At 45.5% G+C, this 142,807-nt stretch overlaps 4 protein-coding genes and 1 long non-coding RNA gene across 9 annotated transcripts; 3 read left to right on the top strand and 2 right to left on the bottom strand.

Moving 5' to 3' along the window:
• Positions 1–13,810: 13,810 nt before the first annotated feature.
• On the top strand, positions 13,811–60,387 carry PSMF1 (proteasome inhibitor subunit 1). Of its 2 annotated transcripts, none has more exons than XM_060614290.3 (8): positions 13,811–13,958; positions 18,105–18,248; positions 24,579–24,731; positions 26,134–26,216; positions 37,430–37,615; positions 58,075–58,128; positions 59,271–59,429; positions 59,960–60,387. In XM_060614290.3, exons 1-8 carry the CDS (start codon positions 13,953–13,955, stop codon positions 60,009–60,011), a joined length of 837 nt encoding a protein of 278 aa, XP_060470273.1. In that variant the 5' UTR covers positions 13,811–13,952; the 3' UTR covers positions 60,012–60,387. The 2 variants fall into 2 exon arrangements, with proteins under 2 accessions (XP_060470273.1, XP_060470282.1); XM_060614299.3 differs by lacking the exon at positions 13,811–13,958 and adding an exon at positions 17,907–17,997.
• Positions 60,388–73,514: 13,127 nt separating this feature from the next.
• Positions 73,515–79,310, bottom strand: TMEM74B (transmembrane protein 74B). Of its 4 annotated transcripts, none has more exons than XM_060614219.3 (2): positions 79,217–79,310; positions 73,515–74,991 (listed from the first exon to the last, which is right to left on the bottom strand). In XM_060614219.3, exon 2 carries the CDS (start codon positions 74,948–74,950, stop codon positions 74,252–74,254), a length of 699 nt encoding a protein of 232 aa, XP_060470202.1. In that variant the 5' UTR covers positions 74,951–74,991; positions 79,217–79,310; the 3' UTR covers positions 73,515–74,251. The 4 variants fall into 4 exon arrangements, with proteins under 4 accessions (XP_060470202.1, XP_060470212.1, XP_060470218.1 ...); XM_060614229.3 differs by lacking the exon at positions 79,217–79,310 and adding an exon at positions 78,515–78,622; XM_060614235.3 differs by lacking the exon at positions 79,217–79,310 and adding an exon at positions 78,267–78,466.
• A 2,124-nt stretch (positions 79,311–81,434) lies between these two features.
• CA3H20orf202 (chromosome A3 C20orf202 homolog) lies at positions 81,435–97,983 on the top strand. The gene is made up of 4 exons (XM_060614249.2): positions 81,435–82,142; positions 91,569–91,809; positions 92,292–92,373; positions 96,010–97,983. Exons 2-4 carry the CDS (start codon positions 91,742–91,744, stop codon positions 96,241–96,243), a joined length of 384 nt encoding a protein of 127 aa, XP_060470232.2. The 5' UTR covers positions 81,435–82,142; positions 91,569–91,741; the 3' UTR covers positions 96,244–97,983.
• Positions 97,984–108,021: 10,038 nt separating this feature from the next.
• RAD21L1 (RAD21 cohesin complex component like 1) lies at positions 108,022–136,705 on the top strand. Its single transcript, XM_060614156.3, has 14 exons — positions 108,022–108,128; positions 110,282–110,456; positions 112,064–112,193; positions 113,899–113,992; positions 116,260–116,366; positions 120,060–120,230; positions 121,662–121,757; positions 122,951–123,061; positions 124,622–124,848; positions 125,090–125,189; positions 126,037–126,161; positions 128,553–128,648; positions 130,953–131,030; positions 134,796–136,705. Exons 2-14 carry the CDS (start codon positions 110,313–110,315, stop codon positions 134,982–134,984), a joined length of 1,668 nt encoding a protein of 555 aa, XP_060470139.1. The 5' UTR covers positions 108,022–108,128; positions 110,282–110,312; the 3' UTR covers positions 134,985–136,705.
• LOC132666284 (uncharacterized) lies at positions 127,688–129,474 on the bottom strand. The gene is made up of 5 exons (XR_014137369.1): positions 129,417–129,474; positions 129,173–129,254; positions 128,529–128,611; positions 128,166–128,396; positions 127,688–127,727 (listed from the first exon to the last, which is right to left on the bottom strand). It is a non-coding gene; the product is annotated as an uncharacterized LOC132666284 (long non-coding RNA).
• Positions 136,706–142,807: the final 6,102 nt, after the last annotated feature.

Here is a 142,807-nt window from a genome sequence, read left to right as displayed (position 1 = left end):
TGGTTTGCCTCCCTCCCTCTCTGTAACTTTTTTTTTCCCCTTCCCCTCCCCCATGGTCTTCTATTAAGTTTCTCAGGATCCACATATGAGCAATAGCCCTGCTAGGAATTTACCCAAGGGATACAGGAGTGCTGATGCATAGGGGCACTTGTACCCCAATGTTTATAGCAGCACTTTCAACAATAGCCAAGTTATGGAAAGAGCCTAAATGTCCATCAACTGACGAATGGATAAAGAAGATGTGGTTTATATATATAATGGAATACTACTTGGCAATGAGAAAGAATGAAATCCGGCCATTTGCAGCAACGTGGATGGAACTGGAGGGCATTATGCTAAGTGAAGTTAGTCAGACAGAGAAAGAGAGACATTCCTAATCTTAATAAGGTCCAAGTTATCACTATTTTTCTTTATGGTCAGCATTTTTCTGAAGTGTTTGAGGAAACTTAGCCTAACTCAAGGTTATGAGGATATTCACCTATTGTTTTACTCATCCTTTTAATTTTCTCCTTTAATTTCACAAACCACTTGGAATTCTTTTTTGTATGGTGTGAAGGAAAGAATCAAGATTTCATTTTTGCCCCAGCTCGATATTCAGTTGACATACCAACATTTATTGAAAAGTTTATCCTTTCCTCGCTGAATTACCCTGTCAATTTTGTCCCAAATCAGTGCCACATACATGTGGATCTATTTCTAGCCTCTCCTCTCATTCTATTTGTCTCTTTCTACCAAGACGACATTGTTTTAATTACTGGTTTCATAATACATTTACATGTAATACATCCTAATTCTTGCTAGAGGTAATTTTCCTAACTTTCTTCTTCAAGACTTTCTTGGGTACTCTTGGCTGTTTGGATTTTCATGTAAATTTTAGTATCAGCTGGACATTCCTTTCTCCCCTCCAAAAAACAAAAAAAAGAGAGAAAAGAAAGATGTCTTGGAATTTTGATTGAGATTGCATTGAATTTGTAGATCAGGTCATGGAGAAATGACATCATTGCAATACTGAACACACATGAACATGGATTGTACCCATTTTAGGGATGAGAAAATTGAATTTCAGTAATGGCCCCAGGCATTTCTGAAACAAAGATGGTCACAAGCATCTGAGGGGACACACCATCAGGAATAACACTTCGGGGGTCGCTCGAGGGCTGAAAACGTGGCAAGAGTAATCCTTGCACTCAGTCTGGGAAGAGAAACAGTGTTGGCCAGAAAAAGGAACACTGAGGAGAGAAGGAGATGTACTTACCAGATCCCTGTCCCCCCACAGAGCAGGAGGGCCTTCGGCTCATCACCTGCCCTCCTTGAGCCTCAGTCTCCTAACTTTGTGGAGCTAATGAACCTAGTCTAACCTTACAGTGTCGGCTTGCAGTTCAAGCGAGATCATGGGGGTGTTCATTCATTCATCCATTCATGCAACAAGTGGGTGTACTGGATTCCAACTGTATGCTAGGAAGTGCCAGGTGAATTAGACAAAGCATCTGCTCCCCTAGAGAGGGAAGAGACGGGATAATGAGGTGATGAAAACATAATCACAGTGATAATCGAGGAGTATAATTGCCTTGTGACGGGTGGGGTAGCTTCTTTAGAAAAAGATTTGAGAATGCTTTGTAAAATAAAAGGGCTGCACACCCTTGAGAATCATTCTTACTCTACTTTTCTCCCTGTTTTTTTTCTTTTCTAATAAGAAGATGTCAATATAAGACAAACTATAGTTAATTTGTAGACCCAACCCACCAAGCTTAGTAAAAAAAAAAAAAATTAAAATAGTAACAGTTAACGTTTAATGAGCTTACCCTGTGTCTGGCACTGTTCTAAAATTTAAAAAAAAATTTTTTTTTAAGTTTATTTATTTACTTTGAGAGAGACAGAGACAACACGGGCAGGGGAGAGGCAGAGAGAGAGGGAGAGAGAATCCCAAGCAGGCTCTGTATTGCCAGCCCAGAGCCAGACACGGGGCTCGAACTCACGATACAGTGAGATCATGACCTGAGCCGAAACCACGAGTTGGACACTCAACCGACTAAGCCACCCAAGTGCCCCTAGAATTTTTTTTATTAAAAGATCATTCACATTAGAAGATATTCACATAATTCACGTAAAATTCACCCTTTTTAATGTACAGTTCAGGAGTTTGGGCAACTACTGAGAGATCACCGAATCTGGAACATCTTTATCACCCTAAGGAAAACCCCTCACCAAGAGTGAACCTTCGTGTAAGCTATGGCCTTCAGGTGATATTGTTGTGTCGTGTAAGCATACATCCCACCCTGGTGTGGGGTACGATAGTGGAGCAGGCTGTGTTTATATGGGGGCCTGGGGTATAGGGGAATGGGAAATCTCTGTAACCTTCTGCTTTGAACCTAAAAATGCTCTAAAAAATAAAGTCTATTTTATTACCATACCCATTAGCAGTCACGACGTATTGCCCCTCTTCCCAGCCTCTGGAAACCACTGACCTACTTTCTGTTTCTAAGGAGTTGACTACTCTGTACATTTCATATAAATAGAATACAAATATATGACCTTTTCACTCTGGCTGTTTCAAGCAACATAATATTTTCAAGGTTCCTCCGTGTGATCTAACACATTAGGACTTCATTCTTTTTTTTTTTTAACTTTTCAACATTTTTATTCATATTTGAGAGACAGAGCAAAAGCAGAGGAAGGGCAGAGAGAGAGAGGGAGACCCAGAATCGGAAGCAGGCTCCAGGCGCTGAGCTGTCAGCACAGAGCCCGACGTGGGGCTCGAACCCACAAACCGTGAGATCATGACCTGAGCCGAAGTCGGATGCTTAACTGACAGAGCCACCCAGGCAACCCTACAGTTCATTCATTTTTGGTGGCTGAATAACATTCTCTCGTATGGGTATAACACATTTTGTTTATCCATTTATCGGTAGATATTTGGGTTGTTTCCACTTCGGGGTTGTTATGAATAATACCGTTATGAATAATACTGTATATTCATATGCAAGTTGTAGTGTGAATATGTCTTCAGTTCCTTTGAGTAAATACCTAGGATTGAAATTCATGGATTATATGGTATCTCTACATTTAACTTTCTGGAGAATTGCCAAATCATTCTTTAGAGGGGCGACATCCTTTTACATTTCTACCAGCACTGTATGAGAGTTTCAATTTCTCCACATTCTTGCCAACAATTGTTATTGTCTGCTTTTTTGTTTGACCCATCCTAGTGGGTGTGAAGTGCTCTCTCATTACGGTTTTGATTTGCACTGCCCTAATGACTAATGGATGTTGAGCATCTTTTCATGTGCTTATTGGCCATTTGTATATGTTCTGTGGAAAAATGTCTATGCCAAGTCTTTTGCCCATTTTTTTAAAGTTTATTTATTTATTTTGAGAGAGAGAGACAGAGAGAGAGAGAGAGAGAGAGAGAGAGAGAGAGAGAATGAGCAGGGGAGGGGCAGAGAGGTGGGGGGGTGGGACGGAGGATCCAAAGCAGGCTCTATACTGACAGTGGAGAGCCCAATGTGGGGCTCAAACTCATGAACTGTGAGATCATGACCTGAGTCAAAGTTGGATGCTTAACTGGCTGAGCCATCCAGGCACCCAGTCCTTTGCCCATTTTTATTTTATTTTATTTTATTTTATTTTATTTTATTTATTTATTTATTTTTTTAACGTTTATTTATTTTTGAGATAGAGAGAGAGACAGAGCATGAATGGGGGAGGAGCAGAGAGAGAGGGAGACACAGAATCGGAAGCAGGCTCCAGGCTCCGAGCCATCAGCCCAGAGCCCGACGCGGGGCTCGAACTCACGGACCGCGAGATTGCGAGATCGTGATCTGAGCTGAAGTCGGACGCTCAACCGACTGAGCCACCCAGGCGCCCCTTTGCCCATTTTTAAATGGAGATGTTTGAGTTTGTTTGTTTGTTTGTTTGTTGGGTTGTAAAACTCCAGTATAGGTTCTGGATACTATAACCATATCAGATAAATGGTTTGTGAATATTGCCTCCCATTTTTGTGAGTGGTCTTTTCACTTTCTTGGTAGTGTTCTTTGAATTACAGAATTTTTTTGGTTTGGCTGCTTGTGCTTTTGGTGTCACATCTAAGAAATCAACTTACTCCTAAATATTTTTCTAAGACCTTTATAAGTGCTGGCTCTTAGAGTTAAGCCTTTGATTGGTTTTTAGTTAATTTCTGTATATGGATCAAGATAGTGACCCATCTCGGTTCTACGTGGATGCTCCCTTCCACGTGGATATCCTCTTGTCTGGGTACCATTCGTTGAAAAAAACTATTTTTTCCCCTGTTGAGTTATCTTGGCATCTTTGTCAAAAATCAATTGCCCATAAATATATGAATTTATTTCTGGACTCTCAATTCTCCTGCAGTGATCTATGTGCCTATCTTCATACCAGTACCACACAGATTTTATTGCTGTAGCATTGTAATACATTTTGAAACAGGGAAGCGTGGATCCTCCAATATTGTCCTTTTCAAGATTATTTCCACTATTCTGGGTCCCTTGCATTTCCATATCATTTCAGGATCATCTTATCAATATCTTCAAAATCAACAGTTAAGGGGCGCCTGGGTGGCTCAGTTGGTTAAGCCTCTGACTTCAGCTCAGGTCATGATCTCGTGGTTTATGGGTTTATGGGTTCGAGCCCCATGTCGGGCTCTGTGCTGATAGCTCAGAGCCTGGAGCCTGCTTTGGATTCTGTGTCTCCCTCTCTTTCTTCCCCTCCCCCCTCACGCTCTGTCTCTCCTTCAAAAATAAATAAACATCAAAAAAAATCAACAGCTAAGATTTTGATAAGGATTGCAATCAATCTGTAGATCAATTGGGGGAGTAGTGACAATATTATATTTTCTAATATATGAACATAGGATGTCTTTCCATTTATTTCAATCTTTAATTTCTTTCAGTGATGTCTTTCATCTTCAGCATGCAAGTATTTCTTTTTTAAAAAAATTTTTTAACATTTACTTATTTTTTAGAGATAGAGCATGAGCAGGGGAGGGGCAAAGAGAGAGGGAGACACAGAATCCGAAGCAGGATCCAGGCTCCAAGGCATCAGCACAGAGCCTGATGCGGGGCTCAAACTCACGAACCACAAGAGCATGACCTGAGCTGAAGTCAGACACTTAACCGACTGAGCCACCCAGGTGCCCCTAAACGTGCAAGTATTTCTTAAAGCACAGTTTTGCTAGCAACAAAATACCTCAAGTTTTGTTTATCTTCTCTTTCAATTTTTTTAAATGGATTTCTTTCTGAATAAGGATATATGATTTAAAAAAATGTTTTTAATGTTTATTTATTTTTGAGAGAGAGAGAGCTCGTGCACTTGAGCACACATGCGGGGGAGGGGCAGAGAGAGAGGGAGACACAGAATCCAAAATGGCTCCAGGCTCTGAGCTGTCAGCACAGAGCCCGGTGGGGGGTGGGGGGGGACTTGAACTCACTAGTTATGAGATCAAGATCTGAGCTGAAGCCATACGCTTAACGGACTGAGCCACCCAGGCGCCCCTCTTCTCTTTCAATTTTTAAGGATAGTTTTGCTGGATGTCGAATGCTTGATTGACACTCTTTTTCTTTTAGTGTTTTCAATATCTTGTCTTGAAAGGAACAGCTTTGAATCCAAGTGACAGCCCTGCCTTAGTTTAAAGCTAGGTTCTATTTTCTGCTTATTATGGATCTTTGATAAAAAATACAATTGCTGAGAAGTTTGTTTTGCTTGCTGTTTGCTATGAGCATTGTGAGACCTTTCCTGATTGTAACCCGCTGTGTAGTAGAATGGGCTGTAAAACTTCCTAAATGTAGTCTGATATGTAATGGAATAAGTAATTGTATACAAACTAACCGGCATTTCTCGCTTCTGTAAACCTGCTTGCTTAGCACATTCCTCACCTACCCCCTTCCCCCTTTCTTCCTCCCGCCACAAGTAAAAACCTCCCCTGTGCTATTTGTCTCTGTCTATAAAAACGCTATACCAACCCTGATCGTGGCCTCTTGCGTCACCGGCGACGAGGGCGCAGAGAACCAGGTTCGAACCTGCAATAAACGACCCTTGCCGCTTGGCTTTGACTTACGACTCTGGTGGTCTTTTGTGGGAGGTTTTAGAACTTCAGGCATTACAGTCTCACTGCCTTCTGACTTCAGTGGTTCCTAAGGAGAAATCAGCTGTGAGCTTGTTGAGTATCCCTTGTACCTGAAGAGTACACTGAAGAGAATCACTTCTCTCTAGCTGTTTTCAAGATTCTTGCTTTGTCTTTGACATTCAGCAGTCTGATGATGATGTGTCTAGGTGTGGATCTCTGAGTTGATCCTACTCAGACAGTTCCCACTGATTGTTTTTCTCCTGTGTAGGGACCATGGTTCCTTATTTTGTTATGCCCAGAATTCGTGATCCCCAAAGACCACCAGGGAGCCGAGTCCGATGCAAAAGCAAAGAGCCTTTATTCGAGCTAGCTCGAGCTCAATCCCCTACCTGCACCGACGCAGCGGTGAGATAGGGGAGAGAGAGAGCGGGGAGAGAGAGAGCGAGTTTCAAAAGCACAAAGGTTTTATAGGGGTCTAGGGGCAGTTGGTGAGGTAATGGCTGTGGCCTCAGCCGATTGGCTGGGGAAGGGTCGGAGTCCTGTTATGCAGGCAGGTCGCCAGGCGTGTTTTGATCGGGAAGTTTGAATGGGTGAGCGGGAGGTTACTCAAGGGGTGGAGGCGTGGTTTGAGGTTTCTGCGATTTTTCCGGAAAGGGGCATGTCGGGGACATAGTCACTCAAGGTGGAGGACACAGAACAAGATGGAGTTGGCCGGCGTAGGTCCGCCCTTTCAATTTCTTTTCACGTCTCATAATTTTTTGGTGAAAAATGGGACACTTTCCGTACTATCACATGGTGACTCTGCAAGTCAGGTTCTCTCTATCCCCACAGTTTGTCGTTGTGACTATTTGTTGCTACTATTTGTTTTAGTGACTTTTCTGAATTAATTCTCTGAAGTCTGTATTCTTTTGCAGGCGGGACGGAAATAAATCTCTGTTCAGTTACCTTAGTGGTCATCAAATGGTTAAGCAGAGATTTCCTTAAGTGCCTGGAATGGGTAAGTCTCCCAGTCTTTGTTAGGGGCAGTCTGTGCTTGTGGGGCATGCTCCTAGCCCTCCGGCCAAGCCCTGAATAACTCTGCCTTGGCCTTCACTTCCTGCTTGTGCAGGGCCTGGAGGGTAGCCAGAGGTGAGAGTTTAGGACCTTCCCAGATATTGCCTATGCATCTGCACAGCCCTGGATGCACGCATCGTACACATACACACGGCCTTCCAGATTCCCAGGAATATGTCAGATTTTCACAGCCCTCTGTGGACAGTCCATTCTCCAGTTTGTCCTTTTGGTTAGCCCACTGAAGCCTATTGTTTTCTGCCAAATGTTATTTACCAATTCAGGCTGCCCCAAAGTTAAACAATTGCCTCTGAATGGTTTTGACAAATGGCCCCAGGGGAAAAACTTTTTGCACTGGGTGAGCTCCTGGTCAGGTCAAATAAAGATAGCCTTGCAAGTGAGGTATTCCAGGGAACCACCCGACAGGCCAAATAATGACAGTTCTCTGGGAATGAGGCTTTGAAGGAGCTACAACCCTATTTGTCACCTCTGGTGGCAAATCCAGGCTGCTGGATTCTAAGTCTGCCATGGAGTTGGTGAGGGGCTGGGGGGTGGGAAGGGGATGACTCAAGTTAAAATGCCACGAAGGTCACTATTCTGAACAAGGTTAAGCCCTGTTCCTTAAATAAATGCTCCCTCGATTGATGCAAGCTTTTGATTAATTCCAAGAATTCTGAAAACATTGATTCTGACCATTTTTGCCCATTTTGTCATTGCTTTTATAGAAGAAAGAATTTTCCGGGGGCCTGAGTGGCTCAGTTGGTGAAGCATCCAACTTCAGCTCGGGTCATGACCTCACGGTTCATGGGTTCGAGCCCCACATTGGGCTTTCTGCTGACAGCTCTGAGCCTGGAACCCGCTTCCGATTCTGGGTCTCCCTCTCTCTCTGCCCCTCCCCAGCTCGCACTCTGTCTCTCTCCGTCCCTTAAAAATAAATAAGCATTAACAAAAAAAAAATTTTTTTTAATTAAAACATTTTTTTCAAAAGAAAAGAATTTTCAGAAGTCTGACACTACCATTTTTACTTTTCTAAACCTTTTGCAGATATCACCTAATATATTTTTGGCCACAACTACAAGGCAGGTATTGTTACTATCATTACTATTATCTTACAGATGAGGAATCTGAGGCACAGAGGGGTGACGTGACTTGCTCAAGGTCACAGAGCCAAAAAACTGGAGAAGCCAGGATTCGTACGTAGAGATGAACTCCAGGGCTGGCATGCCCTCTAGGCTCTTTGGTCTCCCCAGGCTTGAAAAAGGAGCACTGGAACCAGAGAGTCTGAATCCAAGTCCCAGCTTTGCTGTTATCCCATTGTGTGACCCTGGGTGCACCAGTGCCTTGCCCTCTGCCTCAGTTTCCCCATATATAAAATTAAGCAGTTGGCTGTTATCTCCTATTCCTGCTCAAGATTTTGAATTTGTTCAGAACTTGGAGTGCCCCAGACACTCCCCCATGAAGTTATGACCCTTGGATGGGGGCCAGGTCTGGGCACCCCCCCCCCCCCCCCATAGAGACTGTTCCCTGCACCAGAGCTCATCCCTGGTGGGTCAGCTGTCACACACAGCTCTGGCCCAGCCCAGTTGCCCAGAGGCTTTAGGTGACTCCAGAGTAGGCTTTGTCTGCTGGGGCTGTCACTGATGATAGGACCCCTTATCAGCTGTATTGTGGAGCTAGGTCGCTAATTCTCCTTCTGGCTCCTAGGCTGAGCCTCCCAAGGCCAAGGAGGGCCAGGCTTGGAAGGGGTGGCCCTTGCCTCACCCCACTATTCCCCTTCTTCTCCTCCCACCTCAACCACCATCCCCACCAAAGCCTGCAGGAACCACACTCTGAGTTTCAGGCCACAGGATAAAGAGCTTTTTTTAAAAAGATTTTTTTTTTTTTTGTCCAAGTCTTTTCCTAATATTTGGTTTCAGGTGACCCTTCTGACCTCAACTCTCACTTCTCCCTTCCCTTCCAAAGCTCTGGACACACACATGGTAGGCACACCCCTACCTCAGGGCCTTTGCACCCGCTGTTCCACCTGTCTGGGACTTCCACCTGGCTCTCGTCCTCACCTCCTTCAGGTCTTGGCTCAAATGGCCCTTGTCAGTGAGACCTTCCATATCCTCCCTAGGTAAAACATGCCTGCCTCACTCCTACCACCCCTTTCTCCTCCTCATTTCACTTGTTTCCTTAGGACAGACAATTTTGTTATATAAGCCAATAAATTGCTTTCTTTGCCCAAACCGGTTTGAGTTGGGTTTTCCTTCCTTTGCCTACCAAGCATCCTAAGCATTGCATCCCCTCGGGAGACTTAACGGCAAAACCCTCTGAAGCCAGGGGCCCCTCCCTTAGCTGCCCCAAAGGACTTAACACAGAGCTGGGTGCATGGGAGGCCCTGACCCAAAGAAGGACAACCTGCCTTGAACTGCAGTGCCATAGGGATTCTCCAAGATGACGGCTGCGTGTAGGACGACAGCTAGGCCGTGGGCAAAGGGGAAATACTGATTCAGATGAGCTGGCCTGGGCCTCATCCTTCCCATTCTCGCCAACCTGGGTTTGACCCAGCAATTGGGAAACATCTTTTTTCCTTTTCTTTTTTTTTTTCCCTTTGTTCAAGTCCGGCCAGGGCCGGCCCTTTCTACCAGGCTTGGGAGCAAGGTTGAAACTATGGTGGTTCTGGACAGGCTGAGGTTTGCGTGCTGGAGGCTGGCCTTCAGCCCTGCCGCGTCCCTGGCAGTCAGTCTCCCCGACTGCCATACCCGCGACACCTGCTCACCAGGCCACTGACCACAGTTGTTCTGGCCTGGCCGGCTGGGCAGCCACGGAGCGCCCCACAGAGCAGAGGGACCAGGAGACGGCATTCAGAAGTCGGCTGACCCAACCCACCTGGGGAGATGGGCTGATGAGGCCAGAGAGGGGAGGAGACCTGCCTAAGGTCACACAGGCATTCGACAGAATCACTGGGCTTGTGAGACCAGACCGACCTGGGTCTTAACCCAGTTTAGGCTCCCTGGGCAAGCGCCACCACCTTTGTGAGCCTTGGTCTCTCATCGGAGGTTATAACGGTCTCTCCCTCTCCTGTATCGAGTTGTGGGGCGGATGACAGGAAGAGACACACAACATGGGGCCTGGTCCACACCGGGTGGGGGGCCCTCATCTACACACTTGACTCCACCAGCTTGTGTCGTCTTCGCAACAACCCTGGGAGGCCAGACAGTTAGTGACCCCATTTTGCAGATGAGGACACTGATCCCAGGAGAGCTGAGAAGCCCTGGACTTGCCAGGATGAGAATCTGGGCCTGGAATCTCTGGGCCAACATGGGCCGTAGAGAAAAGAACACCCTTCCGCTGTCTGATTCTGGCCCTGTTCGTTGTCTTTGAGCTATTCTGTACCTCTTTGGTAAGTAACTGATAGGTGTGCAAACTCCATCTTTTACAATCCCCCCACCCCCACCCCACCACCCCCGCTTTTGTGGAGAAACTAGCTTTGTCTCCGTTTTTTCCAGGTGAATTTGTGCCTTTTTCTCTTTCTCTTCGAACCGGTCATAACATCTGTCAGATTCCCCCATTTAACAAGGCAAATAGAATCTTTAACACGTATTCGCGTCTAGCTTTGTAAGAGAATCATGATTTAACCTTTTTGTATGAGAATCATGATTTTGCCGTGCTCTGAAAAATGACCCCTTAACAGGGTCGTAGAAATCGATGCCAGATCCTTCTGGCAGCGGTCCTGTAACTCAGCCTCCCCATCGCCCCTTGCTTACCTCCAGTGCTCAGGACTCAGCAATTCTATGTGTATTTTCTAGATGATCTTCATACGGGATGCCACGTATCACCGTTCAGTTTACACACGAGGAAACGAGGGTTTAGAGGCCGAGCAACTTAGCCCAGGTGACACAGCTAAAGCCAGCACTCTCTTCCTCTGAAGCTGTGCGTGGATGTGTGTGTCCTGCCTCCTTGACTACGTTGTGAATCCGGCTACAAGTGGAGTCCAAAGAATGCATTTGGAAATGGCTTAGTGGGGGAAGGGGGCTCCAGGTGGTGCTGTGGTTAACGAGCAGGTTCCAGAGGCCCCGGTAGGTTGCTCAACCTCAACGGAGTGAAGCTACATTGTTAACAGTTGGTGGTGTCTTTGACCCCTCCAAATCCTGAAGAATGATCCAGGCCTATGGAGTGGCCCGCCCATTTCCACCCCTTCTCATATCTCCCCGCCGAGAAACGTGCCCAAAGTCAAACCACTTGTAAGTGATAGAAAGGCCTTGAACTTCAGAAGGCTCACGTTGCAACGCTGCAGTCTTCAACACCTGGACATAAACCCAAGTTTGTGCTTCTCAGCCGTGTGACCCTGGGCCAGTTATTTAACCCCTGTGAGCTCCTCAACCTCTCACGAAGTCGTTCAGAAAATGGAACCCGGAGAACGTAAGCCCAGTGCCAGACACATGGTAAATCCTCCGTAAATAGCAGCTGCTTTCCAAGGCCCCATTAGCTCGAATAAGGAGCCACTGCTTGGGAGCCCCTGCCATGTGCCAGGCGCCGTGGGAGGCACTTGAGCGACATCATCTCCAGGAATCTTCTTGACAACCCTGCCGGACACACCATTATAATCCTTATTTAACAATTTGATAAGTCACCTGCCCCAAGTTGCACAGACACTAAGCGCTGGACGGAGACGTAAACCCAGGTTGCCTGCCTCCAAGCCCTAGACGCTTTTCCACTCTAAGCATGTGTTCATTTTTGAAATGTTTATTCGTTTTTGAGAGAGAGCGCGACGTGCGACTGAGTCCAAGCATGGGAGAGGCAGGGAGAGAGAGAGGGAGACCCCGAATCCAAAGCAGGCTCCAGGCTCTGAGCTGTCAGTATGGGGCCTGACGCGGGGCTCGAACTCACGGACCATGTGATCATGACCTGAGCTGAAGTCAGATGCTTAACTGACTGAGCCACCCAGGTGCCCCTTGTTCATTCATTCAATAATTCAACAAGTATTTATCGGGAACCTACAATATATACCAGGCACTGTTGTAGTAGCTAGAGGGGCAGCAATGAACCGAACAGACACAATCCCAGTGCTCACGAAGCTGATGTCCTAGTTAAGGGAGCAATGGGCAAAACTCCTGGCTTTTCAAGGTGAGGCTGGTCACCCATGCCACCTGCCAGGCCAGGTGGGGCAAGTGTCTGATGCAATTTTGGGGCCAGGGCTAGACTTGGCTGAGGTGGGGGGCAGGGGAAAGGATCAGGACTAAGTCATTGAAAAGATGGGTATACGAAGATGTCTGCTGAGGGAAGCGGAGGATTCTGGAAGGAGAATGGTCTCAGAAGGGGCAGAGCAGACCCTCTGGGACCACTGGGACTGGAGTTTCCTGAGGACTGTCTCCCCTTGGGGTCAACAACACACAGAGTTACAAGCAGGTATTTCCATGAGTGATGATTCTGACTGCACTGAGGACACAGCCTGCTGTGGGGTCCCCAGTCTAGGGCTCCCCTGAACCTTCCAGTACAGGACAAGGGAGATATGCACCTCACCCTGCACGGCTGCCCTGGGTGGGCACTTGGGTGGGCCCGGGCGCCCTCTTGTGGCATCTCTTGTCTCTGCAGGGACCCCTTGCGTCCCTGCGTTTGGAGGGGCTTCCCATGCTTAGACCATTTCTCTGTCCCCAGCCTATACCTTTTTCCCTATTCCCAGCCTTACCAGCCTCCAGCCAAAGTCTGAAAAACTCAGTCATGGCTCTCTCACCTTTTCCTGCTTAGATATCAGAACCCAGAACTTGGGTGCCTGCAAGCCCCTTCGATCCTATCCTGGGACACAGCCACGTGGTGATGTATAGACATACCATCTGGTTCAAATCCTGACTGCATCACTTGGAAGCAGTTGTACAACCAGTGTGTGCCATAGCTTTCTCACTTTAAAAATGAGATTAATGGGGCGCCTGGGTGGCTCAGTCGGTTGGGCGTCCGACTTTGGCTCAGGGCATGATCTCGCGGTTCGTGAGTTCGAGCCCCGCATCGAGTTCTGCGCTGACAGCTTGGAGCCTGGAACCTGCTTCGGATTCTGTGTCTCCCTCTCCCTCTGCCCCTTCCCCGCTCATGCTCTGTCTCTCAAAAATGAATAAACGTTAAAAATTTTTTTAAAATGAGATTAAATAAGACAATACTGGACAATTTGTCTGTTAAAGCCTCACTCCTATCCCCATCCTGCCTGCCATTTTTCAGAATGACTTGCCAGCAGGATTCTGGGTTAGATTCAGCCAATGGGAGGCAGCAGAAGCACCTTATTGCTTCTCCAGTAGCAGCGGATTCAGTTTCAATTCAGTTTTGCAGCCACCTTTGCAGATTTTTCTCTGAATACTGCCTCAGGACAAGAGGCAGCGGTGCTCTCCTGCACTTCCTGCAACTTCCAGACTCTCTGAAAGCTGGAGGCAACTTTCCCTAATCTTTACATTCCAACCCATCCAGCGGGTTCCAATACTGAATATTATTAATCTGGGAGGGCTTCTTGGAGGAGGTGAGGGTGTTGGAATGATGCTAGGCCACAAAAGCAGGCTTCCAGTGTTGAATAATTCCACCTCAGTGCCCATTTGGGCCCTGCCCTTCAGCTCACCTCTTCACAGTTTCCAGGGAGACAGTTTCCAGGGAGCTTGGAATCCTCATATTGATGTCACTTGGTAACCAGGAGCTGGTGGCTGCAGCCATCTCTCAAGTTCTTTCCATCATCCTGGGCCCTCATCTCTGGCATGGGCTCTGCACGGCCCAGGTAGCGGGGGCCCAGCTGGGGAAGCACCTTCTCCCTGCTTCCCTTCTCAGCCAATCACAGGCCTCACAGGGACCACTGAGACTCTTGTTGATGGCGGTAAGTCCACAGAAAGTGCCAGATGGACCAGGGGCGGGGCACCCTCAACCTCCAGACCCAGAGGATCCTCCCGTTTGTTCTCATCCACGGAGTACCCTGGGGTTCAGCGTGGATGGAACATAGTCCTGGCCCGAAGGGCTCCCAGCCTAGTGCAAGAGACAGAGCGTACCTCATTGTTGAAACACGCAGATGTTAGCATCTGTTACATGCTGCCGGCTGGGCCGCAGACTAGCAAAGTCATGGCTCATCCTTGCGTGGGGAGGATAGCAGATGCCGTGGTATCCAACTCACTCCTTAGCAGTCACCTCTAAGCACCAAAGGCTACTTCCTCTAAACTCTGCAGTTCTCTACCTGAAGGCTTTTCATGCCCCCAGAAGCAGCCCTCAACCGCAGGGAGTGAGTGAAAAAAAATCAACTTAATTCTCTCACCCTCCATTGGGACAAGTCTAGGATGTGTGTCTCCCAGAGTGGCTGGACGGGACGGAGCTCAGGTGCCCAGAGGTAAAGGGCTCCAACACCTAACACCTCCTGGCCACTTCCCAGTCTCTTGTCCCCACCCTTTTGCTGCTATTTCCTGGAAGCAGCTCCCAAATAAGCCATTCAAATCCCTGTCTCAGGTTGGCTTCTGAGGGAACCCAGACTGGCACAGGGAGGATGATTTATTACAGGGAAACAAAGTTCTGCAAAACTCGCGTTATACCTAATTGTATGCAAAGCAGTGGCCGACCCAAGGGATGGGTAGGGGAGCTGTCTGCCCGGGTACAAGCAATGAGGGGGGCTGTTGTCTGTAAAAAAGTTAAAAGCAGTAATTTAGCTGACCAAACGCCCGTCTGCTTTTTATTATCACTATAAACCGGCCATTATAATAAGCTTCAATGATAAAATTCTCCTGCCCCGTGAGACTGATGGCTCTTGCTGTCCCATGTCCCCTCCTTGGCACCCCACTGATGCCAACTGCACTGAGGACAGAGAAATTGATTGTGGGCAGAGGAGATGGGGGAAGGCCTCATGCAGGAGGCAGCATCGATGCCCTAAACACACAGCACTACCTGCATTTCACACCTCCACGCTTTGCATATGCTATTCCCTTTTACTGGGACGCCTTTTGTGCCTCAGTTCTCTCCCAATCGTCCATTATGATGCAGTGCAGTTGGGTATCTCCTCCTCCAAGAAGCCCTCCCTGACCCCCAGCCTGAATTAGATTGCCTCCTCTGGACTTGCACAGACCTCCAAGTGCCCCTATGTCATGGCAGTCTTCACACTGGGTTACCTTTGTGAGTTTCTTGTTTTTTTTTTTTTTTTAATCACCAGACCGTGGGCTCCAAAGTGTCAGGAACTACAGCCTGTTCATCTGGGGCCTGGCTCACAGTTGACACTTAGGAATGGGTCTGCCCCTGGGGCACCTCTGTGCAGTCCGCGGTCTGCACCCCCATCCATGGCAACACAGCCTATGGAGGTTTAGTGAACGAATGAATGGGTGCATGGGTGGAATTTTCAATAACCGGGGAAGACATTTTTTTTTATTTTTTTTTATTTAAAAAAAATTTTGTTAACGTTTATTTATTTTTGAGACAGAGAGAGACACAGCATGAACGGGGGAGGGGCAGAGAGAGAGGGAGACACAGAATCGGAAGCAGGCTCCAGGCTCTGAGCCATCAGCCCAGAGCCCGACGCGGGGCTCGAAATCGCGGACCGCGAGATCGTGACCTGAGCTGAAGTCGGACGCTTAACCGACTGAGCCACCCAGGCGCCCCCCGGGGAAGACATTTAAAGCAGAAGAGACAGAGCAAGTAAAAGCAGGGAGGCTTGAAAAGTGCAGAGCTTCTCAGTGGAAGGGGTAAACGGTTTTAGGCCGCAGGCAGCATAGCTCAGGAGTCCATCAGCTTTAGCACCACCCACGGTGCGGTCAACATACCTGCAATCTACCTCAGACACTTAGCTGGAATCTCTGACGATGGGGTTCGAGAATCTGGGTGTCCCTGAGAAATCCTGGGAACAAAAACATGTGGAGTGGCATGGGGCCAGCTAACAAAGTGAGGGGTGAACTGCAAAAAGGTGAGACCGGCCCGATTAAGTTGAGCCCACACCAGTAATTCATTCACGTAGCATTCATTCATGCATTCATTCATTCAATTCGTGTGTATTGAGCCAGGAAGGCACTCAGATATACCTGTGCACAAGACAGATATGATCTCTGCTCCCTTTTCACGGTCTAGTGGGAGCAGAGTCATGAAATTAACAAGCAAGCAAATAAATACCTGATATAAGGTCAGGTTATGATTAACGCTTTGCAGGAAAGAAAGCAGGGTAAGGAAGGGATTAAAGAACAGAAGACATGGGGTGCCTGGGTGGTTCAGTCTGTGAAGTGTCTGACTCTAGATTTTGGCTCAGGTCATGATCTCATGGTTCGTGGGATTGAGCCCTGCATGGGGCCCGGCACGGACAATGCGCAGCCTGCTTGGGGTTCTCTGTCTCCCTCTCTCTCTGCCCCTCCCTCACTCGCACGCACACGTGCACCCTCCTGCTGTCTCTCTCAAAATAAATAAACAAACGTAAAAAAAAAAAAAATAGAAGAGGTTATCTTGGATGTAGCGTCAGGGAAGCCAGGGAAGTGAGAGAAAGAGTCACTTAAAATGAAGGAGCAAACCACGCAGATGTTTGAGGAAAGAACATTCCGGGCAGAGAGAGCAGCACATGCAAAGACCTGGAGAACAGAACGTGTGGGAGAGGAAACCTTGGTTAGGTAGCTACTGCAGTAGTCCAAGTATGGGATGCTAGATGATCAGATCGGGGTGGAGACCGTGGAGGCGGTAGGAAGTGGTCAGATTCAGAATACATTTTGAGGGTAAAGTTGACTAGCTTTGCATTTGAATCAGATGTGGGTGTGAGAGGATGGAAGTCAACGTTATTGCAGCCAAGAGTGCAGGGGATGAGAAGAGAGTTGGAGGGGATGATGTCAGAGAGAGGTAAGGGGTGTGGGGGGCGGGGCGCAGACCATATGCAGGTTTCCAGAGACCATAAGGAGGACATGACTCTCCCTGAGTGTGTTAGGAGCCCTGGGAGAGTTTTAAGCAGAGGAGGAATGTGACTTGGCGTGTGTCCTAACAGAATCTCCAGCTGCAGAGTGTAGAACAGACTTTGGGAGACAAGAGATGAACTCGGGCAGTTCAGAGGTTGGTGCAGACATCCAAGTCAGAGGTGATGGTGGCTTGCTATAGGGTGCTGACTGGAATGGGAAAACTGAATTTACTTGAGCAAAAACAGTAAGCGGATTTCGAGAATCTTGTTGAAGAAATAGCAGGTGGCAAAAATCATAGAGGCGCAACTGCATCTTCTTGGAGGAAGTGGCTTCAATTCTCTGGGCTGGTTTTGTCATCTGCAAAACGGGGACGATAATGGAACACACCTCGCAGAGTTGTCGATAGGGTGATGTAGAGGTTTGGGCACAGGATCCAGCACACAATAAACATTTAATAAACTTTATCCTGGGAGCCAGACTGCTGGGTTCCGGTACCATCTCTGCCCCCCGTTGTCTGGCTGAGTCATCTCGGGTCAAAATCACCCCTCTGTAAAACGGGGCTACCGTTAACGCTAACTGTATAGGGTTGGGTCGTGACGCTTAAATTAATGAATACACGTAAGGCATTTAGAATAATGGGGCACGGAGCAAGCATTGCATAAGTGCCAACTATTATTATTAATATATTTTAGTCATATTTCATAAACGCTTCCTCCACCAGCATATGCCCACCCTATTCTGAGGATGGGAAGTCTGTGGCTCAGAGCAAGGTAGCCTCTCCTCGAGGACCTAACCTAGGATCCCGCGTGTGTGGCGATCTCTCCAACTCCCTGGAAAAAGGAGATTCCTGTTTTAAAGGAACCCGCCCCGCCCCGCCCCGCCCCGCCTGCGAGCTGCGTGGCGGAACGTTTAAGCGCTGCGCTCGGATTTCCAGTCGGCGCGCTGGCGCAACGGGTCAGGCGCTTGGAGCTACTTCCGGCGGCCGTGTTCGGCCCTCGGGCGTCTCCATTTTGGCCGCAGGTGGGGCTAGGCCTGGGCGGGCGGAGCAGCGGAGCGGAGCCCTCCGCGCTCTCAGGGCCGAGTCGGTTCACGGCACTCCCTCCCTTCCTTCCTCCCTCCGCCTGCAGAAACCGGGGGAGCGCATGGCGGGCTTGGAGGTACTGTTCGCGTCGGCGGCGCCGGCCATCACTTGCGCGCAGGACGCTCTCGTCTGTTTCCTGCACTGGGAGGTGGTGACGCACGGCTACTACGGCTTGGGAGTCGGCGACCAGGTACTCCAGAGAGGCAGCCTGGGGTCAGGGTGGTGGTGGTATGGTGGTGGATCCAAGGTCCGGAGTACTGGTCCAGAGCGCCTGGCCCTCCCCCCGCCGGAGTCCGGGCCTTGGGGCTCCTGGAACCTTCGGTATAGACAGCGGGTCGAGGAGGTCCTCTGCTATCCCACCCCAGCGCCCCTCAACACAGCTGGGACAACATGATTTTGGAACCCAAGGACCAGAAGCTCGCTTCAGCATAGCCTGGCAGTCTCCCAGGCCAGGATCGTGTGGACCTGACGCCGAGACAGGGGCGTAGCTCCCCTGAGCACTCCTCACCTGCCTGAACTCCGCCAAGCTCCTTCCCGCATAGCGGCGGGGTTGGGGGGGGGGGGGTGCTGTTCCCAATATTGCACTCGAACCTCCACCAGATATCTGAGTCCGAGCACGTTTATGGGGGCCCAGAGAACATACACACCCTTATCGTTTTACTGAAGGGTCCCGTGCAGTCTGCTCACCGCTGTCATCCCCAGCTCAGGTTCTGGGAAACAGCCCCCCCACACAAGTACACACCTGCACCCTGCATGTGAGGGCCAGGTAAGGTTACCTCCTCAACAGCTGCCCTACAGGGTCAGCCCCTCCTGCTCGCAGGTCCTCTGACTGCCTCTCTGAGCTGGGGGCCTTGCCCTCACACCCAAAGAGCCCCGGGATTGCTGGGCCCAAGCTCCTGCATAATTCTTTGCTGGAGCCTTTGTTCATCTTCTCTGCCCCTGCTTTGTGGCTTTCACCCTCCACATCAGCTTCCTGGTGAGAACTGGGCTTGGCCCCCTTCCTGCCCCTTCAGTTCTCTTCTACTTCGGCAGAGAAAATATCCTCCCAGCCTCACTCCCCACATACACGTAGGATTCCAAGCCTGCCCCTTCCTGTCACCATTCTTCTCACCCTCGGAACCTGCATCAGCTCTGGGGAGCGGGGCACCTCACCCTTTGCATCTCTTAGGGTGAGATTTTTAACCTTCTTCTCATTTTTCACTGCTTCATTTCTCAAACTCCTTAATCCTGAGTGTCTCAGGTATACACTTAGCATCTCGGGTTTTCCTGTCCTGACACAGAGCTTCAGGGATCCCTCCTTAAATGCAGTTTGCACATCCTGAGCACCGAGAGGCAGGCACTCCCTTCCACTCCCTGCTGCCCCATTCCACCGTCCTGAGCAGTGAGCCAGACCGCTGCCCCATCTCACACTTCACCGGGAGTCAGATTAGAAGTACAAGAACTGTCATGGATGTCTGGCTTTTCTTATCCTCCTAGACTTCAAGTATCCCACGGGGACCCCAGATACACACTTAGCAGCTCCATCCCTGCCCCCTTCCAGGCTCACACATACTTCGTCCCTCATGTGGCATCTAGGACTGGAGATACGGCTGGAAAAGAAGGGGCAGCCTCACACACACACACACACACACACACGGAAGCAGAAACCATGTTTTCCTCCCAGATAGTTCAGTTTTGGGCTTTTCGGTCCATCTTGCACTTCACTTCCCTTGCCTTTCAGCATTCAGGTCTTGGGACCGGGTAGAGATGGCGCCCCGAAGTGTCAGTCTCCCCCCTTCTGGTGCATAGCGGCCCCAAGAGAAGCTGTTGCCTCACTTGCCTCACGTCACCTTTCTGATCTTGAATGGCTCTTCCACTTGCCCAGTCATGTCACCTCAGCGTGGCCTGGGAAGTCCAGGCAGCTGCTGTACAGGACGGTGCCGAATGCAGTGGGATTGGAGGGAGAGCAGAGGGGGAGGAACACTTACTTGGTCTGGTCCTGTCCTTGGGGCTCCTCTGTGGGCTTTCTGTTTCCCTGACCCCTTGCCCTGTCCTTCAGCTCTAACACTTCTGCCCTACTCTCTGCCCCTCCTCATGGACCTCACCTGGTTTACCTCCCAGCTAGCTATTTCTGGGCTGACAGTCAGAATCTGTCCCCCCAGAACAGGAACTTGTTACAGAGAGCCTGAAATGGCCCTTCTCCCCATTTCACAGGGACGTATCAACACAGCAGATCTGCTCCCAGCATCGTCCCTTCACACACCCGTCCACAGCTCTGAGTTGCTTTGACAGCTTAGGGACACCAGTTCCTATAGGTCATTGCCTCCTTCAGCATCATCCCCTTGCCGAATTTTCAGGTGAACTGTGCAGAAAGAATGCGATCTCATTCTAATACTGGTTTAAAGAACAGAAAAGGTCCTTCACTGATTCCTAAAGGTCCATCTAATTCCACTGTGTTCATGGTGCCACGTGTTGAGTTCATACAGGCCAGAAAAAGCTGCCAGCCCCAGATGTCTTACAGGAGGCCAGGGAGGGTGGGGATGAAGGTTGTGAGAGGCACTGCCCACTGTCCATGTGTCCCCCTCCCCAGTGCTAAGTCGTGCGTGCCCTCTGGGGATGGGTGTTTGTATTGCACACTGGTGTGTCTGCTTCTGTGCCCTTTCTCACAAGTAATGCTAAAGCTCACATTGCACTTCCCCTTCTCTAACCGCTGCTGAGTCAGCGTCCCCTGGAGCAGAAGGCCTGTAGAGAGGCATCTTTCCTATCAGTTTATTTAAAAGAGGGTTTAATTGTCAGCCTTGAAACCAGCAGACTCAGCTGAGACCAACAGTGTTTGCCATGCCTGGAGGATGTTCATGTTGCCTCTCCAGCCACCTCCTGCTCCCCACCCTTCTAAGGGTGATAAGAGAGAGGAAGGTCCCAAAAGTATGTGCCTGATCATATAGCATATTGACAGTTAAATACAAAGTTGTTGCTTTTCTCTTTGGTTTTATCTCCTCTTGTTCAGGGAAATTGCATATGTAAAACTTGGTTAGAGGAGCAGTGAGGCCATTGGCTTCAGTAAAAATTGACTGTTTGAATTTGGAGCACTTCCTCGAAGTGAGTGCCGCTCCTCCTAAGAGCTTTACAGAGGTGTCAGGTGGGTCAGGTAGCAAGGGGTTAGAGATGGCCATAGGTAGAAGTCAGAGAATCTTGTTTCCTGTTGGAGGAATCTAAAGATTTTGACAAAAGAGAGAAAATGCCCAAGATGATGTTTGGGTTTCTTTGGGTGGATTTTAGTCCAGAGACCCTGGGATGAACTCATGGTCACTGAAGAATGCTTAGGATTTTGCCTAAGTGGACAACTATCTTTACTTTTTAGGGGCCAGTGTGGTGGACCTGGCTGGGAAAAATCTCCAGCCATAGACCAAGCAACCAGGAGCACTGAAGCCCAAACCCAGCTGTGCACCTGACTTACCGTGACCTTGGGCCCTTCCCAGCCCCTCTCAGCCCTTGAATTTTTCACCTGAGGGTGTTAAACTGTATAACCATATACTTTGGCTACTTTCCAGCTGCAGCTTTCTGGGGGGCCCGATACTGATGTCAGTGCCTAGAAGACAGTTGAATGCCGTGTTTGGCCTGATTATCACCAGGGCCAGTCCCTCTTGGTCCCACCTGTTTTTCCCATTATCAGGGCAGCCCTTGGGCTGGTACCATCAGTTACCCGGCAGTGAGAGACATAGGAGAGTGAGCCTCATGAATTATCTATACTCCGAGGAAGAATTCTGATGTGTTAAACGCTGTATGTGGTGGATATAAACATAAATTCAGAGGCCTCTGACAGAACAAAAACGAGGCATGTTGTCAAATTCTTGGCTTCCAAAGTAAACCTTAAATCCACGGCACTAGACCTATTAACAGGAAATCTACCCGGTTGGATGTGGGGGATTGTTTCTCTTCATCACTTAGTGGACTGTTTTGATTGGTTTCACTTGCGGTTTTTGTCACTCTCGTTTCTTTGCTTCAGGCCTGTGAGTTTCCTTGTCATCCAGCCAGCTTTTAAACCATGCCAGTTGCAACATCTTAAATTGTATTGGGGACCACTTCCCCCTTTGGATTCCTGAGCACTAAGGGTGACCAAAGAGGAGAGGCCCACAATTCTCTGCCTTTGACCTCCCATCGTCCTTGGTGTGTGTAAGGGCTGCGGTGCCCATTTTTGTGTTTTGCTGTTGTTTTTCATCTTTGGTCCAGCTTCTCCCAACATACTCTCCTGAGTACAGAGCTTCCCAGTCAGTCCACTTGCTTGTGTTTAGCCACATAAGTAGGTATCCGTGAAAAAAGTATATAGAGTGTTTTTGTGTGTTTTAAAAATTTTTTACATGAGTGATACCTAGCTATAAATCACATTTTTTCTTAATTTTAAGAAAAGTTTAAGTTGTATTTTTGATCAATATCTGTATGATGCTACAATTTGATCTAGTCTGTTTCTTATAACTCCTATATAGTATTCCACTGTGAGCATATCTTTTCATTTCACCTCCACTTTGGTGCTCATGACAAGGTTGTGACGAAGATCCCTTGTCATGACCCCTGTGCTTTTGTGCACAGGGTTTCTTCCAGGAAGAGAGGTTTGGGGTCATAGGGTGTCAGCTTACCTAATCGCACCAAATACTGCCAGATTGCTTTCCAGAGGGGTTGTAGGAATGTAAAGGGCCACCAGTGGTGTCTGAAGGTTCACATTCTCCCCACACCCACATGAACACCTGGCAAAAAAAAAAAAAAAAAGAAAAATGGATAATACCCGTCTGATGGTTGTAACCTGGAATCTCATTATTTCCACCTGTCCTTCTCTGGATGCTAGTCAAGTTTTTAACAGCCCTTTATGTACTGTTATCTGCCGTTATCTTTTGCTTGTTCATATCTTTTGTCAAGTTTTCAAGTGGGTTCCTAATTTTTATTGTTCATTTTCCAGGCATTCTCTTAACGTGCTAGTTACTAATCCTTTTTCATTTGTAGCCATGGCAGAGTGGCTGCCTGTTAGTGTTGCAGTGTCTGTTGTTGAGCAGAAGCTTTAAATTTGGAACAGTCTCAAAGACAGTACTTTTTCTCATTTATGGATCTCAAGAAATCTTTCCCCACCTGTAAATCACTCTATTACTGTAGAAATAGTTTAGGGGTGCCTGAGTGGCTCAGTTTGGTTAAGTGTCTGGCTTTTGATTTTGGCTCAGGTCCTGATTTCACAGTTTCTGAGATTGAGCCCCGGGTCAGGCTCTGCACTGGCGGTATGGAGCCTGCTTGGGATTCTCTGTCTCTCAGCCCCTTCCCACTGCTCACCATGTGCATATGAGTGAGCACTCTCTTTCTCTCGAAATAAACTTAAGAAAAAAGAAAGCTTGGGGACACCTGGGTGGTTCAGTAGGTTAGGCATCCAACTCATGATTTCAGCTCAGGTCAAGATCTCACAACTCATAAGCTCGAGCCCCATGTTGGGCTCTGTGCTGACAGCGCAGGGCCTACTGGGGGTTCTCTGTCTCCCTCTCTCTGTCTGCCCCTCCCCTGCTTGTGCTGTCTTTGTCTCAAAAATAAACTTGAAAAAAAAGAAAAACTTGATCTTTAAAAAAATAGTGTAGAAACTGCTTCTCAAACTTTAATGTGTAAAAGGAAAGTCCTAGAGTTATTTAAATAGAAAAAGAAGACATCATAACTCACAGTGATGCATTTTTACACACACCAGCTTGGCAAAAATTTTTAAATTGGACAGTGACGGGGTTGCTGACCATGTGGAATACAAGAACTCCTATGTTGTTGGTGGAAGTGTAAATCAGTACCTCTTTGGAAAACAGTTTGACTTTATGTCATGAATTAAAAGTTCTTTCCTCGTACGCACTCTATGGAAGTTCACTACGTGCGTGCCAGGACGTGTGTACACAGATGTTCATAGCAGCCTCATTTATAACAGCCAACCTGTACACAGTCCAAATATGCATCCCCACCGAATGCGTACCTTGCGGCGTGTTCATGCAGCACCACACTGTATGTAGCTGTGAACTTCACGGCAGCGGGGTGCTGTATAATGGATCGTATGTGGTTAAACACTCTGACACAGATGAATCTCAACAGTATCAAACGACCACCACAGTAGCCTGGACGAGAGTGCACTAGAATCTTTATTTTTAGGTAACGTTTTGGTGCTCCTGTTACAGATGGTCCAGGTTCTGAGCTTTGAAAACTGCTGCCTTAGAATTTCGTAGTATCCCTTCAGGAGATTGGCCTGATTCTTGGGGAGGGAGGTGGAGAGGACATTATTAGTAAACCCGAGGCTACGGATTCTGGACAGGTTCCAGTACTGTGTCACAAAGGCAGGCAGCTACAAGGCAGAAAGCTCTAGAGCAGGAGTCCAGAGATAGATCCCAGACCTCTGACTTGGGCCTTTTGTTTCTGTTGACCTCCATGTCCTTAATCTGTGAAATGAGGGAGTGGGATTAGATTATCTGTGAAGTCCTTCCTCGCTCTGTGCTCTGAGGTCGTCATCTTCCTCCTCTCAACCCTGGTGTCTTCTCAGCCGGGTCCCAATGATAAGAAATCAGAACTGCTCCCAGCCGAATGGAACAGCAATAAAGACCTGTATGTCCTCCGGTATGAGTCTAAGGATGGGTCCAGAAAGCTCCTTGTGAAGGCTGTCACCGTGGAGAACAGCGTGATCATCAATGTGCTGGTGAGTCTCGGGGACATGTTGGTATCTGCTGGTGGGAGCACACGTTGTGATCACCTTTGTGTAGCTCATTTAGCAGTACAGATCAAAGGCCTTAAATGTTTGTGAGGCCTTTATCCAAGGGATCCTACTTTTGGAACTGAGGCGAGGCAAGAATCCTCAATATAAAAAAGCTTTCTGTTCAAAGATATTCACCTTCCGGTTTTATCAAGGGAGGGACTTTTCCATCACTGGGGAATGATTATGTAAATTAAGATAAATCCTTTCACTGACAACAGAGGAGGAAAAATGCTTATTGTAGGCCCAGAGGACTACTTTTCTTTGGATAAGCCTAGCTCTCTGCTATCCTGGAGCCCTTACGTTTCTTATTTCCAGGGATGGAAAAAACTTCCCCTCCACTGTGGGCCACCTCACCCGCACCCTCCTCTCTGCCTTTAGCCCCTGCTAACTCCCTCCCGTTTTTCACTTCCTCAAAAAGTGCAGTCCTGACTACCTACTCTCACCTGCCAGAAAAATCTAAATTATGCCTCTCTACTTCATCATTTTATTTCCTTGCCTGGTACCTACCACAGTTTGTAATTAGGTATTTAGTGTTTGAATTCTGCCACTGGACTGTGCACCACAGGGGCAGCGAACTCTTGTTAAGTATGTCCTGGTTGTCTCTGCGTGCTCATAGAAAAGTACCATGCAGTCTACATACGTTCCCATGTAAAGATATACTTTATTTGTTTTAACTACGAGGTAGTGTCTAATAACCATAACGTATTTATCCCTTTCTGTTTTGATGAACATTTAGATCTTGTATCAGACAGAGTTCTTAGTAAAAAATAACAAAATTGCCTTAGGTTAGTTTAAACAGATTGGGTTTATTACAAGAGGTGAAATAGCTCACTGAATTATTGGAAAGGCTAGAGAAACAGGTTCAAGGCTGGGCTTTCAAGACAGTCCCTCAAAACCAGGCCGTAGAAACCACTGCTGCTGCTGCCGCCCCAGGCATTAGGTGCCGGCTGATGCTACAGGCCCTCGGCACCTTCTCGTGAGCCACTGGTGTCTCTGTGCCTCCCCTCTTTAGCAAGATGTCTGCCCCTGGCTTTTCCACGTTGCTGCCTCCAAGTCAGAGACGTGCATCCATTTGGTACCTCAATTACATGCCTGTGCCCAAGCTACAAAAGAGCCTGGGAAGTAGGTTTATTGGGCTCTGCCTAGAAAGGCAATATTCCTAAATCAGAGAAGCCCCCTCTGCATTGGAGGTATTTCGCGTATTACAGACATTCCTGGTATGTTTCTTTGCTCATGTATATTTCCTTAAACTGAGTATTTAATTGTTGTTCTCCACCCACCCACCCACCCACCCATTAGCCCAGAAATCTTCCCAATCTTTCGTTTTCTGTTTTCATTTTTCTAGGAATGTGGCTCACAGCAGGTATCAGATTTGACACTGAACTTGGATGATTATGTCGATTCAGAACACCTGGGTGACTTCCACAGGTACTTCTAAGTGATGGCTTTTCCCTGGGAAAAAGAGGAGAGAAACAATGTAATAGGGCAGAGAAGTCGAGAGAGTCAAGAAAGGTTAATAGAATGGTCTTTGTCTCCTGGGCACAGTCACTTCTCAGTTCTCTTTTCTGTTTTTAATTTATTTTAAGAGAAGATTCACATGGGAAGTGCCACGTGAAGTAAAGTGATGTAATCAAGCGTCCACAAGTGCTACAGTGGCCTTAGGGGAGTGGGTCAGTCAGAAGAGGCTCCTGGAGAAAAGGTGTACCTGATTGGATCTCCACTTCCAACTTTGTTTTCTTTTGAATGGACTTTATTTTTTAGCGCAGTTTTAGGCTCACAGTGAACGAGCGCAAAGAGTTGCCATGAACACCTCCCCCTCCAACCACCCCCACACGGCCTCCTTCACCGTCAGCGTCCTGCACCAAAGTGCTCCATTTGTTATAGTGGAAGAACCTCCATCAATACACATCCTCACCCGGACTCCATAGTTGACCTGCAGGTTCACTACGGGGAATGTTGGAGTATGTTTGCTTCTCTAAGAAACTGCCGTGCTGTCTTCCATGGTGGCAGTACCATTTCGCATTCCCACCAGCAACGTATGAGAATCCCTGTTGCTCCACAGCCTTGTAAGCGTTTGGTGGTGTCGGTTTTGCAGATTTGGCCATTCTGATAAGTGTATGGTGGTACCTTCTTGTAATTTACAGTTCCCAAGTGACACATGATGCCGAGCATCTTTCCATATGCTTTCTTGCCATCTGCACATCTTCTTTGGTGAGGTGTTCATTTGGGTCTTTGGCCCATTTTTTCATTGGTCTGTTCTCTTACTGTTGAGTTGTAGGAGTGCTTTGTATATTTGGGGTACAGTCTTTTATCATATGTGAGTTTTGCAAATATCTTCTCCCGGTCTGGCTTATTTTCTCATTCTCCTAACGTTTTATTTTGAAATTTGCTACCCCACAGAAAGGATGGTTTGTAAAAATATTACAGTGAACGCTCGCATACCTGTCATCTCTGTTGACCAGTTTTTAACGTGTTGCCACATTTGCTTAGTTTTGCTGTGTGCTGTTCTGTCCTTGAACCACCTGAGAATTATTTCCACACTTTGTGAACCTTCACCCCTAAGCTCAAGCAGTATCTCCGTATTCATCAAGGGCACCTCCTATATAACCTTAACATAGTTATCACGCTCAGGAAATGAAACGTAGATAGTCCTTTAATACACAGTCTGTTGATATTTCTGCGGTCATCCTGGCGGTATCCTTTTTAACTAGTCTTTTGGCTCTTTGGGGTTTTTTCTTACCCAACCAAACATCACATATTGCATTTATTTTCCTGGCTCTTTAATTACTTTTAATCCAGAACAGTTTCCTAGATGTTTATTTTCCATGGTTTTCGTATTTTTGAAAAAGACTTGAGGTCAGTTGTTGTGTAGGAGGTTCAGATTGTTTCCTCGTGATCAGGTTTATTAGGTTATTTCCTCCTCATTTGATTCCAGTTGAACATTTTTGCCAAGAGCACCACATAGGTGAGGCTGTGCTCTCAGGGTGTTTGCATCAGGCATAGACATCTGTCTTGTTGACTTGGTTCATTTTGATGACTTGGTTAGGACAGTGTCTGCCAGCTCTTTCTATAGTGAAGGCATCTGTTTTCCTTTGTGTTTCATAAGCGATCTGCGGGATTATGCTAGCAGACCATACTGTTCTGCCTCCTAACGGTCTTTTACCCGGTAGTTTTGGCATCTGTGGATGATTCTCGCCTGAGTCAGTTACTACAGATGTTTGTAAGGCAGTAATTTTCTACTCTAATCATTCTAACTACATTTATCAGCATTTTTTATAAAAAAGAGTTTTCTATTCTCCCTGTCCCCTTTATTTTTATTTCTTTTAAATACCAGTGTAGACAATGGATTCTTTTTTATTCTAAGTTATGGTCCATTTCTTTTTTTTTTTTTTTTTTTTTTTTTTTCAACGTTTTTTATTTATTTTTGGGACAGAGAGAGACAGAGCATGAACGGGGGAGGGGCAGAGAGAGAGAGGGAGACACAGAATCGGAAACAGGCTCCAGGCTCCGAGCCATCAGCCCAGAGCCTGACGCGGGGCTCGAACTCACGGACCGCGAGATCGTGACCTGGCTGAAGTCGGACGCTTAACCGACTGCGCCACCCAGGCGCCCCAGTTATGGTCCATTTCTATCATGCTTTGGATGCTTCAGTTCCAGAGTTGGCCAGTGGGAACCCTTTCAAGCTGCCTCTTTGTCCTTTTGACATGTCCCCATCATTCTTAGAGTGTTTCACACTTTCTGGCACAATAAAATATTCCTGCCTTCCCTTGTAATTTCCTTGCCCCTGCCTTGTAATCAGCCGGTTTTCTAGGGAGCCATGATGTCTGTTAGTGGGGAATCATATTTAACAACCAAAATCTGGGCCCTGAATGTGCTCATTAATACAAGGATACTATTGCTTCCATGCCCTGTAGATGAATAGAGCTTGAAAGCTTTTTCCTTAAAGTCTTTTCTTAAATTTTAAACTGATGCTTTCATTTTTAATCTAACACCAAGGGATTCTTAACTCTCTTATTCCGTATTTGTATCCTTCTGTGGCGTGGACCCTGATTTCCAACAGCATCAGCATATTTACTCATTTGTTTGATCCTGAAGTACACACAGTTTCTGAACTGCGACGTCAGTGCCAACGAAGAACAAATCAACCCAGTAAAGTTCCAAGTATAATTTCTTTCCAATTCTTTTTTCCTTCAACTGTGTCCCACTGAGGATGTTATAGTCAGAGTATTGTGTTCAAAATGTACTTAGATTAATGCTGCTTTCTCCATAGGTGTAATGACATTGTCTGTTACATAGTCAGGCCCAATTATTTCCACTTTATTCCATTTTAGGGACTTTGTTGCCATCCTCATCAGCCTCCTTGATTAGAGGAAGCCCGGCATCACCGTAAATTCAGTCACAAGAACTGCCTAGAAACCCTGTTGTGGGGTTTTTTTAGGGTTTGTTTATTTTTGAGACACACACACACACACACACACACACACACACACACACACATTGACCGGGGGAGGGGCAGAGAGACAGAGGGAGACACAGAATCAGAAGCAGGGCTCCAGGCCCTGAGCTGTCAGCATAGAGCCCGACACGAGCTGTCACGAACTGTGAGGTCATGACCTGAGCCGAAGTCGGACGCTTAACCAAGCCACCCAGGCATTCCTGTGTTGTATTTTATTATATCTAACCCCCTCCACTCCTCTCAGACTTGCAAATCACCTGCCTCCCTCATTGTCTCTGCCCCCTTCCATGTGGCCTTTACGTGAGGAGATGCCTACTTCTGTTCCTGCTTACCACCTTTCAGTCGATTTCCCACCCAGTAGTCGGACCAGCCTTTTAAAACAGATAATAAGATTGTGGCTAAAACGCTTGCTTGAAATCCTTCAGTGGTACCATTTCACTCATGTTAGGATGGCTACTGTCAAAAAAAAAAAAAAAAAAAAAAAACACAAGTGTTGGCCAGGATGTGGAGCAGTTGGAATGCTTGTGCACCATTGGTGGAAACATAAAATGGTGCAGCCACTATGGAAAACAGTGTTGTGGTTCCTCACAAAATTAAGTTACCATGGGGTCCAGCAATTCAACTTCTGGGTATAACCAGTAACATTGAAAGCAGGGTCCAGAATAGATATTTGCACACACATGTTCATAGAAGCATTTATTGGAAGCCATGTAGGTATCCGTGAATACCTAGAACAGATGCGGGGGTAAACAAAATGTAGTGTATACATACAATGTGGTCGGTGACTACATTTGTTCAGCTTTAAGAAGGAAGGAGAAGCTGACACATGCTGCAACGTGGAATAACCTCGAGGGCCTTACGCGGAGCAAAATAAGCCACCCACAAGCAGACAGACACTTAGTATGATTCCGCTTAGATGAGGTGCCTATAGTAGTCAAATTCATAGAGACAGAAAGTCAAATCGTGGCTGCCAGGGGCTAGGAACGTGGAGAATGGGGAGTTACTGTTTAATGGGGACAGAGTTTCAGTTTTGCAAGATTCCTGAAGACGGACAGTGGAGGCGATGGCACAGTAACGTGAATACATCACTGAACTGTATGCTTAAAGATGGTTACGAGGGTAAATTTTGTATGTATTTTCTCGCAGTTAAAAATTCTTGTTAATCTGAAAGATACCTGAAACCCTTCAGCGAATGTCGGTTGCTCTTAGAATAAAGAACAAACGCCTTGAGGAGGCCTAAAGCGTAACCCCGTCCTGGACCACTTCGCCCCTAGTTCCTGTGTCTCGGCCTCCGTGCCCTGCTTCCTCTCCCTTCTGCAGAGCTCTTCCCTGTGCCTAGAATACTCTCCCCAGCTCCCCATGCAGCCAACTCCTGTTCTCCCTTCAGTTCCCATTGAAGAGTTCTTCAGAGAAACCTCTCCTGCTCCCCACCACGTTTGAGCTTTCGAAACACCCTTTTCAGCATTTACTAAGTGGGTGTTCTATGATCAGGGTCGGTCGCTCTCCCCCACCGGCTGTGATCCCCTTGAGGGCAGGGCCCGGGTCTGTTTCGCGTATAGTGGACTGTGGCATGGAAGAGAGAGGCGAGGCCAGCCCAGAGCTGCTGTTGTGGGCGCTGCCCGCTCCGTGACTCCCACGCTCCTAAAGTGGGTAAGGGAAGGACTGGGAGTCTTTCTCTTGATTCTTCGTTCTGGAATTCTATTGTGGGAGAAGGTGGAAGAACCCAGGTACCGTACGAGGCTGCTCATGCTCATTGCAGCTTTTAGCCCTGAGCGGTGCTGAGAGAAAAAGTGACCGTGTCTCCATTTCTTTTTTGTGAATACATTTTTGTTGTTGGGGCTTTGTGTTGGGGGAGTATTTTGGTTTTTGTTTACTGTGAAATGAGGGACCAACAGTACTACCTCGTGGCATTATGAGAACAAAACAAGATGTCGGCACAGAGTGTTCGGTGCTGGGTGCAGCAGCTCTTAGACATGCAAAGGGGAAAAATCTGATCACCGGGAATCATCTCCATGGAAACTGAGGCTCTGTGAGCTGGCGTGTGGATCTGCCTCTTAATCATAAGGCTCTCTCCCTCTCTGCTCTGTCTTATTGCTGGCGACACTGAAGTGCCTGCTTCTAGTCACCTTCCCCCACCGGGCCCTCCTCTTTCGGTCTTCATGGCATGTCTTGTCCACTCTGGGTGGGGACTTGTGCCCCCTGGTGAGCAATCTCGGATTTGCTAAGGGGTCTGATCCTGTTCCTTACTGCCAAGCCTCTTCTCTTTCCAGTCCTTCAGGATGACAGGCCACAGGCTGTCTTTTGCTGCTACCAAAATGGCAGTGCTACTGAGGCTTAGAAATTGTGCAGAACTTCTTCAGTACTTGGCAGTTTTTAAATCAGACCTGCCTGAGCTCTACAGGTAAACACACACCCTCCAGAGGGAGATCGTAGGCCTTCCGGCCGGCTGTATCACACACAACCTCATCTGATTGAAAGGAAAGGGGACTTAGATTTATCCCTTCCACCCAGCTTGCTCAGGGAAGCAGCAAGGTCCCCATAATTCTAGGTTCTGAGCAAAACCCTGATCTTTATAGGGATGTAGAGACCACAGGCCCATAGATCTCCCAAGGCCTTGTAGGTGTTAGACTTTTGAACCACGGAACTCTTTTTCAAGCACAGCGTTCTTTAGGATTGACATATTAAACTAGTTAAAGTAAAATTGCTCCGATGGAAAGGGTAGGGGCAGGAAATGAAGATCCCTGGGTCCCATCCACTTGGCTTTCTCTCTTGTTCTCCTTGGGCCCCCTTCTGTGCAAGAGAAAACTCGAAATTGCTGGTCTAGTTTAATATTCTCTGTTCTTCTTATGGTTATAAATATTAAACCTTTTATTTTGAGATAATTATAGTCTTCTTGTAAGAAATAATACAGACATTTTTTCATATCCTATTTATACGTTTTACCTCAGTGATAACATTGTACAAAACCTTACTGGATACTACAGCCAGGATGTTGACATTGATATAATGATACAAAGCCTTTCTATCACCGTAATGATCCCTTTTGATGCCCTTATGTGGCCACCCCACTCCCTCCCCATCCCTAACTCCCTGGCAACCGCCATTTATTCTCCGTTTCTAAAATTTTCTCATTTTCAAAAATGTCCTATACATGGAATCATACAGTATGCAAGCTTATGGGATTGGCTGTTCTCAGCGTAGTGCTCTTGTCATCCCTCTGAGTTGTTGCATGCATTGATAGTGTGTTCCTGTGTAAAGCTGAGTGGCACTTCGCCGCATGGGCGTGCAACAGTTTGTGTAACTATTCACTCCTTGAAGGATATCTCATTGTTTCCATTGTTGCACCGTTACAAATGAAGGTACTCAGGATGTTCCCGTGCAGGCTTCTGTGTGGACGTGATTCTCCCTTCTCTGTGATAAATGCTCAAGAGCACGATAGTAGTTGCATGTTTAGTTTTTTAAGAAACTGCCAAATGATTTTCTACGGTGTCTGTCCCATTTTATGTGTCCACTGCCGGTGTGTGAGTAACATGGTTTCCCCGCACCTTCACCAGCATCTGGTGTGGTCACTCTTTCATTTTAGTTATTCTGACACGTAGTGATATCTCATCATGGTTTTACTTTATATTAACCTAATGGTTAACAATGAGCGTCTTTCCGTGTGTATCTGCCGTCCGTGTGTCTTCTTTGGCAAAATGTCTGTTCGTGTCTTTTGCCCATTTTGTTTGGATTGGTTGGGTGGGTTTTTTTGTTTTGATTTTTTTTTAACTGTTGCTCATTTGAGAGTTTTTATATTTTTTAGATGCAAGTCCTTTCTGAGATGGTAGCTTATAAATGTTTTCTACCAGCCTGTAGTTTGTTTCTTCATTCTCTTAATAGGGCCTTTCACAAAGCGGACCTTTTTAATTTTGCTAATATTTATTTTATCAATTTTATGGGTTATGCTTTTGGTGTCAAGAACACTTTGCAAACTACCTCTAGCTCCCCAAGATTTTCTATGGTTTTTTTTTTTTAATGATTTTATAACTAGCAACATCTTTTATTTGTTTTTTAATTTTTTTTTTCATGTTTTATTTATTTATTTATTTTTTGAGAGACAGAGGGAGGCAGATCGTGAGTCAGGGAGAAGCAGAGAGAGAGAGGGAGACACAGAATCCGAAGCAGGCTCCAGGCTCTGAGCTGTCAGCACAGAGCCCGACGCGGGCCTCGAACTCACGAACCATGAGATCATGACCTGAGCTGAAGTCGGACGCTCAACCGACTGAGCCACCCAGGCATCCCTCCTATGTTTTTTTCTAAACATTTTATAGTTTCATGTTTTAGAATTAAGTCTGCGGTCGGTTTTAAGTTAATTTCTGTATCAGGTATGAAGTTCAGACAGGGGCTCATTGTCTTGCCTGTGGGTGTCCAGTTACTCCAGCACCATTTGTTCTTCCTTCACTGGATTTGCTTTTACAGCTTTTTCGAGAAGCGATCGTCTCTGTTTATGTGGGTCTATTTGGGGGTTTTCTATTTTTTCCCATTGATCTTTGTGTGTGTCCCTCTGCCGGTATCAAACAGTTTGGATTAATGTAGCTACATAGTAGACCTTAACATTGAGTAGAAATGATTTCTGTCACCGACTTTTTCTTGTCAAGATAGTCTTAGCTATTCTGGGGTCTGCGCCTTTCTGTACAGACTTTAGAATAAGCTTGTTTATGCCTATAGAAACCTTGCTGGGATTTTGATAGGGGTGGCATTAAACCTATAATGAGGAAAATCGACATTTTTACCATGAACATGGTGTATCTCCATTTATTAGGTCCTACTTGATTTCTTTCATCATCATTTTGTAATTTTCAGCAGATCTTATTAAACATGCTTTTACTATTTCTTCTCTGCAGGAGAGGAGTGATTGTAAATGGCGTTCTGCTCTTAGTTTGATTTTCAAATATTTAATATTTATTATTGGTGTATAGAAATGCAGTTTATTTTTGTAGATCATTTATATGCAGTCACCTTGGTGAACTCAGTGTTCTTGGAGTTTTTTTGAGGATTTCTTGGTAACGTCAAGATAGACTATCATGTGATGTGCAAATAGGGGCAGTTTTATTCTTTGCTTTATTCTGTGCTTTTTCTTTCCTTTTTCTTATTTATTTATTGCCTTATTGCAATATGTTATTTAAGAGTGGTGAGAGAGAACATCCTTGCCATATTCCCAGTCTCGGAGGCAAAGTGTTCAGTCTTTCATTATTATTATTATTATTATTTTTAATTCTACCTTTATTTACTAGATCTGTAATAAATACTTCTGAAAACTCATGTAGTTAATGTATATAAAGGACTTAGAACAGTACCTGCCACATAGTAAATGATCGGTAAATATTAGTTGTTACGTCATTATTACTCCACTCATATGACCAGCCTTCTTCCAAAACTCAGTATTTAAGGTCCAGAGAACATACTGCCTAGGGATATATACCTATAGGTGTATATCCATATAGGAATGGAATCCATATCTGCCTATTCAGTGGCTTCCCAGTAAAAGACAAACTTAATTTGTAAGACTTTTTTTTTTTTTTTTTACCTCTATTCCCATTCCAGTAAGCCAAAAGGGGATAGAAAGCCATAGTGTAGCTTTTCTTCCCTCCTTCCCTAAGTCTCTCCCTCCCACTTAGCTTCAGAAATACCCTCCAGTCAACTCAAGTCTAGTATGTTGTTAACTGTAGGTTTTCGTAGGTATTTAAAAAAATTTTTTTTAATGTTTATTTATTTTTGAGAGAGAGAGCGTGAGCAGGGAAGATGCAGAGAGAGAGACAAAATGTGAGGGTGGGGGGGGCAGAGAGAGAGAGGGAGACACAGAAACCAATGCAGGCTCCCGGCTCGGAGCTGTCAGCACAGTGCCCAGCGTGGGGCTTAAACTCACGAACCATGACATGAAGACCTGAGCCAAAGTCGGATGTTTAACCGACTGAGCCACCCAGGCGCCCCGTAGGTATTTTTTATGAAGCTCAAGAAGTTCCTCTCTTTTCCTAGTTTGTTGAAAGTTTTTATCATGAGTGGATTTACATGTTGGATTTTGTCCGATGCATTTTCTGCTTCAATTGATAGGATCGTGCGATTTGTCTTAGCTTACTGATATGGTAGGGATTCGTGAATACTGAACCATCCTTGCATACCAACAGTAAATCCTTGGCATATGATTCTTTTTATATATTTGTAATTCAACTTGTTAGTGTTTTCTTGAGCATTTGTGCATCCCAGTTCATGGGAAACACAGGTCTGTAGTTTTTGTTTTTTGTACTGTCTTTGGTTTTGACATGAGGCAACACTGGCCTCATAAAATGAGTTGGGAAATATTTCTTCATCTTATGTTTTCTGGAAATAACTGTAAATTGGTGTTAATTCTTCTTTAAACGTTTGGTGGCGTTCTCTACTGAAATCATCTGGGTCTGGAGATTTGTTTTGGGTGCTTAAGTATGAATTTTGTTACTAGAATAGAACTATTTAGATTATCTATTTTATTTTGGTGGAGTGGTTGGGTTGTGGTTTTTGAAGACTTGGTCTGCTCTGAGTTGTCGAAGTAAGTTGTTTTTAGTTCTCTTATGACCCTTTCAGTGGCAACAGATGTGTTTTAATAGCCCATGTCGCTCTCGATATTGGTGATTTGTGTCTTCTTTCTTTTTGTGTTTGCCAATTTTGCTAGAAGTTTGTCAATTTTATTCATTCTTTGGATGAACTAGTTTTTTTATTGATTTTTCTCTATCATTTTCCTGTTTTCTCTTTCATTGATTTTTATTCTTTATTACTTCCTTACTTTGGCTTGCTTCAGGCTTAATTTGCCCTTTTTCTGTGTTCTTGAGGTCAGAATTCTGATTATCGATTTCTTTCCTCTTTTCCAGTGTTAAGTTTTTAGTGCTAAGAAGTTTTTTTTTTTAATTTTTTGTTAATGTTTATTTACTTTTTGAGAGAGACACACACACACACACACACACACACACATACAGATCGTGAGCAGGGGAGGGGCAGAGAGAGAGGGAGACACAGAATCTGAAGCAGGCTCCAGGCTCCAAGCTGGGGCTCAAATTCACAAACCGCGAGCTCGTGACCTGAGCCGAAGTTGGATGCTTAACCGACTGAGCCACCCAGGCGCCCCCCTTTTTTTTTTTTAAGTTTATTTTTTTATTTTGAGAGAGAGCAAGAACACACGTGAGCAGAAGAGGGTCAGAGAGAGAGGGGAAGAGAGAAAATCCCTAGCAGCCTCTATGCTGTCAGTGTGGAGCCCAACATGAGGGGCTCGATCTCACGAACCCTGAGTTCATGACCAGAGCAAAATCAAGAGTAGGACACTTAACCAATTGAGCCACCCAACTGCCCCTAATAGGTTGTATTTTTATTTTTATTAAGTGCTTTATAGCTTTTTTTTCATGTCTTCCTCTTTGATCTGTGGATTATCTAGAATCATATTGCTTAATTTCCATGTATTACAGGTTTCTTTGCGTTTTGATGTTTAGTGTGAATCTGTATGGTCAAAGAACATACTCTTTATGACTTTAGTTTTTTAAAGTTTGTAAGATTTGTTTTTTGATCCAGGATATGGCTCATTTTAAAACATCGAATTTTTAGAAACTCTGGAGCACTGCCCACTTGTCACTACCTCTGTCTGCCTCAGCACCTCAGCTACAACTTACAATTCTTGTCTATCACAGGCAGAGAAAAGAGACCCAGAGCAGTCTTCCAAGAACCCCTGAGTTAATGACAGGACTGGACCTTGAGCCCTCAGAGCCCTCCCTACCTGGACCAGGAGCCTGGTTCATACTCCCCGAGGAGGCTTGGTCGTCCGTGACCCTTCCCATGACACATGATGAACACACAATGAGGCTGAGGGTGGGGTTGGGCAGGTAAAGAGGAGTAGCCAGTCCAGGCCCTGCGCCCTTACACCCTCACCTTTCTAATGGGGTGGTAAACGAGGAGGGGCAACTCAGATGCCTGAGAAGCTTAGGCCCAAACCTCGGAAACAACACCGGGCTGTTGCCCCCCTCACACAGGTCCGCCGGGCGGCCCGTTCCCCCCCTTATAAACAGTCCAAGCGCAAAGCTAAGAGCCGTCGGGGCCGCCATTGCCGCCGACGTCGCTGCTGCCAGAATAGTGTGTGTGGGGTTGCCGGCCAGGTGCAAGCAGCTGATAGCTCGTCTCCTTCCTGCAGGACCTACAAGAACAGCGAGGAACTTCGGTCTCGCATCGTGTCTGGGATCATCACACCTATCCATGAGCACTGGGACAAGGCTAGTGTGAGCAGTCCCCACCGGGAGTTTCCCCCTGCCACTGCCAGAGAGGTGGACCCCCTTCGGATTCAGCCACAGCACCCACACACGAGCCGGCAGCCTCCCTGGTAAGTACAGAGCCCCCATCGGGCAGCGCGTGCTTCTGCAGGGCTCTGGCCATTAACCCTCCTGCCACCTGACTCCCTCTCTGACCTCCATGCATCTTCAACAAATTGTGAGAGTCTTGGTGGATGGAGAAAGAAAGTGGAGACGTCAATGGAGCGGTGACTTCTTGTACTGCTCCTAGTCACCCTAACTCCTCAGGTTCTCCAGGCTGCAGTGACCTGGGCCAGGCGTTTCAGGGAATGTAGGGATGCAGAAGTACTTGCCCAGAGGGGATGTAAGCCCAGTGTCTTGCTTGTTTCATTTCATCCATTGTAGTTGCCTAAACCTCTTTGACAACTTCAGAAGTTTTCCAAAATGGCATGGGGTATGAGCATGTCACATCCAAGATCTCAGCAGGTTAGGGTGGCAGCATTTAGGACAGACTTGTTGGGCACCTGGGTGACTCGGTTAAGTGTCCAACTTCAGCTCAGGTCATGATCTCACGGTTCATGGGTTTGGGCCCCTTGTCAGACTCTGTGCTGACAGCTCGAAGCCTGGAGCCTGCTTTGGATTCTGTGTCTCCCTCTCTCTCTGCCCCTCCCCTGCTCACAGTCTGCCTCAAGATACCTCTCTCTCTCTCTCTCTCAAAAATAAATAAACTTAAAAAAAAAAAAAAAGGAGACTTGTGCTCTGAGGAAGGAGACAGGAACCAGGGGAGACCTTAGTCTCTTGGCTGAGACAGCACTTGCCAATTTAGAGTCTACAGTGTAGTAGTAATGGGGGGTTGGGGAGTTCACTGTGGAGCCCATAGTAAGCACTCAGTAAGTGTTAACTGCCATTGATATTTTATCCTATTTTGCAGTTCTATGTCTTTCATTAATTAAAAACTGGGAAAGTGAATCGTTAGGGTAAGTAACAATTGGCACATCCCTTAGGCACTCTTCGGAAATCCTGGGGAAGGGTGAATAATAAAAAGTAGTTGAAGGGTTTGGCAGCTTGTCTGATCTAACCTCCTTATTTTATAGATAGGAACAGAGATAAGATGGCCTGCCTAAGGTCACCAGCCACTAATAAAGAGGCAGGGCCAGGGCTACAGCTCAGATATCATCCCAGTGCAGTGCTCTGTCTGTGATGCTCCCAGAAAACAGTGACAAGATTTCAGAACAAGCCCTGGACAACAATCAAGGGCAGAGAGAGCAGGAATTTTTACAACTTAAGTAGGTAGTAATTCTCAGCTCTCTCAGACTCACTGCCCATTTCAAACAAATATTCTGTGAAATCTCCTTTACTTCTCTTGAACTGAAATTCATAGGTAAAAATGGCACCTGGGCAGCTCAGTTGGTTAAGCATCTGACTCTTACTCTCGGCTCAGGTCATGATCTCACGGTTTATGGGTTTGAGCTCCATGTTGAGCTCTGCCCTGACATCGTGGAGCCTGCTTGGGATTCTGTTTCTCCTCTCTGCCACTCCCCTGCTCGCTCTCTCTCTCTCTCTCTCTCTCTCCCCCTCTCTCTCCAAATAAATTAAAAAAAAAAAAAAGAAAAGATTCTCGGGGCATGTGGTTAAGCATCCGACTCTTGCTTTCAGTTCAGGTCATGATCTCTTAGTTCGTGAGTTCAAGCCCTGCATCGGGCTCTGTGCTGACAGTGCAGAGCCTACTTGGGGTTCTCTCTCCCTCTCTCTCTGCCCCTTCCCTGCTCATGAGTGCTCGCTCTCTCTCTCTCTCTCTCTTTCAAAAATAAATAAACTTAAAAAAAAGATTCTAAAATAAAAAAATTCATAGCTAATCTAACTGAATGCATACTTCAAAAGGAATCAGTATAAAGTTCTAACTGTAATATAAATGAGAAGCAAAAAGAAAGTAATTAATAATAAGGTAATGTATATTTGATCATGTAGATGCCTGAACACCATTACAGTGGAAAATGTAGTCAGACATTTGCACTTGTGTGTAGAGTTATCTTGAATTTGACAGTAACAGAAGCTGACATATACAGATGCGTTGTAGCAAAACTCAGACTGTATTGCTGTATTGCTATTACAAACTATTGCTGCTACATGATTTTTCTGAAATGCTGCACAGCTCTTAGGAGAATGGCAAACAGAATAGTAGATGGACAGTGTCTCCTATATAAAATGGTCTCAGACTCCGGTGATTTGTAACAAGACTTTCAAAAGTTGTGTGGGATGCAGGTGATTCTTACAATGTAGAATTCGTTATGTAGAATGCGCAGTCTGCCTTAAGTACCATGAGGCCCCTCCAACCACTACGGCAAACAGAAATTCTCCCAAGGCTTCCGCAGCAGCACCTGGAGGCTCCCCCACCCTAACTGGGAGTCAGACCTCGAATTTACAATTGTGAAGATAAAATTTCCTAGCCTTGGAAGAACTGAAGGAATCCAAAATCACCATGTTGCAACTTCTCCTGAAATAATGTACGTAGGCACAAATGGTCAGTGTTTGCTAAAACCCTCAGTAAAAGGTTGATGGGGAACTTTACAATGAATAGATCAGGCTGGGGGCACCTGAGCCCGTAGATGAGTCTTAACACTAAAAGTGGGATAGCCAGACATGAAGTGTCTTCTAATGGGATGCGGTAGTAAGTGCATCGCAGCCTGTACCCGGATCCAACTCCCAGTTTAATTGAAGCATGATGGATAGAAGAACAAGTTAAACAGGCCAGACACATGAGGATACGTGTGTTGCAGCCCAAACTGGAACATGAAAATTTTTTACAAGATAAAAAATTGTCAAATAAATGAATAGCATGGAAAAGGGAGAGTGAGGCTGTTACTAAAAGAGTTATATTAACTAAATACAGTGTTGGACCTTGTTTGGATCTTGATTCAGACAAACTAATTCTGTGAGGCCCTGATACCAAAACCAAAGACCACAAGAAAACTACAAACCAGTATCCCTTTTGAATATAGATTTTAAAATCCACCACAAAATACTAGCAAAACAAATCTAGCAACATAAAAGGAGGATTATATACCGTGACCAAATGAAATTTATCCCAGAAATGGTTGGTTTAACATATGAAAATAAGTTCGTGTAATATACCATATTAATAGAACAAAGGCTAAAAACCACATGTTCATCTCAATAGACAGAAAAAAGCATTTGACAAAATCCAACAGCCTTTCATGATAAAAGCATTGAGCAATTGAAGGAGTTTCTTAACTCAATAAATGGCATCTGCAAAAAGCCCACGGCTAACATATTACTTAATGGAGAAAGATTGCATGCTTTTCCCCTAAGATTAGGAACAAGACAAGAATGTCTACTCTTGTTACTTTTATACCCTTGTTACTTTTATATAACATCATATTTGAGATTCTAGCCAGGACAGTCACTCGATAAAAAGAAAAAGTATCTAGATTAAAAAGGAAGAGGTGAAGCAAACTTTGTTTGCCAATGACATGAGATCTCATATATAGAAAATTCTAAGGAATTGTCTAAAAAACTTTTTTTTGAGAGAAAGTGTACAAGCGAGTGGGGGAGGGGCAGAGGGAGAGAGAGAATCCTAAGCAGTTTCCATGCCTAGCACAGAGCTCGCTCTCAGGACTGTGAGATCATGACCTGAGCTGAAATCAAGAGTTGGATGCTTAACCGTCTGAGCCACCCAGGCACCCCTAAAAACACTTTTAAAATAAGCAAGTTCAGCAGTGTGACAGGATACACAGTCAAAAAACAAAATCAGTTGTATTTCTGTATATTAGCAATGAAAAATCTGAAAATTAAGGAAATCCCATTTATAATAGCCCCCCAAAGAAAAAATACTTAATAAATTTAACGGGGGTGCTTGGGTGGCTCCGTCATTTAAGCGTCCAACTTTGGCTCAGGTCATGATCTCATGGTCTGTGGGTTGGAGTCCCGCGTTGGGCTCTGTGCTGACAGCTCAGAACCTGGAGCCTGCTTTGGATTCTGTGTCTCCCTCTCTCTCTGCTCCTCCCCTGCTTGTGCTCTCTCTCTGTCTCAAAAACAAATGAATGAATGAATGAATAAATAAATAAAATAAGATAAAATATAAAATAAAAAATAAAATTAGCTGCCAAGTGCTTTCCCCCTTAGAAACAAGGCAAAGAGACCCTGTCTCACCACTCTTACTCAGCATAGTACTGAAAGTTTTGCCACCACATTAAGAATTAAAAGGGATGCAGATAAGACAGGAAGAAATAAAACAGTTTATATTTGCAGATGACATAATAGTCTACATGGAAAAATCCTACAGAATCTACCTAATCATAATCATAATAATAGTGTTCAGCAACGATACCAGCTCAGGGCTCAGAATGAATGTGAGCTGGTAATTCCAATTGGATCACAGATTTAAATGTGAAGCTTAATACTACAACACTTTTAGAAGAACGCACAGGAGAAAATCTTTAGGATCTGGGGCTTGTTGAAGAGTTCTTAGGGCACTAAAAGCATAGTCTGTAACAGAAAGAAATCGACAAATTGGACTTCATCAACATTAAAAACTTTTGCTCTGGGAAAGACCCTGTTAAGAGAATGAGAACGTAAACTACAGGCTGGGGGAAAATGTTTGCAAACCACACATGTGACAGAGCAGTCCTATCTCTAAGGATCCAGAACACTCAAGACTCGACAGGTTAAAAAACCGTCCAATTAGAAAATGGGACGAGGATATGAAAACATACCACACTGAGAAGGATAAACAGATAGATGGCAGATAGCACATGAAAAGGTGTTCGCCATCATTAGCCACTAGGGAAATGCAAATTAAACAACATGATCCTTCACACCTAGAATAGCTAAAATTAGAAATAGCAGTGATACCAAATGCTGGAGAGGGTGCAGAGAAACTGAATCTCTTCTGCATTGCTGGTGGGAATGTAAAATGGTACGGCCACTCGAGAACATTGTTTGGCAGTTTCTTTAAGAACTAAAACACTAGTAAGATCTAGGAATCGCATTCCTGGGTGTTTATCTTAGAGGACCGAAAATTATGCCCACACAAAAGCCTGTACGCAGATGTTCATAGCAGCTTTGTTTGTAATAGCCAAAAACAGAAACAGCCCAAATGTCCCTCCGTTGGTGAGTGGTTAAGCACCCTGTGGCACTGCTCGTGGAATACTATCTGCAGTATAAAGGAGTGGACTGTTGATGCACAAAATATTTAGGATGGAGCTCAGGGTCATTGTGCTGGGTGAAAAAAAAAATTCCAAAAGGTCACACACTGTATGATTCCATTTATAGAACATTTTCGAAATGATAGTATTCTAGACATTCTAAACAGATTAGTGGTTGCCAGAGATTAGGAATGGGGGCTGAGGCAGACTGTTGGGTATGATTAGAAAGGCAGGGGAGGTAGCATGAGGGAGCTTTGTGGTGGTATAACTTGGAGAAAACCGGGTGAAGGTACCCAGGATTCCTCCGCACTATTTTTCCAACTTCCTGTGACTCTTTAATTATTTAAAGATAAAAGGTATTTAAAAATTTACAGCGTGCCTAGGTGGCTCCGTCAGTTAAGCATCTGACTTTGGCTCAGGTCATGATCTTGCAGCTCGCGTGTTCGAGCCCTGCGTTGGGCTCTGTGCTGACAGCTCAGAGCCTGGAGCTGGCTTCGGATTCTCCATCTCTCTGCCCCTCCCCTGCTTACGTTCTGTCTGTCTTTCTGTCTCTTTCAAAAACTAAACATTTAAAAGAAATTTGTAAAATTTTTACCTTTAGGGGTGCCTGGGTGGCTCAGTCAGTTAAGCATCTGATTTTGGCTCAGGTCATGATTTCATGGTTCGTGGGTTCGAGCCCTGCGTCGGACTCTGTGCTGACAGCTCAGAGCCTAGAGCTTGCTCCAGATTCTGTGTCTCCCTCTCTCTGCCCCTCCCCTGCTCATGCTCTGTCTCAAATAAGTAAATGTTTTAAAAAATGTTTTTAATTAAGAAGTATTTAAAACTTTAGATGCTGAGGGGCCACTTAGGTTCTTCAATTCCGGTATTTCTTGAGCTCACTAGGTGGGAAGCTCTAGATCTAGCCCCAGGTGCTTCACGAAGACCAGTGATGCCATCTGCGCCTGCTGTCATCACAGGGAGGGACAGGGTGCTAGGGAGCACATAGGTAGAGGAGCCGGAACCACTCTTGGTGTTCAGGGAAGGCTTCCCCTAAGGCAGGTTCCTAAAGAATGAGGAGGGTAGGAAGGTGTTCCAGCATGAAGGCTTGTCCTGTGCAGAGCCCTGGAAGGTTCAGAAGTGATTAGAGTCAGGTGCGATGGGGGTGGAGGTGACAGGGCAGAAGGCTGACCCTCATTGTTCCTGCATACCACTCTTAGCGCCTGCCACTTTTTCCACCCCCCCACCCACCCCCCATGTCAAGGAGAGAGTATTAAATGGCAGGCAGGAGCAGAGGCCTTGGAGGTGGGTCTAACTCTGCTTCTGCTTTCCCCACTACACCCTTCGGTTTCAGTGCACGTAATCAGTTTGTACAAATTCAGTGTAGTCAGCGCACACTGAGTATGGAGGAAAACCCATCGCCTTGCCCTCCCTCCATTAGGTCTTTCTCAAGCAAACCTGTCTCCCAGGACTAGCACACTGAACTGGGTGAGATGGTTGGAGAGGAGGTGGAGTGTTTAGGGAGGCTTTTTGCCGGCCACGCACCCCCCTCTGCCTCCGCTCCTCACCAGCCCCCTTCCTCTATCAGCACAGATGTCTGTAATGACACCGATTCCTTCGTTGAGCCCCCGTCGACTCCAGGTTGCCGGGCAACCAGCACTCACACTTTCACCTTTTTGTTTTTCCCTCAGATGCTGGATTTGGGGGTGGGGCCTTAGGGCAGGAAGGCCTGAAAGAGCCCCGGAGCCTCCCATCTGGCTGCTGCGGGGTGTTAATTAGCCCATCAGTGAACAGCGCAGCTCCTGCTCCGAGCAGGAAATGGCAGCCTCTGCCCCCTTCCCACAGGACACAGTCCTGTGTCTCACTGCTTGCCTTCCACACCCCCATCTAAGTCTGTCCCATCCCTGGAAACTTCTAAACCAAACCAAAATAGGGTGTCTGTCCTAGCGTGGAAGGAGATTTGAGTGTGTGGGGACGTGTAGCTAGCGCTTGTCAAAGGATGCTGAGTCTGCCAGTTTGGTGCTGGCTGCTTCTAGGCCAGGGATGTACGTGGCGAGGACATTCCCTTGTGATGGAGACTCAATAGGAGAAAGTAGGTCTGTCCTACTCCTGACATCTCTAGGGAAGAGTTGCTGAAAACAGCCCATCTGTAAGGGAAGGGTTGTGTGTGTGTGTGTGTGCGTGTGTGTGTGTATCTAAGCCTAACTTTTGTTGTTGTTGTCTTACAATTCTAACCCATTTCCCTTTGCCCCATCTGTCCTCAGTCAGACCGTATGCCCCAGATCCTACTCGCTGTTTTGAAAAACCAGTTTTTCCTATGCTTATCTGGCTTCACTAAAAATAAATCCTCAGATCTAAAGCTCTTGTCTTTCAAAATTCATTTTCAGTCCCAGTCTGTGTCTTTGCATATTTTTAATGTTTCTGATATTTTGTGTCGTGCATTTCCTTTTTAAAGTTTCATAATCTGTTTACTAAAGTGCCAAACATCTCTTTTTTAGTATCTGATATTTTATTTTGCTGATATGCTGTAGTCTTGCCTAACCTCCATGGAGTATTTTAAGCATGTTCAGTTTTTCATCTTAAATAGTAAAGTTCTGTGCATCTGCATAGAGTTTTTTCCTTTTACTTCATTGAGTTACATTTTCAATGCTGGCAGAGCTCAACATTTTTTAGTCTCAGAAACCCTCTTGAACTCTGAATTATTGAGAAAGAATTATTAAATTCTGAATTATTAAAGAGTTCTTATTTATCAATCAATATTTACCATATTAGAAATTACAACTGAAATTTTACAAATACATATTTATTCATTCACTTAAAAAATAACAATGGACGCCTAGGTGGCTCAGTCAGTTGAGCATCCAACTTCGGCTTGGGTCATGATCTCATGGGTTCGAGCCCCACGTCGGGCTCTGTGCTGACTGACATCTCAGAGCCTGGAGCCTGCTTTGGATTCTGTGTCACTATCTCTCTCTCTCTCTTAAATATAAAAAATTAAAAAGTTTTTAAAAAACAATAATAAACCCATTGTATATTAACACAAATAACACATTTTTACAAAAATACTATTTTCCCCCAAACACAGAAATTGCACGAGAAGAATGATTTGTTTCACTTTGCTGCAGACCTGTTTATCATTAGGTATGGAAGATAACTAGGTTCTCACTTCTGCTTCTGCATTTAGTCTGCAGGCGGTAATGTTTTTGTTGAGCCTTACCCTAATAGTTATAAGAAAAGAGAAGACTGGCTTAATAATGTTTTCAAATAATTGTGGATATTCTTATTTGCATTACACCAAAACTGGACAAGTGATAGTTTCTTGAAGGGTTAATTGTAGTGTGGAATCTGAATACCTAACAGTGAAGGTACATTCTTGTACATTATTACGTAAAAATCCACTGGTCTGTCATGTCCTTTGGGTGGATCTTTTACCCATGTATGATATTGGAAGATCATGTATCGATCATTTGGAAAATATTGGTTCACTGAGTTAATGCAGATCCGCTAAATGCTGACTCATTATCCAGTAGCAAAAAAGTCCCATTCATCAATATTACTATTCTCATCACCATCAGGACTGGGAAGCCGTCAAGCTACTGATGAATACAAATTTTCAAATCGTTAATTTTCACCCAAAAGCTTCAGTTTTATCATTGGCAACAGTGTCAGTTGTTTGTCTTGTAGTAACAGGCCCGCATTGTTTTGAGAAAATGTCTACTATGTAGCCCAAGTCTGAATAATCATGGTTTGTCTGTCAGTCATTCTTTCAAGTTAAAATGGTTTTCCATGAAAAAATGGCTAGTTGAGCTAGCAACTTAACTGTGAAAGTATTGGTAAGTGCCATTGTACTTCTTTATGCAGAAGTGCTCTATGCCTGTTTCCCATTTCGTCACAAAGAATACCAAGAAGAGGTGTATTCAAAGATGGGAATTTTAGAACACTGGGTAATTTTTTACTGCTTCATCAAGGACATTCTAAAGTGACACGAGAGTTATGCGGCAAGTGACTGGTGAGGGAGGGTACACCCGACTGCTAGTTTAGTGTCCCTGCTTTGATTCATGCTAAGGAATCAGTGATTTCTCTCACCGCTGCTTTTGTACCATCAGTGCAAATGTCAACACGGTGAAGAAAGCAAATAGCTTCTAAGATGAAATAGCTTTGATCTCATGGACCCCCTGAAATGAAAGAGTTTCAGGGACCCCTAGAGTTCTGTGGAGAACATTTTGAATCCTTTCTTTTTCTTTTTTTAAAATGTTTACAAGCCCTTTTAGATACTCCCTTTTGTTGAAGAGTCTTTCAGATCTCTTACCCATTTTTATATTCGGTTGTCTTATCTTTTTATGATTTGTAGGCATTGTTTGTATATTCTGGATTTAAGTCCTTGGTCAGATACATGTATTGCAAATATTTTCCCTCTGTGGTTTGCCTTTGCACTCTATCAGCGGTGTTTTTTAAATTAAAATATTCTTAATTTTTATGTAATCTAGCTTATCAGTGCTTTCCCTTTATGTTTGGTGTTCTTTTTGATGTTTGAGAAATCTTTGCCCTACCCCACAGTCATGGAAGATTTCTCAGATATTTTTTCTAGGAGCTCTGTTTTACCTTTTATATTTAGATCTATAACCCATTTGAAATTAATTTTATGTGTGGTACAAGATAGATTGATGTCTTACTATATTGAATCCAGTTGGTACAGCACCATATTCCAAAACGATTTATCCTCTACCTATGTCACAGTAATAATTAAATTTTCAATTTCTACTCGTCATGAAACTATTTCCTTTTTTTTTTTTTTTTTTTTTTTTAGTGTACATATTTAGTTTGAGAGAGAGAGAGCACAAGCAGGAGAGGGGCAGAGAAAGAGGGAGAGAGAATCCCAATGCAGGGCTCAAACTCACCCACTATGAGATGATGACCTGAGCTGAAATCAAGAGTCAGGTGCTTAATCGACTGAGCCACCCAGGCGGCGCCCCTGTTATTCCGTATTCTTAAAATTTGCCCTCATTGTCTTTCCTCTTGGAGGCAAATAATCTTGATCTCTTTGGTCTTTCTCATGTATGGCAAAGCTAGTTCAATAATAATTATTCAGTCACTGCTTGTTGAGTGCCAATTATCGTAAGCCACAAGCTAGGCGTTTCATCCATATGCGCGTATTTTATTCTCTCAACCCCATGAGATGGGCAAGGGCTCTCCTCATTTTACAAGTAAGGAAACTGAGGTTCGTGTATAAGTAATTTGATCATAACCAGTAAAAAGCAGTTGTGATATAATAATAGAATATTGGATACCACCTCTTGAACTTTTTATTATGTACCAGGTGTTACACTCTTGTAAACATCCTCGTGTGATACCTACAACAACCTCGAGAAATACTGTTGTCGTACTTTACAGGAGAGAAAGCTAAGGTGTGGGGATTTCACGACCTACCCCAAGTCACACAGCCATTAGATGGTGAAGCCAGAATTTGAACGTGGGTCTAACTCTAAAGCCTTTGCTTTTGCCTTCTTACGATTTCTCATTCCCAAGTAAGTCGTTTAAGTGTTGCTTATGTGTCAGGCACTGTACTGGACACTGGGAATACATGATGAGGTGTGGACCCAGCCTTGAAGGAGTTCACAGTTGATCCCCCACTGATTGCCCTGTTCAGTCCAGATCATAAGTCCTTTAAAAACAATGACAAGTATTTTCTGAGGTCTGCTAAAGCACAGAGAAGGGTGATTATTCTGAATAATATTCTGAAGGATTGAGTGGTACAAGATAGAAGGAAAGGCTTCACAGAGATAATGCCTGATGAGCTAAATTCTATAGGACTAATAAAAATTCTGTGATATTGAAAGTAATTGGCATGTATGGCTGAGGGGACAGTGGGTTTAAATGAGGCTCTGAAATCATCTCATGCGTGTGTATGTTGGGGCAAGGGAGGGAGTGAGGGCATTATATTTGTACTGGCATGTGAAAGGAGAGTAGGTGAATGTGAGGACCACATCACAAGGGGCCCCATGTGCTAAGGAGCTAGATTTGATCCTGGGTAATGGGAACCATCAAAACATTTGGGACAGAAAGCAGTCTGGTTGGGACCCCATGAACCACTGACTTTTTTCTGTGGAGGAATCCCGGTTAGGTTCTGACAACTAACGTGGTTAATATTTAGCAAGTCTTTACTGTGTGCCAAGTAGTTGCATTAAGTGTAAAATATAATCTCTTAATCCTCCTAATGAGAATGAGATAGATGCTTCTATTCCCATTTTATAGAAAAGAAAACTGAGGCACAGAGAGGTTAATTAACTTAGCCAAACCAACATAGCTCATAAACATTGGAGCAAGATTCAGCCTTTAGTATTTCCTCTTTTTTTTTTTTTAATTTTTTTTAATGTTTATTCATTATTGAGAGAGAGAGACTGAGCATGAGCAGGGGAGCGGCAGAGAGAGGGGGAAACACAGAATCCGAAGCAGGCCGAGCCGTCAGCACAGAGCCCGACGCAGGGCTCGAACTCACAGACCGTGAGATCATGACCCGAGCCGAAGTTGGATGCCCGACTGACTGAGCCACCCAGGCGCCCCTAGTATTTCCTCCTTGTAACACATGTATCAGCAATCATTTCAAAAGAAATGATCGTTTTGGATTGTTCCGAGAATAAAGAGAAAGTGGTGTGGTTGGAACTCAGTAAACTTGGGGGTGGAGAATAGAGAGATCGGTGATGACACTGTGGGGGTGAGCAAAGGCCAGGGCATGCGGAGTCTTGGGGGCAAGATCAAAAGCAGTAGGGATCCCTGGGAGGGACTTCATACTGTTTATGTTTTATTTTTGAATCACTCTGGCTCCTTTGTGGAGAATGGAGTATGAAGGTCCAAGAGCAGAAACAGGAAGATGGCGCCAGGAGCTGACATGGGCACCCAGGGAACAAACAACGGCGGTGGGGGGGTGAATGGTGGCAGAGACGAGGCAGATGATCTGGGGTATGTTTGGAAGTATACCTGATAGGACTTGCTGATGGGTTGGTTTAATGAAGGAGAGACAGATCCAGGATGATGCAAGGCTTTTGTGTTTCTTAGCCTAAGTCATCCCTAACTTGGGGCTACCATAGCTAACACCTCAGTGAACATACTTTGAAACTTAGAGCACATCTCTGAATGTTTCCTTAGCATCTGTCGCTGGAAGTAGAACCAAACAATTGTATTCGTTGGCATTCCCACGGTATTTTGATGCTGTGTCCCTATCCTTGCCATGTTGCTGGAGTTGGTCTCCTTTTTCTTTTAAATTGTTTAGAAAAGCATCACCCCCGTAACATTTGTGAGCTAACTGAACCCAAATTTAGTTCCTTGTTTTTGTAGGACTTGAGTTCCCCATTCCTCATTGGCTGTGGGCTGAGGGCCTCTCAGCCCCTTAAGATTCCCTACGTCTCTTCTCACACGGCCCCCTCCGTCTTCAAAGCCAGCGATAGTATGTCAAGTCCTTCTCATGTTTTGACTCTCCCCTTCCACCTTCTCTTCTGCTGCCAGCTAGAGAAAGTTTTCTGCTTTTTAGGGCCCATGTAAGTAGATTAGCCCATTCATATAATCTCCCCTTTTTGAAGTCAACTGTGCAGTATTACCTAAAACAATCGCAGGAGTGATTTGTCATCATATCACAGGTTCTGGGGATTAGACAGTGTGGAATATTGAGAGGGGGCTATTTCTAGAAATGTTACCTACCATAGCCTACCGTCTGGCTTCCCAAATGCAAAATATATTTCCCCTCCCCTCCCCATCACCTTCGGGGTAACGTGTACCCATGACTACATCAGCTGAGTGTAAAATCTTACCTGAATTTCATCAGCTTGCAGAACTCCAATCTCACCTTCTGAATCCTCCAAGTCAGGTGCAGTTGAGGCTTCTGAGCACAACTCCTGTCTGTTGATCAGAGAAGCAGGTTGTCCCCATCATACAGTGGTAGGACAGGCAGAGTGTAACATTTACCGATTTCTTTCTTTTTTTTTAAGTTTATTATTTTTTGAGAGCGCGCATGCAGGAGTGGGGGAGGGGCAGAGAGAGAGGGAAAGAGAGAATCCCAAGCAGGCTCCGCGCTGTTAGTGAACCGTGAGCTCACGACCTGAACGGAAATCAAGAGTAGAATGCTTAACCAAGTGAGCCCCCGGGCGCCCCCCCAGTTAACTGATTTCTGACAGAAAAAAAACATGTGCACAAAAGTCACCAATTACATCATCATTTATAGTTACACCTACCAGAAGCAATACCAATACATACAGTAGAAGGTCAAGTAAATGTTAAAAATTTGCTTCACTTGAGTGATTATTACTTGGTCATTAAAAATGTCAATAGCAAAGACAGACAACTTGGGAAATACAGGACATAAGTGGAGGAAAACATTGGGATCTAAAATGATAGCATTATAATTTTATAAAAGCATGCTTATGAAAATAGACTAGAAAAGACTAGCAAAAAGAATCATGTTAGATTATGGTGACATCTTTCTTACAATTTTTAAATTTATGCATATCTGTTTCTTTTTTTCTTCTAAAAATATTTGTCTTCCTAGCCCAAATGCGATACTTCCCACCCATCCTCCATTCCCAGTTCACCTTTGAACTCACAGGATATCCTCAGCAGGGGGAAAAGAGAAGGTTTAGTGCTCTGCTTGCTCAGAGCACTGTAACTGCTGCCATACGTGTATATGCACGCACACTCTTGTCTACTGTCCTCAGCATCTCCATGTCCCCAGTCCTAAATTTCTACGCTTAGCAGAACAGAGTAAATAATCCTAGGCTACCAGAATTTTCCAGCTGAACTTGTACCCTGGCAGTCTTAGTCATTGGTGTTCCCCAGACTAGCAAAGTCCAGTCACGTTTCACTCAGCTTGTGAAACATACAGAATCTCAAGTCCCACTCGTGATCTTCTGGATTAAAACCTGCCCTTTTCTTGCACTGCTGGTGGGAATGCAAGCTGGTGCAGCCACTCCAGAAAACAACGTGGAGGTTCCTCAAAAAATTAAAAATAGAACTGCTCTACGACCCAGTAATAGCACTACTAGGAATTCATCCAAAAGGTACAGGAGTGCTGATTCATAGGGGCACATGTACCCCAGTGTTTATAGCAGCACTTTCAACAATAGCCAAATTATGGAAAGAGCCTAAATGCCCACCCACTGATGAATGATAAAGATGTGTTTATATATACAATGGAATACTACTTGACAATGAGAAAGAATGAAATCTTGCCATTTGCAACAACGTGGATGGAACTGGAGAGTATTATGCTGAGTGAAAGAAGTCAGTCAGAGAAAGACAGATATCATATGTTTTCACTCATATGTGGAATTTGAGAAACTTAACAGAAGACCATGGGGGAAGGGAAGGGAAAAGAATAGTTTCAAACAGAGAGGGAGGCAAACCATAAGACGCTCTTAAATACAGAGAACAAACTGAGGGTTGATGGGGGAGCACGAGAGAGGGGAAAATGGGTGATGGGCATTGAGGAGGGCACTTGCTGGGATGAACATTGGGTGTTGTATGTCAGTGATGAATCACGGGAATCTACTCCCGAAACCAAGAGTACACTGTATATGCTGTATGTTAGCTAACTTGACAATAAAGTATATTTAAAAAAAAAAAAAAGAAAAGAAAACTGCCCTTAGCCAGATCCCCCACTGATGCATCTGCACATTACAGTTTGAGTAGAACTGGGTGGTCCAAACAATGCTTGGCAGCACATACGTGGTACAGCACTGGACAGCACTGCAAAGGCTTTGAAAACAACTGCCATTGAAACCAGAACTTGGATCCTGAAGCCAGCTATGTTGATTGCCTGCTAAAACAGAAATATCAGGACTCTTCAGAGCCTCCAGGATACAATTCTAAATTACTGGGCATACAAAGAACCAAGAAAACTTCAACTCACACAACTCACAAAAAGGTAACAGGTGCCAGCACCGAGGTGACACAGATGTTGGGATTATCTGACAAAGACAGAAAGCAGCTATTATAAAAATACTGCAAGAAGTGAGGGCAGACTGTCCTGAACTGAATAGAGCAGCAGGTCTCAGCAAAGAAATAGCAGGTATGAAGAAGAACCAAATGGAAATTTTAGAATTGAAAAGTAAAATAATCAAAATAAGCTCACTGGATGAAGGCATATCAGAATGGAAATAACAGAAGAAAGAATAAACTTGAAGACCGAGCAGTAGAAATTATCTTGTCTGAACACAGATTGAAAAATAAAGCTTCAGGGATTTGTGGGACAGTTATAAAAGGTCTAACATAGGGGCAATCAGAGTCTTAAAAGAGGAGAAAGAGGACAGTACAGAAAAATTATCCGAAGAAAATAAGGGCTGAAAACTCCCCAGATTTGGCAAAAGACATTTTGGGCAAAAAACCCACAAATTGAAAAAGCTCAGCAAACCCTAAATGGATAAACCCAAGAAAGTCCATGTGCAGACATATAATCAAGCTGCCAAGAACTAAAAATGAAGAAAAAAAAAATCATGAAAGCAGCTAGGGAAAAACAGTGACTGGCCTATAGAAGAATAAGAACGTGAACAATTGTGGATTTCTCATTAGAAATCATGGAGACCAGGAAGAGGTAGACAGATGTTCTCAAAGTATGGAGAAAAAAGAATTGTCAACCCAGAATTCTGTATCCAGCAAATATTTCACTTTATTTCTGAAGGATATTAAGAGTTCTTAGTGAAAAGAAACTAAGAATTCATAGTCAACAGCTCTTCTCAAAAGGAATTGCTAAAGGAAGTTCTTCAGACAGAAGGGAAATGAGACCAGATGGAAACTTGGAACGTCAGGAATGCAGGAAGAGCAATAGAAATGGTAAATGTCTAGGTAAATAGAACTGTTCTCTTGAATTCTCTAAAATGTGTTTTACAGTTGAAAGCAAAAATTACACATTTCACTTTATGTCAGTATAATAGGGAGCAACTGTAACATAGAGGAGAATGAATGGACCTGTATATGCCTTCTACGGTCTCTGCCTCCTACTTGAAATGGTAAAATACTGTTTCAAAGTAGACTGAAGAGGTTCAGTCTGTATATTTGATCCCTCAAGCAACCACTTGGAAAAAACTCTGAGATCGAGTAAAAAACACTAAAATTGAATAAAAAGAAAGAGGAAACAGAGGAATGAAAAACAGAGGGAACATTTGGAAAACGAATAATAAATGGTAGTAGCTATAAATCTAAACCTATCACATAAAATCACACTAAATGTAAATGGTCTCAACACATCAGTTTGAGCATGGATGGGTTTTGATGTTGGGCAGACCCAGGATGAATACTGTATTGGCCACTTACTACCTATGTGGCTTTGTTTAAGAAACCTTGCTTCTGAGCCTGTTTCCTCATCTGTAAAATAAGAATAAAAATCATACGTACTCAGAGGGCTGCTGCAAAGGTGAAATATGATAATGTATATAAGGCGCTCAGTGCATCCAGCTGTTAAAAAAGGAGAGATACATATTTGCTCTCTATGCATAGTATTTTTGGAAGGACATACAAGAAGCTGGTATCTTAGTTGTCTGTAGGAAGACCTGGTAGGCTGGGGAACAAGGGTGAAAGGGAGAATTTTTGCTTTTGTGGGCCCACAATCTTTTATGTACAATTCTGATATCAAAGGAGCTCTGAGGGGCACCTGGGTGGCTCAGTCCGTTGAACGTCCAGCTCTTGATTTCGGCTCAGATCATGATCCCAGGGATCGAGTGGGATTGAGTCCCATGTTGGACTCTGCGCTGAGCATGGACCTTGAGATATATTCTCTCTCCCTCTCCCTCTCCCTCTCCCTCTCCCTCTCCCTCTCCCTCTCCCTCTCCCTCTCCCTCTCCCTCTCCCTCTCTTTCCCCTCTCTCTCCGTCCTTCCCTCCCTCCCTTCCCCTCCCTCCCTCCCTCTCCCTTCCTTTCCCCCTTTCTCTCCCCCTTCCTCTCCCCCCCCTCCCCCTTCCTCTCCCATAAGATTGGTGCCAAACCCTGTCCTGAAGTGGCATGAAGCTCCTCATACATTCATTTATCCCACTTACATATGAATAGGCATTCGTTTTGCAGAAACATTAGGGTATTTGTTACAGCCCGGGTGCTGCTTGGGAGTGTTACACAATGTAAGTTAGGTACACCCATCTGACCTTTCTAAACCTGAAGAATTCTGAATTCCAGAACACATCTAGCCTAAGATTATGGACCTGTGGGTCTTTTATCAGTCTTGAATTTTGAAACGGGTAGATGCATTACCTGTTGAGAAGATTACATTTTCAAAATTAGTTTTTTTAAAACTAAATTAGTACAGGGCAGGCTCTTGGTAAATAGCAGCGGTGGCTGTTACCCACTTCTTCCAGGCCTTGCCTGGCAGCATGTCTGTCTGAGCCTGCTGCGGCTGTGTCATTGTCAACAGCAGGCCCTGTGAGTGTTACTTCTTAGACTTCAGTCTTCTAAATTTCTTTTTTTTTTTTTTAATTTTTTTTTTTTTTTACGTTTATTTATTTTTGAGACAGAGAGAGACAGAGCATGAACGGGGGAGGGGCAAAGAGAGAGGGAGACACAGAATCGGAAGCAGGCTCCAGAGCCCGACGCAGGGCTCGAACTCACGGACCGCGAGATCGTGACCTGAGCCGAAGTCGGACGCTCAACCGACTGAGCCACCCAGGCGCCCCTAGACTTCAGTCTTCTTAAAAGACTCAGGTGCAGAGGTTTGTGACAGACCCCTGCCAACCACCTAGATCATCCTCCACCCAGAGCACAGGGCCCGTCTTCTGACCTCCAGTCCCGAGGCCTTTCCACATCACCAGACTGTGTAGCTGTTAGAGTGGTGTCAGCGGGAGTGGGTGTCGTTTTTATCTAAGAGGAGAGGGGAGCACAGAAGGAGGAAATCGTGTGTGTTTGGGATCACCTTCAAATCCCTTAGGGGGGCCCCCGTTGGAGCCAGGATCATATGGTCATGTGGAGCTGATTACCAGTTGAAGGAGGGGCTTGATTTCAGAGACCTTATACAAAAGTCAGCTTTATTTTAATCCCTGTAGCCTCATTCAACATATTGTGGACTGAGACTTTTTTTTTTTTTTTTTTTTTTTTTTTTTTTGAGGCATTCCCCTCAAAAGAACGGTCAAGAAGAAATTATAGCCAGGGGGACTTGCTGGACTGAGACTAATTTTTTTTTTTTTTTTTTTTTTTTTTAATGTTTAAGAGAGAGAAAGAGTGCAAGCAGAGGACGGGCAGAGAGAGGGGGAGAGAACATCTTAAGCAGGCTCCACGCCTAGCATGGAGCCCAACATATGGCTCAATCCCACAACCCTGGGATCATGACCTCAGCTGAAATCAAGAGTCAGTCACTTAACCAACTGAGCCACCCAGGGGACCCAGGACTGAGACTATTTTAAAATGGGTTCTGAGCATGTGCATAATAAATTCACAGAAGTGTGCGTGCATGTGTTGCGGCGAGATTGTGGTAAGTGTTTAGTCAAGAGATAGGCTGTGACAATTTCAAGTACACAAATGGTTGCCACGGGCCTGGCAGCTGCCTTTTCCAGTTTCTCTTCTCTGTTCCTTCTCCCTGCCCCGTCCCGTGCTCTGTGGCCCAGGAGAGAAAAGGAGAAAAGGCTATGTGTTTCAGGAGCTATAAGGTGCTGTTCTCCTAGGCATTTTTATGGCCATTAGAAGCCCCTTCTGTTTGCTGACCTGTAGTGGACCATTTCATGGAGATACACTCGGTGCTCTCCAGCACTCCTGTCCATCCACAGTGTGGCATGATGTTAACAGAAGCCACCAGCAAATTTGAACTAGGACTTGGGAACAGTCATCTACATCAGGAAAAATTCCTTCCCTTGGAAACCTAGCCACATCCACCTAAATCACAGTATCCTTTCCAGCATAATAGGTAGAACTGACTGAAGAAGCATCTCCTTTTGGATTTTTTCCCAGTTCTTTAATTAATGGCTTCTTACCTGTAAGTGTATATTAGCTGCTATTTACAAGGCTCTCCTGAGGTCTGGCAGGAACGCCCACCCCCTCCAGAACTGCAAGGTTTGTATTGCTTGCTAGGTCTCCAAGCAGGTTCCAAAGCACACTTTTGCAAATTTTAAGTATTTTTGTTTTATAGGAAGAAACCAGAAAAGCATAAAGAAAATCATCCCAGGAGTAACTGTCACTCTGTGCTCCTTTCAATTTTTATTTAGACATACACGCCCCCGCACACATTTTTCACAGTTGATTCCCTGGGCTATTCCTAGGCTATCTCTTTTTCCCCCCCACAGTTAGCACTAGAGCATAAGCATTTTTTCACATCATTTTATTTTATTTTATTTTATTTTATTTTATTTTATTTTATTTATTTTATTGTAAACGTTTTATTTTAAACGTTTGTTTATTTTTGAGGGAGAGAGAGCAGAGAGAGAGGGGGACAGAGGATCCAAAGTGGGCTCTGCGCTGACAGCTGCAAGCCTGATGAGGGGCTCAAACCCATAAACCGTGAGATATGACCTGAGCTGAAGTCAGACACTTAACCGACTGAGCCACCCAAGGCTCCCCTTTTCATATCATTTTGAAACCTCTGAGAACATTGTCTCCACAACTGCATTTAGGGATCCACCATAAAGTGCCTAACTGGTCCCTACTTAAGCCAATTCCAATTCCCTTGATTAAAGTCTTTATGGTGATATTTTAATTTGAATTATGTATTGTTTAAGATAAATGCCTAGATAAAGAACTGTTGGATCAAAGAGTATAAAGATACGTTAAGACTTGTGAAAGACACAGGTGTTTTGTATATATTAGACAGTACAGAATTGCTTTCCAGAAAGGATGCTCTCATTTATGCTCCTAGGTCATGCATTCCCAGTGAGAACAAAAGTGGGTTCTTGGTGTAGAGGTGAAAAAAATCTTAGAGGTTACAGTGGTTTGTGGCCCTCCAGTGGGCAGCGCATGAACAGATACACTGTGTCTGTGGGATCGAAATGTCGTGGAGAGGCCATACTGTTCTGGCTGAGTGTGGACACCCATCTTATTTCATCCCTGGAAGCTTTTAAGTCTTAGTCTTGGAGTTTGGGTTTTGTTTTTACAATATTTTCTAATCTGAAAGTTCTTGGTTCGTGATACAAAGTTTAGAAACTTGAGAAAAGTGTAAATAAAATAAAATTTATCTTGAGGTTACTAACCACTGTCAGTACGTCTATTTTCTACAGTATCGAGGTCTCCTTGTTTTTAGCTTTGTGTTCAACTCTTTTCAATATTGCCCTTGTAATATATTAGTCTGTGCCAAAGACCACTTTGAAATATCCCTCGTGTTATGGTCTCGTGCGGGGATTTCCCCTGTCCTCCATACCTGGGAGTGTGCATTTGTGCCCCCACGGGCATTGGGTTCAAGCCCCCGGGAGCCCAGGCGCCCGGCTGCTATGGGACTTGTGGTAATTGTCCCTTGTTTGTTTCAGGTGTGATCCCCTGGACCCGTTTGCTGTCGGGGGAGAGGATCTGGACCCCTTTGGGTGAGTCCTGCCAGGGAGGGGGCAGCAACACAACTTACTCTTGTGACTTTTCAGGCTCAGCTCACCTTCTAATCTTAGAGCTTTTCGTCAGCCTTGCTTTGGGGTGAAGGAGGCTGCTGGGGCTGAGCGGCTGAGAAGTCACCGCCGCTGTTCCGCTCTGCCGTGCCTGCAGCAGTGAGGGAGAGCTCTGCTGGCGGGGTGGGGGAGGCGCCGAGCAAGCCAGCAGACAACTCCCCTGTCATTAGCTGACCCCGCTGGCCCTGGCGGAGGACAGCAGCCTCCCTTGGATGGAAGGGTTTCTCAGGTGCAGGCTGAAGAGCACATGGTGGGCGACAGACTGAAGGGCAGTTCAGGGCTCCTCAGCAGTCACCTCACTTGCTCAGGGGAGTCTCTGATCCCCAGTAGACTGTGTGTGTGGTTTCTGTCGTGCACCCAACAAAGTCACTACAGCCTAGCCAGGCCCTGTCTTCTCTGAATGCTTCCGGGTAGATTTCAACCTGTGCTGCAAAGCGACCCCAACTTGAGCACCTCATTTTTAGACAGTGGGAAATCGCATGAGCCTGAAGTTAAGCTTGAACAGTGGCCGCAAAGTTTGGGGAACATCAGCTCACACATCCTGCTTTGAGCACAGGAGGTCAGGTGCGTGGAACTCCTTGAGGGACAGATGCTATCAGGAGCCAGATTTGGGCAGTCCACGTGCAGTCCTAGATCACCCTGAGGCGCTCTCAGGAAACTGCAAGAAAGCCATCATCCGGAATTGTCCCAATGCCATTACTAGTCCTTAGACCTAAAATAGTGCCCTACAGAACCTTATGATGGTTCTCCGTTGACCTTGGCAAGTTCTGGCACCTGTTCTTGATCAAGTTGTCCCCCTTGGATGTAGAACATGGCAGGGATCTCAGTTTTGTGGGGTTGGGCAGCCTGGAAAGCTGAAAGGGCAGGCCGTACATGCCGGGAAAGGTGTGCTCTTGGTGTTCCTATTCTTGCCCACTTCCTGCTGACTCCCGGGCAACCGTCCATCAGTGTCTGCTTGAGCTCTCCAGAGTACGTATCCCAGGCATTTTTAGTCCACTCACCTCCTTCGCCTCTTCTCCAGCAGCTCCTCGCCCCACCTGCTTACCCACCTTTTCTTCTTGCCTCAGGTGTCGGAGAGGTGGCATGATCGTGGATCCCCTGAGATCTGGCTTCCCGAGAGCACTCATTGACCCATCCTCGGGCCTCCCAAACCGTCTTCCTCCAGGCGCTGTGCCCCCAGGAGCACGCTTTGACCCCTTTGGACCCATTGGGACCAGCCCGTCTGGGTAGGTACTCACTCAGGCCCGCTGAGAAATAGGGCCTGATGGCAGCTCAGCTCAGCTCAGCGTTGCAGGAGCAAGCAGTCTGACTCTAGGTGCGGAGTCACCACTGGCTCCGTCATCCCCCACTGCCAAGGGAGTGGAGCCTCCTCCGGGCCCCATGCTTGAGGCCTCCCCAGAGCTCCCCAGCCCTCGGTGCTTCCCTTCCTCCAGCCCCCTCAGGGAGCACTCAGAGGAGGAGCTGCTCATACTCACTGAAGTTTAAGTCCGTGTCAGGACTCTGGATTCTAATAGCAACACTTAGGGGTACATATTACTGTGCATATTGCATAGATGCAGAAGTCAAGACCCTGGAAGATGAATTAACTTACCCAGGGTGGGAGAGTCAGGATCATGGCTGTAGAGCATGTGCATTTCAACCCCACAGAGCACCACGTTGTTCTGGAGGGCAGGCTCCCTCTGCTCAGGCCCCGTCTGCCTGTGCGCCCCTGACCCCGCCATCACTCCCAACTCACCAGCCCCTCTTTCCATTCCAGACCTAACCCAGACCATCTCCCCCCACCGGGCTACGATGATATGTACCTGTGAAGGCCTCAAGAATGTAACATCCCAGCCTTCCCTCCACTCTCCTGGAGCTGCCGCCGCTGGCCCCATCAGCAGCCGTGTTCTTGCGGTCTGGGGGCGAGGGACTCTGCCCATGTGTTTGCAGGCTGGCTGGGATTGCCTCCCCACCCCCTGTCAGAGCCAAGACACCTGCTGCAGCTCTCCACCCGGCTGCATATAGGTCCCAAAGAGCAGTCTGTGTGTCTCTCTCACCACCAGCTCCCGCACACTTCTCAAGGGACACTTCGGCAACATATACCCTCGGCCCGATGCAGTCGCAGCTGCAGCACTATAAGAACAGAACGCATTTTGGATGTTATTATAAGAACCAAATGTCAATACAAAAATCATGTTGCCAGGCTCCCACTCTTCTTTTCTGCGCAGCTCCTTCCATTTCTGAGACTTTAGAGTTGAAATCTTTCTGGGGCCAAATGACTCTTTTCCTACCCAGGGCCTGTTCTTGCTTCTCAGGCACCTTCCCTTCATAAATTGCTTTTGCAGTGTGGCTACACAGACGAAAATGAGAGACTAGAAAGCCCCATAGGCCGCATAGGCCACAAGGAAGACTTTCACAGGGGCAGGCACATTGCAGAGGGACTGCGTCATGCGGAGAAGGGCAGAATCCTCCAGTTCTGCTTGCCCGCACAGACCTGAAGGCTGATCTCATTTTTGCCACTAACTTACCGAGTTGACCCTAAGCAGGGCTCTCCCTTCCCAGGGCTTTCCTGCTGCCCTGGGAGGTGCCCTTCCTACTCTACAACATTCTGATGCCTGCCTCTGTGTGTGGCCACCTCTTGGAACTGGGCAAAGGAAAAGAATGAATTTTTGATGCTTTGTGTGGTGCTTACCTACAGGGTAACTCCGTGCCCCTTGGGGCCCACGCAAGAAAAGCACAGGAGCATGGGCTCCATCTGAGTGTGGTATTGAACCCCCGTGGGAGCAGGGAGCCCAGCCTCTGGAAGCCAGTGGCAGGGGTGGATGGAGGAGCCAGTGAAGCAGGAAACAACCCAGGAGGGCCTTTCACCCCCAGGGAGCCCCAGCCTCCAGAAGCCTGTGTCTTCTGTCCAGGCCCACCTGACCTCTGGTGTTCTCCGGATTCTTTTCAGCCCGAGGCCTGACAGACACGGTCAGTGATGAGCCCCCCTGTGCTGGAGTGGAGAGAGCACCATAGAGCACCAGGCCCAGAGGCAAGAGATCAAGGCACTAGGCACTTTCCCTCCACAGCTAGCATTGCATCCATGGATGGGCCTTTCTGCTTCTCAGATCCTTGGGTTCTTTCTCCTAAATGAGGACACATTATTTATCTGTGGGCACAGGGTAGGCTACCAGAGCCTTCCTGAGGTGTCTGCTAATATGCTGTAGCCTGGAACTGCCTGAGAGGGGGTTAAGGGTACCCTCAACTGGGGCTTGGGTGGGGAGGCCAGCATGAGCAGGTGCCCTGGCCATATCTGGGAGACCCCATCTCAGGCACTGATTTAGTGAAGACCACCTTGAAGCCTTTAGCCTTCTTCCTTAAGGGCCTACAAATGGGTGGAGTGTTTTTGTTTTAGAATTGGGTCATGCTGGCTACGGGAAGGACTTGGGGCAGTTCGGTCACATAAGCATCCTTCATTATAAAAGGAAGCATTAAAGGAACATCACGCTAGAAACCATCAGACGAGCAGGGAAGCAGATCACTTTTAGATCTGTGATTTAAGGAAAAGAGGATTCAGACAATAAATTTGGCACTTGGTTTTTCTAGTAGCAAAGGTTGAAAGGATAGTCCTATACATAATTGTTTTCTGAAAACAGAAACTTCAGTGATTCTCATCTGCAGAATCAGCCATTTTTTGCGTGGGTCTCCTTGTATCAAGGACACTGAGGAACATCGTGTCTTAGTTCTGTGGGGGGAAGTGAATGGGGCCTTCAGGAACTTCCACGTCACGCTGTCAGTGTTTGTTGTAGTCTAGGCCACTTCCTCCTTCCAGCCAGGAGTAATCACCAGGCCGAGCGGGAACGGTGCCAGGGTATGCCTTGTGGAAAGGTGGGATCCTTAACAATAAATATCAGCACTTAATAACCTGTTCCTTTTTTTTAAATTAAAAAAAAAAAACAGCTTTATTGAGATATACCCACATGTACCCATGAAGTTTACCTTTTTCTTTTTTTTAATCTTTATTTTTGAGAGAGAGAGAGACAGAGCATGAGCAGGGGAGGGGCAGGGAGTGAGGGAGACACAGAATCCGAAGCAGGCTCCAGGCTCTGAGCTGTCAGCACAGAAACGTGGGGCTCGAACCCGCGAACCGTGAGATCGTGACCTGAGCCGAAGTCAGCTGCTTAACCGACGGAGCCACCCGGGCGCCCCACAGTTTACCTTTTATAAGTGTGCAATTCAGCGGTTTTTACTATATTCACAGTGTTGTGCATCCATCACCACATCTAACTCCTGAACATTTTCACCACCTCAAAAAAAAAAAAAAAAAGGAACCCTGTACCTATTAACAGTCCCTCCCATTGCCCCGCTCCTGGCCTCAGGCAACCACTAGTCTGTTTTCTCTCTAAAGATTTGCCTGTTCTGGACACTTCTCACAGGGACAGTCACACGGCACGTGGCCTTTTGTGTCTGCCTTCTTTTCACTGACCTCTTCAAGGTTCCTCCATGTTGTAGCGTGTGTCACTGCTGCATTCCTTTTTCTGGCTGAAGAATGCCGCTGTGTGGACAGAAACCCCCATTCTCTTTTTTTCTTTCTTTTTTTTTTTTAAGTATAGTTTATTGTCAAGTTCACGCACATACAGTGCGTGAAGTGTGCTCTGGTTTGGGGGGTAGATTCCCGTGGTTCGTCGCTCCCATACAACACCCAGCGCGTATCCCAACAAGTGCCCTCCTCACTGCCCATCACCCATTTTCCCCCCTCCCCCCATCAACCCTCAGTTTGTGCTCTATTGAAGAGTCTCTTATGTATATCCCTCTTTCCGTATCCACTTCTCAGTTACCGGACAGCTGTTGGGTTGTTGCCACTTTTTGTGCTGCCGTGGACGTTTGTGTACAGGTCTTTGCGTAGACCTAGGGTTTCATTCCTCCTGGGTATATGCTGGATCGCATCATAATCGTGTAACTTTTTGAAGGACTGCTAGACTTTTCCAAACTGGCCACACCACTTTACGTTCCCACCAGCAGGGTGCGAAGCTTCTCGTTTTTCCACATCCTCGCCAGTGCCTGTCAGTCTTCCTGCATGTGGCCATCCTAGTAGGTGTGAGGTGTTTTTGGCTTATCTTTAAGAAAAAGAACTTGACCTGGGCTGAGCGAGAGAGACCAGAACCAGTCACCTCAGGGGAGCAGACGACGGCTTTGGTCATCGCCACCTTGGGGTGACCATGGCTGGTGAGCCACAAAGGGATTGGGTTTGAGTTGGGAAGCTCTGGTCAGGATGCGGTACAGGATGGGTCCGGCCTATAGGGGAGTTTCCAAGTCTGGTGCAGTTCATGGCACCACTCTTGCTTGGTTTGAAATTTCTGTGTTTGCCCGATGGCTTACAAGGAGAATAAAAGCTGGATTCCAAATCCTCATCTTCTGGTGGCAGGCCATAGACCACTTGTACTGTCTTTTGCAACCCCCACAGCCCCATCTTCTCTCCCTTGCCTTGTTTCCTTCCCAGTTCCTGGAGCTGGCTGTGATTCCCTTTGCTTCTGTCTACTCCGTGTCCTGTGTCTGCGTTGTTGGCCAGGGTACAGAGGAGTACCACAGCCACCCTTCCCCAGCTTGCTCGAGCCTCATGGTCTCCTGAGGCTCAAAGTACCTCCTTGCTCAAAGTACACAGTATGTCCTGGCCCCAACCCACACCTTTATCCAGATCTCCAGGGTCGGGCTTTTAAATCTGTTGGTCATGGGTTCCTCAGATTCATATGATCACGTAAGTTTGAGAACTCTCCAGGAGGGAAGACTAGATCCTTGCTATTCAAACCAGCTGCACCAGCAGCATCACGTGGGAACTTGCGAGAAATGCAGAGTCCCGGGCCCTACCCCAGACTTGGTAAATGAGGATCTGCATTTTAGCAAATTCACCGGGTGATTCACGTGCACATTAAACGTTTGAGACGCTCTTTGTACGCTCTTTGTGTCTTTTCCTTTTACCTGGCCGTCAGGTGCAAAGAATTCAGCCAGTCTTCTTGGTTCGTGACACACTATGACTAAGGCACGCAAGAATTCCCTCGTTTTGTTTGTCAGGTTTTACCCCCAATACCCACTCCGTTCCCTTGCTCCTATGGGTCACTCACATGTGTTTCACGTATGTTTCTAAAACTGCATGTACCCTTGTAAAATGGCATATATCTTCAAGTCATAATAACCACAATAAGGTAGTATCCTCATTCTCTAGGCCAGAAAAAGAGGGTTTGGAAAGGTCCAGTAAGCTTGGCTTCCTCAAAGCCAAGCAGGAGTCTAAGAATCAGGCTGGCATGGATGTGAGTCACAGACTTCCTCTGCCGGTGCGTGGCTTTATCTGCAAAATGCACATTACCTGCACCTCCAGGACTGTTACAAGGTCCAACCAAATAGTGTGTCTTAACACACAGTTGGAGCTCAGGAGGCCATATGGATAGATAAGGCCTCATGAGGGCTCAAGGATGAGGCTGTCCTCCAGTGCACGCAACAAGCACTTATCTGGTGCCCATGGCGTGCTTGGCTTTTCCTAGCCACCACTCTAGCCACCCCCAAGGTAAACACTGTTAGCACTGGTTGAGGTGCTAGGCTTGCCCCTCTAGGGATGGCAGAACCATGATGGGAACCTGGGTCGGCCTGGTTCTAAAGCCAGTGCTCTTCTCGTAGAACTGCCTTCCCCAGATCCCCATGCCCTCTCCAGGGAAAGAGCATGGGTCTCTGTGCAAAACCCATTCCTGAAGCTGGAAAATCAAGTCAGGACTTGTATGAGAAAGGAACAATGCAGCACAATCCCGGGGATGTTCTAAGACTCCCAAGTCTGCGATGTGTATCTCGTGTTCCTGAGCACGTCCACCTACAGGCCACAGGGCCCAGAGCGCCCAGGTTAAGAGCGTCAGAAGTTACCCAACCCGACCCCCATTTCAGAGGAAGAAACAAGCCTGTGAAGCCCCTCTGTGAGCATGAGCTCCTAAGAGGCCTCACCAGGCCCCAGAGATGGGCTTGGAGTCTACACAGGGCTGTCACCTGGCCCCAAGTGATGCTCACCTCTACCTTCCAAGTTGAGTAGGATAGAAGCTACTCTCCTCATTAAGCAGTTGAAAAAGCAGGTCTGGAGCAGTTGAGTGACTTTCCCAAGGCCTCACAGACCACAGAAATCGTAGCGCCACTAAAAACTGCCCCAAACAGTCATGTTGGTCCCCGAGACAAAAGATGAATCTCCTTCCCTTTCACCCTCTCCCCTCAGCTGGTCTGAGCGATGGAGGGAGGTACGGTCCAGGTTCAGCACCCTGGTCAGCACCAACCTTCTCTGCCGCTGCCTTTGGGCCAGGGTAGCCCGCATCGTGTCTGCCACTCTCCAATCCAGGATGGCCCACTCTTGGGGCAGGCAGGCAGGCATCCCTAAGAGAAAAGGACCTGGACTTGGGTGTCCTGCCTCCAAGACACAGCCCCGCCCTGCCCCTCTTCTTCAGTTAGAATCACAGGACCGCAGTTTCATCCTGTAGGCTGCTTGGTTCCCAGGACATAAATTCAAGTGAGAAGCCTATGCCTATGAAGAAGAGAAAGACAAGCAGGGGCCCTGAGCCATGATGATCCTGGGCAAGTCCTACCCCCCTATGGGTTTCCCCACCTGTAAAATGGGGCTGAAGGTGGAGCTGTCTCCAAGATCTTGTCCAGCTGTGAGATTACATGATTCTAAGTGGGCCATGGGCCTGGCCGAGTTCAGTACTCCCCCATCTGCCCTCTGCCTCCTCCCCACAGAGCTCCCCAACACATTTAAACCACAGGCCTTGAAGTGGCAGCCCACGGCCCAGATCTGCCTCCACACAAGCTCTGGCCTGCATGTTATTAAACTTAATACGAGGCATGATGGCATACTACTAAATCTGAGTCTTGACTCTGCTGTGTACCAGCCTGTGTGACAGCGGACAAGTCACTTAACCTCAGCTTCCCCATCTGTAAAACGGAAGTAATGATAGCACCTACTCTGCAAGGTGTCGTGAGGTTTAAATGAGCTACTAGTTGTAAATGCTTAGAAGAGCACCTGGCAGAGAGACCATCATGAGATGTCACAAACGGAATGACCCGTGTGTGTAATGCGTAACTGGTTCATTGACATGTACAGACAGAGTTTTCTCTCATTCAGCGGACCTCTGTCAGTGCCCCCTTTCTCATCTGTGCGTCATGGCCCAAGCAAGAACTCATCCCTTTGATTCTCCAGCTTGGTCCAGTCCCAGCTAGAACTTTCCAACTCACATCCAGTTCCAGGAGGTCTCTGCTGACCTCTTTTGGACCTTTTCCTGCTCCTCTGTGGCAGGGCAAAGGAGAAGGAAAACAGCAAAGTATCTCTTCGCTGGCAGTGATGGGGATGGGGATGGGGTGGGGGGAGGTACTCTTGCTCTGATCCACACTGGCTGGCTTGGGCGGGCTTTTTGATGCCGGGGTCCCCAGTAGACAGCAGGTGTAATTTTGTGGGGTGCCAGGAGCTTTGTCCTGGACCCTCAGAGAGAGTGGGGGCTTATCTAGTCCACCAGAGGCTCACAGCCCAGTTGCTTCTTGAGTTACCGTTCGGGCCGCACAGCCACCTGTGCCCCAGCAGCTCCAGCCTCCTCTCACTTCCGTGCACCAACACTTGGGGCCCCTCGAGCCACGGGGTCCTCCATGTGCCTAGAGTTTCAGGGCCTCAGAACACCAGGAGGGAAGGCAGCACTGCCCTTCATCCTCCCTGATCCCCAGCACCACTGTCCCTTCAAGCCAGCACAGGCCACGTCTGTGGCCTCCCACATCAGAAATTCTCCAGTCAGAAACAGACCTCATCCCCTTGTTCACAAATAGCCCAGAGTTCCAGGGGACGCATTTCGAGCCCTCTGAAGAGTACTCTCCTTAGGTTTTTCATCTATTCGGTGCAGTATCTCCAAACCCTAGCAGAGAATTGGGGCGCAAATCTGTTGAAAGACTGAACGAAGGATCCTCGGATGGCCAGCACTCAGGTGGTCTGCAGGCCTTGCCCTTCAAACCTCCAGCCAAGAGGCAGAGGTCTGTCCACTTTTGGAGGACGCAGCCATCTGAGTGACTGGGCAGGGGCAAGGGGCGGATATCTGGGCCCCGCAGTCGGCATCTTACCAGACACTTTCGTGGCCTCAGTTTTGGCCTGTGACAGAAATGTGACATTTCCCAGGCCGTGGGATAATCCCCATCGGCATCCTTTTACCCACAATGTCCAGATGTCCAGCTGCTCGTGGAAAATCAGAAGCTCTGGCGAGCGTGAGCCCCTCCACCACAGGGCACTGGGCAGCCAGAGCTGAAGCAAGAACCCCTTTAATCCTGCCCTGGCTGTCCACAGCCACCTGCTTCCCTCGTGAACGTGACCGGCTGAACTCTGCAGGCATGTGCACCGGGCCCTGCGTTCATGTTTGATGGGAGAGGGTGGGGACTCTCAGGAGGAAGATCAGATGGCTAACAGGTGAGTTTGGAATTGTGACAACTCGCCTGTGGGCCCCTAACCCCCAGGAGTGGCTTCACTGAAAGGAGGTGTGGACACAGAGAAAGGAGTCAAAGAGGAGAACAGGGAGGTTGGAGGAAGAGAAGAGCTGGGAGTGGGAAGGACATGGCCCTTTCTGAATGCCCTTGACACTGAGTCAGTATTGGCCTCCAGGGAAGAGGTTGGCATGGCAGCCCCTCCTTCCCCTACCCTCCCTGCTCCCCCCGGGGCCGGCTTTCCTGCCAGAAGATCCTTCTACTCCTGAACCTCCCCTTAGGCCCAGGAGAGCAGCAGCCTCCACCTCGAGGTCATGTCCTCTGGCCACAGCCGGAGACCACAGTCCCACGGACTGGCCTCCCCAGTGCCAGTGTCGTCCCTATAATACATCTGCCATCAGAAGAGTCTTCCTGCCACACACATCTGACGGTTGGCAGTGAGCTCTCACCATGTCCCAGACCCCGTGCTATGCCCTATACCAGTGTGAACCCAGAGTCCTCTTAACGACCTTGTGAGTGGAGGACTGCGGTCATCCCCACGAAGACACACATGCCTGCCAGCGTGCCTCGTCTCAACACCCCAGCGTAGACCCTACAGACCCTCCCCCCACACCCCCCTCCCCGCTAAACCCTGGGCTTTCTATGCCACTGAGCCTCTGATCATGCTGTTCCCCTGCCCAGTATACCTTTCCTGCTCCCCGCATCAGATAGCTGTCCTCATTGTCAGACGCTGCCTCACTGTTTACGATTCCTACTAGTCATCCTCAAAAGGCTTCCAGGAAGGCCTTTCCTGACCCCCAACTCGGTCAGATACTTTCTCTGCACACTCACACGCATAGCCTGATGGGCACTGTCCTGTTGCCCCAGGCATTCTGTGACTAACTTAGGGGCAGGGGCTGTGTGTTCCTGCAGTGCCTTGCCCAGGGAAGAGTGCTGATTAGATGTGAGTGAATGAATGAATGAATGAATGGGTATAGCTAATAGTATTGAGTAATTATGGAGTGCCAGGCACCGGGCTAAGTGCTTTACAGGTATCTCATTCACTGCTGACCATGCCTTCCCGGGGAAGGTGCTGTTATTAGCATCCCTGGTCTACAGAGGAAGAAACAGAGGCTCAGGGACATTAGGCATCTACCAGGCATCCAGGCAGTCAGACTCCAAAGCCAGTTCCCATTTGCTCTTACCTGATGGACCATCCTCAGTCTGCCCCCTCCAAGAGGGGCCCCCCTCTCAGACCTCTGAAATTTGAGTAGGGACAAAGCTCAGAAGTGCTTGGCCTCCTGGGAGAAGGAGGGCAGTAATCCTGCCACCTGGGGCACCATTCAGATATCCTGGGGTTTTCTCATTTGCTCGTGGATGACCTGACCCAGGAAGAGGAATGACCTGGGGAAGAGGATATTTGGGCCAAAGACCAGAAGATACAGAGGGCCAGGCTCTGGGGATTGGGACATTGGCTCTCCTTAAAGAATGGGGGTTGGAAGCTGGGGGAGTCTCTTGATTCAATCTTACCCAACTCTACTATGCTCCATCCCTAACGATACCCAACAACCTGACCAGTAACCTAACATACCTCCCCTAACAAGGAGCTCCCTACCACTCCAACTGGGACAAGGTCTCAGCAAGCGTCTCCTTCCCTCAGGTGAAACTTAACCTCCTTGGGGACATCAAGGGGAGTCTACTCTCTCCCAGAGAAACCAACAGGTCCCGATGGAAGGCATCTCGGCTTTACCAGTGCCGCCAACACCCTACTTTTCTCCCAGACAGAACGCCAGCTCCTGGGGCTTCTTCATAATGCCTCCCTTCTTCCTCCCTCCTCCTGCCCCTCCAAAGCTCTCCGGACATAGGGTAACATGCTCTTAACTTTAGAATGCCCTCCGCTCGTGTTTCCTGATCTCCCGAGTCACCAGACAAGGCAGAGTGGAAAGGTTTCCAGTTTCATTCTGGAGGACCAGAGGGGTGGAGCGATTTGCCCATGGCCCATAGGGAAGGGGTGACTTCAGGACCTTGGCTCACCTGGTTCCCAGCCAGGACCACACAGTCCCCTCCCAAAATGCCAGGTGGAAACACCGTGTGGACATCTCTCCTCCTCCACCCAAGCAGGAGAGGGAGCAGGAAGGATAGAGATACCAGCATAACCTGGAGCGGGGGAACCTGACTGTGGCTATGAGGTTAGCTTCCTGGGAACGGCAAGGCCTGTGTGGCTTCTGGAGAAAGAGAAAACATTATCAATAATCCAGTGGTTGCTTTGGCTTGGAGCTGCTTCAAAAGAGTAGGTGTCCTTGGCTTCTGAGCGAGGTCAGACAAGAGAAAGGGGTGTGTGTGTGTGTGTGTGTGTGTGTGTGAGATGTCCCTGCCTAGGTATGTGCCCCTGTACGTGTGCATGTGTATGTGTGGGTGTGCACATGTAACGAGGAGGGCATTTTTAAACAGAATCCCAGAGAAGGTGATGCTTATTCTCAAGGAAGAGAGGTGGATAATGGTGGAACCTCCCAGCAGCAAGCACTTTCAGCCTGGGGTATCCCAGGGGTCAGTGAACAGTTGTGATGATAGACACGGGGGCTTCAGAGGTCCAGGCCCGGCCACTCAAGGTTCTTGAGTAAGAGAGAATCAGGCTGGTGTATCACAGGCTCCTAAATACCCAGCAAATGCCCACCCCCCCCAAGACTAGCTGGAACCTGTCTCCAACAAGGCTGGGGGGAAGAAGGGTCTTCCTCCATCAGAGAATCCCTCCCCCTCCCCCACATAAAGCAGTAAGTACCAAGGCCCTGAGAGCAGAAGGCAAACAGATTCCCAAGCTCCAACGTCAGGTCCCAGAGACAAAATACACTCCATACTTCCAGCCCTGGGATCTTCTGCATGACTGTCGCCCACCCCTAGAGGGGGGCTCCGGGAGGTGAGGCAGGGGCTAGGGGTCTCCAGGACCCTGCACTGTTCCTCCAACAGTGAACACCTACTATGTGTCACGCACAGTTCTAGCCCAGGGCCTACAAAATGCCAGCCCTCGTGTTGCTTGCAAGGGGGGAAGAGAGATGGTAAGTAAGTGTAAAACATGGCCTGCTGAGTGGTGATTAGCTCTGGAGAAAAAGCAGGAAAGGAAGAAAGAGAATGAGGTTGAGGTGGGGGAAGGGTGCAATTAAAAATTTTTTTTAATGTTTTTATTTATTTTTGAGACAGAGAGAGACAGAGCATGAGCAGGGGAGGGGCAGAGAGAGAGGGAGACACAGAATCCGAAGCAGGCTCCAGGCTCTGAGCTGTCAGCACAGAGCCTGGCGCGGGTACGAACTCAGACTGTGAGATCATGACCAGAGCTGAAGTCGGACACTTAACCGACTGAGCCACCCAGGCATCCCTGAAAGGGTACAATTTTAAATCAGCATCAGCAAAGGACTCGCTGACAAAGGGGTATTTGAATAAAGCCCCTAAGGAGGCGAGCAAGTGGGCCTTGCATGTATTAAGGTGAAATGCCTTCCTGGTAGAAGGAGCAGCAAGTGCAAAGGCCCTGAGGTGGGAGTGTGCCTTTCAGGCTTGAGGAACAGCACAAGGAGGCGAGTGTGGCTGGAGTGAGCAAAGAGGCAAGGTGTGAGAAATAAGGCCAGAGAGGCACAGGGGCCAGACTGCGATAGGATTTCATGGGCCACTGTGGGGAAGGGACACACATCTGGGGAGACCTGAATCTATGCAATTTCAGGGGCCATCCTTTAAAAAAAAAAATTACATATAAAACGTTGACTCTGGGCCTCGGAAGGTGCCTGGGGCAAGTGAGGGGCCTGGACAGTACACCTGACCAGAGGGAGACTTTTGGCTTTTGCCCAGAATGAGAGGGAAGCATAGGAGAGTTCTGAGCCGACGAATGACCTGACCCAATTAAATCTGTCTGGCCACAGTGTGGAAGATGAACTGGGGGCAGAGGGCAGACAGGAGAGAAATCAGGATACCGATGAGCAATGTGGACCAGGTAATTGCGGCCAAGGGGCGGGCACGGGCAGATTCCAAACATAGAACCAACCAGATGTGCTCATGGGTAGGATGAGAGGTGTGAGAGGCGGTGGGCAGAAGGGCAGCCCCAAGGTCTTAGGCCTAATCTACTTACCCCCAAGTGAGGTGGGGAAGGAGTGATCTTAGTGACTGGACCTTCTACCTCTCCCACTTCACAGGTAACACAATACTCAGAGACGTGGAGTGGCTGGCCCAAGGTCACACAGCCAGTGAATGGCAGAGCCTGGATTCAGACCCAGGTCTTCCCAACTCCAAAGTGGATAACCAACACACTAGGGAAGCAAGGTTTGGGGACCCTGGTAGCATGTCAGGTGGGAAAGGCAGTTCCTAGAAGTGAGGCACATCCCAGGGACCACGGGGTTCCCTGGGACCGCTTCACAGCTACCCCCCAACAAAGCCTGCAGAGAAGGTTCTCGGCACCCTGTGCCACGTGTCTCCCCGATTCCTTCCTAAACCTGTTTCTGACCCACCAGCTGGCAGATCTGAGCCGCACTCTTGGGGAAATGTTTTTGGCTCTCCGGTTTTCTTAATTCACTGACAAGGTAATGACGGCCTCGATCCATTTATACACATTTTCTAAAGGAGTTTCTGCATTAGGATGCAAAGCAGGCTTCTCTGGCTTGGAGAAAACCTGAGATTCCCAGGATATGATCTGCCAACAGATTTCGCCCCTAAATCAATTCACTGCATTTACACTGATAGGAACTGAGGGTCCCAGATGCATCCACTCAACAGGTGAGACTCAAATGAGCCCCCCACTGCCCCAGTAATCTATACGGCTTGGACCAGTATTTTTATTATTCTCACTATGGATTTGAAAGGCCTTAACCCATCCTTTGGGATGTCCAACTTGACTGTAGTTTACATAGAGCATTCACTTCTTCCTTGGAAGGAGGCAGGGCGGCAGGGGGGGGATGGGGGGGGAGTGGAAATTGACACATCAGGGAAGCCCTGACTTGTGAATCTTTCACCAGCTAGAGGCTTTGTTCTTTTCAAACCACACCCCTTTGACACCAGGAACAGAGCCCAGCGGGCCAAGCTGAACAGCCCTTGTCCCCTCCAGTCCTCCCCCAGCCCTCTGCTCCTGGCAAAACCTGCCAGCAGGAGCAGATATTTGATCTGTCGTAGAAGCTGTGCTGTTACATTTCCCAGATGTTCAGCTCCCGGGACTGAAGGCTCAGGTTACGGCTAATCAGGGCTGCTCTAGCCTACAGACCCCATTCCCACCACACCCTCCCACCCCCAAGAGACAGTTGGGATCCAGGGCCCACGTGGCCAACTGAGATGGAGTGGGTAGGACCTGCCTGGGGTCAGGGGGCTCATGGAAATGACCCCTTTAGAGTCTTCACGTCAATGACCTAGAAGGCGTGTCCTCTCAAAGCCCTCTAGGACCGGTCACACTGGGTGATGCCTCCCCCACCCCTGGGCCTCAAGCACCTGTATCTCCCCGCCCCCTAGAGCTCACTTCCTTTCCTCGTCAGTAGTTTAGAGTCTGGAGGGACTCTGCAAACACCCCACGAGAAAAACGGAACAAACAGTGGTCACTGCAGCTAGAGCGAGGCCACCAGAACATGCCTGATTTCTCCCCCAATACATTGGGGCTCACTTTACCGCTAAGGGGAAGAAGGGAGGTTACAAATTCAGCACTAAAAAAAATTTTTTTTTTCTGCTCCCAGGATAAGGTCCGGGACCAGAGACGTAACATTGAGAAGTGGGAGGTGACAGAAGCCCACATCCTGTCCACAGAAATACAACAAAGGCCTCTCACCCTTTTTTGTATGAAAGACCGCTCTTGTCCAGGGGTGCACTGGACTTTGTAAAATGTGTGCGACGATCTGGTCGCTGCAGGTAATTCGATCCCAAGACCAAAATCGGGCTGTAGCAAACTTTGGACTTCAACCCAGCCTAACCAGGGGATTCGGGACCACGCGAGCGGCTAGATGTCGGACAGCGGTGGCCACCCAAGCCGGGCCAGAAAATGGCGGAGATTGGCGAGCAGCAGCCCCACACCCTCCTTTCCTGTATCTACTGGGCTCCCATTCCGAGGGCAGAACTGGAGGGGCCCCAGGGATCATGCAGCCCAACCCTCTCAATTCACAGTCAGGGGGACTGAGGCCTGGAGAGGGGATGGTCGCCTCGGTGTTGATTTCTCCTTTCCTCGGGAAGCCAGCTCCCAACAGATGGTCAGGGCTGAAAGGGGGGGGGGGTCCCTCCAAGGTCGCCCAGCACCTGCACTTGGCTGATGAGGACAGCAGAGCTCCAGGAATTCCCCAAGGCATGAGAAACAGTATGGACAGCCTTTCAAAGGGCTCTCGATCCTTGGAAATGCCAAGAAACCTCATCCTCCCAGGGCAGCGGTTTCCAAACTTTTGTATTTTTAGCAGCAGAAGCCATCCTCCAAACAAACCTTATGCAAAACCTCAAGCTGCAAACACATCGGGGCGGGGGGGGGGGGGGGGCTGCTCTCACATGTGCAGCCTGGGCCCGGCCCCGGACTCCCCCCACAGCACCCAAGACTGCTTCCGCAGGACCCTCCGTGGAGCTCAGTCTGCAACCCCAGGCTCTCGGGGGCCTTGTAGCCCTGAAGCTGAAGCAGCCAGACAGGGTGAGCTCTTACTTAAGACCCCTGGAGGGTGTGGCTGGTCTCTGAGACCTGGACGACTTCGTTCTCCACCAGAGCCTGGCCCCCGTCCCCATTGAGCTGTCTCATGCGCAGGTTAATGGAGCCATAGGTCTTCCTGGAGCCCCTGCCAGGGACGAAGGTGGGCCGGCGGTACAGCTCGCCCTTGCACAGGGAGACCATCAGCAGCACTGACAAGAGGATGCCACCCACTGTGAGCAGCCCCAGGCCCGCGATGATGCACTTGTCCAGGTGGGAGCCCAGGCGGGCATAGTACATCTCGAGTCGTTCCATCTCCCGCGCTGTCACCGTGTCAGGGTTGACGCGGGCCTCACGGGGGATGGCGTATGCAGTCACCACCAGGAGGATCCCACTCACCAGAAAAACCAGAGCAGAAACAAAGCCATAATCCACCGGGCGGCTCACGGGCTCCAGGCCTGGCCCCTCTTCTGAATGCAGGGATAGATCGTCCCGCTGGGACCGGGGTCGTGAGGGGATGCCCCCAGGGGGGCTGGGGGAGCTGCCCAGTCTGGTGTCCCCAGGGTTCTGGAAATGGGTCTCACGCTCCTCTGAGGAAAAGCAGGCATTCTCCACACCCTCCCTGGGTGGGCCCACCGGGCCCAGAGGGGCTGGTCTCCTTGGGATCTGGGGGCCATTGTGCAGTGTCTTCAGTTCCAGGCTGGGGGGAGATGCCATTGGGAAGGAGGGCCCCCGCTCATCCCTTGGCCCCTTGGCAGCTGGAAGAGAAAAGAAAAAGTCAGTTGAATTTAGCAGACCTCGACCAAGAGTCTGCTGGCACCACGAGCAATGTGAGGGCGGTCCAGGCACAGTCCCTGGGGGAACCTGCCAGACAGATGGGGGTGGGGTCTTAGACAGTGACCGAGTGGTGCCATCCAATCCAGCCTGGGACCTTGTCCCCCACTGGCTGGCAGGTGGCTTTGGGCAATTTACTTACCCTCTCTGGGCCTCAGTTTCCCTAGTAAGTGATAACATACCACTACTCCCTACTCAATGGGACAGAGTAGGGCTTGAGATAATCCCTGTAAACTTCTCAAAACAGTAAGTATGAGCAGCAAGCTATCACTATCATTCAGATGGTGGCGATCAGGCTCAAATCCCAGCTTCGCCCCTTGAACTCGGGCAAGCGATGTGACCTCTTCAGACTCAATGTTCTCATCTGTTAAATGGGAATAAGCAAAACGCCTCCCTCTGAGGTCGACGTGAGGATTTCGCAAAATAATGCAAGGCCCCAGCCAGTTCAACTAAGGGACACAGTTGTCATGAAATGAGAATGGCCGGGGGCAGGGGGGAGGGGTGGAGAGGAGGAAGATGACGTACAGACAAAGAGGAGAAAGTCAGAGAAGCTTCTAAGGCTTGGTGGCATTTGAGCCAGACCTCAGAGGGTGAGTGGGAAATCCCCCGGCAGTGAGAGGGGATGAGGGCATTCTAGAGAGGGTGCCTCAGAGGCCAGCTGGGACCAGCTCTCAGACCATTTTTGGCTCATAGAGGTTTTGCTTTTTTCTTGTTTCTGGTCTGTTCATTTGTTTTTGAAGTAGTTGCCGGTATAGAAAAAGCAAAAGAGTTTACATTTTAAACTTTGGGTTCCTGGCTTCTCTTGCAATAATGGAAGAATCTGCCCCCCCACCCCAGGCCCTCGTTCCCCGACAGCCACACTCAGCCGGAGTGGATGATGCATCATCTCGGGCAGGTCCAGAGCCTGTCCCCCTCCAGGTCCTACCTCAGCCCCCTTCCCCATGCAGCAGACAGAACTCCTGATCCCACAGTGGAACTACTCTGTTCCCTGTACACACGGACACCCAGGGCCCCAGGCACACAGACCCGGGTCTCCACACTGTATGGAGACCCCTCGGTATAGGGTGGCTCACACACCCTGGTGCATCTACACACACGTATACACATGATTCTAGATGTTTCTCTGCATTCCCATGCCTGAGTTTATTCTCCAGTGCTCTGTGGTTCTGTGTGTGTGTGTGTGTGTGTGTGTGTGTGTGTATGTGTGTGTGTGAGAGAGAGAGAGAGAGAGAGAGAGAGAGAATATGAGCAAATGAAGTGAACAGAGTGAATGAATGAATGAAAAAGAGCCTCAGTGCAGGAAGGCACGTTTTTCGATCTTTCTGATCTTCCTTCCATTGTGGACTTTGCAGTAGATCCCTCCTCTTGGCACACACAGGGCCTTTCATCTGAGTACAAAGCCAGTTTCTGCTTACAACCCATTCCTACCACCACGTCCCTCTCTCCTGAGTTCCAATTTAATAAACCTTTACTGAGCACCTACACGCCCCAAAGCAGGCACTTCACTCAGGAGTGTCTCCTGCAACCTTCACCAGCCCCGTGAGCAGAAATTACTGTCTCCGTTTTGCAAACCACAGCCACGATCCCCTGGCAGGCATGTGGGGGCCAGAGGTTGAACATGGCTTCCCTAAGAATTATGATCACCCACAAACCTGGGAACCCCAACTCTCCTGTCCCAGTGGCACCATTCCGCCCTGCATCCCTGGCTTTTCCAGCCCCCACTCGTAGACTCTACTCTGCCCCAGTGTTTAAGGCCACAGTGAGCAGCTTGAGGGCAGGGATGTGTCTGAATCCCACCTGGGTCCCGCCCAGCTCCCTGGCTTGGAACACAGCCAGCCCTTGAGAATGGCGCGGCAACTTGCCCAGGCAGACAATCCCTCCCCCAACCCCAACCCGGGGTAGCAGGGTACCTACTCAGAGCCAGGCTCTGCCCAGACTGCTCCCACTTTCCAGTAAACGGACAGAAGAGGTGTGGCGTGCTAGCTGGCTTTTTTACTCTTGGTACCAAAACCATTTTCCTGACTGCCACCGAGAACAGGGACTGGCGGTGACCCCTCCTGCCCAGTGGGTGTCCAGATGTGTCCCTTCCCCGCCCCAACCCCCTCCCCCCCCAGCACACACCCAGATCTTTAACATCTTACACAGAACTCAGCTCCTGGAGTGGCCCAAGAACTCCCCTCCCAGACCAGCATGCCGATGCTTCCATAGCCCAAGGAAACTCAGGGCACCCAAATTCTGGGAGCAGGGCTTTCTTTTCACCCAGCAGGAACCCAGAACTTTTTCTTAGAGGACACCAGCGTCAGGACAAGGGCAGAGGAAAAGGAGGCGTCCTGTCACCCAGGTTTGTGACGTCTCCCACACACGGATTCAGAGATACCCACCAGTTATACAGGGGCACGCCCAGTCACCCCAAACACAAGCAGAAACAAACTGGCAAAGATGCGGGGGCCCAGTGTTCACGGCTCCCCCAACGGTACCAGTTTACCCTCCAATTTTCTCTGCAGTCCAACAGGATCTGCAAGACGCACCCCGGCGCCACATCCACAACCCCAGGGACCTTTTCCACGGGCAGCACCCACAGACGTGGGAAGCCACGCAGGGTGACCCACAGATCCCGCAGACCACACTGGTACTCACACCCCAGGAAGGGGTAGAGCTGGTTACGCACACACAGTTAAGTACCCCCAGGACGGCTTCCCCCAAGACCCGCCCGGGGGCCGGCACCCCACCCACCCGCGCGCACCAACGCTCGGGGAGACAGACGCACAGCGGCCGTGGGTAAAGCTTCACAAAACCCAATCGATACACACACGCACGAGTTGTACACAAAGCCTCGGGACGCGCACATACGCACACGCAGGTCCACGCCGTTATACCCAAAGTTCCACGCAGAAAGCCCCAGCACCCCGGCTGCCCGCCGCACCGCGCGCCCGCCTGCCCGAAGCTCACACCCCCTGCTCCTGCCCTTGACCACAAACGCGGCCGGGCCGGGCCAGGCCGGACCGGGCCGGGCGGCGCCGGTAGCAGGGCGGCCCGGCGGCCCGGGGAGGCCGGGCTCCGCGCCGACCGGCATGAGCCCGGGTCCCCCTCGCCGCGTGTCCTTCGGCCGGGCCGCGAGGTCAGGCTAGCTCTCCCTGGCCGGCCCTCCGCGCCCGGGGCCCTCGGCCTCCCCCGCGCCGTCCCCGGGCCGCGTGCGTACCTGCGCCGGGGCCTCCCTCCCCGGCTCCGCACGCGGGAGGCGCGGGCACCGGCGGCCGGCGGGCCAGGGCAGGGGCGCGTCCTCCCCGCGCGGCCGCCCGCCTCCCCGCCCCGGCGCCCGCCCGCCGGTGTCTCCGCTGCGGCGCAGCCCAGGCGGGCGCGGGCCCGGTTGCCACCGCCTCGCCCTCCCCGGCTCCCGCCCCCTCCCCGGCCCGGCCCGGCCCGGAGCCGCTGCCGAGGCGCACGTACCTGCTCGCGCCGCGCGGGGCTCTACGGCGGCGGCCGCTGGAGGCTCCGGGGAGGGAGGGGCAGGGGCGGGGGCCGGGGAGCTCGGAGAGCCGCCGATCCAGCTCCGCCCGCGGCCGGCGCGGGCGCCCGGAGAGTTAGCGCGGGGAGGGACCGGGAGGCGGGTAGCAGGCTGGGTGTCGGGCCGACGGGGGATCAGGCTCCAGCCCCCCCTCCCCGTCCCCGGAGGGCTTATCTGTTCCGCCGGCGCCCGGGCTCGGGGAATCGAAGCTTGGAGCCCGCGGGGACGGGTGCAGGGGCGGGGCGCGGGGGTGGGTGCTGGGGGAGACCCCTCCCCCGCCGCCTGCCTCTTCCCCCCGCCCCCGCCCACGCCGGGGAGCCCCTACCGCGCGGAGCCCCTTCGCTCCCTCCGTCCCCACCCCCCTCCCACACGCACAGCCCCCAGGTGGGACCCGGGTCCTCTCCTGGGTCCTCAGGTCGGGACAGTCTTCCCAGGCGCGTGCGGCTCCGTGGCTCAAGGGCGCCACCTGAAGGCTGAAAGGAAGCTTCCGACGAACCTCCCCCCTCCCCTTTCCCTGTTCTTTCTCTGTGGGACAGCGGGGTGCACAGTCCAAGGTAGGTGTTCTCTTGGGGAATTACCAAGGGCCACACACACCGTCACCCTCCAAGGCCCAGCTGTAGTGCCTCCTCCCCTGGGAGGCCTACCTCGGGACCCTCCAGCTGGACTGGCGCTTTGCCTGATCTCTGAGGAGTTATTCCCTTCTGGATGGCTCAGTCGGTTAAGCGTCCGACTTCGGCTCAGGTCATGATCTCGCGGTTTGTCAGTTCGAGCCCCGCGTCGGGCTCTGTGCTGACAGCTCCGAGCCTGGAGGCTGCTTCGGATTCTGTGTCTCCCTCTCTCTCTGCCTTTCCCCCACTTGTGCTCTGTCTCTCTCAAAAATAATATTAAAAAAAAAAAAAAAAGAGTTATTTCCTCTCCGTGCCAGCCTCCCTCATCAGACTGGCCGCTCCTGGAGGTCGGGGCCCCTGTCTGATTCCCCGATTCCCCCGGAGCCCAGCACAGTGTGCGTGGATGAAACACGGGTGAGGCTCTCAGTGTTTCTTTCCTTTACAGGGCCCAGATTAAAGGAATCGGGTTCAAGTGGGATCGAGTGAGGTGCCCAGAGCACAAAAGTGAAAGTGACACTCTCGGTTCCTGGAGGTTGGGGACAAGACCCGAGTTCCGTCTGAAGATCATGGGTCCCCAGGAAGACTGAGGCCAGCTCACTTGCTTGTCCTCAGCTAGGACCTCTCACCTCTGTGAGCCTCAGTGTTTACCTGGGGGTGGGATCCTAAAAATGCAGGATAAAAATGCAGGCTGTAGGAGCTTCCAGAAGATCAGCTGGGGGCCGCCACCTAGAAGGACCGGCAGATAGGTTACCCTGTCCTGGCGCCACGGCCACCTCGTGGGAGAGCCTGACCTGTCCTGCTCCAAAGGCCTGTGCGGTCCATAGTCAGCCAGGACTGCAGAGGCGGCCCTGGAAGCTGGGTGCCTGGGCCTTTGAGGCTGGTGTGGTGGAGACCTGGGTGGGACCTCAGGAATGAAGAGGGTTCAGTGTCTCCCTGACCTCACAGGCCTGGCCTCTCATTCGGGACTTTGAGGGGAAGCCAGCTGTGGTGTCAGACCTCCCCATAAAGACCTCCCTATAAAGCACCCGTGGTCCCCTCCCGCGGTCATGCACAGTCCTGCCTCAGAGCCTTTGCCTTTACCATTCCTTCTTCCCCAGGACACTGTGCTGCCTGACATCCCCAGAGCTCACTCCCCCACGTCTTTCAAGTCTTTGGTCAGATGTCACCTTCTCAGAGACACCTGCCCAGACCATCCTTTTAAAACTAGCAGTGCCGGGGAGCCTGGGTGGCTCAGTCGGTTGAGCGTCCGACTCTTGATTTCAGCTTAGGTCACGATCCCAGGGTCTGGGTCGTGGGATCGAGTCCCGCATTGGGCTCCATGCTGAGTGTGGAGGCTGCTTGGGATTCCCCCTCCCACCCCACCTCCCCCCCTCTCCCCACTCTCTCTAAAAGAAATAAATAGGGGCGCCTGGGTGGCTCAGTCGGTTAAGCATCCGACTTCGGCTCAGGTCATGATCTCACTGACTGTGAGTTCAAGCCCCGCGTCGGGCTCTGTGTTGAAGGCTCGGAGCCCGGAGCCTGCTTCGGATTCTGTGTCTCCCTCCCTCTCTGCCCCTCCCCTGTTCATGCTCTGTCTCTCTCTGTCTCAAAAATAAATAAACATTAAAAAATTTTTTTTAAATAAAAATAAAATAAATAAATAAATAAACATTTAAAAAACTAGCAGTGCCCCAGCTCCCTTTACTCCTTAACTCTGAATTTTTCTCCATAGCATTTATCTACTCCGGACCGTCGGCAAGCCAGGTCACTGCAGCGCCCGCTCGCTCGCTCGCTCACTCGCGGGCCAAAGCTTGTTCTCACCCTCCAAGCAGTGAGAACCACTGATCCGTGTGAGTAAAGGGTTAACAAAACCTTTTCCTCTTTTGCAGGAGAATTTGACCTTTGGTTAACTATCTAGCTCTGTTTCCTTGGAAACAGATAAACATATGTCCACTATGTTACTAGGCAACATTGCTATGATAAAAATGACCCCTGAGGAAGAGGCTGGAACGAGCCATATGGTAATTGATTAGAATTGGAGCTATCAGTAGGAACTCCTGTTTAGCTTAACTTAGATGCAGAAGATTACATGTAGAAATGCTTATAAATATGTGTATGCACCCAGGTAGGTAAACAGGTGCCTGGACAGTGATAGCGCACAGCAGTGAGCACATGTGGTCCCCAGATTTGGTCTCCAATACCGTTCACCAACATAAGGAATCAGGGAGAGACAGCTGATTCTGGGACTGGAACAGGACATACACAAGATGAGCATGGGGTGCGTTAGAATGCCGGGAAGTAAGGAAGTCCTTCAATACAAAAAACACGCAATACATAAACACACACACACACATTGATGGGGTGTGCCAAAGGATATAGGGGGCAGCTGAAAGAGCTTTCAAAAGCTGGACAATTTTGAACAAATAAAATAAGGCAGTACTGGATCATAAACCTGAAGTATGACCAACGAAAACAAAAAGGGGGAGGGGAGAAGAGATCAATCTCCCACACAGAATTCCAAATGTATAGATAACTTCATCCCCAAGGAGGGGGAACATAACTCCCCAGTGAAGTGTAAGCTGAGCATAGTGACTTTTCAGGGAGTACGGTGGGAAGAGGGAAGAGGGGGTAAGTTTACAGGGGAGAAGCATGACCAACTGACTACCTCAGCCGCATGATCAAGGTCAACATCAGCCAGTTGTGTTGCTAGCATGTACCCTTGATACGATGTCATGGGAATGGCACTTTACCTCAGTGTTCCTCCTCCCCAAACCCACAACCCCAGTCTACTTATGAGATAAACATCAGACAAATCCCAGTTGAGTCACATTCTGCAGAATGCCTGACCACTTCTCAGGACTGTCGAGGTCATCCAAAACAAGGAAAGCCTGAGGAACTGTCACAGCCAAGAGGAGCCTAAAGAGGCATGTTGTGTGGTATCCTGGGCAGAAAAAGGACACTGGTGAACACTAAGGAACTCTGAGTAAGTATGGACATTAGCTACTAATAACGTATTGGTTCATTCATTGTAACCAGCGTCCTGTACTAACGTGAGACGTTAATAATAAGGAAACTGGGCGCCAGATATATGGGAACTCTCTATACTACCTTCCCAGTTTTTCTATAAATCTAAAATTGTTCTAAAAAAATAATTTAAGGGGTTCCTGGGTGGCTCAGTCGGTCGAGCGTCTGACTTCGGCTCACCCTCTGTGAGTTCGAGCCCCGCGTCGGGCTGTGTGCTGACAGCTCGGAGCCTGGAGCCTGCTTCCGATTCTGTGTCTCCCTCTCTCTCTGCCCCTCCCCCGCTCATGCTCTGTCTCTCTCTGTCTGAAAAATAAACTAAACATCAAAAAAATTGTTTAAATAATAATTTAAATAAAAACAGGAAGAGAGATTGGTAAACTACATCTGGACTGAAAGGAATGATAACTACTTGGTGGCAAATCGTACTTTGGGCTTCCTGAGGATGGTGACTCGTATCACCCGGCAGGTGCAAAGGTATTGGCTCCCATGAGGCCCCCACTGACAGAAGTGCCTGGTGCTAGCATTCTTCGAGTGCCTCGCTAGCAAGCTAAGGTTCCTGTCCTGCATCCTTCAGAGTAGGTCAACGTCAAGTGTGGCTCGTGGTCATCTGTGGAATCTGAGTGTGTAGTCACACCTGAGGAGACCCCTTCTGCACACTGCCGTGGTGGTAAGCAGGAGAGTGCTGTGATCAGATCTGCATTTTAAAAACGTTCTCTCTTCAGCTACTCCCAGGTGGGACAAGAGAGAAACAGAGACCCTTTGGGAGATTATTGTGGTCGTGTTGGCATGCCACAATCTTCGATCAGTTTCCTGTTTGTGCATCTATCTGGTGATATCTGAGTCTGAGAGAGAGAGTGTGCGCTCTTCTAGAACATTAGAGCACCACTTAATCCAGCATTTTCCAAAAGAGCAATGATGCATAACGTGATTTTAGGTGTTCTATAGATAAATGTGTTTTAGTTATATATTGCTGCATAACAAACCATCCCAGAACTTAACAGCTTAAAAGAAAACCACCATCTATTTGCTCAGTTTTGGGCTGGGCTCAGCAGGGACAGCTCAATTCTGCTCTACCTGGTGCCAGCTGGAACGGTCCAGACAGCTGGGAGGTGGCCGGAAACACTCAGACATCACCACGTATGTGGGACTTGGTTCTCACTGTCAGGTGTCAGCTGGATTGTTCTGTTCTCTTCCACGTGGTCGCTAGATAATTAGCTTGGGCTTCCTCACACAATGGCGGTCTCAAGGTGGTCAGAGATTTGATAATGGCCCTCGACTCTCCCCCGGGTACGAAAGAAGAAGCTGTTGGAGCTTCTTAAAGCTGAGGGTTGAAACAGGCACACTGTCACTTCTGCTGTATTCTGTTGCTTTAGTGCAGGTGACAGTCTAGTCCAGAGTCTAGGGGAGGGGTCTACATAAGGGTATGAATACCAACAGGCACAGATCACCGGGGATGGTAACAGTCTCGCACCTCTAGAGTGTATCTATATCTATACACAGATATCTGTGTGTGTGTGCGTGTATTTGTGTGTGTGTGTGTGTGTGTGTGTGTGTGTATGGCGAGGTATTTATTTTAATGTGTTTTAGAAAATATATAACTAGTTCATGAAACCAGAGATATTGTGGATAATGTAGCTTAGGGTGAAACAGAAGAAAATATGAGTCTCTATAAAAGTTGGGGCAACATAGTCTGCTGGTTTCCTCTAATATTTACTCTCCCTTTCTCCCACTGGGAAAGGGCACCTGGCACAGTGCCCTTTGAATAAGGATTCCATTTCCCAGCCTCCCTTGCAGTTAGATGTGACCAAATGGACACTAAGCCATTAGACTATCAGAGGAGGTAGTGTGTGGGCAAAATGTATTGTGGGGGGTGGGCAGGGGTTGAGAGAGAGAGAGCGCGCACATGTGCGAGTGGGGGAGGGGCCGAGGGGGAGAGGCAGAGAGAGGGAGGGAGAGAGAGAGAGAGAGACAAAGGGAGAGAATCTTAAGCAGGCTCCACACCCAGAGCAGAGCCTGATGCCAGCCTTGATCTCACAAGCTGAGCCAAAATCAAGAGTCAGACCCTTAACTGACTGAGCGACACAGGCACTCCATGTATTGAGTGTTCTCAAAGGAAGTGGATATGCCCTCCTTCTCTTCTTTTGTTGTTCCTGCTGCCGGGATACAGACCTGATAGCTGGAGCTTGTGCAGCCAGTTTGCACCATGAGGTGGAAGCACATTAGGATGGAGAAGCAACAAAATTGAAGGAATCTGGATCCCAGATGATCATGGAATAGTTTCCCAAACTTTTATTTGAGAGAGAAATAAACCCCTATCTTATGGAAACACTATTAGTTGGGATTTTCTGTCAGGGGAACCATTCCTCTCTAATATGGTCAGTTTAAAGACATATACAGTATAAGTAAATCAATGTAGAGGTAGTAGGCAAAAATTGAGAAGAAAGTACATGAGTGGGGGCGCCTGGGTGGCTCAGTTGGTTGGGCGTCCGACTTCGGCTCAGGTCATGATCTCGCGGTTCGTGACTTCAAGCCCTGCGTCGGGCTCTGTGCTGACCACTGGGAGCCTGGAGCCTGCTTCGGATTCTGTGTCTCCCTGTATCTCTGCCCCCCTCCCCACGCCACCCCCCCCCCCCACCGCTAACACTCTGTCTCTCAAAAATGAACAAACATTAAAAAAAATTAAAAAAAAAAAAAAAAGAAAGAAAATACATGAGTGGCCAAAGAGAAAAAAGGTTGTCCTATGGCCACACTGAGGATTAGCAGAAGTACAACCAGAACCAAGGGCCTCTGACTTCCAGATTGATTTGGGGACCTCAGATAGACTTCAAGTTCCAGCCACATCCTACTGTGCCCTACCGCACTCACTTTCGTCCGTCTCTGGGCATCTTGCTGAGTTCTGGTGTTTGGGTTGGCTCACTCGTTTTATATTTACCTTCTGGTACCATCCTGGCTCACCTGGTTTTCCTGGAGCTCTGATGCTTTTAGGGAGTGGCTCTGATATCACGGTAATGGGACACAGTTCAGGGACCGGAGGAAATGAGGTGGTGGCCGTGTATGCATCAGGCCCTGGAGAGAGAGAGAGAGAGAGAGCGCGCACACACACACACACACACACACACACACACACACACCTACCTCTTCAGCCACCTCGGCCCTCTTTTCCTTCCTCTCCACCTGGTCAGTCTGAAGCTCCCGGCCTTGGGGAGTGAAAAACCTGGGTGCTGTGATTTCTCCCTGCCCTGGAGAGAAAAAAAGAAGGGGAATGGAGAGTCCTATCCCCAGGCTCTGCAAAAGCGAGCCCCTCCACCTGGCAGCTCCGTGAGGACAGGGACCTCGTCTTCTCTCATCCACGGGTCCTTCTCCCCAGGCCAGCACGGGCTCCGGGCGCTGGAGGCACTGGGTTAGCTGCATTTAAAGCACCCCTCGGGAGAAGGTGGGCCCAGGAAAAAAAGAGGGGGGGCTTTGATGGAGCACCTCCTGCGTGCCACCAGTCCCCGTGCTGGGTCATCTTCCCTGGTCCCAGGACAGCTTAGAGCTGGAGCTTATTCACCAGGAGAGGGAACCGGGGCTCGGAAGAACCAGGCAACTTGCATCCGAGTCGCCCCCAAGGCCAGCTGGGGTCAAGGGGGCCTTCTTCCCCCTGTCTCATTCTGCTTCACTTGAGTCTCCACCACCTCGTTGGGGGCAGGGGCCACACGCCCCTGACCTAGGAGGTAGGGATGTAGGACTGTGATGCCTGGATATGGGACAGGTGTGTGTAAGGCACACGTATACGGGGCACTTGTGTACCAGGGGCTAGTATACCACGCATAGGACACTCAAGGGCAGCACAGGTGTGCTCAGAAAGAGATGCACGGGACCCATGTGGACAGGGCACCCGAGGATAGGACGTATTGTGGCCTCAGTTCCCTGAGAAGCAGACCTGAGACAAAACTTTGAGGGCAAGGGGCTTATTTGGGAGGTGGTCCCAGGGGGCGCAGCGGATGGAATGGGAAAGTGAGAGAGAAGGGAAGGCTTCTAACACACTGCAGGTGCATCGACGAGCCTGTGATCGCTGTGGGCAGCTGAGGCTCAGTCCAGCTGGATTCCCGAGCGCCGAGGGAAGGGACGTCTCTACCCACTGACCGCGGCTTGTCGTTGCGGAGGGCTGTTCCCGCGCTCCGGTCCGTACAGGTCCTCCGCACAGGTCAAGCACGTTTCCGAAGCAGAGGGTCAGGCGTGCTTTGCGGTAGGAGGCCTGGACACATACGGAGAAGGTGGGTGTTGAGAGGATATGGACACGGCTCGGGGAGCATTTGCTACAGGACGCGGGGTGCCAGGCCCGGGCTCGGGGACCTACGAATGCAGAGATACAGGGCGCAGGCAGCAGACAAGAGATGGATTACCGGTCTTGTTTGTCTGGGCCCAAGTGGGGGCCTGCTGGAAGGGGACACGCAGCCACAGAAGGAGAGGGGGTGTCGGGCCCCCCAAGCCAGCTGTACTCCATTCTTGTGCTCCCTGTGGTTGGCATGTTCGCACGTGCTTGCGAACTTCACAGAGGAGCAGATCAGGTCATGGCCAAGAAAACGTGTGTGAGAAAATAAAACACATAGGTGGGAGGAGATTGCGGAAAGGACGTAACGGAGGGGAAATCAAGGGCCCGGCTTCTGCTGCTGTTTTTATAGGACACTGGCTTAACTCCTGTAATAAAGAGACCCGGAACAATCATGACCTGATTTCTCTCTCATGTTAAAGTGCACTTGGCAGTTAAGGCTGGCTGGTGGCTTCACCGATCACAAGAGACCCAGGTTCCTTCTATCTTGTTGCTCTGCCATCTTCTACCTTGTGGTCCAAGCCTCTGCTCCACCTCCAGCCCTTCCGACCACTCACTACGTCCAATCCGCAGGAGGACAAGGGGAGGGGGCAGGAACCTTCCTCCGCCTTCTTCTTAAGGGCACAGCCCAGAGATTGCACCCACCAGTTCCATTCCTGTCCCATCCTCCAGGATTGAGTCACGTGGCCACATTTACACCTGCAAGGGAGTCTGGGAATGTAGTCTTTTGCCATGTGTGAACGGAAGAAGGGATATTGAGGGACACCCTGCTTTACCATAGTTGCTGACTTGCATGGGCAATTCACATTTCCGGTGGAGCAGTTTCTTCATCTGCAAATTCATTCATTCATTCAATGTCTATTTACATCTATATCATCTATATCTATAACTATATCTATATCTATATCTATCTATGTCTATATCCTCTATATCTATATACCTAATCTATATCTGTATCTATATCTATATCTATATCCTCTATATCTATATACCTAATCTATATCTATATCTATATCTATATCTATATCTATATCTATATCTATATCCTCTATATCTATATACCTAATTTATATCTATATCTATATCTATATCTATATCTATGTCTATGTTTATATCTATATCTATATCTATATCTATATCTATATCTATATCTATGTCTATATCCTCTATATCTATATCCCTAATTTATATCTATATCTATATCTATATCTATATCTATATCTATATCTATGTCTATGTCTATATCCTCTACATCTATATACCTAATTTATATCTATATCTATATCTGTATCTATATCCTCTATATCTATATACCTAATTTATATCTATATCTATATCTATATCTATATCTATATCTATATCTATATATCTATGTCTATATCCTCTATATCCTCTATATCTATATACCTAATTTATATCTATATCTATATCTATATCTATATCTATATCTATATCTATATCCTCTATATCTATATACCTAATTTATATCTATATCTATATCTACATCTATATCTATGCCATTCTTGTAGTATAAAGAACAATTTTCGAACCCTCTGATTGCTAATGGACCTTATAAGCCCCAGAGGTCACGTGCGTGGTCTTTCTTGCTCACCAGTATATACCCACGGCACCCAGTGGAGGGTTTGGCACATGGAAGCCATGTTATTAGCTGCCCATGGATGATGAATGGATGGCCATTCTGGCTTTTTTATTTGGTGAGGACCTCTCCCCCCCCCCCCCTCAGGGATTTAAGCTTCTCCCTTTCCGGGCCTCCCGGCTCCACCAGACTTATCCCTGTGTGCCAAGCCTTGCTGCGTCTGTGAAGTGAAATGTGCTATGAGCCAGCATCTTGAGAGTGGGATTAAAAATCAATGAAAATGCATCAAAACGAGTTAACCACGAGAAATGGCTTTCCAGGGTGATGAGGCATCAGTGCTAAAGGCCAAGGACAGAGCGTCAGATTCTAAGTGCCAAGAGCTCCTATCAACACCACTACTGTGTCGGGCAGAGAAGCCACCGGGCCTGCCCAGGGGGACAGAACATGGCCTGGCTTGAGCCCCTGCACGACCCCCCCCCCCACTACTTTGTAACATCAAGCAAGATCCTCCCATGCAGGCCAGGGAGGACAGGTTCTCGTTCCAGCCCTGTTGTTCACCTGCTTGGTTGATCCTAGAAAAATCCATGCCACTTTGAGCCTCAGTTTCCTCATCGGTAAAAGAGGTTGATAATAGGATCTATCTATGACCAACTATGAAGTGCAGAGAACAATGGTACTGACCTTACAGGCAGAAGTTCACAGCACCCTTAGCATCTCAGTAATTTTTTAAAAAATTTTTAATGTTTGTTTATTCTTGAGAGAGAGAGAGAGAGAGAACGTGAGCAGGGGAGGGGCAGACAGAGGGAGACACAGAATCCGAAGCGGGCTCCAGGCCCCGAGCTGGCGTCCCAGAGCCCGATGCGGGGTTCGAACTCACGAACTGCGAGATCGTGACCAGAGCCGAAGTCAGACGCTTAACCGACTGAGCCACCCAGGCGCCCCAAAGCTCAGTATTTTCTTCACAGTGTGCCAGGCTCAAAGAAACACCTAAGGGCTGTTTGTTAACCCCAAAGCTCAGTATTTTCTTCACAGTGTGCCAGGCTCAAAGAAACACCTAAGGGCTGTTTGTTAAACATCTGGTTCAAACACCTTAATAGCTTGTCCAGTAGCCACTAGAGGTTTTTGTATCTCCCTCAAAATTTAAAAATATTTCGCAGTGCCCCCGTGAGTATTCTGCAGTCCCTTGGGGTGCCTTGGCATATGGTTTGGGAACTGCGGCCATAAGATTTTGAGGATGAAACGGAGTTCTGTATGTCAAGGGCTTAGCGTGATGCCTGGTCTAGAGCAGAAGGTCAATAAATGTTGGTGGTCCTAGATTATCCTTCAACCGTCATTCCGAAACCACCATCTCTCTGGTTCTTTCCGTGCCTCCTGCCACTGCCATGGCAATTCTTTCTGCCTCCAGCTCCTGCCACTTCCTGGTTTCTGCTTGCCGCCTTCCCTCTGGGCCCCCCCCAAGGTCCAGGGCCCCCCTCCTGAACTAACTTCCTTCCTGGTCTAGAATTGGCGCTCCCTCTTCTCCACTCCTCCCTAACTCCACATGCTCGCCAGGATCTCTTTGTAGGTGGAGTGCACATCCCTGCCTCTTAACCTTGAGCTTGGCCAGGTGATTCCCTTTGTCCAGTGGCACGTGGCAAAGAAAACAGTGGCAGTCCCGAGTCTAGGCTTTAAGAGGCTTTGTATGGTTCCACTGGCCCTCTTACCCTTTGCCATTGCCAAGAGGAAAACATGGCCCAGTAACCCAGTGATTCCACAAAGCGGGCTCGGGGCTGCAGGTCCGCAGACCATCCCAGTCGACCCGCAAACTCAAGAGCGAAAATAAATGACTGCTGTTTGAAGGGATGGAGTTTTGGAGAGCTTTGTTACAGAATCCAGTTTTGGATTGTCCATCTTTGCAAATTCACCTTCTCAGAGAGAAGATCTGATTGGGTCATTTGGTCACCACCACGGACTCAGCTCCTTTCACACCGTGACCCACAAACCACCCTGTCCTGTCCCATCTGTAGATGGCTGCCTCCGGCTGGGGGCACTACAGGGTCATGGGACACACAGCCTGGAAGACATTGTTTCTGGCCAACGTGGCAGACGAGAGTTTCTTGGACCCTCTCCGGTTCTAAAGAGTGACCACGGAACCAGGAGAAATTGCACCCAAAATCTGTTCTGCGTGTGGCAGAATGCATCTCAGGCTGTAAACCCCAGGGCACAAGAAATGTGACATTTCTTACAACTCAATTTAGTAACTACTTTGAATCTCATTATACCTAAGATGGAAAGGATGAGGTCCAAGTTCACACACAAAGTTTGGTAGAGCTGGGTTTACAACCCAGGGGTCCTGGCTTCCTGAATGGCCACCCTTTCCTGTCTGGTCCATCTCATGCTTGGAAGGAGCTCCAGGTCCCGCCTCCAAGCCAGTGGAGCTCCTCCCCTTCCCTCAGCATCCAGACTGCCCTGGGCACTCCACTGAATGCCAGCTTGGCAGAATTCTATGCAGAAGTTTCCTCCCACGGAGTCCCAGGCTGCCTCCCTAGGTCCTGTACTCACTACCCTCGCTCTGTCTTCTGGGACTACTCCAAAGGTACACTCTTTTTTTCTTTCATTTATACACGTTTGCCTTCATTTTTGCTTCTATAAATTCTATTTAGTTCTTTTTTGAATCTGCCTTTTAAAAAAATTTTTTTATTTATTTTTCATGTTTATTCATTTGGCTCATGACCTGAGCCAAAATCAAGAGTCGGACACTTAACCAACTGAGCCACCCAGGTGCCCCGAGTCTGCCTTTTTAACGGTGCTTTTTCCTTATCTTTTTATTCTTTCTTGTACGAATTTAATTCTTTGCAAAATACTTTGTGGTTGTCTTCCTTTGAAGTTGCTCGGAAAAGAGGGGCCTAACCCTGCCGTCGATGGCGTCTGCTGACTCTCCCTTATGGTTGATGGTTTCCTTGTGCGTCTCGTAATTCTGAATTCTGAAGTCCTCTGGAGGGAAGCTTTGTGGACAGATTGTGCAGCCTGGCTTGAGGGCAAATCCCCCTGAAATGAGTTTTTCTGGTCCCCTCTGCTCTTTATCTGGGACCGCCATGTTAATTCTTAGTTTGGGGTACCTTGTTCATGTGGACAGAATAAGTTATTTTAAACTCTATGTAGGCATAGATCCTGTGTATTTTCATCATAATATCAATGTGATCACTGTTTTCTCTATCCACTATGATGTCCTCCAGGACATTTGATTCGGGGACATATCCCCAAAGCCGAGAGCAGAACTTGGCATGTAGTAATGTCAATACGTGTTTGTTGAAAGAAACAACTAAAGTATACCCACTTCACAGTATGTTGTGAAGAATAAATGGTGTATCTGTTGGCCTGTGTTTGCCCAATTAAAAAGGAAGTTTTATCGTCTCACATAATAGGCAGATGCTGTTGGTGATTCTGTGGCTCAGTGGTTTCTAATGTCTCCACGATTTTTTTGGTCTCTGTCTTAGGTTGCAAAACGATTCCCGTAGCTCCAGGCATCACATCCACATTCCAGGCTGAAGGAAGGAGAAGACAGTAGGAGTACAAGAGGGAGCTTCATTGACATTTTTCCTTTTATCAGGAAGATAAGTTTTCTTAGAAGTCTAACAGCAGATTTCCGCTTTGATCTCCTTTTCTAGAAATGGGAGCAAGCACACCCCAGGAGCAAGGGGACCTGGAAAGTGAAGATGTCCCTTTATTGAGACTCTGGAGAGGTGAGGACGGAGGGAGGGGATTAGGGACATGACTGCAGTATCTGCCCCAAATGGGATCAGATATATATAAAGCACTCAGAGCAAACCCAGCCTTCAGAAAGAGCCACCTAGTCTCATAATTATTAATTAATCATTAATAATATAGTAATAATTGTCATTATTTAAAGCTTTACAGTCACTATGATCCTCTTGGCGTCAGACCTTGGATTCCGGAACCACTGGGCACTGAGGTGCCCATACCCCAGTGGTCTCCTTCCTTCCCTCCTTCAGAGCACTGAAGCCCTTTAAAAAAAAAAAAAAAAAAAAAAAAAAAAAAAAAAAAAAAACCAGCCACATTTTCCAACGTAAGCCACTTCCTGCTCTCATTAACTCCATCCTCAGTGACTGAGGCAGACCCTGCTCCCTGCTTGAAGCAGGTAGGAGACTGTACAAATCAAAGGCCCCTCGGGCCCATCACCGGGTCAGTATCAAGGTCTCCTCCAAGGACACTGAGATGGAAACAGCAGAAGAGCCAACCCCAAGTCTTGGGCAGACCCTGGAGTGGCTGAGAAAAGAGCTGGTAAGACCTCGCATTTCTTTTTACCTGACAACTCCACCCATATCTTCCTAGGTTCCCTGGGCCCCCCTCCTAGGGCCCCTTGTCGGGGGGCAGAGCCTGGAACCAGGGGATAGGCCCCGCAGGTTCCCCTCTGATACCAGCCATGAAGCACACAATCGCCGTCTCAGGTGCTGGGATAAGTAGGTCGTGGCCTACATAGGAGGAGGCTCTGGGTGCAGTGCTGGCCAGACTGGCCTTAGGATTACACCGAGTCCTGGGATCGCGCCCAGCTCTGCTGCTGTGTGGCCTCCAGCAAGTGACTTGACCCCTGTAAACCTCAATTTCCTTACCATACAAATGGGATGGCAATAGAACCGACATTGCTGGGGTTACTGTCATAGTTTGGTAAGGAGGCAGGTGTAATTCCCTTAGTGTCTTCTTGGCTATCACAAGCCTCGCCCCGGGGGGTGGGGGGTAGGGGGAGGTTGGGCACACCCACTGTCCTAGCCCGGGGCCCTCTAGAGAGAAGAAACCTGCACAAGGATTGGGATACGAACGATACATTTGGAGGCGCAGCCTAGAGAGGTGAGAACGAGGGAAAGAGGGGGTGGTGGCAAAGGGCGATGCCATGTGAGGCGATGCACTGTGTCACCAAGCAGGCCACCACTTCGGAAGGAACCTCAAGAGGCCCAGTGCTCTCTCCGCAGCTGGTTTTCCTGGCCACAATGTTCTCTGCAGGATGCAGGGGTTAAAGGGGAATCTGCACCCTGGGGGAAGGGGACAGAGGAGAAACTGTACTTGCCCAGCTCACTCCTGTCTCCTGTTTCCTGTGGGTAAAGGTCCACCCCCTGGGCATTACCCCTCCTGAATTCATGGATTATGTTACTTGGTTCCTTGCTGGCTGCTCCGGAAGCCAGGCCTTATGCCTCTCTTCGTGCTGTTTTCTCCAAGTCCAAAAACAGAGGGATGCCCCAGAGCTCATGAGGACACCGGCCAAGAGAGAGAAAGAAGTGGTTCAGGGAATCTCAGAAGGCACCCAAGGTTTGGATCCCAATAGCCCAGCTTTTTAGTCAGGGGAGGGACAGGTGGGATTGTCCAAAAATGACCTTCTCGGTTGCCAGGTAACAGGCCAGCTGGGACCCAAACTTGTCCTCACCCCAGTGGGAGGGGCTGACCCAGTAGGGCTTCTTGTGGCGCGGGGGCGGGGGGGGGGGACACTCCATCAGTGGGAGCTGCAGCTTCTCACAGTCCCCAGGGATCCAGAGGCTGGGCAGGGGCCTTCCCTATGCTCCCCTGAACCCTGGGCACCCACGCTGAGTCTGCTTGGTGCCTGAACCCAAAGTCCGATTTCCACCTGCTAAGGTACCTCTCTCTCACCACATAAAGAGGAAAAACAAGGCAGGGCTGGGGGAAGCCTCCCAGGCCCAAGCACCTCACTCCACATGATGCCAAGAGACGGGAGCCTTGAGTCTCCACCTGCCGATCCCGGTCTTGTAAATTGCCCCGTCAAGCCGATTTTGCCTTCTATCACAGGGAGTCGCATAACTCCATAACGACACCCCTGGAGCCCAGCCAAGAGGCTTCACTTGACCAGCAGGGAAGGATCAGCCCTGGACAGTGACTTGGCGTGGCAGAGGGAGCAGAGTGGTAACACTCGCTACCATAGACGAAAAGTCCAGGGCCCTCCCGCCTCCCGTGGCCCTTACGTGATGGGGATCACGGAAGCCCCAAATACCTGGTGGGACCTGAAAGAGGGGAGAGAACTGTGCCAAAGCAAACCAGTCTGATGACTAAGGGCCATTCATTTCAGAGGCAGGAAAGAGCTTTCAGTGCAGAGCTCCAGCCCCCAGGACCCCTCGCCCGGTGAGTGGGACCCCCGCCTCCTGTTGAAGCCGGTTTGCTCAGGGTTTCCGGCCAAGTCCAAAGGCACTGAGTCTCCCACCTCCCCTAACACTGCGGCCACGCCGTGTGCCTGACTGCGTTCTCAGGAGCCCGTGCTTGAAGCTGGTGCCAAAGATTGGATGGCAACGTGTATCAGGAAAACCCTACAATTAAAAAAAACAACAACACAGACTTCAGGTTTTCCCCAACATCAAGGAAGAGGTGGCGCTGGGGAGCCTCCGTGTTCTCAGAAGGTGGTTTTCTCTCTACTCTGTTGGGACCACTGCTGCTCGCCTGTGGTGGCTTTCCATTCACATTGGTGACATAATTTGTCATGACAAGAAAATACTCCCCTAATGGAGAAGTAATGTTAATAATTACCTCTTGGAGGGACAGACAGACGGACAGACAGACAGTAGGGACGCCATTCCCCGGGGTGCCTTTTGGGGGAGCAGACTGAAATGCAGCATGGGGTGGGAGGACGTGGGGGAAACTTTACACCACATGCCCCTTTGTGGCTTTGCAATTTTGTATCGTGTGTAAGAATTACCCAGTCAGAAAAGTGAAGTTTTAACATCTTATCATGTGAGTTACGCTGACCAGTGTTGACAGAATGAGAAGCCCAAACTGAGAAATGCCAAGTGTTTACTTAATGCATCACACACACACACACACACACACACACACACACACACACACGATCGTAGGGGCGCCTGGGTGGATAGGTTGGTTGGGCGACCGACTTCAGCTCAGGTCAGGATCTCAGGGTTCGTGAGTTCGAACCCCCCCCCTCGGGCTCCACGCTGGGAGTGCGGAGCCTGCTTGGGATCCTCTGTCTCTCTGCCTCTCTCCCACTCATGCTCTCTCTCTCTCAAACTAAATAAAACTTAAAAAACCCAAACAATAGTATGCTCATTACAATAGAAATTTGCTGGATTCTCTTACCGCTTATGCATGCCATCAAATGCCATATCATGTGTCATGTACCTTCTGGAAAACTCCACTCTATGTTCATAAGAAGATGAAAGGGAAAGGGCAAATCATGTCTTAGGATTGTAGTGAAAGTAGTTTTGACCTCCCTGAGGGGAGCTTGGGTCCCCAAGCTTGGGGACCCAAGCTTTCCCTGGACCTTATGTTGAGAATCGCTGTTTCAAAGGGCTCCTCCCGCCTGCTTGCAAGGTATACTCTACTTTGTTTTAACACGAAGTCGCTTTCACTTTAATGCCTATAAAGTGCTTTGTTTGTTGCAGTGAGGATTAAGGCATAGAGTGGGGCTGTGAATAAGAATAACATTTGGGGCGCCTGGGTGGCTCAGTCGGTTGAGCATCCGACTTCAGCTCAGGTCATGATCTCACAGCTGGTGAGTTCGAGCCCCGCGTCGGGCTCTGTGCTGACAGCTCAGAGCCTGGAGCCTGCTTCCGATTCTGTGCCTCCCTCTCTGTCTCTCTGCTCCTCCCCCACTCATGCTTTCTCTCTCTCTCTCTCTCTCAAAAATAAATAAACATTAAAAAAAATTTTTTTTTAACCATGACGATGATGAAGGTTCTCACAGAGCTTGGTAGTTGAGCATGTTGTATTTTAGAGCACGGGCAAACGCATTCAGTCCTCCTGAGAGCCTTGAAAGGGAAGCAAGTGCCTTCCACTTTGCAGATGAAGAAACTGAGGCTTTGGTGGACAGGGCTCCTGAGAGGTTGTGGGTTTGTGTCCAGGGAGCCAGCGACAGGAACAGGCTTTCTGGGGACTGCCCAGCCCCCTCACCCTCATTCTCTCTCCTAGGCTGAGATGCAGGTTCAGGACCAGAGACTGCTGCTCACACTGAGGCATCTTCACAGGGTCCTGGAGGAACTGCGTGCTAAGAGTGCTCACTGGGACGATGCCACGTCCAGCAGAGGGACGTCCCCCATCAGAGCTCGAGCAGGCTCTGAAAGCCGGGGCTGCCCCTCCATCTCCTCCAAGGCGTTGGCCCAGCTCCTCCGAGGGGCAGACAGCCGGCGAAGCTCCCTCCCTTGACTGGCCAGGCCCGAGGCCGGGCTTGAACTCTCCCCCTGCTTGTCCAAGCTTTTGACTGTGATGCTGCTGGAAGAGAGCACTGGAATGGGAGTCGGGGAGCCAGGGCTCTGGGTTCCTCTCTGCCCTCATCCGCTATGCGTCCTTGAACCCATCACTCAACTTCTCCGTGGCATTGGTTCCTTTTCAGTGGCTCATCAGGGTTTTTGGTGAGGCACAAATAAGATATTGGGTGTGAACACCAGTGGATTCGTGGCCTCTGGCAAGCAGTAATCCTACCCTTGGGCATTTCTCACAAGGCGATTGTCAAGACAAAGGAAGAGCTCCACGCAGAGGATGTTTGGTGTTGCCCTGGCGAAAATTAGTGCCCCTTCCCCACCCCACAGTGACTCCATAGTTGTTTTCTGTCTTCCCAGAGGGCCTTCACCTTCCTCCCTCTGAAAGCAACAGGCCCAGTCACCACTCCAGCCACAGGGATGGGCCTATGGCCAGGCCTGGCCAATAATGATTCATAACCACCCTAATAACATGATTGGCCTAACGGGAGGGCATGTGACTCAACAGAGCCAATCACAGTCCTTCTCTGGGATCGCTATCTGGATGTTCTTTCCACTGAGGTTGCAAGGCGGGGGAGTGCTGCAAATGGCCATGTGCTCTCCCTACCAGGTGAAGAAAACTTGACCTCAGTAGGGAAAAAAAAAAAGGGGGGGTGTAGAGGAAGGGCCACAGGACAGATGGACAGAGAGGAAGGGCGCTGGCTCTTTTTAGTCCCTGATTGTGCGAGTTACTCCTCCATTCTTTCCAGTGACACAAACCAGGAAATTCTACCACCACATCCTCCACCACGCACACCCGATTTGTTTCTGCTTAAGCTGACTTGACTAGGGCTGCCCTCATGTGCAACTGAAATGATCCTGAAGAATACAACCCAGATGTTCAAAGAAGCAAAGAGAAACACTAAAGAAAAGGGCATTTTGCGCACTCGGCATTGGCAGCAACAGTCCTGTAACCTCAGACAATGAGGTTTGGGCTGTGACAGAACGCTCTGTCGTATGCAGTGCTGGAGTCATAACTTTGACAAGTTCTATCTGCCTATAAGAAAGACTTTAAAAATAAGGCAGGTGAAAATGTGAAAGGCCTTGTGTTACGATGGTCCAATGATTGGTAAGCCTTTTTATTTTTGAGAATCGATTTGCATGTTGTTAGAATATTGTTTTTCTGGCTTTGGAAAAGTAAAGCTGTTGTATACAGAGGCAAAGGGGGGGGATGTGTTGTATGTACAATGCTTACAGTCAGACTAACCTGGGATTTTAATACAATACAGTGTTTGATAATATAAAAAAAAAGACTTCTCTATCCCACAGCTGAGAGGATAAACAAAATGTGGTATGTACTTAAAATGGAATATCCATCAGCCTTGAAAAGGAAAGAGATTCTGGCAGGTGCTACAACATGGGCGAACCTTGAAGACATGATGCTAAGTGAAATGAGCCAGTCACAGAAGGACACTGTACGATCCCATTTGTATGAGGCACCTTGCGTAGTCAATCCATAGAGGCAGGGAGTAGAAGATTGGCTGCCAGGAGCTTAGGGAAGGGACAGTGGGGAGTTATTGTTTAAAGGGTCCACGGTTTCAGTTTTGCAAGATGAGAAAAGTTCTATGGTTGGATGGTGGTGGTGGTGGGGCCATAACACTGTGAATATACTTGATATCACTGAGCCGCATGCTGAAAAATGGTTAAAATGGCAACTTTTATGTTATATTTTACCACAACTGAAAATAAATACTTAAAAAAAATTTTTTTAAGTGTATTTATTTACTTTGAGAGAGATAGAGTGTGAGCGGGGTAGGGGCAGAGAGAGAGGGGGGAGAGAGAGAGAGAATCCCAAGCAGGCTCCATGCTCCATGTGGGGCTCAAACCCACGACCCGTAAGATCATGAGCTGAGCCGAAATCAAGAGTCAGATGCTTAAATCCCCCAGGCGCCCCTAAAAAGAAATACTTTAAAAAAAAAAACCCTGTTCTGTGATGCTGGGGGTGGGGCCCCGAAAACCACATCTCTGCGTTACCAGCCGCTCCGGGTTGGACTTTGTTAGACTTTACCGGCAAGCAGGGTGAGCCTGGAGAGACTTACTTTTTCATCTCTGTTCTCTGTAGCTGCCTGCGGTCCCCAGCTCCAGGGAGCACTACCCAGGCAGAAGTGCTTATTTATCTCACTACACAGATTCCCTTTTCAAGGCTCTAGAGCCCGGCCCTGGGGGGGTGGGGGGGGGGGCCTGTCCCCAGAGCCAGAGACACCAGCTCCGGATGGCCCGGAGCCTCCTTCCCTAAAGCTGAGTTCCTGCCTCATCTGAACCTTCTGTGCCAGACATGAGCCCCAGCTGAGCAGAGCTCCCTTCTCAAATATCTGAAGTTTACTCCCCAGGGCTCCTCCTCTGTTTCTATATTTTAATAATTTCAGTCTCTTCTCTTTTTACCCTCAGCCCTGGGGGCGGCAAACGCTTCCTGCAAGCGCTACCTTCATTATATCTTAGAGTTCTTTTTATAACCCTTTAGTCACCCAGTTAACAACTTTATACCTAGTTAGCAATTCTCTATATTAAAATCTCTCCCTTAAAATAGCTGGAGTGGCTTCTGTCTCCTGCCTGGCTCTGGCTGTCACCGTTCCGGCTATCCCCATCAGTGCTGCTGGGATCACTGGTGTTCATGTCCCTCGGTCCACGGGAACGAGAGTTTCTCCAGGGCGTGTAATGGAGGGTTGAATTGGAGGTTCGGTATGAGACACGTGTTTTCCACCGTGGGGGCCACTCACACTCCCACAGCAGTGTCTGAGAGTCCCTGTTGCTCCACATTGTCACCGACACTTGGTATTGTCAACTTTCTTCATCGCTGTCAGTAGAATGGGTGCAAAGTGGTATGGCATTGGGATCTTAACTTGCATGCTCCTGGTTCCATATGTGGGTGTTAACCCGGGTTCTCATTCCAGCTCCGCCATTGACTTACTTTTTTCAGTTAGTTACTTAACCTCTCTGAGCCTCATCTGAAAGAAAGAAGGGACGATAATAATATCTACCTCATAGGATGGTTGTCAGACTAAATGAGATAATGCACAGAAATCGCTGGACCCAGCATTGAGAAGGCTAGTACACGGCAGCTTGTCATTACTGTTGTGTGATTGTGTCCTGATTTGTGAAACTCTGACTATCACAGAGAGACAAGCCTGCTAGCAAACATCATCGAACGAGATACCTGCCTGGCTGTGTGTCTTTCTAAAGTAGAAAGACTCTGGTCTGCCATGCCCAGGGCCAACCACCAGCGCCTTCTGCCTCTCCTGGCTTCCCACAGCTGGGCCCCCAGACCAAAACCCCGTGGCAACCGCCCCTCCACCAGTCGAGGAAGACAGACCTGGAGCCCCTGAGCCTCCCCCTCTGCTGGGGTATTGGTTGCTCTCCAAGACCCCGCATCTGGAACCGACGTTCAGTTCCTGATCCCCGGTCAGAGCAAAGTCTGACTGAGCCCAGTGGCTGGGGCATCAGGGCTTGGACTGGAAGTGGCGTCTTCGGCGTGGACTCCTAGAGGGCTGGGCTGGAAATCACGTATTCCAAAACAGACGGTAGGCACCAGAGGAGGCATGTGGATCCTGGTCTCAGAAAGGAAAATCCAGGGTTTTCTCAGCTAACGCAGCCAACACAGGAGTATACACCCAAGCCTCGCATCCAAGGGGGAGGAGAGGAGGTAATGTGAAAAAGGATGATGAGGTTGGAAGCCAAAAAATGAGGAGCGGGGAGAAGAGCCATTGAAGATGTGACAGCCAGAGTGGTTTAGGGCAGGCAGCCCGGGACTTACACTGTGACGAATGAGAAATGGCCAGAGGCTCACCTTTACGTGACGCCAGAGCTTCCAGTCCTGGGCCAGGGGTGACACCTTGCAGAGCCCGGGTGTGGTGGCTACATACTGGTGTGTACCAAACTGCCCCCCAGTGTAAAACAACAACAATCATTTTCTCATTGCAACAACCTGTCATGATCACGGTAGGTCGCATTTCCCGTGTTCCTGGGGATTGCCTGGGCTCAGCTGGCGACTCTTGCTGTCGGTCCCTCAAGTGGTTGCTGTCGCATGGTGGCTGTGACCCCATTCACCTCAAAGGCATGGGTCTGGCAGCAGATGCTGGCTGTTGCCTGGGACCTTCACGGGGGCTATCAGCTGAGATACCTACGCGGGACCTCTCCCTACGGCCTCCCAGCATGGTAGCTGGTTTCAGGAACAAGCATCCAAACGGAGCCAAGAGGGAAGCTCTCTAGCCTTTCTGCTGTAGCTCTGGAAGTCACACGGTGTCACATGCACTGCATTCTGTGCGGTAGGACCCAGACACTAAGACCAGCTCCTACTCAAGAGGAAGAGAATTACACTCCACCTCTTGGGGGGAGGGTGTCAACGAGTCCGGAGACATGTCTTAAAGCCACCACGCCAAGAAGGCTGGGGGTCTTCTGGCTGGGCACACTGGCTGCCAGGCAGAGGCACTAACTCAGGTGGGGCTTATAGTAAAGACAGGTGGCATGATAGGAGAGGTCGGATGTCATCACCGGCCAAGGGCAGGAACGCTCGGAGGTGAAGGACAGGTCTGGATGTGCAAGAGTTCATTCTGTGGCTCCAGCACGGCAGTGTCACAGTGTGGTACTGACGGGTGGGCTCAGCTCCACGGCTGTGACAGGCAAACCTTGAGATCTCGGGGCCTCAACCCAACCGAGGTTCACTTCTTGCTCACCCCACCTGTCTCATGTGTAGGGTGGTCAGGGGACCTAGCTGACTGGAAGGTCACCCGATGCCATGGCAGGGAAGATACATTTGGAGAGCCGCACACTGGCTCTTTGATACTTTAGCCAAGACGTGATTGATGTATGTCTCTTCTGCCCACAGCCCATTGGCCAGAATTAGTCATGCGGTCTGCCCCAGCAAAAGGCTGGGAAATGTGGGAAGCATAGGGGAGGGAGTACCACCCCATCAAACACCAGTTCATTCTCCTTCCACAGACCTGCTACTCGCCTTGTCAGAGTGGGTCCCGTCAGTCCCTCGTGGGAAGCTCCCCAGGCACCCATTAGAAATGCTGACATCTGGGTCCCACCCAGCCTGCTGAATCAGACCTTCTGGGTGGGGGCCTCGGGATTGTTCTGACCTACCTTGTGGCTTCAGCTTCCCATAACTATGCCTGGGCTTTACTTTCTGGTCTTTGCATCTTTTCGGTCTCCACTCCAACGGCAAAAGATTTCGCCCTCTGCTATTTCTCTACGGCAGAGTCTGCACAGAGGGAATCGGATTGGTTCGCTCAGATTTTGACCCCTGGACACATTGGAGGTTGTTAGAGTCAAGGAGCTTTCTTTTCTCCTCCTCCTCCTCCTCCTCCTCTGCCTCCTCCTACCACGTCTCTTTCTCATTCATCATCCCCATCGATACATAGGGGTAATATAGTGATTAGGAGTGAGGGCTTTGACACCAGGCTGCCTGGGTTTGAATCCCAGGCCTGCTACTTACTAACTCTGTGACTTTAGGCAAATAACTCTTCTTGCTTTGTTTGCTCCTCTATCAAGTGGGGATCGTAACAGAAATGATCTCGTAGGGCTATTGAGCGAATGAAATGAGTCAACATGATCGTGCGAAGTGGGGTGGGCACAATCGAGCCCTTCACCTGTGGGATCTCCCGGTATATAGGGTCAAACTTAGTTAAACTGTAGGCCACCCAGCTGGTGTCATGGAGAATTGCTTGGAGTGGGGGGTGGGGGGTGGGGGGAAACCACACATTTGGTAACCGGAAGTGCCAGAAGTGTTCTATATCTAAATAAAGGAGAAACACACAGGAGGTGTGGACAACTGGGTGCTTCCCTACCCAGGAGGAAAAGACTTTTTCTAGTCATGTCCAAAGAGCAATGGCCAAGGAAGCAAAAGAAGGACAGTTGAGAACAAATTAAACGGGCTGTTCAAAGTTTGACTTTTGACAAACGTTTTGCGTTCCTTCTCAAGGGCCATCAGCCTGGGGTAACCACTCTATACATGGGCGCCACCTGGTGTCCATGCCGAGTAATTCCTCCGGAACCTGCCCGCTCTGGGTTATAGGACAGGCTCCTTTATCGTCCGTTTTCCTGTTGTGGGACATCTTATTGGGAGGGCCTCAGAGGATGAGGCCTTCTGGTCCTTGAAGTCTGGGTTTGAATTTCAGTTCTGCCACTGATGAGTGACCTGGGGCAAGTCCCTTCTCCTCCTCTGATCCTCCCTTTAACCTTAACTCTGAAATGACAAATTACACCTCTCTGAGCTATGGAGAGGATCTTGAGAAAGTGCTTTGTAAGCTGGGAATAATTGGAGGCAATGGAAAGAAGCATTATCTTTAGGCCTGGATTCGTTTTTAAAAATATGAATTGTGCACCTGCTCTAAGCCAGGCAGTATTCTGGATGTGGGAATGTAGCAATGACTCAAACAGACAAAATGTATATTTTCATGGACTTAACATTCTAGCATTCCAGTTTCTGAGTCATTCATCCATCTACAAATATTTTTCTGGTATTACTATGTGCCAGGCACTTTCTTAAGCAGTGAGCACAGAGGGAATCCAATGTGGCTAGAATATAGGAAGCAAGGGGAACAGGGTTGATCAGGGATAGGACCAGGTTTTGTGGGGCCTGAAGCTTTTATAAAAGATCTCGGATACTTTTTTTCTTAAAGAAACAGAATACAAGTCATAAATACAGAACTAGGTTAGAGAGGGAATTTTTAAGAGAATGACAGAAGAAATAACAAATTACAGAGTTTATAAAGCTGACCAATAGCATCATACATTTTAGAGACATTGAATAAAATTTTTTATTAATTAGCTGCATGATATAGTTCTATAATAATTTTTCTCTACATTTTTTGCTGTGTATTCTTTGATCACCCCGTCATAAAGCAGCGTTTTTTTTTTTTTGTCTTTCTGTAAAGACATAGAAGATAATTCAGTCTTTACAGGATTAATTAACTTTTGGGGGGGACAATTTAAACAATTTTCTTTAAGTTGTAGAGCTTAATGCCATGTAAAAATTTCAGATTATTATCATATTTGTCATACATAAATTTCTCTTATGTATGAGCTGGGAGTCTTCTGATGTACAGTCGTGGCTAATTTTTTTTTAATGTTCATTTGTGTATTTTTGAGAGAGAGAGAGACATCGAGCATGCCCTTGACTGCATGCACGAGCAGGGTAGGGGCAGAGAGAGAGAGGAAGACAAAGATTCCCAAGCTGGTTCCACATTGTCAGTGCAGGGCCCGATGTGCAATCTCACAAACTGTGAGATCATGACCTGAGCGGAAATCAAGAGTCAGAGCCATGCAGGGGCCCCAGTTAGTGCCTAATTTTAAATACTCTGAGTTGAAAGCACCCTAACCAGTTTGTCAATATCACCCTCCCCCCCCGCCCCGCCACAAAAAGAAATCTTTATCCTTGTCAGTATTTCACGTCAAATAAGTGAGACATTTTAATCTTTTTCCAGTGAATTTTGTAATTCACTCCTTTCAATTAACTAGATTATTAAACAATCCAAGTCTATTCAGTACTTTGATTTCAAATGTACCTAATTCTTCTTCTTTTTTTTTTAAATGTATTTATTTAAATTCAAGCGAGGTAACATTTGGTGTATGGTTGTACCTATTCCTCTCAACGAATTACTACTTTTATTATGATCTGCAGGCCATTTCATCGATAAGCTCCAGACATCGCTAGGGCAGAAATGCTAAGGACGACAGGACCCAATACAGCGAGGTCATGAAACATCCAATTTCCCACAAGGATGTGCTAGCTATTTATAATACTGCTACGTGTTTGACACACGACCTATAAACCCAGGACTCTGCTATTTCTAGTTTCTGCCATTCTTACTAGAAGGGAAGGGAAACCACTCCGTGCATGTTTAATCGCATAGGCTTCACTGCCCAATATATTTCTGACAGTATAAAGAACTTCTGCTTTAACGAGACTCAGCTGAGAACCAGATCTTTTGCTTATAGTTTAGTATGTTTGATGATTGGGAGAGTTTTTTGGAGACTAGCTTCTGGCTCTGTTATGTTTCAAATCTCGTGTCCCACCCACTATGTACATACTCTTGATGCTGGGCCCTAAGATGTCGGAAGGCTGGCACCTCGTGTCACAGTGTAGGATGAGTCCGCAGTGGCCAGGAGGAGTTTTCCTGACCTTGCTGTAGACGAAGGCAACTGTGAACCACATAAACAGATCCCTCTTGTCTTAGTCTTTTCGGGCTGCTGTAACAAACTAACCACAGGCCGGGTGGCTTAAAAAGCAAACATTTGTTTCTTACAGTTCTGGAGGCTGGGAAGTCCAAGATTAAGGTGCTAATACATTCTGTGTCTGGCAAGACCCTGCTTCCTGGTTCAGAGACACCTCTTCTCGCTGTGTCCTCACGTGGCCGCAGGGGTGAGGGAGCTCTGCAGGATCTCTTTTGTAAGGGCACTAATCTCATTCATGAGAGTTCCATCGTCATGGCCTAATCACCTCCCAGAGCCCCACCTCTTCATACCATCACATTGGGGGTGAGGATTTCAACATATGAATTTGGGATGGGGGAGACACAAACATTCAGTCCAAAATATCTCTGAACCAAAATTGAATGTATGCCTGACACAACTCTGCCTTAGCTGTGTGAAAATTAATAACGGGAAACCTCGCTAAAATGGAGTTGAGAGGTTTGGGCAAGGGGAGCTCTCATGCCCTACTACTTGTAGTCAATTGCAGACCCCGCAGGAAGAGCCATGGACTTGACCTTGGACATGGATACTACTCTACTATTCCAGCTGGATGAAGAGACCCTTTCCTTATCCCCCAGCAACAGCTCAGCCCATAAAAAGCCACCGTACTTCAAACTCCCAGTTTACTCCAATGGACTTTTAGTTCATACCCACCTTCCCCTTTCTTACCCCCTTTCTCCTTAAAAAAGTGTGCCGTGGGGCACCCGAGTGGCTCAGTTGGATAAGCGTCTGACTCTTGATTTTGGCTCAGGTCATGATCTCAGTGTTGTCAGGCTCCGCACTGAGCATGGAGCCTGCAAGGGATTCTCTCTCTCTCTCTCTCTCTCTCTCTCTCTCTCTGCCCCTCTCCCCTGCTGTCTCTCTCTCTCAAAAAACAAAACCAACCAACCAACCAACCAACAAAAAACCGCGTGCCTCTCACTTGTTCCCCAGGCATGCCTACAGTTCGGCTACAGCTTATTTGTCCCAGGTTGCGATTCTCTTTTATTCCCAAATAAACCAGTCTTTTGCTGGTGGAATAACTGGCAGTTTTTATTTTTAAGGTTAACAGCTACATCCTTCAGGTACTCCACTGCCACTGGATGGAGAGCCGGAGTGGAAAGAGACATCAATCTTAAAGGATTACAGTTAAATATCTTACTTCTACAACATTTACAAGAACGTACACCCAGGTGCTATGTCTCCTCCAGGGCCCCTGCAAGCAAGGGTCCCGAACCTGAGGCTTCACTATTGTCGAGATAAATCTACCCTATGAAATGAAGCTAGAAAATAAGTAAGGGGGACACTAGGCAGGCCCCTGCAGTTGTTAGGAGGGAGTTAGGACTCGATTCTAAGAGCAACAGGAAAACTTAAAGGGCTTTAATGGACGAGGACGGGGGTTACATGATTTGATTTATATTTCTCAAAGACTGCTCCAGTTTCGGCATGGATGCTGGGCTTCAGGGAGGCAGGTGACATCGCTGAGGACATTGCTAAGGCAGCTGGTGGGCCTTCCCCAGGAGAGAGATGGCTTAGACTAGGGTGGGATGGGTAGAGGTAGTGGTTTGAAGGTTATTTTGGGGGCTGACTCAAATTCAGTAGAGGTGAGGTGGGCATCAAGAGGGTCTCCCAGGGGCGTGTGGGTGGCTCAGTCGGTTAAGCATCTGACTCTTGGTTTCAGCTCAGGTCGTGATCTCATGGCCCATGAGTTCAAAGCCAGCATCCAGCTCTGTGCCGATAACACAGATCCTTCTTGAGATTCTTCCTCTCTCTCTGCTCCTCCCCCTCTTGCTCTCTCTCTGTCTCTCAAAATCAAAAAATAAAAACTAAAAAAAAAAAAAAGCGTCTCCTAGGTATCTCCTTGAATGGTTGCTGCGACCCCACCCCCTGAGGTGGGAAAATGGGAGCTGGATGGACCTGTCTGTTCGACCTGTTGGAATCCTGTCTCTACCATTGCCAGCTACGTTACCCAGGACAGGTCACCTCTCTCTGGGCCATTTCCTCATTGCAAAAGGAGGAAAACTAACATCTACCTTGTGAGGTTGCTTGAAGAGACCCTTTCCATAGGCCTAAAATGACGTCGCTGAGGCCAAGTCCCCAAACCAGGACTTCATGCGTAAGCTATTTGAAGTTGCAACCTCCCCCAGAAATGTAGTCGTAACTGGTCAGTCAGGAATTTTCTGACGGGTGCCACTGAGTGTGCTGCAGGGGCCCTCTCCACCCCCTGCCCCCAAAAAGATGAGGGCACATTAAGACCGCTCGCTCTTGCCCCTAAAGGAAAGCGAGCTTGCCTGAAACAATACTTTTCTTTTGCTAACTTTCTTGCCACACTGCTCTTCCAAAACCTGTTTGGTACTTTTCCTTCTACTTGCTAGATGGAGTGCAGCCTGACTCACGAATCATTTAATAAAGCCAGTTAGATCTTTAAAATGTACTTGGGGGGCGCCTAGGTGGCTCAGTCGGTTAAGTGTCCGACTTCAGCTCAGGTCACGATCTCGAGGTCCGTGAGTTCGAGCCCCGCGTCAGGCTCTGGGCTGATGGCCCAGAGCCTGGAGCCTGCTTCGGATTCTGTGTCTCCCTCTCTCTCTGCCCCTCCCCCGTTCATGCCGTGTCTCTCTCTGTCTCAAAAATAAATAAACGTTAAAAAAAATTAAAAAATAAAATAAAATAAAATGTACTTGGTTGAATTTGTGTTATTTAACAAGAGTAAATGAGACAACCTATCAGGAGAAGCCTGGGATCTTATAAATAACCTATATGTTGAATGCCATTTTTGTTCCAAGATTTATTAGTATTTACTATGAACCTCAAGGGAGGAAAGCAGCCTTGGATCCTTATTCTGTGGTATGATTTTTATTAGGTTCTAGCAATTGGCTCTGGCTATTGAAAGCAGTGATGTCCCCAGGCAAGAAAATAATTGCTGTCCCCAAAGGGCGGGTCAATGTGATTGATCTTTTTAATAACAACAGTGATAATAGCTAATATTTCCTGAGCATTTATTATTATCAGGTTCTTTACATGCTTTGTCTCATTTATCTCTTACAATATCTATGGCACAGGTACCTTTATTATCATCATTTCCATTTTACAGATAAGAAAACCTGAGGTTCAAGTGATTAAATAACTTCTCCAGGGACCCCTTAGGTAGTAAGCGAAAGAGAGGAGAGTCCATCCTTGGGAGACCTGGCAGAGGGGTCAGATCACCTTTCAGAATTGTTCTGTAAGGCCCGGCCCCGCCCCTGTCATCCTCCCCCTCCCGCCCCCCACCGGTGCTGTCCCAGGTTAGAACTCTTGACTGGAGGCACCAAGCCAGAGACTGCCAGTCAGGCCTGTGTCGTCCCGGCCCGTCTCCGCCCCTCTCCCCGCCCCATCCCCTCGCCCCACCCCATCTCTGCCAACTGCCCCGCCTATCGCCCCTTACCGCCCCGCCCCTCCCGCTCCGCCCATCGCCCCGCCCATCACCCCGCCCCGTCCTTTGCCACCCCGCCCATCGCTCCGCCGCGCCCTCCCTGAAGCCCGGCAGCTCCCGCAGCGTGGCGTCTGCGACTCGACGCGCGGACCCCGGCGACTCGTCCTCTAGCCCCAGCGTGGGCGCACCTCTCCTCACAACCGGCGCCGAAAGTAGGGCGCAGTCTGAGGGGCCGGGAGGGAGCCGCGGGCTGAAGGCGGGCTGAGTGACGGGGGCCACGGCCACCAGCACCCCGACACGCGCGCCCCGCCGGCTCCTCAGCCGCGCGATCCCCGCGGACAGCGCCTGAGAGAGAAACGCCGTCGCCTGCAGCCCTTTCGGGCTGGAGGCGTGACCTGGAGGCGTGACCTGGCGCTTCTTCCCCTCGCGGGGAGGACCGGGCGCCTGGGGTCACCTCTCTGGCCTCAGTTGCTCTCTCTGACTAGCCGGCCTTGAAATCTGGGGAGACGTTTGTGGAGGAAGCCTTTGGCGTCCCTCGCCCTGGCGCTCGCCGTCCTTCCCTCACAGCCGTGGACGCCCTCACCTTGCCTCCAGCGCCTTCCCCTTCCTTGCCACGCACCCCGTTTGTCCCCAGGAAGGAGCTCGCCCTCTGGCCCTCCCCACGCCCTGTCCCAGAGCGTCCCCTCCGCTTGCGCCCCTCACCCCCTCCTGCGGGCGGCCGCCCTCCCCCTTCCCCTCTCCTCCTTCCCCCTCCTCCTCCCCCCCTCCTCCCCTCCTTACCCCCTCCTCTCCTCCTTACCCCCTCCTCCCCTCCACTTCCCCCTCCTTCCCTCCTCCCCCCTCCCCCCTCGTCCCCTCCACTCCTTTCCCCCTCCTCCCCCTCCCCTCTGTCCCCCTCCCCCTTCCTCCCCCTCTCCCACCCTCCTCCCCTCTCTCCTTACCCTCCCCCTCCCCTCCCCCCTCCTCCTCCCCACCCCCCATCCCCCTCAGTGCTCAGGGCCCTCTCTCAGCAGCGGCCTGTCCCTGGCTCCCAGTTCCCGTTTCTCTGGTTCTCGCCAGCTCTGCCTTGCTCCAAGCTAGTCCAATCCAGAAATAAACCTTGGAGAGAGAGAGAGTAGGGGTGGCAGGAAGGTTGGGGGGAGGGGGTCGTTGGGGAGGGCAGAATATGTACTCGGGAAAAATCAATATCTCAGATTGAAAAACAGATTTGTTTTTCCTTAAAATACATCAATAACCATATACCTGGGAGCAATTTTATAAGATAAACTGGAATGTATTCCAAGATACCAAACAGTAAAAAGAATAAAGTGAAACCAAGGCAGGCACAGGCCATAAACATTAAAATCTCCAGCTCTACCATTGGGGAATGTGGTTTGGTAGATCGCCTAACTTTTCATTTTGGGCCCAGTGATTTGATTTTTGGGGTGGAAATGTGCATTGATCAAAAGTCACCTAAATCTTGAATTCTGTGGCTGATTTTGTTTTTGTGTTCATTTTGTCTCAATTTTCTGTTTTAGTCAGAAATTCAAGTAGAAAACAAGCAAAAAGGCTTTTATAGTGGAAGCTTAAGATTTCTTACATGAGCAATAATCTGATTCTTCACTAGAAGTCAAAGTATTATAATATCCCTTTGCTTAGAGGAGCCTTATGATATTCTCAAAGATACTACAATTTGTAGAAATGTGCATAAATTGTTTTAGTTCTAGGTGAAGTTTTTTTTTCACCATTCTTGTTTGAAAACGTTTAAATTTGATTCTTGTTTTCTTTCTTGCCTTTTGATTCTTTTCCTTTAGTTTCTGTTTCCTTCATTTTTCCACTTTATAGTCCTTTGGAATTCCATTATTTTAACTTCAGAAGTTAATAAATTGCTGACTAAACCAGAGTATCTTGAAGAAAACAAAGAAATTCAACACCTGGTTATAAATCAATAGTCCAACATTTCTCAAAGTCCTAAGTTTTAGAAAAGAGGTGACATGTGTTCACTTTTCTTAGTTTTTGTGTGCCTTTTCCTGTTCTGTTGTTTTTTCCCTATTTCCATCCTATTTTTCCCAGGCCTCCGCCTCTATTTATTTGACCTTATTAATAAGAGAACTTAAATTCTTTGTAGGAAAAAGTAAGTAGAATGTAGGAAACCATCAGTGATCAGAACACATGTAAATCGGGTGTGGTTCACAATCTAATAGGGTTCTCATTAGTTTATAATTTTGTATTTTACATAATGGCTTCTTTACAAGAAACTGAATTGAATAATAGCTTCAACTGGAAGATAATCTGTTACAGAAATGATAAAAAGTGCTTTTGCTAAGAAATAGCACTGAAATGTTTTTGTAATCAAAATTTAAATATTTTTTAATGTTCTCTCTAGTTGTTAAATACCCCTCAGGAATACAGGCAACATGTTCTACACACATGTGCTTATGAGTAAGCGAGGGCCGTTGGCCAAAATCTGGCTTGCAGCTCACTGGGAGAAGAAACTCACAAAGGCTCATGTATTTGAATGCAATCTAGAGATAACCATTGAAAGAATCATTTCACCTAAGGTATGTTATTGATTCAGATTATAATATGTATTTGGCATGATTTATGGAGAGGAAAGGAACTAAAATATGTTCTATCAGAAAATGCATCTCCAAGGAAGTTTTGCTTTTTTTTTTTTTTTGGAAGTTTTACTTTTGAAATGGTCTTCTTTAATTCCTATAACATTTATTACCTGAGCACAAACATATGTCAATTTCTGTGGGTAATTAACTGTTTTCATATGTTTATCATAAATAGATTAGACCCTGAAGGAGGAAGGTCATATTTTGTACATGTTTTGTAATCCTTTCTTATTCCCTTAGCAAAATACTGTAGACACAGTAGGTACCAAATAAGTATTTCTTAAAAAAATAGTGAGTGAATGAATATGGAGAATAGAAAAAAAGAATGAGTATAAATCAAAATATATATGAAAACACTTCATACAGTACTATGTTCATAATAAAATACTGTAAGATATTAGAATTTGCATTAAAATATTATTTTAATATTTTTAGAAGGTAAGTATTTTTTCTGCTTGCAAGAAGGATGAATAATAATTGAAAACTTTCCATGTGTCAGGCACTGGGCTAGACTTTACACTCATTAGATCATTTAATCTTCACATCAACCCTGTGAGATGGGCTTCTTTGAGCCTCAGTGAAGTGTGGTAGTTAAGAGCATGAACTTTTGAGTTAGTCAAACTTAATTCCTGCTCCATTTCTTGGTAGTTTTCTTACTTTGGGCATGCTACTTATCATATCTGAATCTCAGGCTTTTTTCTTCTGTAAACAGAGGTTCATATCAAAATTAAGTAATACATGAAGAGCTCTTAGGACAACTCCTGGCACAAAATAAGTATATAATAAGTTGTAACCATTATTAATAAATTGAAGTTCAAGAAGATTGAACTTCAAGTCTCAGCAACTAGGCCAAAACTTGAACCCAAGTCTGCCTGACTGTAGAGTTTATATTCTTCCGTGAAACTAATAATCACATATTTCACTTAGATGGCACATTAGATTATCTTCATTGAGTAAGAACAAAGGTTAATCATCTTACAAGATGAGGTAGAAGTTAAGTGATTCACTTTTTTTTTTTTTTTTTTTGATGTTTATTTTTGAGAGAGAGAGACAGAGTGCAGGTCGGGGAGGAGGGGCAGAAAGAAGGAGACACAAAATCCGAAGCAGGCTCCAGTCTCTGAGCTGTCAGCACAGAGCCTGACGTGCGGCTCCAGCTCACGGACCGTGAGATCATGACCTGAGCTGAAGTGGGACGCTTAACCAACTGAGCCACACAGGCATTCCAAATGATTCACTCTAAATAAGAATACAAGGGGCCCCTGAGTGTCTCAGTCGGTTGAGCAACCGGCTTCAGCTCACAGTCTGTGCTGACAGCTCAGAGCCTGGAGCCTGCTTCGGATTCTGTGTCTCCCTCTCTCTCTGCCCCTTACCTGCTCATGCTCTGTCTCTCTCTGTCTCAGAAATAAATAAACATTAAAAAAATAAATAAATAAAAGAATACAAAATGTCTTCTTTTTAAAGAGAGGGAATTCTATGATTTTATAATTTTCAAACAGGGTTTATGAATCTAATTCTCAATATTCTAATGCTTTAAAAATTCTTGAAAGGTGAAAATTGCACTTCGAACTTCAGGACACCTTCTTTTGGGAGTTGTGAGAATCTATAATAGGAAGGCAAAATATCTTTTGGCAGATTGCAACGAAGCATTGCTTAAAATGAAGATGACATTTCGCCCAGGTATACTTGCAACATTGATTTGTCTCACTCACCTTGTTTCTCTTTTGCATTTTTATTTTGGGTGGGCTCTTTTAATTGGTGGCACTCCGTAATTCCAGCGTGTATATGTGAATATAAACTTCCTTTTCACTGATTCTAAGTTTCCGTGGTTAAGGACAAATTATATTCTTTCCCTTGCTCTTTACCTGTGTTTGCAAGAAAAGCTTGTGCTTTCAAACACTTGTAAAGTTCCCGCATATTTACATAAGAAATCTACTTATGTAAGAAATTCTGATATTCAGTTTTAATGGATTGCTTAATTTACCACATTTATTTTTGCCTGTATGAGATAAATTAGAAATAGTGTAATTGACAAAGCCTAGATATCATAATTGTCATTGTTTTCAGAATTCTCAAGACTCTAAGTAGCTTAGGTTGTTCTTACTATTTATGAAACATAAAAAAATTTTAACGTTTATTTATTTTTGACAGAGAGACAGAATGTGAATGGAGGAGGGTCAGAAAGAGAGAGAGACACACACAGAATCTGAAGCAGGCTCTAGGCTCTGAGCTGTCAGCACAGAGCCTGACCTGGGGCTCAGACTCTCCAGCCTTGAGATCATGACCTGAGGTGAAGTCAGACGTTTAACCTACTGAGACACCCAGGCGCCCCAAAATATTGTAGAAAATGTCTAGACCTTCCAGAGTGCTAGAGATTTACATGTGTCATAAATATGATGGCTTCAAATTTTAACTTAATGTTAAGACATTCATCATTTCCACCTTGTGTTATGGTTATTTAGGTACAGGCCTTGTCTCTCACACTAGTTTGTAAGTTCCTTGAAGGCAATATCTTTGTTGTGATATTTTCTAAATCTCTTATAGTACTTGTCTCAGTGTCTTGAACATACTGTTCCCTCAATTAATATTTGTTGAATCAGGGTTGACAGGTTGTTTTTCTTTATTTAAAATATTTGTAAATTCTCTATGTAGATTTATACTCATATCAAATATGGTTCATTTGTCAATTATTTCATTTATGTGATCCACAAATATTTATTGATGCCATACTTTGTGCCAAACACTATTTTAAGGCTCTGGGATACAAGGACAAAGAAGGCAAATAAGGTCCCTTTCAGTTTGGAGAGGATATCGGATAATAAAAAAGTTTTTTAAAATTATTATAATAATTGTAGATAATGATTGTGCTATGCAGGAGTCTAAACAGAGTATTACAACAAAAAATAGCAGAAAACTTTACTTGCATTAGGCTAATTAGAAAAAGCCTTTCAGAAAGGGTGGAATTTAAGCTCAAACTTGAAGAATGAGAAGTACCCAGCCATGTAAAAAGTCCCTGAGGGAATAGCATTCCGGGCAGAGGGGAACTGTCAGAGCAAAGGTCTTGAGGGGGAAAGGTGCTCAACTTGTTCAGGTAACAAAAAGGCCAGTATGGCTAGAGTCTAGTGAGTGAGGGAAAGACCCTTCGATGATGCTGACAGGTTTGTACAGCTGCAGAGGTTCTGATTAGAAATTTGAATTTTATTTAATACACTGGGGAAGTCACTGAATCACTTTAAGCATGGGAATGAGCTGAGCTGATTGCTCTTTAAATATTTTTAAATACCACTCTGGCTGTTTGTAGAGAATGGGACCGAAGAGGGGCAAGAATTGGGAGTTTCTTATATAGCATTATTGCTCATTGGATGTGGTTTTTTATTCTTTTCAGGACTGGTTGACCTTCCAAAAGAGAATTTTGAAGCTGCTTACAATGCTATCACATTGCCAGAAGAGTTTCATGATTTTGACACCCACAATGTGAAGTAAATTATTTTTTTATTTTCCTTCAATTTAATTTTCTTTTAAAAAAAGTTTATTTATTGATTTTGAGAGAGAGAGGGAGAGAGGGAATGCGAGTGGGGCAGGGGCAGAGAGAGAGGGAGAGAGAGAATGCCAAGCAGGGGCTCAAGCCCACTAACTGAGATCATGACCTGAGGTAAAATCAAGAGTTGAAAGCATAACCGACTGAGCCATGCTGGCGACCCTCAATTTGATTTTCTTACTTTCATCTTCAGATTTCATGAATACAAGTGGACTCTAGTTAAGAACTGAAATACACATGCAGTTGAGAAGACTTAAGTTTAGTGTGAAATTTTGAAATATAACACCAAAAATGTATCATCATATTTGCTGAATGTAATTTGCGATATTAACAGTATGTTCTTCCATTCATTCGGTAAATATGTATTGGGTTCCTTCCATATGCCAGGCACTGCTCTAGACACTGAGGACATTGAGCAACAGCTTCTGTGTGCATGAATCTTACATTTTAGACAGACAATAAGCAAAGAAGTATACACTTTGCCAGTAAATGATCAGCAATATGAAAAGAAACAGAAAATAAAGAAAAAAATGATAAGATTCTCAAGAAAGGGTTTTCTAATAAGGTCAGAACTGAAACCTGAGGGAGGTATAGGAACAAATCATTCAGTAATGTGGGGAAAAACGTTCCATGTAGAGCAAGTGAGAAGGCCCTAAGGCAGAACATATTGGACCTTTTCTGGGAACAGCAAGGAGGCAAGTGAGACTGTGTTGTAAATGACGGTCTGAGTGGTATGAAATGAAGTCAGAGAGGTAGTTGGGGGTGCAAATGATGTTGAGTGTTGCAGGCCACAGTAAGGACTTTAATTTTATTCAGATAGGGAGCACAGGAGGGTTTTGAATAGGAGAGTGACAGATCTGACTTGATTTCAACATGCTTCTTCAGGTTACTTAGTATAAAGGGGAAAGGGAGGAAGCAGAGAGCCTATGAGAAAATTATTTCAGTAAGAAGTCCAGATGACCCTCCCACCCAACACCTACTCAGGGCTGCAAGGGAAACTCCACCCCACCTCTTACCAGGAGCTGCTGCAGGCAGAGCCCAGCACTGAAAGGGTCTCCCCCCTCACACCAGGCCGTATCACCCAGCCCCGTTGATCTGGAAGTGAAGGCCCAGGGTACATGGGGGGAGAAGGGCAGTGAAAACAGTTAGTGCCTTGAGTGGGGGATGCCAGGATTCATGGCTGGGAGGGACAGGAAGGGGACATGACAGCCCTGCCCTATCTGTGGGAGCCTGAGGGCCCAACTAGGGGCACGCGCCTTTCCCACCAGCAGCCCACAGACGTGGGATCAGGATGCCAGGCCTCTGTGTCCTCGAAGGGACCCTCCTGTGGTCTTTGTCTTGATCTTCCTTAATAAATGGTGCTATCCCTGCCAAAAAAAAGAAAAAAAAAAAGAAAAAAAAAAAAAAGAAGTCCAGGTGAGAAATGACAGTGTCTGTAATCACTTCTCAGTCTTCATGTTATCAAGGTGGTAACAGTCAAATTATGAATATATTTTGAAGACAGAGCCAACAGAATTTGCTGAAGAATTGCATATGGCCTTAAGGAAAAGAGAAAGGAAGGATGACTACAGTCATCCTATAATCACAGATAAATTAGGCTTTAGACATAAGTTTTGAGATGATTGTTACACATCCAAGGGGAGTAGGCAAGTAGTTGAATATCTGGGTCTGAAATTCAGGAAGGAGGTCTGGATGGGATAGATAAATTTAGGAGTTGTGAGTATATAGATGGAATTTCAACCCCCAGAGAGTGAGTGTAATTATTTTAAAAGAGAGAGAGATCTGAGAACAGAGTGTTGGGTCATTCCTAATAGCTAGTAGTCTGGGAGATGAGGAAGGACTAATGAAAGAAAAGGAGGAGCCAATGAGGTAAGGAAAAACTCAAGAGAAAGTAGTATCCTGGAGGTGAAGAGAATACATTCCATGAGGGAGTGAACATCTGTTTCAGATGCAGTTGGTTAGAATAAGTAAGACAAGGACTGAGAATTGACCCCTGGGTTCAGCAACCCAGAGACCATTTGTTATATATACATGTGTAATCAACTAGTGTGTATAAATAATACTATTGAGGAAATAAAAGTGTTTATTTTTTATAATAAAAGCTGTTTTTTGTTTTAGAGTTTTGGGCTTTTTTTCAGTATACTGCAAAATCCTTGTGTTCTGTTGGCATATTTTTCTCAATCTTCTCAATCTAATGTTTCTCCATAGTGCTATTGATGTTTCAGAACACGTTACTCAGAACCAAAGCAGACCAGAAGAAATCACACTTAGAGAATATTACGGTAATGATCTACTGTTCCAAGCTGGGAGCTTTGGTGAGAATCTTTGAGAAATTAAAATCACAAGCTATAATCAATTATAAAATATAATTGCATTTTTGCAATTATAAAATAATTGCAAAATTATTTATAAAATAGAAGCATAATTGCAAAATAACTTATAAAATAAATATGCATTTTTGTATTGAAACCATGTCAATAGAAATAGCTATCTTTAGAATGGATCTCTTGATGTCTAAATGCAACTCTCAGTAAGTTTATCTTTACCTTGTTCTAAATAGGTGTTAATACCAAGATTCAGTCTTAGGCTATAAACTTCCCTTCTTAGTCTGCAGTCCTTTATTGAATACTTACTATATGTCATGTTCTATCATAGGCATAGGCAGTACAAAGTTTGCAGAAGCACTTCCTGCCCACAAGGAGCTTCAGGCTGGGAGAGAGATATGCAAATAAACATATATATATATATAGATATATACACACACACACATACATAGTAATATATGTGTATAAATACATATATATTACATAATACACATATATTACATATAACCCTAACACTATATATATATATGTGTGTATATATATGTGTGTGTGTGTGTGTGTGTGTATCTATCTATCTATCTATCTATCTATCTATCTATCTATATATATATAGTGTTTTACGTGTGTGCTGTATATCGTGCCTTCAAAGTATGAAAATTTCTCCAATATATGATGATATCAATTGTAAAATGAAAAAGTTTAGCATGGCTTGGGACTGAGGAGGAAATAACACATGCTAAATATATACTCATTGATTATAAAACAAACTGTTGAGTATATTTTATAATTAAGCTGTTCTTTTTATGGCATTTACCGCTGTCTTGAACCATAGTATTATGTACGTCCTGTATTGATCTGAAAACTCCATGAGGATAAAATCTGTGTCGTATTCATGTTTGGTTCTCTTATAGTGCCCGAAGCAGTGAGTGTAGAAGAAGGGTGGCTTAACTCTGTGTTCCGTGGGGGAGGGTGGTCAAGCCAGTAATGCTTGAACTACATCTCCAACCTCCATTTTTCATCCTTACTCTTCTTCTGTAACTCTTCTGATCTACAGCTGTGTTCTTAAATGATCTGTGGTGTGGGTCAAATTTTAGAATTTTTGTTAATTTCCAGTCTGTCATGGAATGATGCTTTTGTAAAATCCAGAAAAATTGAAAGTTTAAAAATCAAAATATATGCCTCAATTTTTTTTATTAAATTCAACATATATAAAATTACTCTGTGAAATTGCTATCAAATTTTTTAAACATTTACCTCTAGTCTGTGTATTTACTCTATCATGGACAAGCACCAACCCACAGACCATATTTTGAGTAGCCTGGATCTCTCACTCTCTGTAATCCCAGGCCTTAAAATGTAATACATTGGCGAAGAGTTAATCATATTTCCTACTGCCAAGACACTCTTTACACATTTCCCTATAAACACTACTGCTGTTCTTGAGGCCTAAAACTTTAGGATCACTTTTTTTTTTTTTTTTTTTGAGAGAAAGAGACAGAGTGTGAGCGGGGGAAGGGCAGAGAGAGAGAGAGACACAGAATCTGAAGCAGGCTCCAGGCTCCAAGCTGTCAGCACAGAGCCCGATGCAGGGTTCGAACTCACAAACTGTGAGATCATGACCTGAGCCAAAGTCAGACATTTAACCGACTGAGCCACCTAGGCGCCCCTAGGATCACTTTTAACTACACTTTCTGTAAGCTTTATACCACTGCTGATTAACAACAACAACAACAACAACAAAATTGGGCATGTCTCTTAGGTCTTCTATTTCTCTAGCCACCAGTATAGTTCACCAGTACTAAAGACCTGGAGTAATACCCTCCTACACATCTCACAGTCTCTTCCCACATTTTATGTAGCTCTGCAAGAGCAATTGTCCTTAAATTCCCTTTTTTTTTTTTTTTTTGTATCACATTCCTCTACTTAAATACCTTGGGTCCTTATGACTTATTTTAGACACGCTGCCTATCCTCAAGGGCCTCTATCAATTTATCACCTTCTGTATTTTATCGACTTTATTTGTTTTACTCTTGATACAGACTTTTTGCTCTAGTTAAGAAAATATATTACCAGCCAATAATTTAGTTGTTCTCAGTCTGTGTCTCCTACAATTCGAAAAGGGGGAAGAACATTTTCTCAGTGTATGAACAGATCTGAGTTTGCATCAGCTTTTTCTATTGCCTTGCTGTGTGATACTGGGCAAATCACCTAGCTTCTCTGAGACTTACTACCCTATTTGTAAAATTGAGATACTCTAGCAGCATCACAGAGTTATTTCCTTCATTCCCTCCTTCAGTTCTTTTCACCAATAAGTGATTTTTCTCTCTTTCAAAAACTAGCTCAAACCTAACGTCTTCTAAGAAATGTTTACTATTAATCCATCCTATTCTGAATTACAATGTAAGATTGAAAGCAATGATCATTTCTTTAATTTATTTGAATAATCTCAGGTTCTTGTGATGCTCAGTGCTCAGAATATAGTGTCTGTTCAAAAATGTTATTATCTTATTGACCAAGGCTAGTTTTTCTTTTGAGAGCTTTCAAGCTGCTCCTGGAAGATATGAACATATTTTTAGTTTACTTTTGTTTTTTATTTTTTAGTCTTTTCTGTTGAGCAAATCTTTAATCCAGTACAATGAAGCTTGCCTTTTTCAACTCTTCCTTTCTACAAGATAAAAGCCTATAGAAGAATTTTAATATAAGTGATACTGCATGATTTTGTTTACTAACTAGCACTAACATGGGTTGTGAGAAAGGGAGGAGAACGACAACCTCTGTCTGATCTCTGGGGTTTCAGACTCCTGGACCTAGAGATTCAAACCCAAGGAAGGGAAAGAATATTAAGAATATACATGTGCTGACAACCAATCTGGAAACAAGTCAATTTGAAGCAGGGAGTTCATTCTACCTGCTACTGTCAGTGTCTTAAGAGTTTGCTCTCATAAGTCTCCATTTTGCAAAATATTTTACCAGTGTAAGTTTTAACTATCACTGTCTCCGCTGGGTTCAGATCCTGGCTTTGTCATTTATTGGGGTATGACTGTGTGCAAATTATAAAACCTTTCTATGGACATGTTCCCTTGTCTAAATTTAGGATTATAATAGTATCTTCTATTACGTAATATAATGCATATAATAAGTACTCGGTTAATGTTAGCTGATTGGGTTTTGTCTTTTTTATCACTGTATCTCTAATACCTAGCAGATTGCCTAATACCCATTCATTAAATACTTATTGAATGAATGATGTAAACCCATTATTTAATATTTTATCTACCTTTCCATTCCCAAGAAGGCAGATAGGCTCCTTATTTTCCAAATCCCCACTGTGGATAAACAGTGCAAGCAATTGTACTTGAAATAATATGAAATAATACTTGATCAAGCAGGACATGACTATCTAAAGTAGAAGAAATCATTCTGGGAAATTATTAAACTGAACCACAACTAAAGACTCTATCCTAATGTTTTTTCCCTATTGTTTTGGGAAAAGCGTTAGACTAGAAATCCAGCCTCTACTGATTAACTGAATGACTTCAGTTGACTATGCAAATAAGTTTAGCTCTCATTTTTCTTATCTGTAAAATGGGATGGTCTGTACAAGAAGATATCTGAATTTCCATCTAACCCTAAAACTCTATGTTTCTATGGCTAACTCAGTATTAATGATATGTATTTATTTAGGGGAGGAATCTGAAATTCTCAGAAGACATAGCTTTTTTGATGACAACATATTGCTGAATTCCAGTGGTCCTTTAGTTGAACATAGTTCTGAAAGCCTCATTGGAGAAAAATCTCTGTTCTATGACAGTGGAGATGGATTTGGAGATGAAGGGGCTGCAGGAGAGATGATTGGTATGTTGTCTGGTTATATAGAAATTGGATATTAAAAAAAGAAATTGGATATTTATTTCAGTCATGCTAAGAATGTATTAATAGGCTTATTATGTTAAACTAAAATGTCAGGTATGCCCCGTGTCATATAAATCAATGCATTTTTTAAAAGTTTATTTATTTAGGGGCACTTGGGTGGCTCAGTTGGATAAGCATCAGACTTCGGCTCAGGTCATGATCTCGCGGTTTGTGGGTTCAAGCTCCGCGTCAGGCTCTGTGCTGACAGCTCAGAGCCTGGATCCTGCTTCGGATTCTGTGTCTCCCTTTCTCTCTCACTCTGCCCTTCTCCTCCTCATACTCTGTCTCTCTCTGTCTCTGTCTCTCAAAAATAAATAAACATTAAAAAAAATAAAGTTTATTTATTTTGAGAGAGAGAGAGAGCACATGCGTGCACGTGCAAGAGGGTCACGGGCAGAGAGAACGAGAGAGAGAGAATCCCAAATAGGCTCCACATTGCCAGCACAGAGCCTGATGTGGGGCTCTATTCCGTGAACCGTGAGATCATGACCCAAGCTGAAATCAACCAACTGAGCCACCCAAGGGCCCCTAAATAAATACTTTTTTTTTTTTTTAGTCAATACATTTTTTACATACATTTTCAAAGTCTGTGGTGTATTTAAACATTTAGGCTAGATCTAAGTAAATAGGCATCTATTTAAACACATTTTCCCTAAAGGTCATAAAATACTACTTGTTTTTATTTTTACAAATTCTTAATTTTTAGAGGGGAAGGAATGAAGTTAGTATATTTCCTCACAAGATATATTAGATCATATATTGGAATCATTGTTTCCCTTAAGAGAAATTGTGAAACAGCTATTCTAAGGATCTGTCCAACATTTTATATTGTAATTTTATATTTATATCATGATGTTACTATAAAAGAATCATAGAAATGGAGTAGACAAAAACTGGGAAATCTGAATACACATACCTGTATTTTAAAGATAGTGATGGTTATATAACAAGTCTTTTTTAGATTCTCTAGTTTACTTTAAAGGACTGGTTGTGGCAAACTTTTTGAAATTCCAAAATTATGAAAAAATAGTGGTTCTACCTTAGGTATCTACCAAAGAAGTTCGAAAGCTTTCACTTCTTGATTTGGAGTTTAAACATGGCTTTGTAACAAGATTACTATCACAGTATTAGTTTAGTAAATATCTCCTGAAATTAAACATCTATTTAATAAGGGAAAGGAAATAAAATATATAAAATTCTATATTATCCTGCATGAAATATGATAGTCTATGTAGCCAATCAAATCTACTTAAGTAAGGTTGATTCATTTTTGTATCTATTTATAATCCTTATATACAATAATGTCAATTAAACGTTTAGTGAAAAAATGACAGATTCAATTCTGTGACAGAAGTATTTATTGTGTTTTTCAAGACAATCTATTGCAAGATGACCAAAATATCCTGTTAGAAGACATGCATTTGAACAGAGAAATTTCCCTGCCTCCTGAGCCTCCTGATACTATAGTGGGTATGATGAAATTATCTTTTGTGTAGAAAGTGAACAGATACTGGTGTTCAAATTAAACCTTACAACTTGCTCGGTTTAAGTAGCAATATAATATAGTGAAAAATAATAAAGAATGTTGTCCCTCAAACTCTCTTGAGTCTGACTGTAGACAATATGGAATAGGAAACTCGGTTCCGAGAAAGGTACAACAGTGGTATTTAACCAGGATTGGGTTTATTTGATATGAGAGCACATCTAAATACTCTGGCAAAATACTATGCCTTTGAGTCATTAAAATAATATGTGTTACATGTTAGAAACATCATTAATATCTGACATTGCTATGATTATTAATTATTAATATTAATACCATATTGACATTAATATAACTGGACAATCTGTATACAGTTTGAGAGAAATTACAAATGTGGGGATATTTTCTACTTGAAATTCATGTGAAGGTACCTCAGATCATTTCAAGTATTTTTGTATGATTTTTCTTAAGAATTGAAAGTACAAATAGCCCCATTTTGATTCCTCATTCTTTTTTATGTTACATTTCCTTCCTAACACATAGTAGAAATTTAAAATGTGAAAAAGAGAGATGATATAAATTTATTTATGGTCCTTTATGGGTCAACTAATAATTATTAACAGAATACAAGTTAAAAAAAATTTTTTTTAACATTTATTTACTTTTGAGAGAGACAGAGCATGAGAGGGGGAGGGGCAGAGAGAGAGAGACAGAGACAGAATATGAAGCAGGTTCCAGGCTCTGAGCTGCCAGCACAGAGCCTGATGCAGGGCTTGAACCCACAGACTGCAAGATCATGACCTGAGCCGAAATCAGTTGCTTAACCGACTGAGCTACCCAGGCACCCCCAGAATACAAATTTTTTTTAGCAGACATAATCAAATTTATGTCAGTCATTTACTGTTGGTTGCTACCACTGTTTCTACTAAGTCCAGCCTTAGATGTCACATGTGCAGAAGAAGGTGGCGATGCATGACTCACCTAGACACTGGGCCCCAGACCATATAATCTCTGTGTCTCTTCAACTCTCTTAAGTACATGATTCTAAAAATAAGTTTTGGCTCCAGTTAGCAATATAAATCTTCAATTAGTTTATCTTTTGCTTTCATTCTTATATAAACATCTAGATTAAACATAACTGTTATTTTTCTAATAATTCTTTTTATGGTGATGTTATTAGTAGAACCAGATAATTCAGAGTGTATATGTCTACCTGAAAATGAAAAAATGGATGAAATCACATTATCAAATGAAGAACATGGATTTACCCTTGACCCAATTGATGTTTCAGGTCAGCGTCATTCATGGTTTTGTTTTTTATTTTTGTTACGCTACTATCTTATTTACTGTGAGGTAATCTGTGAAATATTATAGGAAGTAGCCAACCTAGTAATAACATTTGCAATACAATAGGGAAAGGGTAGGGAAAGAGTGTGGAGGAAATTTGAGGTGATTCTTTCATTATAGTCAGTCCTGGTCAAACCATACACCCAGTTTGGGAAATTGGAAAATATAAAATTCCGTTCAATGCCAGTAGTTATTGAACCATTACTCTCTGTTGGGCGCAGGAGTTAAGAAGACATAGTACCTGCTTTTTTTGTTTTTTTTTTTAATGTTTATTTATTTATTTTGAGAGAGAGAGAGAGAGTGTGCGTGCAAGCCAGGAAGGGGCACAGAGAGAGGGAGAGAGAATCCCAAGCAGGCACCACAGTGTCAGCGTAAAGCCCAATGAGGGGCTTGAATTCACAAACCATGAGATCATGACCTGAACTGAAATCAAAGCATCGGATGCTCAACGACTGAGCCACCCAGGTACCAACAATAGTACCTGCTTTTAAGAAGCTTGTAGTCTGATTGGAAAGATAAATAAACATGCACATGCATATAAAATAAGGCAGAATAAAAGGATCAGAAGAGAGGTCTGTGCCCTCTAACATTTAACCTCAAGCATATTTTTAGGAATAAAAAATAAATATGAATATAATATATAACTTGACCTTGTAAGAACATCCTGGTTTCAAGTAGTATAATTGATATGAATTTCAGTTATAAACTCAGGCATGCAAGGAATAAAGCATTCAAGTTTTTTTATTTACCACATTCAACTCTGAGCCTCTATCCAACTGGGTTGGCAAAAGTTTCAATCTGTATAGCTCCCCTATCTATCCTAAGCCATGTGGTATCAAAATTTGGGAGAGGAGTGTGGCAGATGGAAGGGAAACTTTGGTCATCAACCACAACAGTTTGTGGTATCTACTGTCCCAGCCCATATAGCCTCTGGGGTCATCACACACCCAGCCCTTCTGGGATCTTGTCATGTTCCCAGGATTTTACTAAGGCACGTTAGCAAGCAGGTTACTGTTCCTTCTGGCTCCATCTGATCTCAGATCTTCATCCATTCTGGGAAATCTAACCCTCCCTTTTTGCATACTTGGAATTTGTGTATGAATTTCAATGGAAGAGGGAAAAATATACTTGACAAATACAAATTAATGTTTCAGAATATCCTGTTGTATAGATATCTTAGGGAACTTCAAAATTGAGCAACTTCCCTCCCATTATGTTCTGTGCTCCACATTTCCTGAGTTAATCTGCCTGGTAGGTCAACAGCGTCCCTCCTAAGCACTTTGAAGGAACACGTTATAAACTGCATCAACTATTGGCTGCTCAGATACTCTAGCTGCGCAAAAGTCTCGTGAAGCATAATTTTCAGTAGAGAGAAAGGGATATTCTTCCCATGGCAACTCTGTAGGTTGCATTGTGGTAGACATTTCTTAGGTATGCAGTGTCTAGAACATCATTTTACAAAGCTGTACAACCAATCCCATTTGTGTCTATTTCTTATATTTAGACCTTGCTGAGAAAAGAAAAGGCAAAAAGAGGAAATTGCTCATAGATCCAGTCAAGGAGATCAGTAGCAAAATTATGCATAAACAGCTTACTTCCTTTACGGACACACTCATGGTTTTGGAACTTGCACCTCCTACCCGAAGATTGATGATGTGGAAGAAGAAGGGAGGAGTGGACATACTTCTGTCAAGTCCTGCCCAGGATATGACTCATGCGGAACTGAAAATGGTAATAGTTTGCATCTTTTTACATAGTTGCAGTGCTTGGTTATAAATAAATAAATGCATATTTACGTTCATGTATACTATAACAGAATATAAACTGGTGAAAAATACTCCCTTACTTTTGAATTAATTTGCTTGATGTGTGTGCCTGAATTATAGTTTTCACTCTTTAGCATATGTGCTTGTATTTTATTGAATTGCTTTGCTTGTACAAAAGCAAGTAATAGAAGTGTATATTTTTACAGTTGTTTACAAAGTGCTTTCTGTCCTCTGGCTTTAAACTTGGAAGGAAATTGATACAGAAGGAATCAGTAAGGGAAGAAGTGGGAAATGAAAACATAATAGGTGAGACATCCTAACTGTTGGTGTTGAGGGGATTGTTATAGAAACAAAAATGTCATTTTATATTTCAAAATGAAGATGGGATCCAATTCCATATTCCCAAGTATAAATGCTATCTCTAGAAGAATATTTCCGCTTAAGAGAAATTGTTACATCAGCATTGCCTTTTTTCTTTGCAGATTAATTTTTGTTCAACAAGTACACTAAAAAGATGAAGTATATATACTATGTGGATTCCTCCTAGTCTCACTCCTTCCTACCTCCCTCATCCCTACAGGCAGTACTCACAAAACTTCAACAGATAAAATTATTTTATCTTGTAGGATAGTGTTTCACTTTAAGACAACTAAAAGGAAAAGTCACCTAGTGATAAGAATAGCATTTCAACAGTACAATGAATCTGAGATGTAGAAATTTCCATCCACCCAGAAGCTACTTGGAGTATTGATAATTGCTGATTATTATTGTGACTATTATAAAGGAATAATAAAACCAGCTTATGTAACGAGTGAATCTCTGCTTCGTGATCACCTGTCCTGAAGGCATTAAAATCTGCCACATGATACACCAAGATGGGCTTGAACTATCCATGTTATCTTGTGAGTGCCTGTTTGGGAGTGAGTGTGGAGGAGATAGTAGGTGGACCATGGGGAGGGAGGTGATAAGAAGCAGACAAGGGACAAGGGAAGATAAATATGGGAGACTTGGGAAACTATAAGAAAGTTTGTGTACACTTTGCTTAAATTCTTAGATTCCAAGTTTTCTGTCAGAAGTTTTCTTTTGTAACAACCATATCCCAACTTAAGTTTGAAAGATAGTTTGGTCAAATCTTCTCTACTTACTAATTCAGAGACCTCCGTGATGGAAGAGCCAAATTCCCGGCAAGACTTAAGTCAACCCAAAACTTGGAAGGATGTGATCAATGGACCGAAGTGTAGCTCTCATGAGGATACCAATAAAAATATTAATTCTGAGGTAAGTTAACCAAAGAGAATCATAAAAGTATTATTTTTCTGACACAGATACAGTGAAGGAAACTTGAGACTCTGACATGTCTTCTTACATTTATAGTTTATATTTAGTCTTATGTTAGTCCATAATTTGGTAAGGGGCAGTGGTATGTAAAGCATGATTTTCATCTGTAGAACAGTATTTTCTAGAAGTTTAAGAGAGTAAATAAGAAGATAGTAGTTTCATGCTGTAATAATTTGCATGGTAATCAAATAGGTGATTGTACTGGAATCCAGTTATATCCTGAAAATCCTCTTAGGCCCCACATTCAGTATATCATGGAATGTTTTTAGGACTCTAGACAATACACCCATGTTTTGTTTCTGATCAGAAAGTCACTCTTCCCACCTCTAAGAATATGTTTTAGACCTATAATTACCTTAGCCTTGAATCCAAGAGACTATCTGAAGATCCATGACCAAAGAGAAATTTTTTAAAAATTTTATTTGAAGACATAATTTTTATTCAAAAAACGTTACTTAAAAACATAGTTGGAAACAGTGTGCTTTAAAATATTTTTCCTGGGGCGCCTGGGTGGCTCAGTCGGTTAAGCGGCCGACTTTGGCTCAGGTCATGATCTCGCGGTCCGTGAGTTTGAGCCCCACGTCGGGCTCTGTGCTGACAGCTCAGAGCCTGGAGCCTGTTTCGGATTCTGTGTTTCCCTCTCTCTGACCCTCCCCCGTTCATGCTCTGTCTCTCTGTGTCAAAAATAAATAAACGTTAAAAAAAATTTTTTTTAAATATATTTTTCCTATTGTCACTTTAGTGATTGTACAAATATAGCCACACCAGATAAAAAGAAACCAGTGCTCTTCTGGTTTGCTCCATCATCACTGCATTTTGATAACCACTCAGGGAATTCAAAGTCAGTCCACATTGAATCTGAATGCTCTTGGAAGGAAAGACAATTTCACAACGCACTAACACAAAATGTATTTTACTAAATATTTGATAGTATACTAGATATTGAATTATTAGGTTGCCAATATCTTCCTTATTTGGGCTCAGGCATTTCTTAGAGTGCACCTACTGAAAATTATGATCAGGCAAGCTTGTTTAGTTCATGATTTTTTAACATATTAACAAAACAGATTTTCCCTCATGCTTGAGGAGATTGATGTATGAGTTCTCTTGAACCATTTAGCTCCTCTGCCCTAACTTATGCTTTAGCCTTCAATTCCATTCTTATTCTGCTTCCAAACATGGTGAACAGATGTGAAATACAGTCAGGAATGAGAGCACATTGACAGGACAGAAAAGTATTGATTCTGATTAGTCATTTTCAAATCTTTATAAAGCATTTTTTATGTAAAGTAACTGCAAAATTGAGAGTATCTAAAATGTAGAATATTCATAGAGATTAAAAGGGAAAAGACATAAGTCTCCACAAACATGCACGTTAAAGAATAAAATGCAACTCCTGATACTCACTAAACATTCTGAAAGCTGAAATGAAAAATCAAGGAAGCTTTGTTGAAGGAAGCTCCTACCTGAAGACTGGTTAAAGATGAAAACGGGGCCCAACAGCTTCTATAGCAATGAAAAAAGGAGATGATAAGGAATGGAGAATTTCTGGCTCTCTCTTTTTCCTTCTTCTCTGTGCCTTTGCTCCTCTTTCAGAGGACATAGTTTTTCTTCCCTTTTGCCAGCGACAGCTCCAGCAGTGGTGGCAAGAATCGTGTCATGGCCCTAGGTGGAGATATTAATATCGCTTCCCCCATTTTCACCCCCTCTGCTTACAGAGCTTCTTCCTCTGCCACCTGGTACTGGCATGAGGATAGAGGCAGGGGCTGGGGCTGGACAAAATGCCTCAAAGGAAAGTGGTCTCAGCCACTCAGCCAAAAATATGTTTGATGTGGGGTCTGCAGTGGTGGAGAAAACAGGACTAGAAAAGATAGGCAACAAAGAGGGCAGGAATGTGCCAGTTCTTCATCTGTGGGAGGCTTATGGAGAACAGGGGCTGCCTACCTGGGATATTTCAGGAATAATATTTTGCGAATGCAGGTGGTATTTTAAATTAGTTTCAGAGGGGTGCCTGGGTGGCGCAGCTGGTTAAACGTCCAACTCTTGATCTCCGCTCAGGTCATCATCTCACATTTCGTAAGTTTGAGCCCCGCGTTTGGCTGTGCACTGATGGCACAGAGCCTGCTTGGGATTCTGTCTCTCCTTCTCTCTGCCCCTCTGCTGCTTGTGCTCTACCTCTCTCAAAATAAATAAATAAAATTTAAAATAAATAAATAAATCAGTTTTAGAAATGAGCATTCATGTGACGAAAGCATTTAGCAAAATAAAATTGTTCCTATGAAAACTACTACTACTGTGATGACCTACCTGTATTTCCCTAATTTGCTTTAGGAGGATATTGTTGAAGTGGTATCTTCAGCTACTGAGGAATCTTCCTTAACGAATGCCGTCTTAGCACAAGAAATTGAAAATAGTCCAGTTGAGTTGGTAAATATATTCGTAGTCTTGAAAATTTTCTTAAAAACTTTGTTCTTAAATAGTTAACACTTTATTTACCTAAAACTTGGTTTTAGAGCGATCATGTTGCTTTCTAGAATTATTATTTAGTGATCTCAACAAAGAGATGTGTCAGTAGTTTGATAAAACATACTCAGAATTGCTTTGACCTTTTTTCTTTCTTTAATTTATTTTGAAACTTCAAATAATTTTAAGTAAAACTATGGGATTTTTATATTATCAAAGGTAGTCATAGGTTAGAAATATTGAGAATCACTGTTGAGTTATTCTTGTAACAGCTTTAAAGAAACAGAGCTATATTAGAGGTACATCCTATGGCATTTGAAATTTTACTTCATTTATGAATAAAAAAACAAAAAACACAACAATTTTTATCCAAAACATTATATGGCTCAAGGCCTATACTGTCCGAGATTTTTAGAGATCAGAAAGAGAAAATGGTCTGCTCAAAGGGTCACAATTAAATAGCAAAGCGAGAAGTAACATGGACTTACCTGACTTCATGTGTATTACTGTCTTCTTTCTCTAGTCCTTGTACCACAGTGCTGAAGGCATTTTTAAGCTTGTAATGAATTCCTATTAAATAATATCAAAATAGCTATTAATGTCATAAATAAGTTGTTCTTAAATAAATAATCTTTATAATGAGTTCCGAGACTATTAGATTGTTTTTTCATATGTGGAGAACACTGCATTCTCTGGATAATCTAAGACGGGAAAGATACCTGAATTTTCTACCTGAAATATCCAAACAACTAAGCCAGAAGAGGGTTGGTTAATTTTCGCCTTTCTCTTTGCTTCTGTAGACACAGGTTATTTTCATACATGGTCAAGCAAACCACAACACAGCACAAGTTCAGCTGTTTTTAATAATCCACTGGGCTTTCCACACAATGGATTCAGCTGTAGGGTATCCAGATAGATCAAGTAGACAGGCTTCAGCAAAGTGCATAGACTATTTTTTCTGAGCCTTTTCCTGGTTAGTTTAGTCGTGCGATATAGGTGAAGCTGCAATCTCATGGATCTTTACCAAAGAGATGGGCCACTGCTTTTTATATATGAAAAACAGCATTTGTGTATTTAACAATATAATAAACATTAGCAATTGGGTGAATTCATTTATCCCAGGGCAGACCAGAAAGAAATAAAAATAAATTGTACCTGGAGGGATTCGGAAAACTCTTCAGAATGAAGTGACCATATTTTCAGATCACTCCTTTTGGAGCATAAGAAAGGATGCTATGTAATCAGGACCGGGAAGCCGGCATAGCTAGTAGGAATGAGGACTCGGCAGTCCCCTTAGCTTTAAGTGATTTAAAATACTATCCAGAATATTCTGGAACTTTCTGAAATCATCTTGGAGTCTGTGAAATTGAAAACACTGTGGGAAGTGTCTTGGCTTCAAAGGTACACATGAAGGCTTGACAAACATTGCACCTCTGATAAGGATGACACAGAGGTATTGGGTTGCATGGTCAGAGCTAGCCTGGGAAAAATTATAAAGTAGTTCAGATCTGTGCCACCTTCGTCCCTGCCACCCCCCGCCCCTGCACTTTGTAGCCTTGCTCTTTTGTCAGATTCATCAGCACCTTTCCTATGCCCAATTCTGTTCCTAGCTCATAAAGTGTTAGGTGATAAGAGCTTAGAGTGAGTTCCTGTGAAGGGATTTCAACTTGACTGTTTTTAAATATTGAGGTGTTTCTGAAGGTGGCTAAGCTTTAAAGACTGAAAAGAACTAATCTATTCAGATAATATGACAGGAAATGGGTTGATCTCTTTTGGACAGGTTACCCTTGAAATCCAAAAGGTTCTAACCCAATTGTACACAAATTGCTAAACATCATTTATTAATTAGAGCTTCTGTATCACCAGGGAAGCTCAGATAAAGGCCTTTACAATGCAGTTTTTCTATAGCTTTATATTTACCCTGTCAACTCAGTTCAAATTGACCAGAGCTGGGATAGTCCTAACCAAAAGTCATGGCTGACTTAACTTTTGGAAGTAAGATCACAGTGCCCTGGTATGCATTACCAGTAAAGACTGCAGAATCTCCTACTCCGGAGCCCCTCAGCACCTAGGGAGCATAGATATCATCCTACAAAGACTGATCTAAAGTTGTATGTTTCCTATTCTGTTGTCAGACTATAAGCTCCTTTATTTAGCAGGACCCAGTGTTATGGTTGGGTTTCTTGTAGCAGCTAACACTGTGCTTAGCAAATAGTAGCATTCAGTAAAATTTGTTTCATTGAGGTATTTTATTATTCATTCAAACAGGAGTCATTGGGGAATCAACAAAATTTTGAGGCAGAGAGGTGGAATGGAAGAATTCTTAAGATGTTAAATAGCTTGCAGGTAAGATGATAGGGTTTGTCAATCCTATTTTTTTTTTTCAAAATAAATAAAATGTTGACTTCAATCTTCTAGACATTAATAAAAATGAAATCATTTTTGAAGTGCCTGGGTGGCTCAGTCAGTTAAGTGTCCGACTCTGGGTTTTGGCTCAGGTCATGATCTCACAGTTCATGAATTCAAGCCCCTCCGTCAGGCATGCAGGCATGCTGCCAGTGTGGAGCCTGCTTGGGATTCTCTCTCTCCCTCTCACTCTCTGCCCCTCCCTGAATTGCATGTGCTATCTCTGTCTCTCTCTCTCTCTCTCTCTCTCTCTCTCTCTCTCAATAAATAAACTTAAAAAAACCCATTTTCATTATTTTTTTGTTGAGACCAAATTCCACTAGAATGAAATGATTTTGAGCAGTATACCCAGGGCTAACTATGAGAGTTTGCTTTTGGTGCCTGCATATTCTAAACAACTTCTTACCTATACTCAGACCTCTAGACATCTAGTGTATTTCCCATTCTTGGGTTTAGGAGGCTATCAACCAATTCTCTATATGGAACCAAGTTTATAATAGCTTAAGAGTGGGGCACCTGGATAAGTCAGTAGATTGAGTGTCTGACTCTTGATTTCGGCTTTGCTCATAATCCCAGGGTTGTGATCCCACAGTCGTGGAATCGAGCCCTGTATCAGGCTCCACGAGGAGCATGGAGCCTGCTTAAGATTCTCTCTTTCTGCCCCCCTCTGCTCCTCTTCCCCACTCGGGTGCGTTCTCTCTCTCTCTTAAAAAAAAATAGTATAAGAGTAAAACAGATAATTTTAAATTTAACTTATATTTTTATCAAAATAATACATGTATATAAAAGTTACATAGTTCTATGCTATAAGAATGAAAAGGAAACACAGAAGATTTTTGTCCTACTCCTCCTTATCTCTAAGTCCTGCTCACCAGAGGCAACTATGTTCAGCTGTTTCTTTTAGCATTTATAGCTATATTTCTAATCATATGTTCTTACTGTTCTTTCTTGATATTTCAGCTTTAAATTTTACCTGTTAACTTCTTTCAACATAAAATGAATATTTCGCTGAGTTATATCTCCCCTAACCCCAGTCTGTTTTTAGCACAATATTCAGTGTTTACAATAATTGTAACAGTTATGATGCAGGTTTGATTTCGACTAAGAGCCAAAATACCAGTGGTTTAAAAAGATAAAGTATAACCTGGTATGGCTGCTCTGCTCACAAAATATCAGAGACCTAGGTTACCTTTATCTCATTTCCTTTATTCCCAGGATCAAAAATGGCTAAGTACCCATCATGTCTACATTCTGTTCAGCAGCAAAAATTTCTTTAGGTGTACAACAGAGATTGTGTGTATCACTTCCCACATTTCATTGCCTAGGACGTAGTCACCTTGCCACATCTAGCTGGGAAATGTAGTCCTTTGTCTGGTAGCTTTGGGCTCAGCGAGTAATTCTATTCCTATGGAAGACAAGAATGGATAGTAAGAGACAATCAGCAGTTACTGTTACTATGGAGGGGCACCTGAGTGTCTCAGTCAGTTAAGCGTCCAACTTCTGCTCAGGTCATGATCTCATGGTTTATGGATTCAAGCCCTGTGTCAGGCTCTGTGCTGACAGCTCAGAGCCTGGAGCCTACTCCAGGTTCTGTGTCTCCCTCTCTCTCTGCCCCTCCTCCACTCACGTCGTGTCTCTCTCTGTTTCTCAAAAATGAATAAATGTTAAAAAAATTTTTTAATAAAAGAACCCCAAAGACTATGTAAAAATTATTGTCATTGCATTTCTTTTCTTGTCAATTTTATGGCGCTTTTTTTTTTTAGTTAATCATTGCCTCATTTTCCCCATTTGCTTAGTGTCTGTATACTCATCCTTAATTCTTTTTAAAAATTCTCTGACATATAATGAAACCCCGTTTAGTATGGGCAAATATATCAATTGATTCATCAGTTCCATTTTTTTTTTCTTGAAGATACTCTTTCCAGAGCTCATCATCCTTTTATTCTAATTGGACTAGCTGCTCTCTAGGTCTTTTCTATAGTTTTTGTCTTGGGACATTGCTTTATCGTAACATGGGAATTCCTTTGTCTCTTTCCTATATTAGTTTCTCTGGTTCTCGATGCTTTGGTCTTCCTTTACTTTGAACTTTTTGGTGGTTAACATCCTCTCATAATTTCTGAGAGAAAGAGTGCATAGGAGATATACACCCTATATACAAGTCTGAAAATTTCTTTATTTTACCTTTAACTTGATTGTATGTCTCTGAACCTAGTTTGAAAATAGTATCTTTCAGATGTTGAAGGCTTTGTAACATGTCTAGGCTTCTTGTGCTGTTACTGAAAAGCTAGATGCTGCTTGGTTGCCAATCCTTTATTTTCTCTCTGGAAACTTTTAGATCTTTTCTTTACTCCTAGTGGTCTGAAATTTCAGGATGATGTGTTTTGATATGGGTCTTTTTTCATTTATTGTGCTGACCGTGTAGTGGTTTCTTTATTCTGAAAGTTCATGTCCTTGAATTCTAGGAAATTTTATTGTATTTCTTGAATTGCCTCCTTGTTAATCTGTTCTTTCTGAATTGCCTATGGATCAGATGTTTGATCCCCTGAATTGCACCTTTAAATTTTAAAGAATCTTTTATCCTTTATATCAATTCCCTTTGTTTTGCTTTTTTTCCTATCCTCTAGAAAATTTCTTCAACTTTATCTTCTAGTCTTTATTGAATTTTATTTCTGCTTTCACGTTTTTTGTTTTCCAGGAATTTTTCTTAGTTATTAATTATTGTTTTGTTTTGTAGCATCCTTATATTTCATTTATTTATTTACTTTTTTAAACAGCTTTATTGAGGTATTATTAACATACAATAAATCATACCTATTTAAAATACAGTAGAACAATTTTGACATATGTATATACCTGTGAAACCATCACCACAATCAAGATAGTGAACGTATGTATCCATAACCCCAAAAAGTTTCCTTGTGCCTCTTGATAATTCTTTGTCCCATCTCTCCCACTGGTCCTCCTCCCACACCTCCAAGCAACCCACTAATGTGGGTTTTTTTTTTCAATAATCATCCTCATCTGTGCTTCTATTCTAGAAATCTGATTCCAAGTACTAGTCTTCCTAAAAGGCGTTATCTTCATCCATAATTAAATGCTTTATTGTAGCTCAACTTTTTCTGGTAGGTTCATAGGTGCCCTATGGTGACTCTGATATCTTTTTGATCTGTGTCAAGAAACTGGGAGGTGTTTATAAAGCCATATTCCTCTGCCACTAAGATATATAAATATAATTTTACATTTATCACTATAGTTGTTTATAGTCACCCCCACCCCCCCCCCCCCCGGTACCTTTAAGGAAAAGAAGCCCGATGAGGCTGATAATTTTCATTGTATTTGAAGCCTCCCAAAGTCCTGTGGGTTGTTTTCTGCCTACAAGTCTAAACTAACTGCACCTTCCACGAGAGCCATTTATTTATGTTAACATCAAATTTTTAAAAGACCTAACATTTGTATAACACGTTAGAAATTTGCATAACACTTTAAAAGTTCTTTTGCATGCATTTTCTCAATGAGCCAAGCTTGTATTCAGTGACCTATGATTTTTTTTAAGTTTACTAATGAGTCATTTGCATTTCTCTATTTAAGGATTTCACACTCACTTATCAAAAATATCAATATTTTATTCATCCTGCATCCACAGCCTGCTGGACTTTTAATGATGTTGTTTCTCTTTCCTTTCTTCTTTTCTAATTATTTTTCCAGGAATCCAACAAGATGGGAATGCAGTACTTTAGTCTGATGAAGCTCTGCAGACACAGTGACCGAAAACAAGCTGCTGCCAAATTTTATAGCTTTCTTGTCCTAAAAAAACAGCGGGCTATTGAGCTGAGCCAGAGTGCTCCCTATGCAGATATTATAGCTACAGTGGGACCAATGTTCCATAAAATGTGAAGGAAATCCAGAACATGCAGATTTATGTCACATTTGGAATTTCTGTGTAGATGGTTCACTTTAATGCAGAAGCTGTCTGGAAGCAGCTGAAGGTCTGATCCATTTCATATATTAGCCAACTGCCTATTTTATGTTTGTAAAGTCAGAATAACCATAGCCAGAATTGGAAACCTGTTTGCTCACAGAAATACTGAATTGTAGCTAAGTAACATTTTTAACTTAGCTAACTTGAATGTATAGTATTTACCATTTCCCTGACTTGAATATTGCATTTAGAATATATTTTTAAAATACTATGTGCCTTCAAGAAATATTTAAGGATATTTTTAAAAGCTATTTTATATTGGATTATTTACTTAAGTTTTATGGGAGTAATTAATATTTTGTTTCCCCACAGGCGGTAATTTATTTGATTCTAATGCAAATCATCCTTGATTTGACCTAATGCCATATTTTTTAATCTATATCTTAATTTAAAAGTTCTAAAATTAATCTTTGTCTTAAATTATCTGAATGACTTTTAGTCTATTTATGGGTTATTTAACATTTTATTTACTATTTAATGATTATTATAACTACCATTCGTGTGTCAGCAAAACTAAATCTCTTCTTACGTTGAAAAAATTAGCAGACACTTATTCAGCACGTTGTCTGCAGCTACAATTCAAGTAAAGGTCGTTAAAATAAATGTTCTTTTACTTGGTGTTTACTGAGCATTTTTTACATTAAAACCATTGTTTTTCTTTTTTCTTAGTTTAAGTTTGAGTTAGGGAATTTTCATATAACGCTCTGTGAGCTCCATAGTGTTCTGTGAAGTGAAGCTGATAGTACTCTCTTAAATCTCCTTGTATCTAGACTTATCTTCCTGCAGATGAAATCCTAAATGGCCTCTTTGAATGTATTAATTATAATATTGAAATGTCAAAATTTTAAATCTTTAAAAATTTAAAATATTTAAAAAATATCTTTTATTCTTCTAAAGATACATGATTTAAAATCCAAAAAAAAAAAAAAGTCTTTTATTTTTTAAATTAACATATAGAAAAACTGACTTTTTCATTTTGGCACATAGTTCTGTGAATTTTAACACATGTCCAGATTCCTGTAACCACCACTACAATCAGGATACCAACAGTAACATCACCCAAAAAATTCCCTTGTGTTATCCCTTTGTAATCACTGCCTTCCCGCATCCTAACTCCTGCAACCACTCTTTTACGTGACTATAGTTTTGGTTTTTTTTTAAATGTTATATAAATGGAATCCTATAATATGTAACCTTTTTGAAACTTTCGTTCAATATAATGCCTTTGCGATTTCTCCAAGCGGTTGCATGTATCAGTGGTTTGGTACTGTTTGTTGCTGGGTAGTATTCTGGTGTCTGGATATAGCAGTTTATTTATCCATTTACCCCCTGGAAGACATTGAAGTTGTTTTCAGTTTTGGGCAATTATGAATGGAGCTGCTTAATATACTCTTGTACAGTTTTTGTGTGAACATAAGTGTATTTCTCTGGATAAATATCTAGCAGTGAGATTGCTGGGTCATATGGTAAGCGCATGTTTAACTTGATAAGAAATTATCAAGTTGTTTTCCAGAGTGGATGTACCTTTTTGGACTCACACTAGCAGTATGAGATTTACAATTGACCCTTTGCTACCTTTTATTTTGACATAATTGTGGTTGTAAAAAATAATACAGAAAAACTTGTATAACCTTTACCCAGTTCCCCCAATTTTTGCATAATTTTAGTACACTATCATAGGAAACTGACACTGATACAGTCCATTCACCTTATTCATACTTCACCAGTTTTACATGCACTCTTTGTGTGTATTTAGTTCTATGTACTTTATATATTTTTTTAACGTTTTATTTATTTTTGAGACAGAGAGAGACAGAGCATGGATGGGGGAGGGGCAGAGAGAGAGGGAGACACAGAATCAGAAGCAGGCTGCAGGCTCTGAGCCATCATCCCAGAGCCCGACGCGGGGCTCAAACTCACGGACTGCGAGATCGTGACCTGAGCTGAAGTCGGACGCCTAATCGACTGAGCCACCCAGGCGCCCCTAGTTCTATGTGCTTTAATACATATGTAGCTTCATGTGACCACCACCACAGTCAAGAAACAGAATAATTCCATCACAAGGATCACTTGTTCGTACCCTTTTGAAGCCACAGCCACCTGCTTCCCTACCTTCCACCCTCGTTTCTGACAACTACTAATCTGTTCTCTATCTCCATAATTTTGTCATTCATGTGACTTTGCTAAACTTAAAAAATTAGTTTTAGGAGTTGGTCTTTTATAGATTCCTTGGGATTTTCTACATGGACAATCATGCTGTATACAAATAAGGACAGTTTCATTTCTTCCTTGTCAGTCTGTTTCCAGTGTGAGGAAGAAGGCATTCACTTTCACCATTCTGTATGATGTTAGCTATAACTGGTTTTGGGAGAGAGGAATAATTTTTATTGGGTTGAGGATACTCCTTTCTATTCTTTCTATTTTTTCTATTCTTAGTTTGCTGAGAGTTGGGTTTGTGTGTGTGTGTGTGTGTGTGTGTGTGTGCATGTATGAATTGATGTTGAATTTTGTTAAACACTTTTTCTGAATTGATTGATTGGTTGATGAGGTTTTTCTTTAGACCGTTAATATGGTGAATTACACCAACTGATTTTTGAATTTTTAAACAGTTTTGCATTTCCAGGTTAACTCTACTTAGCTATGATATATCTCTGGATTCAATTTGCTAATTTATTTTAACAGCTTTATTGAGACATAATTTACATACCATAGAATTCATCCCTCTTAAGGTGTTCATTTCATGATTTTTAGTATATTCAAGAATGCAGCTACTACCATTATCTAATTTTAGAACATTTTCAAAACTCAAAAAGAAACCCCATACTTATTACAGTCACTCCCCATTCTTTCTTTCCCCACAACTCCTGGAAACCACTAATGCACTTTTTAACTCTCAGACAGTGTATGGTCTTTTGCATCTGGCTTTTTTCATTTAGCATAAAGTTTTCAAGGTTTATCCACATTGTAGGATGTATCTGTACCTAATTCTGTTTAATGGCCAAATCCATTATATGGATATACATTTTGTTTATCCATTCGTTAGTTGGTAGATATGTGGTTCCCGCTTTTTGACTATTATGAATAGTGCTGCTGTGAACATTAGCATATAAGTTTTTTGTGTATCTGTGTTTTCATCTTTCTTGGATGTATACCTAAGAGCGGAATTACTGGGTCATATGATAACTCTATGTTTAACTTTTTGAGGAACCGTCAAGCTGTCTTCCAAAGTAGTTGCACCATTTTACATTTCTATCAGCAATGTGTGAGAGCTCCAATTTCTTTAAATCCTCATTCTTGCTTGTTATTATCTTTTTTGTTTTAATTACAGCTATCTTAGTGAATGTGAAATGATATCTTATGGTTTTGATTTGCATTTCCCTAATAACTAATGATGTTGAGCATGCTTTCATATGGATTTGCTAGTGTTTTATTTAGGATTTTTGCATTTGTGTCCATGAGGGATATTGGTTCATGAGGGTATTTGTTTTTTCTTAAACTGTCTTTTTCTCAGGGCGCCTGGGTGGCTCAGTCGGTTGAGCGTCCGACTTCGGCTCAGGTCATGATCTTGTGGTTCGTGAGTTTGAGCCACGTGTCGGGCTCTGTGCTTACAGCTCGGAGCCTGGAGCCTGCTTCAGATTCTGTCTCCCTCTCTCTCTGCCCCTCCCCTGTTCATGCTCTGTCTCTCAATAATAAATAAATGTTCAAAAAATTGTTTTAAACTGTCTTTTTCTCGTTTGGGTATCAGGGTAATACTGGCTTTATAAAATCACTTGCAAAGTGTTTCCTCCTCTTTTCTATTTTTCTGGAAGAGAATATGTAGAATTAGTGTTATTTCTTTTTTAAATGTTTAGTAGAATTCACCAAATGAATTGTGATACGGATCTGAAGATTTATATTTAGGAATGTTTATGAATTCAATTTTAAAAATAGTTGTGAGGTATTATCTGTTTCATTTTGGGTGACTTTTGTTAGTTTCCAGTTTTCAAGGAATTTGTTCCATTTCATCTAAATTGGTGATTGTATAGAGAGAGTTGTTTGGAGTATTCCCTTATTATCCTGTTAATGTCTGCAGGGTCCATGGTAATAACACCTCTTTTGTTCCAGATACTGTAATTTGTGTCTTTTCTCTTTTTTCTTTTCAGTCATAATAGAGACTTATTAATTTTATTGGTCTTTTCAAAGAACCAGCTTTTGGTTTCGTTGATTTTCTCCTTTGTTTTTATTTTTTCAATTTCATTAATTTCTGCTCTGATATTTATTATTTCCTTCCTTTGGCTTGCTTTGAGTTTATTTTGCTAAGGTGGAAGCTTAATCGATTTGAGACTTTTCTTCTTTTTTTTTTTTTTCTTTTTAACATTTATTTATTTTTGAGAGACAGAGAGAGACAGAGCATGAGCGGGAGAGGGGCAGAGTGAGAGGGAGACACAGAATCCAAAGCAGGCTCCAGGCTCTGAGCTGTCAGCACAGAGCCTGATGCAGGGCTCAAACTCATGAATCATGAGATCATGACCTGAGCTGAAGTCAGACGCTTAAGCGACTGAGTCATCCAGGCACCCCTCTTTTTTTTTTTTCTTTTTAATTTAATTTTTTAATTTACATCCAAGTTAGCTAGCATATAGTGCAACAATGATTTCAGGAATGGATTCCTTAATGCCCTTTACTCATTTAGCCCATCCCCCCTCCCACAACTCTTCCAGTAACCCTCTGTTTGTTCTCCATATTTAAGAGTCTCTTATGTTCTGTCCCCTTCCTTGTTTTTATATTATTTTTGCTTCCCTTCGCTTGTGTTCATCTGTTCTGTGTCTTAAAGTCTTCATATGAGTGAAATCGTATGATACTTGTCTTTCTCTGACTAATTTCGCTTAGCATAATACCCTCTAGTTCCATCTACGTACTTGCAAATGGTCTTTTCTTTTCTAATTTAAACCTTAATGCTATGTATTTCCCTCCAAGTACTGCTTTAGCTGCATTGCACAAATTTTGATATATTTTTTAATTTCTTTTGAGACTTCCTCTTTGACCTTGTAGATTATTTAAAAGGATATTGTTTAATTTCCAAGGGAGATTTTCCTGTTATCTTTCTGTAATTCATTCCTAGTATGCATCATTTTGGTCAGAGAACATACTTTAAATGAATTTGAGTCTTAAATTTGTTAAAGTTTGTTGTATGACCCAGCATAGGGTCTGTCTTGGTCAATGTTCCGTGGCACTTGAAAAGAATATATTCTGCAGTTGTTAGATGAAGTGTTCTATAAATGTTGATTGGGCCTAATTGATTGATAGCGCTGTTTACTTCTCCTTATCCTTGCTTATTTTCTGCCTACCCCTTCTACTGATTACTGAGAAAAGAGTATTCAACTCTGCAGCTGTAATTGTGAATCTGTATTTTTCTCCTTTCAGTTCTGACAGTTTTTGTTTCATGTATTTTAAAGCTCTTTTATTAGGTGCATACACATTAACAATTATTATATCTTCCTGGTAAGTGACCCTTTTATTTTTGTATAATGATTCTCTTTATCTATGGTAATTTTCTTTGCTTATCTTAAGTCTACTTTTTCTCATCTTAAATCATTCATTCCAGCTTTCTCTTGATTAGTGATTGCATGGTATATATTTTTCTGTCTTTTACTTTTAATCTACCTATATCATTCTATTTAAATTTTTTTTAACGTTTATTTATTTTTGAGACAGAGAGAGAGCATAAACAGGGGAGGGTCAGAGAGAGAGGAAGACAGACACAGAATCTGAAACAGGCTCCAGGCTCTGAGCTGTCAACACAGAGCCCGACGTGGGGCTCAAACTCACGGACTGTGAGATCATGACCTGAGCTGAAGTTGGACGCTTAACCAACTGAGCCACCCAGGCACCCCACCTATATCATTATATTTAAAGTGAGTTTTTTATAGACAGCATCTATTTAAGTCATTTTTTTTTATCCATTCTGATTATCTCTTTTAATTGATGTACCTAAACCATTTTTTTCTTTTCTTTTTTTTTTTAAGTAAGCTTCACACCTAGCACAGACCCCAACACGGGGCTTAAACTCACGACCCTGAGATCAAGACCTGAGTTGAGATCAAGAGTGAGCTGCTTAACCACCTGAGAAACCGAGGTGCCCCTAAAACATTTATTTTTAATGTAAAGATTGATATGTTTGGACACAGATCTACCATTTTATTATTTGTTTACTATTTGTTCCCCCTATTTTTCATTTCTCTGTCCCCCCTTCTTGTTTTATTTTGGAATATTTGAACATATTTTTAGAATTCCATTTTAATTTATCTGTTTTTTTTTTTTACTGTATCTTTTGTTATAGGTATTTTTAAGGATCTTAAGGATTACAAAATATATACTTAACTTTCCACATTCTACTTAGAATTTGTATTTTACCATCATAGAAGTTCCCTTCCACTCCCTCCTTTATATTGTAATTATCTTGTCTACATATATTGAAGCCCCCATCAGACTATGTTACAATTTTTTTTCAACTGTCAAACTTATTTCAAATAATTCAAGAGGGGAAAAATAGTCTACTAAATTTACCCAGATCTTTACCATTTTTATTGTCCTTTCCTTCCTTATAGTCCACACTTCCTTCTAATATCATTTCCCTTCTGTCTGAAGAATTTTCTTCAGCAGTTCCTTCAGAGCAGGTCTGCTGACAATGAATTCTTTTAGTTTTCCTTTATCTGAGAATGTCTATATCACCTTTATTCCTGAAGGATACTTTTGCTGGATATAGAATCCTGGTTGACTGATCTTTTCTTTCCACAATTTAAACATTTTGTTCCATTTTTTTTTCTTGCCATCTATGGTTTTGGTTGAAAAATCCAGTTATTTAAATCATTCTTTCTGTATAATTAATACATCATTTTTCTCTGCTTTCAAGATTTTTTCCTTAAGTTTTCAATAGTAACTGAAAATTATTATTTCATTATTATTGTTGTTGTTATTATTTGGTTTCTCCTCTTTGCAGAAATTTTTTTAACGTTTATTTGTTATTGAGAGACAGAGAGTGAGCAGGGGAGGGGCAGAGAGAGAGGGAGACACAGAATCAGAAGCAGGCTCCAGGCTCTGAGCTGTCAGCACAGACGCGGGGCTCAAACTCACAAACCGCGAGATCATGACCTGAGCCAAAGCCAGACGCTTAACCGACTGAGACACCCAGGTGCCCCTTGGTTTCTCCTCTTTGGGTTTCACTGGAAAGCTGGAGTTTTATGGACTCTTCTCTGTTTTTTTGGCTTCCTCCCACAATTGCACCTCCCACAACTGGAGCCAAATGATGGGATGACTGAAGGAGGCAAGAAACATCTTGCCTCACCCTCTCTCAAGACCATAGTTATTCTGATTGGAGAAGTCTCCTCCCTCAGAATTTGAGGCATATGGGTCCCTGTTGTCCCAGTCCCCACTGCAAGATTGCCTGGGAGATGGATCATGAGACAATGGAGAAAAGATTAAAAAAGAAAAGAAAACTTGTTTTCCATCACTCACGTTGAGCTTAAGGGGTGTCCTCTCCTGATCCTCAGGTCAGGACTAGAGAGATTCTTTGGGAGCTCTCTCTGTGTTGATTTACCAATTCCAGATTTGGGCTGTCTCGAGATTAGGCCAGGGGATACCAGAGGAAACAAAAATGATAAATTTACTAGTTCACTGGTACAGAAAATTCTGGCCTTCTTCCCCAATTTGCCTGATAGTGTCTTCTCGTCAGAATCCACAAGTAGCTGCTACTCATTCAGGT

This window comes from Panthera onca, chromosome A3 (assembly GCF_046562875.1).
Source record: "Panthera onca isolate mPanOnc1 chromosome A3, mPanOnc1 haplotype 2, whole genome shotgun sequence".
Classification (NCBI taxonomy): domain Eukaryota; kingdom Metazoa; phylum Chordata; class Mammalia; order Carnivora; family Felidae; genus Panthera; species Panthera onca.
This window is presented reverse-complemented; position numbering and strand designations above follow the sequence as displayed.

Bases quoted from the DNA above. Each gene is read 5' to 3' on its own strand.
- PSMF1 (XM_060614290.3), top strand. The intron at 37,616-58,074 runs GTAAGTACAGAG...TGTTTGTTTCAG, and splicing joins ACGAGCCGGCAGCCTCCCTG to GTGTGATCCCCTGGACCCGT. The intron at 59,430-59,959 runs GTAGGTACTCAC...TTTCCATTCCAG, and splicing joins ATTGGGACCAGCCCGTCTGG to ACCTAACCCAGACCATCTCC.
- TMEM74B (XM_060614219.3), bottom strand. From the start codon at position 74,950: ATGGCATCTCCCCCCAGCCTGGAACTGAAGACACTGCACAATGGCCCC.
- CA3H20orf202 (XM_060614249.2), top strand. From the start codon at position 91,742: ATGGGAGCAAGCACACCCCAGGAGCAAGGGGACCTGGAAAGTGAAGAT. The intron at 91,810-92,291 runs GAGAGGTGAGGA...TATCAAGGTCTC, and splicing joins GTCCCTTTATTGAGACTCTG to CTCCAAGGACACTGAGATGG. The intron at 92,374-96,009 runs GTAAGACCTCGC...TCTCTCTCCTAG, and splicing joins AGTGGCTGAGAAAAGAGCTG to GCTGAGATGCAGGTTCAGGA.
- RAD21L1 (XM_060614156.3), top strand. From the start codon at position 110,313: ATGTTCTACACACATGTGCTTATGAGTAAGCGAGGGCCGTTGGCCAAA. The intron at 110,457-112,063 runs GTATGTTATTGA...AATTCTTGAAAG, and splicing joins AAAGAATCATTTCACCTAAG to GTGAAAATTGCACTTCGAAC. The intron at 124,849-125,089 runs GTAATAGTTTGC...ATATTTTTACAG, and splicing joins CTCATGCGGAACTGAAAATG to TTGTTTACAAAGTGCTTTCT.